The sequence below is a fragment of the Cryptomeria japonica genome, chromosome 4 (assembly GCF_030272615.1).
Source record: "Cryptomeria japonica chromosome 4, Sugi_1.0, whole genome shotgun sequence".
Taxonomy (NCBI): domain Eukaryota; kingdom Viridiplantae; phylum Streptophyta; class Pinopsida; order Cupressales; family Cupressaceae; genus Cryptomeria; species Cryptomeria japonica.
In genome coordinates this window covers 679,341,472-679,485,650 of record NC_081408.1, presented here as the reverse complement: position 1 = coordinate 679,485,650, position 144,179 = coordinate 679,341,472, and the positions used below count along the sequence as shown (strand labels likewise).

The 144,179-nt window shown below is 35.9% G+C and overlaps 2 protein-coding genes across 2 annotated transcripts; both read right to left on the bottom strand.

Moving 5' to 3' along the window:
- Positions 1 to 43,105: 43,105 nt before the first annotated feature.
- LOC131028697 (glutamate decarboxylase-like) lies at positions 43,106 to 83,796 on the bottom strand. Its single transcript, XM_059219398.1, has 8 exons — positions 83,740 to 83,796; positions 81,563 to 81,967; positions 45,023 to 45,239; positions 44,534 to 44,739; positions 44,194 to 44,408; positions 43,835 to 44,088; positions 43,551 to 43,596; positions 43,106 to 43,466 (listed from the first exon to the last, which is right to left on the bottom strand). The coding sequence occupies exons 1-8, from the start codon at positions 83,794 to 83,796 to the stop codon at positions 43,106 to 43,108; spliced, it is 1,761 nt and encodes a 586-aa protein (XP_059075381.1).
- Positions 83,797 to 87,873: 4,077 nt separating this feature from the next.
- Positions 87,874 to 90,906, bottom strand: LOC131028652 (glutamate decarboxylase 4). The gene is made up of 7 exons (XM_057958987.2): positions 90,757 to 90,906; positions 90,445 to 90,649; positions 89,853 to 90,053; positions 89,523 to 89,737; positions 89,107 to 89,360; positions 88,655 to 88,707; positions 87,874 to 88,570 (listed from the first exon to the last, which is right to left on the bottom strand). Exons 1-7 carry the CDS (start codon positions 90,840 to 90,842, stop codon positions 88,115 to 88,117), a joined length of 1,470 nt encoding a protein of 489 aa, XP_057814970.2. The 5' UTR covers positions 90,843 to 90,906; the 3' UTR covers positions 87,874 to 88,114.
- Between the last annotated feature and the right edge of the window lie 53,273 nt (positions 90,907 to 144,179).

Genomic DNA, 144,179 nt, shown 5'->3' with positions numbered 1-144,179 from the left:
GGGACCTTGCAAATAAGGACAACATGAGCCACTGCAGCCAGAATTAAAGCCTAAAGATAACACTGGATTAGGCTTTCAAAAGGAGATTCTTCCTAAGCTCAGATTCAAAGGGAAACCCAACAAACCTCTCTATCAACCTAATAATCTAAAGAGGTCACCCTTGATTATATCAGTAGCACCAAAAACCACACCAATTGCCCCAATACGATTGAAAATCCCAGCAATACCATCCACAACACCAATCATCCCACCAATCAAACTAGCAACCCCATCAGCAGCAGCAACTGCATCAATAGAACCATTAGCAATATCAAAACCCCCAGCAGTATTGACAACACTGGCAATTCCATCAAAAGCACTAGATTCAACAACACCGATACTCCCATTATCAGATTCACTGATCCCCATAATCCTTCCTGCAGCACCCATTATTCCATCTACCAAGGTACATCAGTCGATCACACCTATAGTGTTTAACTCAAAGGATATCTCAGTATGGTATAGTAATCGGATACTAGAAAGAGACTCAGAGACCGACTCACATGAGTGGGAATTTGATTCAATATATCTCAATACTTTAGATGAGCAAGACACATCACCACCTCCACCTCACAAAGAAATCCCTGTTTATGGAGAAGCAAAGATTAAAACCTCTTGGGTTCTTGAACTGGAAACACCTTCCACAGACCCTACGTCACATCCTATGCCCGATTCTCACAAGGAGAGTACCATCAACGACCTTCACCATAATATCTTAACCCTCACTGACACATATTATGAACTTAACTTGATCAATGAGGTAATGCCCATTATCCATCCTAAACTCATCGAATGGAACCAATCTAATCCCCTGTGCCTTGACTGATTCCAAAACGATGAGGCGATCAATGACTTTTTGGAACTACGGGATAACACACCAAGCAGGGATCACAAAGCTGGATTCACCATTGAACTTAATAGCGCAACATACTTTGGGGCAGATGCCAAACCTTTCAGCTGCAAAAATATTGCAATAAAACATGGATCTTCTAGTGAAAACCACACTGTGGCACTGTTTGATCCCAAAAGAGTAAAAAGAAAGAGTGTATCTAATGGTGAAAACCTCTCTGAGGCACCTGGGGATGAAAGGTTTGACATCCTCCCCTCTAGTACACCTCCAGAATGATCCATGATCCTTATTGAGGAAACAAAAGAATTCAATGTGGGGACTCCTGAAACTCCCCACCACATACATCTAGCATCTCTTTTAACTCCAGAGAAATAGCCTAAGTTTGTAGAGTTCTTCCAGAAGCATCAAATCAACTTCACATGGTCATTTGCAGACATGCCTGGGCTTGATCCTGATTTGGTCATGCATCACCTCACCATAGTAGAAGGAGATAACCCTGTCAAATAGAATCTTTGCAAGATGCACCCTCAGATTGCGGTACTAGTCAAAGCAGAACTTAAGAAACTCCTGGATATTGGTTTTATTCAACCAATTGATTATGCAGATTGGATATCCAACATTGTACCTATCGGAAAACCAAATGGGGGCATCCGTATTTGTACTGATTTCAGAGATCTAAACAAGGCATGTCCTGAGGATGACTTCCCCCTACCAAACATTGACATGATCATAGACCTAACACCAGTACATGTCATGCTTTCTCTCATGGATGGCTTTTTAGGGTACAACCAGATAAAGATCACAGTAGAGGATCAACGTAAGACAGCCTTCACATGTCCATGGGGAACATACTACTAGAATGTAATGCCTTTTGGTCTAAAGAATGCAGAGGTAGCCTATCAAAGAGCAATGACCACCATCTTTCATGATATGATGCATACCATAATAGAGGATTATGTCGATGACTTATTGGAAAAATCCTTAACACAAGAAGGTCATCTAGAAATCTTAGATAAAATCTTTGATCAACTAGAACAATATCATGTTTGACTCAACCCAAAGAAATGTGTCTTTGGAGTAACCTTAGGGAAACTTCTAGGATACATTGTCTCAAGTAAAGGCATTGAGGTCGACCCAGCAAAATTCAAAGCAATCATGGACATGCCACCTCCAAAGAACATCAGTCAGCTAAGGACATTACAAGGGCAGCTATAATCCATTTGAAGATTCATTGCACAACTGGCAGATAAGTGTCACCCCTTTACACACTTGTTACACAAAAACATCTGCTTTCAATGGGATGCCATATGCCAGCAAGCATTCCAGATGCTTAAAGATTATCTCATGAATACACCATTGTTGATCCCACTAGATCCAAGTAGACCTCTATTGCTTTATATTTCCGTAACAAATACAGCATTGGGAGTGCTACTGGCTCAACATAATGTAGAAGGGAAAGAGTGTGTTGTATACTAAATTTCTCGCACACTGGTCGGCTATGAACTCAATTACACACCTATTGAGCAAGCTTGCCTAGCAGTAATTTTGGCAGCCACTAAACTGAGGCACTATCTGCTAACACATAAAGTACAACTCATTGCAAAGATAGATCCACTAAAGTACTTACTCAGCAAAGCAGCATTGGCAGGCCACTTGGCCAAATGGATGATGATTCTAAGTGAATTTGACATCGAGTATGTGGACCATAAGGCTATCAAGGGTCAAGTTATAATGGATCAGTTAGTTGATGCACCTCTTATAGGTGATCATCCTCTCATTTCTAATTTTCCAGATGAAGAGATATTCATGATCACAGCAGCACAACCATGGAAACTATACTTTGATGGTTCATACACTAGGCATGGCTCGGGGGCAGGCATTCTGTTTATCACACCTCAAGGTGACAACATCCCAAAGTCCTACAGGCTCACATTTCCATGTACAAACAACATAGCAGAATATGAGGCCTTGATCATAGGATTCAGACTAGCCATACAATGGAAATTGAAAGAGTTACAGATATATGGCGACTCCCAACTGGTCATCTAACAAGTCACAGATGAATATCAGACCAAGGATGGTAAACTCATGTCGTACAAGAAAATGGTGGGCAATTTAAAAACATCATTTACTACTATCACCTTTGAGCAGATACCTAGAGATTAGAATCGAGCCGCTAACGCTATGGCTACCATTGCATCTCTCCTAGATCTTCCACAAAATTTAACATGCTATGAGTTCTTGGTAGAACAGCTTTGGATTTCTGCTTATGATATCCCGAAAACCAAGATGATATGTCACCTTGTTGATTCTGAATCCCCATGGTATGGTGATTTCTATGCCTATCTACATGACCACACACTTCCTCCTAACCAATCGAATAACCAACACAAAACCTTCATTCACCAAACTTCTCGATATACCATCATTGTTGAAACCCTATACCGATGCAGTCTTGATGGTACTCTCCTTCGATGTCTGGAACAGGATGAGATAACAAAGGCCTTGGAAGAGGTATATGAAGGAATTTGTGGGACTCACGTAAGCGGTCCTTTCTTAGCAAAGAAGATCATGCGTGCTGGATACTATTGGTCGTCCATGGAAAAAGACTCCTACTATTTTGTCAGAAAATGCAAGAAATGCCAAGTTCATGGAGACTTAATACATGCACCAGCATAGGAATTGCAACCAATCACAACACCATGGCCCTTTTGTCAATGGGGCCTTGACCTTGTGGGTAAGATCCATCCATCTTCATCCAATGACCATAAGTTCATCATTACTGCTACTGAATATTTCACAAAATGGATCAAAGTTGTTCCACTTACCCAAGTCACCGGCAAGCAGATCGCCTCATTCATCCTTAATTACATCATCTACCGGTATGGTCTACCCATGTCCATCATCACAGATAACAGGCTTCTTTTCAAAAATCAAGATGTCCTTGAGCTCTGTGAGAAGTTTCACATCCAACACCGCTTTTCCACTCCCTATTACCCACAAGGAAATGGTCAGGCCGAAGCATCAAACAAAAACATATTGAGAATTCTGAAGAAGACAGTCAATGATATCGGTCATGATTGGCATGTTCAATTAAATCCAGCACTATGGGCGTATTGAACTAGCATTCAAACCCATACAGGCGCAACTCCCTACTCACTAGTCTATGGAGCATAAGTTATCTTACCTATTGAGGTCAAGATACCATCTCTATGGGTTTCCTTTCATAATCTCATAGATGATGAAGCATACAAAGTATCACGTCTTCAAGACTTGGAACTACTTGATGAGAAATGACAAGCTACATACAATCACCTCAAATCCTATCAGCAGTGCATGAGTAGAAGCTATAATCATCGAGTTAGACCTCGTACATTTGAGGTAGATGATCTTGTTCTTCGAGAGAATCCTCGTAACCAACCAAATAGAGAACATCAAGGAAAGTTTGAATCAAACTGGCTAGGTCCATATGTTATCACTGCTGTATTTGGGTCTGGGGCATATCAATTGGCTACTTCAGAAGGAGAACCGCTAGTAGATCCAATCAACAACATGCACCTCAAACAGTTTTATACATAATTTTTATAGAGCATCAGGCTCCAATACATACCAGAAAAACACTAAAAACATTTAGATAAATGTCCTGGAGAAAATACAAAAAAAAATAAAATAAATCAAAATAGTAAAGACAAATCATGCATCCAAATGGTGAACAACCACTCCGGTGGCACCTTGGGTAAGTGTGATGGTGAAAACCTGGCAAACAGGTGCCACTCATAAAGGTTGTGGCTCCATTGTCTTTTAGACTTGTTGCGATCACATTCATTGCATCCACACATCCATCAATCAAAACCATGGCTTGTTATTGATATGCAATCAAGGATAGTACTTCATGTGTCTTGCATCCTGCTTTTTCATAGTCATGTCTAAACTGGGAGCAATGCCCTTAACCTATTGATGGAAGTGGATTCTACATTACTTGTGATTCATTAAGTTCTCCATTCAAAACTATCTCACAAAATACCAAAAACATTCAAAAACACTCACAAAATACCAAAAACATTCAAAAACACTCACAAAATCCAAAAAACATCAAAAAACATCAAAAATCAATCAAAAACATGGCAACACTTTGTATATATGCATCCAAGCAGATACCAAACAAATATTGTGAAATACTCAAACGATGACCACTTATCATATCAACCAAACGATCAACATCGACACGCCAACTGTCTTAACAAGGATGCATACTTCCTTACCAAAACAAAGACATGATAACATTTTTCTTTGACAAGAAAAATCTATTAAGCTATCAAATACTTGGTTGGTTTGTAGGTTATTTATTCATTTATATCAGGTTCCTATGCTACTTCGAGATATCCACAAGTGATTAGAATGGCCGAGATTGTTCCTAAGTATAGTTTTATTTGTGTGTCTTCTGCGAATTATTCCAATGAAGTTTTGGGGCATGTACTAATGGTGTCTACATGGGAAGTTCACTAAGCTACGTGATCATATGAAAAATACAGTCATAGATCACTATGGCTTACTCACTATAGCAAATACCTCAACCATATGAGCATGAACCATTATGGAGGGTCCTTATTCTTTATTTATTTATTTATGCTGCTTGTTTGCGGGTACAATGCTCCAAACTTGGTTCCTACTACCTTGTCCAAGATTGATACTACCCTTGCTCAATGATGAAAATGAAGCACTATGGATCATCATTTCATCTCATCTATTTATATTGCATTTCTTTGCATATCACCCATCCATTTGATCATTCATTATTCGTATTCATGGTTTTGTATGCAAGTGTGAACAAGTTTAAATATGAGAAGTTATTTGAAAAATGAATTGGTCCTAGATACAATCATGACAGAGTTCTTTGATACATCATCAATGCATCATGCAAAGTCTAACCAACCTTGCATTCATCTATCATGAACACATCATCATTTCATTACATTTAGTTGCATTTAAAATGCACCTAGTTCATTATCATGTACTTACATATAGGTTTTATTAAATTCATTTTTGGATCTTCATTTAAATACATTTAATATCATTTAGTTGCATTTACAATACATCTAGTTCATTATCATTTACTTGCATTTAGTCTCATTACATCATTTCATCATTGCAAAAATCACGACATTCAGATTCATTTGTATAAATTTCTCATCATTACATTTACTACCATTATTATCCATTACTATGCATTCATTTAGTATCATTTAAAATCATCATTCCCCATCATTTAAGCTTGTTTACCATACATTTGTTTAGATTTCCTTAGTTGCATGCATTTATTTATCTATCCATTAGTTAAGTGCATTCATCTATCCATCTAGTATATTCTTATACTCATTCATTTTATCTTACAAAGATTTCATTTAGGATTCATTAAAAAGCATTCATTATCCTTTTAATTGTTATAAGGTGCAATTATTCATTACCCATGAGTTGCATTATCATCACATTATCATTTCACTTAATCTTATTTTATCAATATTTAGAATCATAACAAAAACCATTTGTCTCAACATTGGTTTATATATTTTACACATACATTCATTTAGACATCATCACATAAACATTTGTACTTTACATTTTGTTTATCCCTATTGCATTCATTTTAACCATCTATATGCATTTACACAAACTCATTCAATTCATTGCATTTCATCATATCAAACACAACTGCATGTCATCATTTCATCAACATAACACACAAGTGTTATCTATATCACTGTTAGCATCATTCATTATGCATACATCATCATCATGGCATAACATACATAAAGCATTACACCAACAAATCATGCATATATAAATTTGCATCCATGTGTTAGCATCACATTCATAAAACATGCATATAGACATCATATAAGTCAATATAAAACAGGCATATAGGAATCATCTCATAAACACATACATATAGCATGTACAAATATCCATCTAAGCATAAATCATAGATCATCATCCTAAATAAATCCATACATATCATCAACATGTATATCATCACAAAATATAGGATCTCCTCATATATCACATCATATCATCTCACAAAAATATACATGTATCAGAGTATAATGATGTCAAAAATATCGGCTACCAAGAGCCATCCAAGACACAGTCCAAAATGACAATGTAATAAAATACATAAATTCTCTCTCAAATGCCACTCTGGCCAGATGTTGCACCACCATCACCACTTGCACCACCATCACCACCTGCTCCCTCACTACCACCCGCACTATCTTGTCGTGGAGAACCCATCACACCACCACTGCTCTACATCCTTTGAGATTGCTCTGATCTCTCCCAACGCATCTGTTAATAGCTCAATGTATGTCAACTAGATGGTACCGCCTGCTCATATAGACCCCACCAATAATCAACCTCTCCCTCTACCCTTAGTAACTCCCTCGCTAATGAATCAGTTGACGGCCCACGTCCCTGTACTCCCTCTAAGGCCTAAACTCTCTCCTGCGGCTAGATCACCCTATCAACTGCTTGATCTCTCTCTCGCAGCACTACAGTCAACTCTGACTCCCGTGCAAACAGTTGAACATCTCTAGCTGCAACCTCTGCCTCCATATCCTCCAGCTGACTCCACAAAACTAATATCATCTGATCCCGAAGATCTCCTCCTCCAGTGGCTCCCTCTTTCGTATCCATAGGTTCCTCTCCCTCCCCCATATCCCGACCACCTAATCTAACTCCTCCCTGCATCAATGGCCCCTGTGACAGTCACAATGGTTGCCCGCCTCTCCCTCTCTACTGTAATTGTCCACCTCCACCTCCAAACCCACCTCCCCCTCCAAATCCTCCACCCCCACCTCCTCCTCCTCCATCCCCTCCTCCACCACCCCCACCTCCTCTTCCATCCCCTCCTTCATCACCTCTCCCTCATCCGCCTACTGCAAATCCTTGCCCTCCTCTCCTCCTCTGTCTCTGTCTCCTATCCTCCTCAAAAGTTGGAATCAGCTTTGTCGGATCCGATATGCGTGGAATCGGATGTATCGTAATATACCGTGTATACTCATCTGACACCCCTGCATCTACAATCCATGGCCTCATCTGCCATGGTCTCTCTTGTAAAGTCTGAAACTCTGCTAAATCTTGATCATACGATAACATCGACCCCGACTAGAACCTCTCTCGTACCACCCGTGCATACTCTCCTGACCCACTCAGCGATCCCCGCCTCCGTCTGAACTGCCTCAACACTCTACCCGATACCTGTCTCTCCATGTTGTAGTTCATCCTACCAATCAAGTACCGTGTCATAAATACATAAGGCAAGGCCTCTGCATCATCCTCCTAGGGATCGCACTCAATATAGGGCCTCCAGATCACTGCATCTAACGCACACCACCACCACTCTAACTTCCCCAGGTGGGGCTGACTCATCATACCGCCATACATATATACATAGGGCTGATCCACTGCCCTAAATCTCAGACTAACTAGTTGTGTCACAGGTAGGTGCTTTCATGCCTAGATATGCAGTAGAGTGATCCCAACTCCCAGTGAGCTCATCTCTTGATACACCACCTCATGCAGCACATGATATAGGTGCGACAGAATGCACGGTCCCCATGAAAAGCGGGTCCCCTCAGTCATCATCTGCTCTATAACCTAGCCCCAACCCATGGCCAGTCTATGAGATCATCAATTCGAGCATAGAAAGCCCCCAACAATCCCTGATAGTACCACTGGTAGTGGCTCATATAATGCAGCTATATCCTCCCACGCTATCAAGCCATCGTGAATAAACACATCCTTGTCAAAAAACCATTGCACAACCATTGTCCCCCATGCTCGGTCATATGTCACAAGATCCCCTCGGATAGGGATGTGTAAGATCTGCCACACATCCTCCAGTGTCACAGTCATCTCCCCCTATGCTAGGTGAAATGTACAAGTCTCACTGTGCCACCGCTCTGCCAATGCTATCATCAAATCATGACTCGTCTGAATCACAGGCATATACATTACATCGTACAAGCCTGTCGCTGCAATGCAATCAATCTCGACCTCTTTCAGCCAATCTCTCAACTGTTGTGTGGCTGGATGCCTCTCCCACATCTGTAAGATGGGAAGATCCTCCTACACATGCACATCAACCATCATCATCAGTTATTTTGTTTCAAACTTTCTTAAGTTTAAACCTAGACTATCAATAGATACTTTGATCAAGTATCTTCAGGTCTCAACAGGTAAGCAATCATGGCACGCCTAGACTACAACTGGCATTTATCCTAATGAGCTAAGTCTCAACGAGGCTGCTATGGTTCAAAACAACTAACCTCTCCATTCATCCACCCAACTTCAGCATCAGGAGATTCTTTTTCTAAACACACTGGGGCATCTATTTTTCAAACAATAGCGCTAGTCTGCTAACAATCGTGCTATAACAACTACACACTAGCGCTAATAAAACCAATAGCGCTAGAACAACTACGCAATAGCGCCATTTAAAAGCAATAGCGCTACAAGAAGGACTTGATAGCGCTACAACTACATTAGTGCTAAAACAACTACTCAACTGTGCTACAACTTGCAAAAGTGCTAAAACCACTGTGATAGCACTATAGCAGCACAATAGCGCTAGTTTAATTGACAACAGTGCCAAAACATAGTTTTAGCGCTATTGTTTTGACTCAACTTGGACACTTCAAAACAGACATAAAAAATGCATGAAAAACAAAATTTCAAATTTACATACCGCTGGTCGTAGTCATTTGGCCGCTGGAATCGACAAACCCACTCTAGCTGATGATCTGCTATTGGTATCGGCATCCTCACTGTTGCTCGCTCTTTCAAAGAGATCCCTATCAGATCTCTAAAATCACTGTGGAGATGAATGCAAATGACCCTGTTTTTACCCCTTCACCCCCATATATACCCTTCACCCTAAACATAATTTTACCCCGCTCACCGTCGTGGTCCTCGTGAACTTCAAGTACTTCCCATTTCTCCATTTTATTTCCAATTTCTTCCATTCTTTCACCAATATTGCTAAATTCTTCTCTTCTACTTCCTTGCCAATTTTCATTCTTTTTCGAGAGATCCCCTGATTTTTTGAAATTTTCGGCCCATCTCTCAAGGGGGCATACCACCCATTAAATTAACATTTTATGGGGCATATTTCTTCACATCTATCTTTCTTTCTTTGAAACGACGCGATAAACCGCACCGTCTCAAAGAGGGGCAAATGTAGTCACATAAATCTATCCATTTTAATTAAATGAATATTTGATATTTATTTGATAAAAAACCCACTAGCCATCAGTTAATTAAATTAACATTTAATTAGTTCATCTTCAAACATTCTCCTATTAATTAAATAAATTATTCGATTTATTTTAATTAATTCATTAAACCAAATTCACAATCAACTAAATGAATAAATCCTATTTATTTTATTTAATCCCCTTTCCTCTTTTAAATAAATAATTAAAATATTTATTTAAATCATTAAATCCCCCCCACTTGCATTCTCCTAAAAATGTAAGTTGCACCTATTTGTTGAAATAAATGAATTTTATTTTAATAAAAAATCTATTTTCTCTCACCCACCAAACCCACTTGCAATCCTAAACCCCTTCTAGACTCTTCTAACCTCTTCCTAATTAGCCTAATCCATCCCCTAATTATTGTCACATTCCTAAGCAACTTGGAGTCACTTCTCAAAGACTCCAAAGTCTTTGAAAAGCATTTAATGCTTTATGTGTTCAACAATTTAACCTCTAAAGTCTTCCAAACCACTAATGGCTCTTACATGACTATTAATGGCTCTTACATAACCATTTATGGTTAAATCCACTTGCACCCATGGTTAGGGACTTTGACCCCTAACTCAACCCTCATGTAACCCATGTGTCTCCTCAAGAATTTATTTCTTTGACCATGGTTATCCTCACTAACTCTTGCACAAGAGTTTATCCATTGGATAAAAGCACTATTCTTTGAATAATAAATTTATTCACTCAACTCAACATTAACCCTACCTCCCAGCTTAACCCTCAAGTCATGTCAAGCATTTAATGCTTATTCCCTCTCCTCTCAGCCCATCTCATGTTGACACTTGTCATCCTGGAATTGGGTTGAAAGCCCTCACATGGATCTTAAACCATTCAATCCTGACCCTTGTTGAGATTACTCAATCTCATCCATCCATTGCTCCATTTTACCTATAAATAGAGCTCATTTCTTCATAATCCAGATCCTGAAAACTTGTATGCATTTAACTTATAGCAAATTTTAGAGAAGAGCATTTAGCATAAATCACTAATATATTGTCATTTTGGACTAAAATAAATCTTAATTCATTTCATAGCATGTCTAATTCATTTGTTTTACACTTGCATAGCATAGTTAAAGCATTTCAATCTTAAATCTCCATAAGACATCCATAGTGCAGAAAGTTGTTGAGAGCTACACTCATTTGGAACTTGGAGAGGAGAGGAACAAGGGAGGAGGAGCTACAAGCATGGTGGAAGGCATTTGGAGATTCCTTGTTGCATTTATTTTCATAGTTAAATGCTTTATTGCATTTTAAGTGTCTCTCTTGATATGTCTGTTTAGAATAATATTTGGTTGATTAACACTAACAACTCTTTGTTTCTTGTGTTTTTCATGTGTGTGTTGCCTCACCACAGGTTTTTCTAGCATTCCTTCAGATATTTTTTATTTTATCAATAATTTTTGTATTGTATTACTTGGAAATAAAATATTACAAATATGCAAGTATAGGTGGTATAGTAAAACCACCAGAGCTCTGCCACCACAAAAACACCCCCAAGGGCAAACAACCATTCCCAACAAAAAAGAATACCCAACTACATGAAAAAACCCCATAATTCCAATTCGGCGTACCAAAATTCTTAGCAGACATCCCCCCATACATACAAAGTTGGGGCTGGCCTTGGGGAGAAAACGGACATGGAACAAAAAGATACAAACAGATTAACCCACAAACGACTTGTACTCCGAGTCATCATAGAATTCTGAGAGACGCTTCATTTCTTGGGTAGTCTCGGGTCTTGATCGCAACTCTTGACCCACCTCTACACGTGCCACTTCATGAAGGACTATTAAAACCTCATCACACTGCATCAACCTTGCAAACAATTTGAAGGCCTTTCACCTGTGCCAAGCAAGAGCTCTACATCTTTCCTTCAAATCATCATTAGCCCATCGAATGAGTGGTAGTAGTGCCACCGGACCAGCCTTCCCTGCCTTAAGAACAATGCCCAACATCGGGACCACATGAGCATACACACTATCCATATTTAACAGGTAGTGCCCATCAATTACAACTCTCAAGGCATTTTTTACCTTGTCCACCTCGTCCTCAAATTGGAAACCCCAAGCAGAAATCAATGAATATGCCTCCATGTTTGTCCTATAGCGATGACCTACATGGATAATTTCTTCTCCCAACAACATTTTTACACTCTCGTACAATTGCTCATCCTTAAACAAGAACAAGCCTTTTAGCCTCCTATATGTAAATCATCTGAGAAATGGGACTAATTTCTTATCAATATGGAAGGAGAAATTGGCTTCCATGTTGCTTAAGAAACCCAAGACAATGGAAAATGTTGCAAGTGCAGACAATATGATACTAAGACTTCCAATCCACCTAAGATTTAAACACCTCTCACTCATTTCTAATTTCTGACATCCAATAGCGGGGGTCATCGGTATTAATCACAAACTTTGCCATCATTCCTCCACATGCACTAGTTCAAAACTTCAACCGCATAATTCGTACGCACAAGACGACATTAAATCTGCATAAAGGCTAAATGTTAACCATTCACTTTCATGACAATGATGTGCGTACCATAGGTCCATAAGGCAATATCACTACATATCCCTTGTCAGTTCCTATGGGTCCCATTATACATACGATTTTTGCCACCCAAACACCATGTCACCTGACACTTCATCGTCCCATTGGCCATAGCCTTTGTTTCGTGCCGATTTTCAATGTACATGTATCTTCGGTGTTCAATATACATGTATCTAGTTAGTTGGACTTTTTTTTTATATTGAAATTATGCAGAAAAAATTACAACAAGTAAGTTGGACTTTTAATTCACTTGTTTTTCACAAGATAAACATCTTTTTTATATATATTTATAAAATTATAACCAATGATAATCAATGTACAAATAATTAATGGAATGAACTGGATTTTTTTATATATTTTAAATATAGAGGAAGAAACATTACATAAAAAAGATCATAGTATTAAATTTATTTCCATTGTTTAACAAAATATTGAAATAACGTAGCTCATAGACAAAAAAAAAAGTAGCTCATAGACATTGTGATCCTTATTGGATGCTATCACTTGCAACCAATCCCTGACATTATGTTTTTTCAAATACTTCTTTGTCAAGCACTTCAAATATCTTATAGAAAATGTCATCTTAGAAGTGACATTGAGTTTGTTCTTTAACTTTAGAGAGGAAATTAGAATAGACCTGTTATTTTTTAATGGTGAAATTAAATCTTATATCCACACAAATTAATAACTATCTAAGCTATTTCATAACATAATGGTTATGTTAAGTATCCTGCCATGGCATGATGGCAGCAAAAAATAATAAAATGAAAAAGAAAACATTTTTATATCCATAAGAGGCAAACTGAAACAAACTGGAATTTGCAAAATTATCATTAATATATATGTTTTGTAAATTTACAATTTTTACATGTCTGAGTCCCTCAAAAAATTTAAAGCCAAAATGAGTGAGCTTGTGAGGTTACGAGGAAATAGCCAAAAAAACAAAAATACTATGTGGCAGTCGGGGCTAGGGCACAGGTAGTGGAAACATTCATGGTTTACCCTAAGAATCTCGCCCTCCCTCCATGTAGAATTCTTCAGACATTATAAGCTATGAGAATTCTTCAAGCCAACTATAGTTTGGAAAGTCCTCCAGGAGGAACCATTTTCGGAGAAAGTCCCTACCAATCCACGCCCATTTCCTATGACACGTCAATTGCTCCGCATGTTCAAAAGAAACAGTTGCCTGGCCACTGGCACTATTTGGTCAGGGAGGAGAAGCTTGGTTAATTCAATCACCCAAGGGATCCCCACCCCTACTTCTACAAAGGCGACAATAGTAACGTCATCTCCAAGGAAGTCTTCTTTAAACACCTTCCTTAACAACGTCAACATATCCACCTTGTCTCCTCTGAAGTCCAGAAGAGACGCCAAGAAACGGGATGTAGCATCCGTGTTAACGTAGTATCTATTTTCATTACACAGAAATTCTCTGCCCAACATAATCCTCACAGCCTCATTAGTGAACATCCCAACCTCCTTGTAAACTGATTGGATGGTTGGGTCTTTAACGGAGCCCAAAAAGGCCCTCTGGTCCTCCACAAAAATGCTTCTCAAGCGGATAGGAGTGTCCATCTTGAGAAATAAGATTACCAAATTAAACAGCCTGAGCCTACAGACCTAAACCAGAGGTAGAATTTAAACACCGCACGAGCTCCGATGATTTATCTACCAAAGGCTAATTAAAGATGAAAGAAGCAGAGATTGTATATAAATATCTGAAGCTCTTGATTGTAATAATTCCTTCTCTAACCGTATTAATTCCTTTAAAGTTTATTAATTCTTTTGTATATCTCTACAAATCTTTCCCATAAATGCACTAGTGTGTGAAATTGGAAACAACTATAAACCAGTACCAAGTACCACATTTGAAGTCGTGGGAACAGAGTGGATTGCAGTTAGTGACTAGACATATATTAAATGACCAACACTATCAACCGTGACATTTGATACATGTCTATTGAATCCAATTCCATTCTGAGCATTTTTGTTGAACTACGTTCTCTTCAGAAATTTGGGCCGAAATAAAACTTTAACCATTGAGCTACGATCATCGAATAGTTTAAAATTATTTATGGATTTTAGGTACGTATCACCCTTCACGTGTCAAAGAGGTTGTGCTTATCAATACATCATGCAGAGTCCAGACTCAATATGATGTATTGATGTGATGTGATATGCCTTGTCTATTAATGGTAATGAATTCATGAAATCATCAATAAAATATATATTTTTCCATAAATAACAAAATATTAGCCAAACAAATTCAATAATTTTCAAGCGGTCGATAAAAATCGCCAATACGCTTAAATAATTTTTCCTTCGGACTAAATATTTTCGCCCATACAATTATATATTTGTTCCTTTAAACAAAAAATATTCTCCTCCTACAATATATATTTTCCCCATAGAACAAGGTATTATTCACCAGAATTTTATGTAATTTTCATACCCTAGAAAAAAATCGCCAATACAAAATAATTTTTTTTCCTACTTCGAAAAAAAAATTCGCCATCAATATGAAAATTTGCCCCCAAAAATAATGTCTGATTCATGAGGATTTTACACTTTTGCCCGGAGGGTGGTTTCTTAAAGTTATCCATGATCTATACATGAATAATTTCCTTGAGATTTAATGATAGATCAACCTCAACACATATTTTTCTAGGGAGAAAATAGAATTTATTTTTGTCAAGGTAGATAAAGCAAACTAAAAGTTTTATAAACTAGTCTACAAAATCCTATTAAGGTAAGGGAAAGTCATGATAGTCAATCTACACAAGGACATTTAACTTATATCAATTTGAATGATGTCCAATGTGAAAACTCTACAATGGTATTGTATACGAAACATGGTTTGTGATTAACAATAGTAGTGCAATGTCTAGGGTTTGAAAATTTGAAAAAAATAGCCTTGACCTCATATCCTGGATAGCCTCACAATTAACTCGATGAGGCGACTAGGAAAATTGCAAGTGATTTTTAAAATAACCTTGAAGGGGATCTATGACCCACAAAAGGGTAAGTGCAAGAAGTTGAGTACACTTTTTGGCCAAAAGTGTTTTTTTTTTTAAACTAAATTTTGTCATAGTTAGAGTAGAAATTTGAAGCATTTTGTACAAAATCTTAACATCATTCAAAAATGTAAAATGTGAGATTTTATAACTAGTTTTCAAATATGCAATTTATTCTAATATATAGATGATAATATTTTTTTAATGTAAAAAAATGATCTTTTTAAAGTCCTATGTTTTGATCCAAAACATGCACAAGTGCAAACACCATAATTTGACATAAATAAAAGTATTTTTCTAATTTATTTTGGAAAAATATGTGTATTATGGTGAATTTTGGTTAGGACATATATATATTTTTTGAAAACCCCTCACATACAAACAATATAATTTGAGCTATATTAATCATTTAATAATAATTATTATTTTATCAGTTGTGTAGAGAATGATATCTAGATTAGTTAGATATAAAAAAAATAAAAAACAGAAGTTATTAAAAATACTAATAATTGTCATTTCAAGTTTATGAACCTCTTTCCTCAAAAATTAATTAATAAATAGAAAAATGTGTCCAAACATAAAAAAATATATATTTAAAAACTATACATCGTCGTCTATAATTAATTTTAATTCATCAAAAAATAAAAAAGATTGTCCGCAACAGCAATATCCAACAATCTCCCCCTTATCATTGATGGCAACATATGAATGTGAAAAATAATGTGTATACACATAAAATTGGCTATGAGCAATTAAATAAATATTTTATATTTATTTAATAACTATTCTTTTATTAAATAGTTAATTTGAAAAGATTAATTTATTTCACTCATTTTATATTCTTCTATTAATTAATTTAATTGAAACATTTTATTAATTAATTTGTTATATCATTTTCTTCTAATCAATTAATTAATTATCTAATATTTAATTATTCCTCTATCTTCTATCCTATAGTCTCATTAATTAAATAATTTATTAATTATTGAATCCCTTTTCCAACTCACTTTTCCATCTCCACTTCATCTTTCCTTTGCCAACTCATCCATCATGTGGCTAAATTAATTCAACAAAATTAAATTAAATAAAACATTTATTAGCCACTTATCTTCAACTTTCAAAATAAATGAAATATTGTGTACGTACACATATTTCCTAACCTTCTTCTATATTCTCTCCAACATCACTATATCTTAGGAGGACTTGAGTCCACTTGTCTTCTCATTCCTACATTTTCTCCAACTATCATATATCATCTCAAGTCTTCAACTCAGTCAAGGTGAGATGAGTGACACTTGTCTTCTCCTTCCCCCTTTCTCTCAACCTTCAATTTCTTTTTCATAGCCATCCAATTTGAGATATTTGATCATGACCATTGATCTCTACCACCTAATCTCATGCACTAAAAAATCTATAAAAAGAGGTCTCCTAAGCCATTTTGAAACTAATAGCTAATATAATAGTCTACTATGAGTCTTTACCTTGCATTCGTGATTTTAAGTTTGAAGCAATTAGCAATTTTAGAATTTCTTTCATAGATTAATATCATGTTAGCTTAAATCATTTGCATATGCATATCATAGTATCAGTTAACTATCAGTCCATTCTTCATATGCCATCTTGGAAGCTACCAGTGCTTGTTTGAGAGCAAATCATCTGAAACCAAGAATAGTAGAGTTAGGACACAATGAGGTGTAAACCATGGAAGGTATAATTTTGTTTATTTCATCTATTTCATGTTACTTCATTGGTTGAAGCTAATTTTTCCTGTAGCTTTCTTTTATATTACATGATGGACTAACAAGTTTCAGGTCAATTTTTTGGAGTTCAACTTTATCCTCAACACAATCAATGCAAAGGAAATAGATTAGCATCAGAAAACTCCCCCTAAGATAATGCACACAAAGCTCCAAAGATAAGGTAGTTTATCACATGTTTCTCTCCCCCTTTGACGACAATGCCAAAGACAGAATACAAATTATGCTTCTCTCCCCAAACCAAATAATCTCTCCGTCTAAGAAAGACAATCTCTCCCCCTTAGGATACTAATCATATGAACCACTAACTACTCCAACTGAGTAGCAGCACCAGCTCATCAACCTGAATAAAGAGATAAGGCTCTGAAATCCACCGGATTGATGCAACTCCATGCATCTAGTTCACAATAGGAGGGGCAGAGACCCCTAACTTGTCTCTCAAATAGACAAATGTATCTACAGGCAAAGGATTAGTGAAAATATATACAATCTGATCCTTTTTAAATACATATTCCAATCTTACTTTCTCATCACTAACTTTCTTCCTCAAGAAATGATATTTTATAGACACGTGTTTCATTTTACAATGCAACACCAAATTATTTGAAATATTGATAGCACTTGACTTGTCACAATATATAATAGTAGGCTCATCATACATAACTCTAATATCCTTCAACATTTGCTTCATCCAAACTACCTGAGTACAGTTACTAGGATTAGCAATGTATTCAACTTTAGCAATAGATAAAGATAAAACATATTGTTTCTTATTGGACCAGGAAATCAACTTCTTTTCCAAAAAGAATGCTCCACCGGTAGTGATCTTTTGGTCATCAACATCACCTACCAAATTAGCATCAGTATAAGTTCATAGAAGGAAATAATCATTCTTTAGATACCATAAACCATAGTCGATAGTCCCCTTCAAGTATCTAAAAATCCTCTTCACAATAGTGACATGAGTCTCTTTAGGATTAGCTTGAAATCTGGCACAAAGACAAACAACATGCATAATATCTAGTCTAGTCTGAGTTAAGTACAACAATCCACCAACCATAGATCTATACAAAGTCTAATTAACTTTTTGAGATTCATCATTCTTAGACAACTTGCATCCAATCACCATAGGAGTTCCAAAGGGTTTAGAATCAGCTAATCGAAACATTTTTAATAATTCATTTACATACTTAGATTGAGAAATGAAAATACCTTTACCGGTTTGAGTAATCTGCAATCCTAAAAATAATTTCATCTCACCAATCATAGACATCTCAAATTCCTTTTTCATATCATCAGCAAACCTCATACTCAAATCATCATCTCCTTGAAAAATGATATCATCAACAAAGACTTCAACAATCAGAATGTTATCATTCTCAACTTTGAAATATAAATTACTATCAGCAATACCTTTACAGAAACCTAACTTCAACAAATACTTATCTAATCTAGCATATCAGGCTCTAGGGGATTGTTTCAGTCCATACAGTATTTTCTTCAATTTGCATACCATATCTCCTTCATCTGATAAAGAAAATCTATCTGGTTTCTCAATGTAGACTTCCTCTTCAAGATCACCATTCAAAAAGGTTGACTTAACATCCATCTAATACTCCTTTAAATTCTTGTAAGCAACATATGCAACCAACAATCTAATAGCTTCAATTTTGGCTACAGGAGCAAAAGTTTATTCATAATCAATACCTTCTGATGCTCTGCAAAAAGGATTAGAAAATCTATTTGATGGCAACACACACAAGAGCACAAGAAACAAACGTTAGTGTTAGCAACAAAAGATTATCCTAAACAGGCATATCAAGAGAGATATTAAGCATGAAATAGAAAGCATATAAACATAGAATGAAATAGCTAATCAAGATGCTCATAGTTGCTCCTCCCTTGTTCCTCTCCTCTCCAAGTCCCAAATGAGTGTAGCTCTCAGCTTTTAGCACTAGCCATGGATGCCATATGGAGATTCAAGATGGTTGAATATGATAAGCAAATACTATGCAAGAGTAGATAGTGATGCTATGAAAAAGCTCTATGCTAATGCCAGTATAACAACAATACTCTAAAATGCTTTTTTTTGCTTGAGGAGAAGGGTTCTATTTATAGAAGAAATGGGGAAATGAAGGGTTAAGATTGAATGGTTTAATCAAGGGCCAAGTTTGAAAGTTGGGGATCCATGTGCACAATTGGCACCAATAAAATGGTGACAAGTGTCAACATAGGATTGGGTTGAGAGAAGAGGTTGGAGGCATTAAAGGCCTGAGAAGACCTCATGGTTATCTAGAAGGTAAGGGTCAAGTCTAAATTAAGATTACCCATTGGATTTAAGAGTTAATCCAAGGATAAACCTTTGTGCAAATGTTTAAGAGATAATCATGGTCAAAGCATTAATGGTCTGATGAGACCTTTGGGTTGGGTAGAGGTTGAGTCAAAACAAATGTTTTAACCATGTGGGAGGGTTGAATTAACCATTAATGGTTATTGGAGACTTTGGGGATTAAGTGGTTGAAGGTTGAAAGCTTTCAAAGGTTATCCAAGACTTTGAGGGTTAATTTGTTGAACACACAAAGCATTAATTGCTTTTCAAAGACTTTGGAGTCTTTGAGAAGTGACTCCAATTTGCTTAGGAATGTGACAATATTTAGGGGATGGATTAGGCTAATTAGGAAGGGTTTAGAAGAATCTAGAAGGGGTTTAGGCATACAAGTGGATTTTGTAGGAAAATGCAAGTGGGAGAAATTTTGGTATTTTCAATTAAAATAAAATCATTTATTTCAATTAAATGGTGTAATTTGCATTTGGATAAATATTCAAATAAATATTAATTTATTTAAATGAGAAAAATGAAGATAAAGCATTAAAATGCTTGAAGACTTTGAGGGAAACCATTAAAGGCTTGAAGACTTTAAGGAAAACCATTAAAGTCTTAAGAAGACTTTAAGGGAAGCCATCAAGTTTGAATACTTTAAGGGAAACCATTAAAAGTTTCAAGTGGGTGAGGATAAATAGGATTTTAAATAAATAATTTATTTAAAATAGTTGTGCAACTTGCTTTTGTAGGAAAATGCAAGTGGGTGGAGGATAAAGGTGATTTAAATAAATGATTTATTTAAAATTGTTGTGCAACTTGCATTTGTAGGAAAATGCAAGTGGGTGGAGGATAAAGGTGATTTAAATAAATGTTAATTTATTTAAATGTGAGAGGTGGGATTTTGGGGGATTTAAATAAATATTAATTTATTTAAATGTGAGAGGTGGGATTTTGGGGGATTTAAATAAATATTAATTTATTTAAATGTGAGAGAAGATTTAATTAAACAAATATGATTTATTTATTTAATTAATGGTATGAATTTGGTTAAGTGAATTAAATCAAATAAATTGAATAATTTATTTAATTAATAGGAGAATAGGGTTAAGATGAATTAATTAAATATTAATTTAATTAATTATTAATTGATGGTTAAATAATCAAATAAATACTAAGTATTCATTTAATTAAGTGGACAGATTTATGTGACTACATTTGCCCCTCTTTGAGACGGTGCGGTTTATCGCGTCGTTTCAAAGAAAGAAAAATAGGTGTGAAGAAATGCCCCATAAAATGTAAATTTAATGGGTGGTATGCCCCCTCGAGAGATGGGCCGAATGTTTTTTTTTTTTTTTTTAAATCGGGCGATCTCTCAAAAAAGAATGAAAAGTGGAGGGGAGGTAGAATAGAAGAAATTAGAACTAATGATGAAAGAATGGGAGAAAATGGAGTGAATATGAAGAAACAACAAGCCAGCGAGTACCTTGAGGTCATGCAAGAGATACATAGCAGATGTAGTGTGGGGTTTTGATTGATGCTATACAATTGATCAAAATTGGTTGGACAATCTGGTGGAATCGGTTGAATTGCCCCGGTCAAGTCAAAGCGTGACAGTTGATGTCAGTTGGTCGCTTGAACATGATAAAGTATGAGTAAGTGAATCAAAGTGACCTGATGGTGACTTAGACAATTGATGTAATTGCCCGATGAAGTCAAGGTATATGAAGCAAAATACTCGTTGAGACTTAGACAATTGATGTAATTGTCCATTGGATTGTGTTTGATTGGTTGATCAATTGATAGTGTGTGCGTGTGATGGATGGTTGTGGGGAATCATGGCAACCCCGTTGAGACTAGGTCATTGTGATAAATGCCTGATGTAGTATAGGATTACCATAATCGATTACCTGTTGAGACCCGAAGATACTTGATCAGAGTATCTGTCGATAGTCTAGGTGTGTGGGAGTCGATGTATCTGTGTAGATAGAGTAACTGGCTTAATTTTGTGGATGAGTGAGGATGGGAAGCGATGAAGGGATTAGGATGATGTTGATGATCAAGATAGGGAGGGTGAGGGGGGATTTGATGTTAGATAGAAGATATGGAGGACTAGGATCGAGTCCTATGGAAGAAGATGAGTAAAATAGAGTATGCATTATTATGACTACGTATGCATGATATGCAGCTATTATGAATGTATGGATGGATGGAATGCAACGAAATGCAATATATACAGATGAGATGGAATGACGATCCATGGTGCTTTATTTTTCATCATTGAGCTTTAAAATGTTGTAAGAAAATACAAGCAACTTGACATAAAGATTCAAGATGACCAGAGTATTTCTTACATGGATTTTTATATAGCAAGTTAATACAAGCAACTTGATATAATGGATCAAGTTGACCTGAGTATTGCTTGCGGAACAGATAAGGATTATCTCCTTTCATGCATGACTTGGATCATCCTCCTTGATCTTAGGTTGATCATATCCTGAGACAAGTGCATACCGTACTAAGAAATAAAAACCTTTATCCAAATTGGATGAGGAGGAACCAAAGAATGAGCATTGTACCTGTAAACAAATAGTATATACATAAAGAATAAAAGAATATGGATCCTTGGTAATGGTTCATGCTCATATGGTCGAGGTATACGCTGTAGTCAGCAAGCCGTAATGATCTATGACTACATTTGGCATAAGATCACGTAGCTTGGTGAACTTCCCACGTAGACACCATTAGTACATGCCCCAGAACTTCATCGGAAATAATGCGCAAACGATACAAAACAATGCTGAAAGATCCCGATACAGATAAACAAATGAATTACTCACGAATCAACCAAGCATTTGATAGCTTAACATAATTTTCTTGTCAAAGAAAACATCACTTTTGTCTTTGTTTTGGTAAGGAAGGATGCATCCTTGTTTTTAAAGACAGTTTCTGATTTGTTGGATGTGGATTGTGTGGTCGATTAATAAATGGTCATTGTGTGAGTACTGTGTTAATGTTGGTTTTGCATCTACTTGAATGAATATGTACAAGGTGTTGCCATGTTTTTGTGTGATTTTCGATGGGTTTTTCGATGTTTTTGGATTTTGTGTAATAGTTTTTGAATGTTTTTGGATTTTGTGAGTCATTTTTGAATGTTTTTGGTATTTTGAGAGTCATTTTTGAATGTTTTTGGTATTTTGAGATGATTGCCTGAATGAAGAGCGTAATGACACATAAGACAATGTAGAATCCACTTCCATCAATAGGTTAAGGGTATTGCCCCCAGTTTTTAGACCTGACTATGAAAAGGTGGGATGCTAGACGCATGGAGTACTTTCTTAATGACAGATGAATAACAAGCCATGGCTTTGGATGGATGGATGTATGTATGAAGTAAATGTGATCGCAACAAGTCTGAAAAGATAATGGAGCCATAGCCCTTACGAGTGGCGCCTGTTTGCCAAGTTTTCACCATCGCACTTACCCAAGGTGCCACCGGAGTGGTTGTTCACCGTTTGGATGCATGATTTTTCTTTACTTTTTTTTGTTTTGAATGGTTTTGTATTTTCTTTAGGACATTTTCTGAATGTTTTTGATATTTTCTGATATGTAGGGGAGCCTGATGCTTTGTATACCTTAGGTATAAAACCGTTTGAGGTGCATGCTATTGATTGGATCTGCGAGCGGTTCTCCGTCTGATGTAGCCAACTGATATGCCCCGGACCCAAATACAGCAGTGACAACATATGGGCCCAACCAGTTTGATTCAAACTTGCCTTGATGTTCTCTGTTTGGTTGGTTGCGAGGATTTTCTCAAAGAACAAGATCACCTACCTCAAATGTACGAGATCTAACTCGGTGATTGTAGCTTCTACTCATACGCTGCTGATAGGCTTTGAGGTGATTGTATGCAGCTTGTCGCTTCTCATCTAGTAACTCTAAGTCCTGAAGGCGTGAGACTCTGTATGCTTCATCATCGATGAGATTGTGCAATGAAACTCGTAAGGATGGTATCTCGACCTCAATAGGTAAGATAGCTTCAGCACCATAGACCAATGAATAAGGAGTTGCACCTGTAGGGGTCCGAATGCTAGTTCGATATGCCCATAGCGCTGGATTCAATTGAACATGCCAATCACGGCCGGCATCATTGACTGTCTTCTTTAAGATTCTCAATATGTTTTTATTGGATGCTTCGGCCTGACCATTGCCTTGTGGGTAATAGGGAGTGGAAAAGCGGTGTTGGATATGAAATTTCTCACAAAGCTCACGAACATCCTGATTTTTGAAAGGAAGACCGTTATCTGTGACAATGGACATGGGCACACCATACCGGCAGATGATGTAATTGAGGATGAATGAGGCGATCTGCTTGCCGGTGACTTGGGTAAGTGGAACAACTTCGATCCACTTGGTGAAATATTCGGTGGCGGTAATAATGAATTTATGGCCATTGGATGAAGATGGATGGATTTTACCCACAAGATCAAGACCCCATTGACAAAAAGGCCATGGTGTTGTGATTGGTTGCAGTTCTTGAGCTGGTGCATGTATTAGGTCGCCATGAACTTGACATTTCTTGCATTTCCTGACAAAGTAGTAGGAATCCTTTTCCATAGATGGCCAATAGTATCCAGCTCGCATGAGTTTCTTGGCTAGTGACGGACCACTTGAGTGAGTCCCGCAAATTCCTTCATGTACCTCTTCCAAAGCCTTTGTTATCTCACCTTGTTCTAGACATCGAAGGAGAGTACCATCAAGACCGCGTCGGTATAGGGTTTCGGCAATAATGGTATATCGAGCGGTTTGGCGAATGAAGGTTTTACGTTGGTTATTTGATTGGTTGGGAGGAAGGGTGTGATCGCGGAGATAGGTGTAGAACTCACCGTACCATGGGGATTCAGAACCGACAAGATGACATATCATGTCGGATTCGGGGATATCATAAGCGGGAATCCAAAGCTGTTCTACCAAGAACTCGTAGCGTGTTGAATTCTGTGGAAGATCTAAGAGAGATGCGATGGTAGCCATGGCGTCAGCAGCACGATTCTGATCTCTTGGTATCTGCTCAAAAGTGATAGTAGTAAATGATGTCTTTAGATTGTCCACCATTTGCTTATATGGCATGAGTTTATCATCCTTGGTCTGATATTCATCGGTTGCTTGTCGAATGACTAGTTGGGAATCGCCATATACTTGCAGTTCCTGTAATTTCCATTGTATGGCTAGCCTGAGTCCTGTGATCAAGGCCTCATACTCTGCTATGTTGTTGGTGCATGGAAATGTGAGCCTGTAAGACTTCAGGATGCTATCACCCTGAGGTGTGATAAACAGAATGCCTGCCCCCGAGCCGTGCCTAGTGTATGAACCATCAAAATATAGTTTCCATGGTTGTACTTCTGTGATCATGAATATCTCTTCATCTGGAAAATTGGAAATGAGGGGATGATCACCTATGAGTGGTGCATCGGCCAACTGATCTGCAATGACCTGCCCTTTGATAGCTTTACGGTCCACATACTCAATGTCAAATTCACTTAGAATCATTACCCATTTGGCCAAGCGACCTGTCAATGCTACTTTGCTGAGTAAATACTTGAGTGGATCAATCTTTGCAATGAGTTGTACCTTGTGTGTCAACAGATAGTGTCGCAATTTAGTGGCTGCTAGGATTACTGCTAGGCAAGCTCGCTCAATAGGTGTGTAATTGAGTTCATAGCCAACCAGTGTACGAGAGATGTAGTATACAGCACACTCTTTGCCTTCTGCATTATGTTGTGCCAGTAGTACACCCAATGCTGTACTTGTTGCTGAGATATAGAGCAATAATGGTCTACTTGGATCTGGTGGCATCAGCAATGGTGGATTCATGAGATAGTCTTTAAGCGCCTGAAATGCTTGCTGGCATCTATCATCCCACTGAAAGCGGATGTTCTTGTGTAGCAGGTGTGTGAATGGGTGACACTTATCAGCCAATTGTGCAATGAATCTTCGAATGGATTGGAGCCGTCCTTGTAGTGTTCTTAGCTGACTAATATTCTTTGGAGGTGGCATGTCCATGATTGCTTTAACCTTTGCTGGATCGACCTCAATGCCTTTGCTTGAGACAATGTATCCTAGAAGCTTCCCAGAGGTCACTCCGAAGACACATTTCTTTGGGTTGAGTCGAACATGGTATTGTTCCAGTCTATCAAAGATTTTATCTAAGATGTGAAGATGTCCTTCTCTAGTAAGTGATTTTGCTAGTAAATCATCCACATAATCTTCCATCATAGTATGCATCATGTCATGGAAGATGGTGGTCATTGCTCTTTGATAGGTCGCTCCTGCATTCTTTAGACCAAAAGGCATTACATTCCAGCAGTATGTGCCCCATGGACATGTGAAGGCTGTCTTATGTTGGTCCTCTGGTGCGATCTTTATTTGATTGTATCCTGAAAAGCCATCCATGAGTGAAAGCATGGCATGTCCTGCTGTCAAATCTACTATGATGTCGATATTTGGTAGAGGGAAGTCATCCTTAGGACATGCCTTATTCAGATCTCTGAAGTCTGTACAAATGCGGATGCCCCCTTTTGGTTTGCCAACTGGTACAATGTTGGAGATCCATTCTGCATAATCAATTGGTCTAATGAAACCAACATCCAGGAGTTTCTTGAGTTCTGTTTTGACTAGCACGGCAATCTGAGGATGCATCTTACGAAGCTTCTGCTTGACAGGTTTGGCTCCTTTTGCTACTGTGAGATGATGCATGACTAAATCAGGATCAAGCCTAGGCATGTCTGCATATGACCATGCAAAGTTGATCTGACGCTGTTGGAAGAACTCTATAAATTGAGGCTGTTCCTCTGGAGTGAGAAGAGATGTCAGATGTATGATATGAGGGTTTTCAGGAGTCCCCACATTGTATTCTTTAGTCTCCTCAATGAGAATCGTCGATCGTTCCTGTTGTGTACTAGCAGGGAGAATGTCAAACCCTTCATCCTCAAGTGCCTCAGAGAGGTTTTCACCGTTGGATACGCTCTTTCTTTTTACTTTTGTTGGATCAAACAGTGCCACAGTGTGGTTTTCACTGGAAGATCCATGTTTTAATGTTATATTTTTGCAGCTGAAGGGTTTGGCATCCGCCCCGAAGTATGCTGCGCTATTAAGTTCAATGGCGAATCCAGCTTTGTGATCCCCGCGTGGTAGATTATCCCTTAATTCCAAAAAGTCAATGATAGCCTCATCGTTTTGGAAGAGGTCAAGACATGGGGGATTTGGTTGATTCCATTCGATGAGTTCAGGGTGGATAATGGGCATTACCTCATCGATTAAGTTAAGTTCGTTAGATGTATCAGTGAGGGTTAAGACAGTGTGGTGAAGGTCATTGATGGTACTCTCCCTGTCAGAATCCGGCGTAGGATGAGACGTAGGGTCTGTGGAAGATGTTTCCAGCTCAGGTACCCAAGTGGTTTTTATCTGTGCTTCTCCGTAAACAGGGATGTCTTTGCGTGGCGGAGGTGGTGATGTGTCTTCCTCATCTGAAGTGTTAAGCTGTACAGAATCAAATTCCCACTCATGTGAGTCAGTCTCTAAATCACTTTCCAGCATCCGATTGCTATACCATATTGGGATGTCACTGGAGTTGAATACTACAGGCGTGATTGGTTTATGGACCTTTGTAGTAATCGGTGTTGCAGGAAGTTTGGTGGGGATCAAGGAATCTGGCACAAGGAGTAGTGGTAATATTGACTCAGTTGCTTTTGCTGATACTGTCGGTGCCATAGATGCTGCTACGGGTTTTGATAGAGTTGTTGCTGCTACTAGTATTATTGATGTGATGGGTGCTGCGGATGGGAGTATTGGTTCGATTGGTGGGATGTTTGGTATTATAGATGGTGGTGTTGGGTTTGTGAGCCTCGATGGGGCAGTGGGGATATGGCTTGATGGTGCTTTGATTATGAAAGGTGTCCTCTTTGTAGTAGGTGGGCAAAATGGTTTACTGGTTTTGCCTTTGAATTTGAGTTTAGGAAGGACTTCTTTTTCAAAGCCTAGGCCTGTATTACCTTTGGGCTTGAACTCTGGCAGTAGCGGTTCATGTCGTCCTTGTTTGCAGGATCCCAAAGCACTCTGGCCATCATACCCCATTCTTTGCATAATGAGGAGGCCTTTACCATACTGTTCCGTAGGAAGTGTAACTTGCGGTTTTTTAGTGGTGATGGGATCTTTATAGATCCATTCCGCTATGTCCTCATCTTGTGTCTCTTCCTCTTGACACTTTCCAAGGATGAAAGGCGTCAAGGCACATGCATGCGTGATTAGTGGTTGCTGGAGTAACTGTTGTGGTTTACCATGTGTTCTAGGAGAAGTGGGCATTTGTCCCACACAAAAGAGCTGACTTAAGTTGTATTCTCCAGGACCTTCCTCTGCGACTTTCATCTTAAGCTTTTCTTGCTTGGGTATAGGAGTGTTTGAACTGGCAAGAGAGGCGGGATTTACATATGATGTGGAAGAAATAGCTTCCCTATTATTAGGAACAGTAATCTCTGGTTGATGGCTGATATTATGGCAAAAAGCAAAAGGATTTGCATCACCCAGGATTGTGATCTCTGCACCATTATGTGGGAACTTGATACATTGATGGTAGGTAGATGGAACGGCTTGCATGGCATGTATCCAAGGTCTCCCTAATAATAGATTATATGGCAGAGGAAGGTCCAGAACTTGACAGATGATGTGCTTTACCACAGGGCCCACTCGGATTGGTAGTACCACAGTTCCTTTGGATGAACGCTCTGCATCATCATAGGCCTTGATGGTGATCTTCTTGCGAGGATCCACTGATTCTATTGCATATCCCAATGCTGTGACCAATTGTAGCGTACAAATGTTTAGGCCTGCTCCATTATCTATCAAGACTCGCTTGATCCTGTGTTGGTTGACAAAGCCTTCAATGTGTAGCGAAGCATTATGAGGTTGTTGGAAAGAAGAGTTGTCACTTTCGGAAAAAGTGAGACAAGGTGATGACTTTAGATTTCCAACCATGGCTTGAAACTGGTCCGTATTCAGGTTTGCAGGGACTGACGCCTCTTGGAGTGCTTGATCCAAGATTGTTTTATGAGATGGTGATAAGCATAATAGTTCTAAAATGGATATGAGCGCAGGGGTTTTGTCTAATTGTTCCATAAGGTTATATTGCTTCGGGACGGAGGTGGTGCCCTGTGGAGCTGCCTTGATGGTGACTTTGTCGCGATGCGTAACAACATTGCAATTTGAGGTGGGATTTTTGAAGGTTATAGTTGCAATTTTCTCACTGGCATCATACAGGTGATTGACAGTGTAATTATACGCAGCTTGCGTATAATCAGTAGTATCAGTGCCTCGGGAAGTGGAAGGACCCCTTTGATCTTGTGATGGAAGTGGATTCTTGAACATCTGATGATCATTATTGGTTGTTTTTGGGTCATGCCCTTCAATTTCAATTTCTCCTCGATCAATAAGATCCTGAATGAGATCTTTCAATCGGTGACAATTACTTGTCTTGTGTCCTCTTCCTTGATGGAACTCACAATGTTCAGTATCTCTCCACCATGCCGGTTTGACTTGAGGCTCATAATTTGATAACTTAGGTAAAGTGATCAAATTCTGAGAAATGAGTTGTCGCATCACTGTTTCAATGGGTTCCCCTAAGGGAGTGTATGTGCGTTTTTGTTTTTGTGGATGAGGTCTTGGTTCATCATGAGATGTGATGCGACCTTGATTAGGAGGAACATTTGTGTTATTCTGAGGTGGAGGATTTTGTCCTGCAAACCGAACCACAGGTTGTGCATTTTGGATAGTTCGAGCATCCACAACCCCATCATTGACGATATTCTTATTCTTGTTCCAGAAGTTTGGTTTATCACTATTGAAGCACGGGCGAGGACCATCTTTTGGTTCGTTAAATATTTTGATGAGTCCTTTCTTGATGAGTGCCCTTTCACATTTTATACCCTTGGTGATCATATCGTTAAAGGAGTCTGTGTCTTTGACATCCAGGTGAAATTCCATTTCTTCGTTTAAGTTGGAAATGAAAATTTCCACTAGTTCTTGTTCAGGTAACTGAAGAGAACGTCTGCTAGACATTTGGCGCCATCGTTGCAGGAATACTGAGAATAATTCACCTGGTTTTTGTTTGGTGTTGCATAGATCAGCCATGGTGATGTCGCGTTCAATGTTATGAGAGTAATGAGATAGGAACTTTTGGATGAGTTCCTCAAATGTTCTTATGCCACCTGGTAGTCGGGAAAACCATGATGTGGTTGTTCCTCCCAAGATTTGGGGAAAAAGGCACATTAGGTATGTGTCCTCATAAGCGACTTCGAGACAAGCGGAATGAAATTCTCGGACATGATCGCGGGGATCTCCCTTTCCTCTATATTTTTCAAATTTTGGTGTTTCGAACCCGCGTGGAAAGGGTGGCATATAAAGATTCCTATCAAAAGGATAGGGACAGATGTCGTTAAGTGAGAATTGATTGGTCTTAACACCACTATGAAGTTGTTGGGCGAGATTCTCGACTTGTTGCCGCAACATCTCTATTTCATTTGGAGGAGGAGGTGGTGGGTTACCTCGAGGGATGTTATATCTGATGGGATCTCTACGCCTTTCCTCCTCATGGCGACTTTGTCTTTCTGATGCTTGTCTTAATTGGGCAAGATCAAAGTCTGAGGGGAGTTTGGCTCCTTCTTGAGCGAGTCTTAAAAAGTGAGCATCCGCATTGCTCCTTAATATTTCATCAAATAATCTGTTAAAATGAGGGTTATGCTGAACCCTTTCGATTGTTGAAGGAGTGGGAGTACTTGGGTTTTCGTCATTCACATTTCCTCCAAGTGCTTCTTGAAATTCATTGAGGTTGTCCTCTTCTTCCTCAATTTCTATTTCTCGTTGCCTTGATCGTGATCGGGTTTGAGCCATTTTGTTTGCAAGTTTGTTTTGAAGTTGACTGAAGATGATGATGAGTTATTGATGAAAGATTGATGATTGGTGATTTGTATTGTATGGGGATCTCTAGCACTTTAAGGTAGATGTAACCGAAATTCCTTCTTTGAATTGCTTGTTTGTTTTGAGGAGTTTGGATGTGATAAGGTGTAGAGAAATCTGAGATGTGTTACAGATTTTGACTACCTAGCAATGAGAGGATTCACTCATGAACTAGTTTTAACCTGCGTAGATGTGTCTCTTAGGATGAGCTTATCCTAGATGTAGAAACAATCTAAAAGTGATGTGATGTGTTTGATTTCAAGCAATATCTAAAAGAGAACTTGGGACAAGAACCTCTTAATGTTTTGAGAGTTTTGGAGAGTTTTGGGATGAATTGATGATGGAAAAATGATGTATGAATGAGATGATGGATGTTTTGTTTTCAACTTCAATAAACACTTTGTGTTACAAATGGAACAAACTCTACTTCTTCCCTTTCAGGCGTTGGTGGCACTTCTCAAGCTGTGTTGTAGGTGATACAGATGTTTGGGAAGAAGTTGGGATTAATCTTTCCTCCTTGGTTTTTGTGATAACTCAGAGCCCTATATTGCATAAAAGCTCTACGATTCAATGATTCGGAATCAAATTCGTTTGTTTTACCTTGAAGATAGAGACGCATGCGATGTAGAAAGACTCTATGTGAGACAAAGATTTGTCTATTGAGATAGAAGAATTTCCTCCTTTTGATCAAAGCCTTTGAGCTTAATGGTCTCCTTCTTAAGTTGATATTCTGATGACACTTCTTCTTTCGCAAGATGTGAAGAATGGTCATAAAATTTGACTCTTTGTTGTTTGTACTTTGTTTTTGATGTGTTTGGTTGTTTTTGAGAAATGTTGGATGAGTACTTTGTTTTTGAAAGTGATTTGCTGATTTTTCTTTGACAAGAAAACAAAGCAAGCACACAAACACAAGAATGTTGCCCCCAAAGGCACAAATGAGTATGGGTCTAGATCAACCCAATCTTTGGACTTGTATATGACCCTTCCTTTAGATTTATTTTAAAGTGTATTTCCAAAGCCTGAAGTCGGCTCAATTTGCACTAGGTCTGTAAAACGAACACACTTCAAACACTTTTTATCCCTAAGGTCAAATGGCCAGTTGTGATAAATTTAGCCCACATCTTGATATTTCTTCGACTTTGGTACTACATACCTTATGAATCCCGTCGTGGCAGGTAAGGATGTGATATACTAAGTCTTGCACGAGCATAACAAATAGATGATCCCTATGATGGGGGAGTCACCACTTTTATCAAGCCACAAGTGACTTTTCAAAAAGCTATGTTTCTACTCAAGGAAATATGTATGGTGAGTATCTTGGGAGCAAAACCATCTATGCTCTTGCACTAAATTATATCTTAAATATCCTCAATCAATAGAATGGGTGGGCTACTACTTTAAAGGTGTTTAGTCATGTTCGATGTTTTTGGACATAAGTTCATTCTGCAGTGACTCACTTAAGAGCCTTGTAACTGGTGGTGGGGCCCATTTGTCCTTTCGGCCAGTTACACTGTAGGAACAGCTATACCCAAGGCTACAGCTTTCGCTCACACCTGATTTCTATAGCGGCTCGAAGGATTTACCGCTCAAGGTCGTTCCCAAGAGTGATGTGTCTCTTGGCAGGCCTCTCTTAAAAAGATAAAATTTTGAGTGTTACTAACACTTTTCTCTTGCACCTAGGACCACGAAAGCCAAGGGAGAGGATAGTGTGTGTTAGAAGTAGGACCACTCAACCAACTCTTTGCACAAGTGTGCCAAGCACGAAAAACACTTGTTCTTTTTAATCTATCATTGCAATGTGATCTAACTATTTGGAGATGTTGCTCCAACAATCATGGTGTTCTTTTTAATTTTCAAAGGCAATTGTTGGAGTAAACTAGAATTTGAAAATCCTGGTCAACTTAATGAAAAACACGTTTGCATGAAGTAAAATTGCTTTGAAAATGAGACAAGTTGATTGTGAATTTTATTTGCACCAAAAATGGAAGTGTGGATTGTGAGTTTTATCTTGATGCAAGAAATAAAATTTGCCTTGTTGATTTTAAGCACCAAAACGAAGTTTGTTTCCTAACTTGCAAAAAAAAAAAAAAAAGTTGTTTTTGTATAAGTTTGTGGTTCTTTTTACCTTGGAACAATGAAATTCTTTTTAAGAGCCCCAAACAAATGTGTGATTCTTTTTTTAAAAGCCCAAATTTGAAATGTGAAGTTAATTTTAAACCAAAATAAAAAGTGAATTCATTTTTAAAACCAACTTCAAAAAACAAGTTAGTAAAAAATATAAATCTACTTTTTAATCTAATTTAAATCTGCACAAAAGAGAAAAATAGTTAGTAAAATCCGCCTATTTGGTGGGCTTCTACAAGCCTAATTTTTTTTTTTTTTTGGTTACAAGGTGATTTGTACAACGTTTTGTTACAATAGCGCTAGTCTGCGTTTGAACAGAGGCACTATTTAACACAAACGCACTAAAAGAAAGGGAAAGACAGAGAAGGGAAAAGCACTGAAACAGAGTGAATAGCGCCAAAATAATGTCAAACGCACCAAAACAGTGTCAAAAGCGCAACCTGTGTGACATTTTCAACATTCAAATATGTTATTGGTTAAAAAAAAAAGTTGATCTTTTTGGTGTTTGGATTCACGTCAGGTTCACCAAATGATGTCATGGAAATGGGGACAAGGCAACAACAAAGTTCAATGTTAATAAGTTAGTTTCAACCATAAAAACAAAACAAAGAACTAAAAACCATTCCAAACATATCAAGAGAGATTTCAAAAAGCATGAAAGAAGTTTAACAAAATAAAAGAAAGGAGAAGAGCCTCCCTAAGATGCTTCCATGATGCCTTTTGATGCTTCTCCCTTGTTTCTCTCCTCTCCAAGTCCCAAATGAGTGTAGCTCTCAGCTTTTAACACTAGCCATGGATGCCATATGGAGATTCAAGATGGTTGAATATGATAAGCAAATACTATGCAAGAGTAGATAGTGATGCTATGAAAAAGCTCTATGCTAATGCCAGTATAACAACAATACTCTAAAATGCTTTCTTTTGCTTGAGGAGAAGGGTTCTATTTATAGAAGAAATGGGGAAATGAAGGGTTAAGATTGAATGGTTTAATCAAGGGCCAAGTTTGAAAGTTGGGGATCCATGTGCACAATCGGCACCAATAAAATGGTGACAAGTGTCAACATAGGATTGGGTTGAGAGAAGAGGTTGGAGGCATTAAAGGCCTGAGAAGACCTCATGGTTATCTAGAAGGTAAGGGTCAAGTCTAAATTAAGATTACCCATTGGATTTAAGAGTTAATCCAAGGATAAACCTTTGTGCAAATGTTTAAGAGATAATCATGGTCAAAGCATTAATGGCCTGATGAGACCTTTGGGTTGGGTAGAGGTTGAGTCAAAATAAATGTTTTAACCATGTGGGAGGGTTGAATTAACCATTAATGGTTATTGGAGACTTTGGGGATTAAGTGATTGAAGGTTGAAAGCTTTCAAAGGTTATCCAAGACTTTGAGGGTTAATTTGTTGAACACACAAAGCATTAATTGCTTTTCAAAGACTTTGGAGTCTTTGAGAAGTGACTCCAATTTGCTTAGGAATGTGACAATATTTAGGGGATGGATTAGGCTAATTAGGAAGGGTTTAGAAGAATCTAGAAGGGGTTTAGGCATACAAGTGGATTTTGTAGGAAAATGCAAGTGGGAGAAATTTTGGTATTTTCAATTAAAATAAAATCATTTATTTCAATTAAATGGTGTAATTTGCATTTGGATAAATATTCAAATAAATATTAATTTATTTAAATGAAAAAAATGAAGATAAAGCATTAAAATGCTTGAAGACTTTGAGGGAAACCATTAAAGGCTTGAAGACTTTAAGGAAAACCATTAAAGTCTTAAGAAGACTTTAAGGGAAGCCATCAAGTTTGAATACTTTAAGGGAAACCATTAAAAGTTTCAAGTGGGTGAGGATAAATAGGATTTTAAATAAATAATTTATTTAAAATAGTTGTGCAACTTGCTTTTGTAGGAAAATGCAAGTGGGTGGAGGATAAAGGTGATTTAAATAAATGATTTATTTAAAATTGTTGTGCAACTTGCATTTGTAGGAAAATGCAAGTGGGTGGAGGATAAAGGTGATTTAAATAAATGTTAATTTATTTAAATGTGAGAGGTGGGATTTTGGGGGATTTAAATAAATATTAATTTATTTAAATGTGAGAGGTGGGATTTTGGGGGATTTAAATAAATATTAATTTATTTAAATGTGAGAGAAGATTTAATTAAACAAATATGATTTATTTATTTAATTAATGGTATGAATTTGGTTAAGTGAATTAAATCAAATAAATTGAATAATTTATTTAATTAATAGGAGAATAGGGTTAAGATGAATTAATTAAATATTAATTTAATTAATTATTAATTGATGGTTAAATAATCAAATAAATACTAAGTATTCATTTAATTAAGTGGACAGATTTATGTGACTACACCTTCCATATGAGAACACCCTTTACATAGCAATCTTACTTTGTTTCTAACAACTTCACTTACTTCATTTAGTTTATTACAAAACACCCATTTAGTACCAATCACATTCTTGTCTTTAGGACTTAGAACAAGCTCACAAGTGTTATTCTTTTCAATTTGATTCAGCTCCTCTTCCATTACTTTTATCCAATTTTCATCTTTACATGCTTCTACAACATCTTTAGGTTCAATCTTTGAAATCAAGCATATCTCTTCAGCAATCCTTCTTCTAGTCATCACACCTTTATTTTTGTCACCAATAATCTAATTTTCTAAATGATTCAATCTTACATACCTTGGAGTCTTTTGATTATTCTGATTGTCAGACTCTTGTACTACTTCACCGGTAGCAGCAATATCCGGATTAACTGTCTCCACTAGATCATTTTGCTTCAAGATCTCGGTCTACACAGGCTTGGGAAAAATATCTTCATCATCAAAATCATATTTACATGCTTTGATCTACTTACCAAGACATTCATCTACCTTCACATTTGCACTCTCGGCTATCTTCTTGAGTCTCTTATTATAACACTCATAGACCCTGGTCTTAGTAGAATATCCCAAGAAGATTCCTTCATCATATATTGCATCAAACTTTCTTATATCCTCATCTCTCTTGATATAACATTTACTTCCAAAAACTCTAAAATATCTAACTGTAGGAACATGACTAAACCATAGCTCATAAGGAGTCTCATCGAAATCACCTTTAATATGCACCTGGCTGAATGTGTAAACAACAGTGCTAACAACTTCTCTCCAAAATGTATGTGCAATATTTCCTTCAATCAACATAGTCCTTGCAGCATCTAAAATAGTTTTGTTCTTCCTTTCAACAACTCCCTTCTGTTGAGGGGTTCTATGAGTAGATAATTGTCTTCTGATTCCATTTCTCTCACAGAATGTATCAAACTCTCCTGACGTAAATTCTCCTCCTCTATCAGATCTCAGGCACTTGAACTTCAATCTTGTCTTAGTCTCCACTCTATTTTTGAATAACTTGAATTTCTCCAACGCTTTTGATTTCTCCCTTAGAAAAGTAAACCACATCATCCTAAAATAATCATCAATCAGTAACATGAAATATTTGTCACCTTGCATGCTTTTCACTCTAGTAGGACCATATAAGTCAACATGCACTAGATCTAACAATCTACTAGATGAATACAACTTACTCTTAAATGAAGTTATTGTTTGCTTTCCCATCTAACATTCCTTGCATATCGAATTAGCAGGCTTCACAATCTTAGGCAAATCTTTAACAGCTTGAGTAGAACTTATCCTTATCACGCAGTCAAAATTAACATGACACATTCTCCTATGCCACAACCAACTTTTATCAATCTGGGAAATGAAACAACTTTTCTCACCAACATTCAAGTGAAAGATATTACCTTTAGTCTTAGTTCATGATGCAATCTCTATACCAAAGGCATTTAGGATCTTACATTTACCATTCTTGAATTGCAAATCATATCCCTTGTCAACCATTTGTCCAACAATCAAAAGATTATGCTTCAAACCTTCAACATACAACACATAATCAATATTATGCTTACCATTCAAAGATATAGAACCTCTACCACGAATCACACAAGCTTTGTTGTCTCCAAATATCACTATACCGCCATCATACCTTTCCATACTCACAAATTTTATTTTATCACCTGTCATATGATGTGAAAAACCATTGTCAATCACCCATTCATCTTTCTCTTCAATCTTAGCAACTAAATATTTCTCCTCAACAATGCAGCATGTAGAATTCACTGGTACTAGATCATCTTCCTTGATAGAAATAAATACAAATTCTTCTTCTGAATTCTCATTCTCTAACTCTTCATTTGTCACACCTTCATCAACAGCATAGTAGCATCTCTTTTGATTTCTAAACTTCCAGTAGGGCTTATAGGGCTTATCATTCTTATCATGCTTCTCATATCTATGATACTTATCAGATCTATCATATCTCTCATGCTTATCATATCTAAACATTCACTCAGGGCACTGAGAAGAAAAATGTCCTATCTTATTACAAGAGAAACATTTCAAAGGTAAATTTCCATCATACTTACTGGCTCCTTTAGGAAAAATCTGAGAAATAAGGGCTTCAATCTCATCCAATTCTCTTTCTTTCTCTTCCATCTCCCTCTTTTCTCTTTCATATCTGGATACCCAACATGAACTTTCTCCCAGATCATACTTTTACTTCCTAGATACAGAGGATTTTAATGCAATCTCAGATTTTACATGTGATTCTCCAAATTTGCTCAGCTCAAATGCAACAAGCTTTCCAACCAATATATCTCTAGTCATAGTAGTCACACTCTGGATCTCATCAATAGCAGCTACTTTATGCTTGTAAGCAGGAGGCAATGATCTCAGCACCTTAGCAATAATCACATATTCTTCAAGGGTTCCACCAGTACATTTGATATTCATAACAAGATCATTCAATTTAGCCATAAAGGATGTTATATCCTCATCATCTCCCATCTTTAATACTTCATACTTTAATTTCAAAATCTGTAGCTTAGCAACTTTAACTTGCGCATCTCCTTCATACAATGTCTCCATCTTCTTCCAAATCTCATGTGCAGTCTACAAACGCATCACATTAGTCATCTCTAAATCAGTCAAGGCACTCAACAATGCTTCCTTAGCTCTTGTGTTGTGTTCAGCATCCTTGATCTCAGCAGCCATAATCGGTCCATTCTAAGGAACATTGTAGACATTCTCTGTGATCTTCCAATACTCATCTCCAAGACACTTCAAATGAACTTCCATCCAGTCCTTTCAAACAATATAATTGATTCCATCAAATCTAGGACTCTCCTTCTTGAACACATAAGTTTCCATCCCAAATCTCCTCAAGCGATCAAGCTTCTTCTAGAGTATCTAGCTCTGATACCAATTGTTGGTAGCAACAATGAAGGAAAATTGAGAGGGGGGTGAATCAATTTTCACCAGATTAAAAAAATTAAGCACATTCTTAGATCTAAACAACCACAACAAGAATAAAGATAAACAAAATAGCACTAACACACATAAAACCAGTATTTTTGATGTGGAAAACTCGGTTAAGGGAAAAACCATGGTGGGAACCTACCCACAATAAGATGATACTCTGTAGTAGTATGTGTAAATATTACAATGGGGAATGCACATGAATTTAGGCACACTGCCTAGAACTCACTGCTCAAAATAAGATGACCCAGAAGGATCCAACCCTCAAGGAAGGCTCACTACCTTACAATAAGATTCGGATTATAATCTGGATTACTTGAGCTACAAATATAACATCTGTTAATGCTTGATGAACTTAATACACCACACATAAGGATGAATTAATTTATGCACACATACACCACTCTATGATAATGCAGACATAACATCAGCACACAAATTACATGACTATACCACCTATTTATACAAATCATCAACCTTGACTACAAGGTCGGCCAAACCCTCAATTACAAAATTATAACACGCGATAAATAGATTAGCCACCATACCAATAAATAACATAGATGACATAGCATGGACCTAAATAAAATCTTCAAACGTGCATCACTAGAAATCTCACCAAGATCAACCGCAACACTCTACACCACCAGAAATACCACATAACACGAAGAATATCACCGGATCAGTAAAATCACCAAGGACATGCACAAGAATCAATGCAAACCAACAAAACAAATAGGACACGATCAAGAAATGCCAACAAGCATGTTAGAACCATCCGCAATAGTTGCACCAACACCACTTATTCAAATCTTCATCGATCAACATGCTAACTCACAAGAAGACTTAACATCAACAACTCAGACTAGAAAGATAGCTTGCAGAGCACCAAATCACAAACCATCTGAATTGAAGATACACATGAACATCCAAAATATTATCCTAAATCTGTAACCAAAGATATGATCATACCGGGGCACAATGGATCAAATACCAAAACATTGCAACATCGATCACAAAAGAACAGTCTTCATACTAAAATTCACAACTCGACCAAATCATCTTAGAGCAACATGAAATCAATAAAGAATGATATATCTCTAAGTGATTCAGTATCCCAAACAGATAAACCAACCAGATCAACTCAATGCAATCACCAGATCACCTAAAACAACTCTCTGCAACACCAAAACACGGGAATATGTTGACATCAATGACAACAACATATCTTAGCAGTAGCAATATCCAACAAATCATGCTTATCATTTCATCCAAATTTATATCGATCCACTCATTCTCTCTCCTCATGTCCCATCCTCCTAACTTTCCCACTTTCACTCCTAATCCCTCACTATCACACCTAATCAGACCCCCTAATCATTTGCACATCCCTAATCACCTTGATTAGGGATGGGTCAACCCTTTGCCATAAATGGCCTTCCCATCTCACCCTCCAACCTTAAATGGGACCAAATTTGGTCCATTCAGGGCATGTCAAATCCCTTGAATCTCCTCATGCCTCCTCTTCCAAAGGAATTTTTAATTCCTTTTTCCTTTATTCTTCCCACACGTCCTCTTATTTCAGAATTTTTTATTTTTCTTGTTCTCTCCCAAGGAATTTTATACTCCTTCTCTTCCCAAGGTACTTAGGGAACTCTTTCCCATATACTTGAGAAGTGTGGAGACAAGAAATACCTTTATAGAAAATCTCATGGATCTCCCACTTGTCCTCTAAAGTCCTCTCCCACTTTCTTTCAATCCTAACCCTCCATTCTCTTTCAATCTTGGCCATCCATTTTGGGATCCTCCAATCTATAAATTGGAGTCTCATCTCCGCTCATCTCATTCACTTACATTGCATTCTTATGTTTCCTTTTTGATTCCCAAATCAATCTTTTCCACATTGTCATGTTGTCATTTTGAGCAACAAATCCATTCATCATACCCTTGTAATGCCCAAATACTACCTCGCATAAGCCTATCCATCTATCTCAACATCCTAATATCAATCAATTGTTGTGTAGTGGATAGCAATCCATATCCTTCCAATCACTAGAATAAAATCAAGTGGAGGTCTTTGGATGCACACTTCCGCTTCAAGCTCAATCGAAGGAGGAGAAGGAAGGTATAAAAAGGTTGATTGTTTTGTGTTGAATGTTTTGTTGCATTTCATGTTTTAATTTATGCATTAACCTTTTAACCTCTTTTATCCACTTCAACCTCCACAAAAAAATAAAATTTTCATAATGATAAGTGAAATGTGTATGTTTTTTATCCTAATTGTATTAAAAAATAAAATAACAATAATAATATTCGATAAAATATAATAAAATGAGAATAATGAAGCTAGTAAATCGAAAATGTGATCCCAAAAGCAAGAGGTGATGGCAAATGGGATTCAATAGTGATAAGAAACAAAAAACAAAGATGATAAAGAAAATACCAACATTTAAGTCACTTCACAAAGCTAGAATGAAACAAATGAGTCAAAACTCATTGTTCTAATATTGATTGTTGTACTTGAACTACACTTCTTGTGAGATGGAGAATATTAGATATTCTTCACATGAGCTTCAATGTGCTAGTAAGAGTTCAAAATTATTGATAATGGGGTATGTGCACCAAGCTGGAGAACAAAAAAATGGCCACTAGCAAAAGAAATGCCTAAAATAGACGAATTACATGCTTGTTTTTGATAAATTCAAAAATTGTGTACATGTTAAAGCTTGGAAAATCCAAGCCAAAACATGTATATGTTATTTGAATTAAAAATGCATACATGTTATTTAAAATAAAAATATGTAAGCGCTTTTATGAGAAAAAAACACGCACGCATTATGTGTTGTGGTAAACAATTTACAAAACACATACGCATTTTTTTTACATTAAACTAGAAAAGGAACGTGACCTTAGATGTTAATTCCTTTGGCCTCCCCTTAGTTTTTTTCATCCAATCTATATATACATAAAATATAAGATTTAAGTATAAATTATATTAATTTATACTTTAAGTTATATTTTATGTATATATCGACAAGATGTTTAAGGATGGTTTCAAATCTCTAGGATTCATAATGCAAATTTTAGATTTTAGGAGATCTTATAATTTTCAAACAGTCAAATTCAGTTATTAGTGGGCTTCTATCATCATTCTCTTGCTATCTCTCTATCTCATGCTCTTTGTCTCCCTCGAGCTCTAGACATATGTGTTTTCATGTCTCTCTCCTTCTCCTCCATCTCTACCTCTCTCTATCTTACTCTCTCCTCTCTCCCCAAACTTTAGATCTATAATTTCTCAGTCAATCAAATTTCAATAATCATTAAGATCCTATTATCATTCTCTCTATCTCTATTTCACTCTCTTTGTCTCCCTCAATGTCTAGACCTATCTCTCTTCTGATCACTCTCCCTCTCCCCTTCTCTCCTCCATCTCACTTTCTCCTCTCTCTCCCCAGGCTTTGAACCTATCTCTCTCACCCTTCTTTGTATCTCCCGTCCCTCCTCTAACTACCTCACACACATTTGCTCTTATTTATCTCACCTCTCTCGACTTATCTTTATCTCCTCTCTCCCTCTCCCTACATGTGCATCCCCTCACTCCCTCCCTACCTCTACTTAGATCTACATACCTCCCCCTCTCTCTCCCCCTTTCTCCTTGTCCCACCCTACCATGCTCCCTCTCTACTTATCTCTCTCTCACCCTTTCCCTATCTACTTACCTCTATCTCCCCTCTCCCTCTCTCCACATACCTCTACCTCCCTCCCTCCCTCTACTCATCTCTCTCTCTCTCTCTCTCTCTCTCTCTCTCTCTCTCTCTCTCTCTCTCTCTCTCTCTCTCTCTCTCTCTCTCTACTTGTCTCTATCTATCCTCCCTCTCTTTGAATACCTCTCCTTCTCTCCCTCACTCCAACTATCCCCTCCACTTCTGTCTATCTCACCTCTTTACCTCTCTCCTTCCCTAATAAATAACCATTTATATGTGTTAGAGACTACAATTTTAATACTTCTAAACTATCTTATACAACTTGTCCTTGTTTAAGATAAACATTCAACAAGTTATACATAAATTATTAATATTATATTGAGTGATTTTGTGCTATTTTCAAGTCATTCAATTTTAGTTTCTCTTAACAAACAAAATAAACATACATTTTCATGTAAACTTCTATTTTTTAATTCAAAAAAATATTTTTTAATATGTAAATTTTTTTAAGTAATTTTTTTTACATTATCTTCATCTTAAATATCTTGTTAATAATATCTTATTTTATCATAAAATTACGTTATTTAATTAGATTCATTATTAAATCAAAAAATAAAATAAAATTCTAAAAATATTTTAGTTACATTACTTTTAAAATAAGCATTCTTAAGACAACTTTTCAACTCATTCAAATCTTTAAAAAATTAGATTCTATTTAGATATCTTCTAATCCCTTCAATTTTAAGGCATCTTAATCTCTATAAACAGTAATAGATAAATTAATCATTATTAAACAAGGTTTGGTTTGTAACCTACCATAAATATCAGTTTTCAGAAATTCATTTAAATGTAACAGCTTGCTAAAAAGAAAGCATCTAATCTCTCTCACCACTGCTCATTATTGAAACCATTAATCTACCTATAAGCAGCGAAAGTGGCATTTAACAAATTGCTTTGGTTTTGGGGTGGGAACTTAGATCCTTGGCCTTCCTCCTAGTTAAAACCCTGTGCCCATTTCCATTTGCAGCAGCATTAACTTTACCTCCCTTCTCCTTCTCCTTCTCTGGCTTCAATGGATTCATTCAAAAATGCGTGAATGTCTTGGACAAGCCTGTCAGCCAAGCTTCTGCTGAAAGCCTCACGAATGACCACACGCAGAAGGCTTATGTGCTGAGCATCTGCAGCCATATTATACGCAGGCACCACCCACTTAAACCTTCTCAGGTGTTCTGAAAGATCATGTTCATTGTACTTGAGCGTGTCCTTCAGACAGAAGGCAACTAGAGGTACACCCACCTCTTTTGACAGCATATTGAATCGCCCTGTTCTTATAAGGCTATCACGTAAGTATTTGGCATTTGTCCTGCAGTTTTCAATGATTCTCTTGTATCCCTGCACCAGTTTTACAGTTGGGCTTTTGTTAAATTGGTTCTTTCAAACATAAATTACTGTCTAATTAAATCATCTGGTTCTTATCTCGTAGCCAAGGCGAATGAGTTGGTAGTACTGAGCAATGACTTGACTTGCACCTGCATTCAATTTGGCCAAAATCAGATCCTCCCCTGAAGAATCAATCTTTCAATATTCTATATTTACCCTTTTCATTAAAGATTAGATACAATTAGTTTCTCCACAGTTTTCTAGATATTGGAGAATCTATAGAACCCAGTTAAAATTATATTTCTACTTTCCCTGTACCACAGATCCTAGTGGGTCTATAAAACAGAATATAAAATACTTAATTTCATTCTGAACCAAATCACCTACCTTTAGAGAAATTGAGTGTGAACGTTGGTTGATCAGCTCCAAGATAATTGATATGAAAAATAAGCTCCTCTGGAAGGTCTTGCTTGCCACGCCAAACAACCCATCCAATTCCAGCATAAACAAGTCCATATTTGTGCCCACTCACATTGATGCTCCTCACCAATGGCAGCCTGAAGTCCCACTCCAAATTTGGATACAGAAATGGTGCAATGAACCCACCACTTGCAGCATCAACATGTATTGGAGTGTCCCACCTAAACATTCACATAATCACATTCCTGAGAAATACTCAAATTACTTCAACTACAAGAAATTTTCTGGATAAATTTGGAAAATAACTAATTTGTGTTACTTCATACTTGTTTTTATTGTTCTTCTCCATCAAGAGGTCATTGAGCAGTTTCACATCCTCAAATTCGCCATTATAAGTAGACCCTAAAATGGCAGCAACACAAATGGTGTTTTCATCTACCAATTCCACAGCTTTTCGAGGGTCCATAACATAATAACCTTCTCTCAGCTTCACCTCTTTCAGTTCCACCTCAAAATACCGAGCAAACTTCTCCCAACAGACCTGCAAAACAATGCCAGAAACAACATCAATTACCATTACCAAAAACTGCAGAGACCAGCCAATTATTTTAAGATTACAGGAAAATAGAGTACAAAGAATTGGTTGAATTGGTTGTAAGTTGAAACCTGGACGTTGGCACCAGTAACAATATTGGGCTTGTCATAAGGCTTCCCTTGGGCTTTTCTCTTGTTCTGCCATTTGCGTTTGAATGCAAGGCCAGCGAGCATTATAGCCTCTGAAGATCCCACAGTCCCAACACCAATAGCTTGCTCTTTATCAGAAATGGGTGCATGGAACATTCGAGCTATTATATTCACACACCGGTTCTGAAATTCCAATTCACAAAACAAATTAAACACTATCCTATCTCCTCATCAATTCTATCTTCATAATCTTAATCCAAAGAGATTGATTTACAGCAAAGTATTTACAATAAACTTTCTTTTCTTAAAATACAAAGACAAAATTTAAAAGAGATCTACCAAGATGAAAATTCTAATGATTTTCTCCAAATCATTCATTAACTCCTTGCCATCAAAACGTAATTGTCAGATGTTAATTGATAGTCAAGCAAAATATATCCTTGTTGAATTGAAAATAAAGAATGATCTGAAGCTCAGTAGTGACAGGGTACTCATCCATATCAACATAGTTCTTATTGATAGCTTCCATTATGAGCTTACTACACTCAGGCTCCATCCATGTTGTGACAAAAGAGGCCAAATTAAGCCTCGGATTGCGATCAAGCATAAGCTCATCACTGATGATCTGATATGCAGCCTCCTTTGGAATATAAGAACATTCATAGAGCATCCTAATTGCATCATTGTCCTATGCATACTATGCATACTAAACACTTCTATATTATCATTCATACTTGTTTTGAATTCATTGAATTAGTTCGATGAAGGACTTGATTGCGGAGAACATGACCCTCGTTTAGAAAGTTTTAAAATAGTATCTATAGACACCAAAAATTGTCACTTGACAATTCTACTATCATCAATTAAATTCACATTGTTACTCCTAAATTTATTAAATAATTTTATATTTATTTAATTAATTGCCTTAATTTGTATTCATTTTCATTGTCTTAATTTGTCTTCATTTATTAAATCATTTGAACAAGTAAAAGTATAATTAATAAAAGCAATTTTTCTTCATTTTCATATAATATAATATCCAAATGAGGACTTTGCATGTATTTATCCCATCCATCACATTTCTCCAAAAATACTCTCATAAAATCTTATCTATCTATTTCTCCAAAAAGATCTTTGACCTTTGTCATATATCCCAAAAGGACTTGTGGTCTCCCAAAAAGTCCTTTTTTAATCTTTGACCATCATTTTTTGATAAAATCTTATCCACCAAATCTCTTTAATGGATGGATGTGCAACAATCATAGGGTGTTACTTGGTGGTCTATTATGGTTTCAAAGTTCTCATTTAATCTTAACCTTTGATCTCTAAATTCATTCTTGTTAATTGATCAACCCTTCAAAAAATGTGTAAATAACACCTTTTGTGAACTATTTTTATATGATCATTGGATATAAAGTAATGCTCCTTGAGTGAGGATCCAACATGACTATAATCCCACATCTCAATCTTGAGCATACTCACAATCATAGTGTGCAACTAGAGGTTTTTAAAGACTTCCATCAAGGTCTTTCAATTTGGGTGCAAATGGTCTCTAACTCAAACGAAAGTTCAATTGTGGATAAAGTAAAAACTTGATTCATTGTGTTTAAATCTTATTTTTATACTTTGTGCCCTCTTGTCCACATTTTGGCACATCAAGTGGGTCCATGTCCATAAACTAACATTTTATTGAAGTGTTTTAAGAATTTAAATTTATTTATTTTTGCTTTATTTTCACATCGTAAAACATAAAAAGTTATTTAAATCAACTAAATTAAAAACAACCATAAAGTAATAGTTTCATTTCCAATATTAATGTTTATTTGTTCAAGGGGTTGTGTTCTATTGGTTAAAGCATTGAGTTCTCATTGTGGAGATCAAAGTTCAAATCCCAAAGGGACATCTAATATGGAATTCAAAGTAGTGACTCTTAGTCTTCCACAGTTGGCTTCTAGGTGGTTTCTAATAGTGGATTCTAATTTGTGACTCTTGGTATTCCATAAATATTAGTGTCATGTAATGATCTCAAGTTGATGCTCATATGAACAAAATATTTGTAAACAATTTGAAATATAAAATATTAGTTTATTTTAGATTGAATTCTTCACTTAGACTCATCTGTATTACATTTATGAATATCTATCTCAAATGGTTGTCTCACTCTATTGGTTTTGTAGAGGGTTTTAGTAGTGTAATTACAATTAAGTTTATTTATGGCTTTAGAATAAACATTATTCTTGATTCATATTTTATAGGTTCTATTACAATTTAAATATAAACTTTTAAATTAATTATTCACTAGTTTATATGTAAGGAAGAAGAATTATAATGAGCTTAATAGTTATATCATTTGTCTATGTGACTCACTCATCCTCCGCCAATTGAAACTATAACAATTATCTATCACTCAAAGTAGTCTAAAAATGTCATGAAACAACTACTCACTAAGGGGAATGATAACATCACTATCATATCCCTCTAAAATATTTTCTAGTAATTTAATGATGGAGGCAATGACAAAAACCCTAGGTAGAGATGGAGATGAAATATCCTTCTACGCAAATGATAGCAATGGAGGTTTAGGGGATCAGTTTGTAGACACAAAGATGGTTTAGAGGGAGCAATGCTATTTGGAGGAGCTTAATGAAAAGCTCATCAATATTTGTTGGAAGCTCATTGCAAGAGAGGTAGATGTTGTAGATGGAGTGAAGCCAAACATGAGGTAGGGTTTGATGATGTTGAGGTCAATGCTACTTGGCTCCCCTTCTATTCTATTGGCAATGTAGACATCCTGTAAGGAAAGAAAAACATGGAAACGCCTTCCACAATGTTAAAAACCAAAGAGGAGAGGAGCAGAGATGAATTTCAATTTTAGATTATAGTCATTAAGATGCACATTTCTAGAATGACAAAGTAAACAATTTATTCATACAAGCACAAAGAAAACACATAATTTACATGGAAAAATCCTTACAGGTAAAAAACCCACCACCAAAGCCAATCTCTTGCATTACATTAAAAATTCAAGATTATGCTCTTAGGTGTACATTCATAGTCTCTGTTCAGACAACATACACATTCCAGATTGAATTACATCCACACAGATCACAGCCACAACTTTTTGCAACTCCGACATCCAATAGAACCACCATTCGATCACCTTCCAACATATGCAACCATTTCAACGGAAAATTTATATCTCTGCTCACAAACAGTTCATTTCAGTTTCCTCTTGGCTCCAACCATCAGACACTTCATACCTTCAAATTGCCTTTGTGAACTCTCATCAAATCACTTAGACTCCAACTTGGACCAATTATCGATAGACAACTTAGCAGGTCAACATGAGTCCATCGTGGTCCCACCACATTTCATAGCTTATCGGTAAGAGGATCACTTTCGACGGTGACTTAGAACTCTCTCATCGAACTTCAATGTCTTATCGAAATTAACTATATCGTACAAAAAATCCTCATGTCTTATCGACATGGTCTTAGGGACCAGGAGTATGTCTTCAACATCCTTATTGAAAAGTATTATCAAACCTTTAAGTCACACTAAAAACAACAGCTTATCGCCAAGACTCAACAATGTCTCAATGACATGGTCTTATCGGCAAAAGCATATAACTTCGGCTAGCTACTAAACGAGTCTTATCAAAAACATATGTTACACTGAAATATCCATTTTCGCTAAGACTCATCAAATGTCTTATTGATGTCATAGTTCATCGGCGAGAAACATGCCTCCAGTAAACTGCTCAAACTATCTCACCAAACACTAATGTTATATCAAAAATAGCTCTTCGCCCAAACTCAACAGAAGTCATACTGAAATGGTAACTCATCAGAGAAAAACATGGCTTCATCTACCGACTTGAATTGCCTTAGCAAACACCGAAGTTACCCCTAAATTCCTTCTTGTCGCCAAGACTTCAGCAAAGTCTCATCGACATGACCTTCATTAGCAAGAACCATAACTTCGACTAGCGGCTAGAAATGTCTTCCCAAAAGCGAGTCTCGCATCGAAATTCCTGACTTCACCCAGACCGAACAAATCTATATCGAAACAATCTCTTTCACCACGACTCGACGTAAGTCACACTGAAACATGAACTCATCAGAGGAAGACATGGCTTCGACCAACCACTAGAAGTGTCTCACTAAAAGCCAAATGTACACCGAAATCCCTTCTATGCTCGATGTCACCAAGACTCAACAAAGGTCACACTGAAACGATCTCTTTTGCCAAGACTATTTTAGTGTCACACTGAACTGCTCACACTAGGAACAAAATGCCATCTGACCAAGATTTAAACCAGTGAGTTTGAGAGACCAATTCTCAACACATCCCTCTCATGTATCTATGGCTAGAGGTGAAATAGAACACCCTCCAAAGGCTTGTCCTATCTGATTTTGATGGTGATGATGAATTGCTCTTGGATTTGTGGCAGGAGGTGTAGTTAAAGTCTTCTAGAGGTAAGTGTGTCCTCTAAAAAATTCACTCTTGTTGATCATTTCCTAGCTTTTTTAGGAATCTTTCTTAAGATGGGTTTTTTTTTCCTTCTGCCAAAGGTTTGATGTTGTAGGGGGAGAATGTTCCTCTTTACCATGAAGTTATCTTGTCTTTTGTTATTGCTATTTGTACAATGGTTCATGCAATGAATGTTGTGACCTCAGTGTCTAGTTTCAGTGGACATGTAGGCAAACCTCTAGTTCCTATTGTTGATCAAAATGAAGAGCTTTTGGTGTCTGTGTTCCAAGGATGGCTAGGGTAGGGGGTTCCAATATTTTTCCTCTATTGCTTCAATCAAGTATGAACTTGTGACTCCTACTATGTTGGAGCATCACCCAGATGTTGATAAGGTTGTTATTGATGATTTACTCCCTCGAGATCCCTCCCCTCGCCTAGATATGTTATAGGTGCGGAAAGAAGGGGATGTTTTTGTTCTTACTATCCTTGATGCATGGGTGGAATTTAAGCCTTTGAATACTTTCATTCTAATCTTAACAAGAGCTTCTTTGGCCATAGACCAAATTTTGAGTTTATTTGTATTTGGGATTCCAAATGCTAGCCTGATCTTGGTCCTTTTTATGTGACTTCCTTGATAAATGTTTTTTATATATTCTCCTCTGAATCTCTTGACAATAGCTCTACCATTCTTCAAGACATTCGTTGGTTTCTTGGTAAGGCCTTTCCTTGTCTAAAAAGATGGTCTATTTGTTTCTATGCTACCAATATTATTTTGGCTTCTATTTGGTTTCATCTTCCAAAGCTCACTTTAGAGTTTTAGGATTAAGGTATTATTTATGGAATTGTTGATGCTATTAGCCAATTTATTTTCATAAATGTTGTCACAAAATATAAAAACAAGCTTTCTTTATTCTAGATTTTGTGTTTGCATTAAAGTTGTTTATGAGTTTCCCAACAATGTTAAATTGCTCTTCAAGATTCAAGGTGTCTAGGAGAATATTCTTCATTATGAGCCCTCTTGGCTATATCACATCCATAACTTTGGACACTTCTTGTTATGATAATTTGTTCTTGGAAAGGTGGCTTCAAATGTTATCATGAAGCATGAGATGGGGCTAGTTAGCTCTAGGAATTTGGAGAAGGCTTTAGGTTCTACACACAAGGAACATGCTCATCTCAAAAGATCCTCTATTCAAAACCTTCTTTCAAAATGTCCCCATTTAACTTTTAATGGCAAGGAGTTGGAATCTAGTGGGAGATTCCACTTTGCTAGGGTTGATGTGATAAAATATTCCCCTTGTAAGGTCAATGAAAACTTGCAAATATCTTTGAGAGTTCTCTGACTAAGTTTGAAAATACTTGCAATTGTCATCATCCCCCTATTCAAAGGCCTTGGGTGAAGATAGGTTCAAACCACCTCAAGATTTTATTATTGGTTCTTGTTGTTCTCTTAGTCTTTAAGGGAATCTTCTAGTTTGATGCTTCAAGAAAAGGAATTTTCTATTTTTTTTTGTTGGCCCTTGTCTCTCCTCTCATGAGACATGATTTTTTCACCATTTAGGCTGTTGTATTCCAAATTTTAGCTCCAACAATCCTATATATATAGGCATGGGCCCTTCTTATGTTTACCTTGATCAAAATATCATTGTCATACCCCCTTAGGAAACCTCATTAATTTCCTTGCATGACTCCTAGCCCCATGTAATTTTAAGGGTATGTGCACAAAGATGGTGGTCAAAAAAGTGGACACCACCCAAAAAAAACATGGAAAAACAAGCAGTGCGTATGCGGTTTTAAAATTTGAATTCACCGCGTACGCGCTTAGGTTTGTTGTTCCCAAGCCTAGAGAAAGTAGTGTGCACGCGTTGCTTTAGGGAAAGTAGCGCGTACGTCCTACCTCTAAGAAAATGAGCATGTACGTGCTACTTATAGGAAAATGAGCGCGTACGCGCTAATAATCCCAAGAGAACCACGTGTGCAGCTGTCAAAAAAAAGTTTTTTAAAAAAAATTGGGTCTTATTTTCCCATGAATAGCGCATTTTTATTTTGTTTTTTCTTCATTTTCTCTCCTAAACCGCGAACAGGTGCTATATTTCTCCTCCGAACTATGGATCAAGGTTAGTTTTTGTTTATTTTTGTCTTTCTTTCCCATTTGTTCAATTTGTTTTACATTTTGAATTTAATTTCATTAATTTTGTTTAGGTTTTTTTATTTTTTGTTTCAAAAACCAGATTCTTCTAATCCACAACAAGAACAACCAAATGCACCTCCTAAAAACCCACAAGAACAACCAAATGCACCTCCTGAAAACCCACAAGATACACCCCCAATTCCTCCTTTTGACCGCACACCTGTGTTGTCCTCTATTCCAGCATGGCCAAAATCGTGAGGCAACCCTACAAAACTGGTCCGTTTCGTACCTTACAAACTTCGGGAGAGCTTGATCGACTCCATCAGTTAGCTCATTTAGTTTCTTGCTTTTCATTTTTAGTGTTTTCTAAGTTTTTCAATGTTTGTAGTTTTACCTACAGTTCGGACTTTAAAGTCTAAATTACAGGGTCTTTCTTTGTAAGTTATCTGCACATCGGACTTAAAAGTCCGATGTGCACATGTTTGATTTTAGGCCTGTAGTTCAGACTTTAAAGTCCGACCTGCAGGTAGTCTTCCTCTGCAGTTCGGAATTTAAAGTCCGAACTGCAAAGTGTTTGGCCAAAGAATGCATGTCGGACATTAAAGTCTGACTTGCATAGGTTTTCAGCTTGCATATCGGACTTTAAAGTTTGACATGCACTACGTGTTAGTCATTAATGCAACATTTATTGTTAATTATGGGGTTTTATTTAATTGATTTTGTGTTTCTTTTTCTTCATTACTGCTTGTGTTTTCCTCTTCTCTACGCGTCCTCCTCCGTTTTCGCTCGCTGCAACTCAGATTTGATTGCATCACCCTCGGATTTTTTGATCATTGTGGTGAAGAAGGTAGGGTTATGTGTTTTCTTTTCAGGTTTTTCCTTCTTGTTTATTTGCTTTTTCCTTTTTCTGCCTTGTTTTTTTTCCATTTTGTTTGTTTACTTGATGTGTCAAGAGGGCAATCGGACTTTAAACTATGATTGCCCTCCTCGTCTTCTCCTTCTCCAACCTACATGACAGGGTTTGAAACCCAATCTGGAGCTGGATGGAGACTTCTCTGCATATCGGACTTTAAAGTCCAATGTGTGGGCTGATAATCTTCGCATATGAGACTTTAAAGTTCGATATGCAAAGAAGTGAGGAATTTGATTGACACTTCGGACTTTAAAGTCTGACATGTCAATCAAGTGGTTTTTCCCCCAATCTGCACATCAGACTTTAAAGTTCGATGTGCTGGTTTTTCCAAAGGATTTTACCTTTGCACATTGGACTTTAAAGTCTGATGTGCTAATGATTTTCCCCGGATTGCACATCGGACTTTAAAGTCCGATGTGCTGATAACTTACCCTGAATTTGCACATCAGAATTTAAATTCTGATGTGCTAATTATGATGTTTATCCCTTGCACATCAGACTTTAAAGTCCGATGTGCAAATTTTGTTTTCAAAAGAGCATGTCGGACTATTTTTCCCCGACCTGTTGTTTTTGGCAGTTTTACTCCTAAGCCTGTTTTGAGTCTGTTTTTTCAATCCGATTGAGAAAAATTGATTTTGATGATGATGATAACTATCAAAAGAGCAAATCCTCAGTGTTGAATGTATTCATCGCGAATGTCAAAGCTCCCTCAAGATAAACCCGAGCCTTCCACTAGTCAATTGGAATCTTCTCAGGGTAAAAGCTCAACGAGAAAGATGAAGTACAAGTACGATAAGTACTTGAATATGTACCTAGAGAGTTCAGTGGACTCAAATATTAAGGAAATCAGAGATACTGAGATTGGACACGTCAGTATGCAAGAATTTATTGACCGAGTTGAGAAAGCTACTGCTCGCTTAACCAATCTGATCAAATCTGAGTTGCATAAATATGCATCCTTCCCAGTTGTAGCTCATGATCCAGAATTTGTACTTACAATAGCGGATCACTTTGATCCGAATACAAGACAGGTGAAGGACGTAGATCAAAATGTCATCATGACTATGGATAGTGTATTTTTCAATAGTGTCTTCAAAGGCTCTCTAGTTGAAGAGGTAGCTGAAATTTCTCAAGAGAGTGCTCAAGAGTACTATGAGAAAAATGAAGTTAAATGCAAGAAAGTGGTCAATACCGTGTACCTCTTTGCTTCAAGACATTCTACTACCTCACGATGGCCCGAGTCCTTCCATAGGAGTGACCTCAATGAGGAATACAATGACATGGTTACCATGTTGTCAAGAGTGAAGGGGATAAAAGACTCTCATTACTTTCAAACCTGGATGTGTTACTATATGAATATAATCAGGAAAGGGGTTGCAAGAATTGATTGGGGTGAAGAGATCAGTGATGCACTCTATGTTCAATTGAAGGAGGTCAAAGTAACACTAAAATTCTACATGACCTCATACCTAGTTTATGCAGTTGCTTCTATGAGGCAATATCCAGGGTTGTCTACCAAGGGTGATAGGAGATCGGTGCCTGTCTGAGAATATTATGATCAACTTACCATCAAGAATCAAGGTAGCCACTTCAGAAGGGTTAATGATGCCTTCTTTGATGTATGGAAGTGCATATTTGATAAGGGCCTGCAGAAGCAGAGATTATCGGAGGCTGCTTATAATAGGGTGTCTCATTTTGGATGTGTTTTCCTTCAATTTCCTACTTTCACTTACATCTGAATTGGATGTTTCTCAAGTGATCTTTTTATTCTACCTAGATTTCCTTCTGACAAGATCATTCTCATGGAGTTGTGTAGACAACTAATTTATGTGCTTGAAAAACAATCACAAGCACATAAGACTGGGTTGAAGTTCCCAAAGTCATTTGGCAGGTACTCAGTCCTAACCAACCCTAAAGCCAAGAACATGAAGGACAAAATTCAATGGAATACTATGCGAAGATTCAAGGCATGAAATAATTTTGACTTTCGTGGCATAAAGAACAAACTCAAGAGGAATTATACCCATGTCTATAGGTTTGAAGATGTTTGGGTAGACTGTCAGAATGAGGAGGATATAAGAAGGATGGATTTCAGTCATCTTACCTTGGAACAAACTGAAAACTTGAATTTAGCAAAGATCCCAATGACCATGGAAGACACAGTTGACATAATAGACCCTGTCTATTATGAGAAGAAGATTGTTGATTCTCCGCTTCCTCCCGTGCAATGGTCAAAGAAGGAAAGCAAATCTATCACTAAAAGGATTGCTTCCATCCTGGCAAACACCAATGCTTGGCTGATAAAGAAAAATCTTAGGATGAAGTAGCTTCCTACTAGTTCAAGGGATGATGATAATAGTGATGGCCCGGTCAGAAAGATGGCTACAACTGAGACAAGAACAAAGAGCAGGGAAGATCCACAAGCACTATCTTCAGCTCCGGTGATACAATCTAAGGGGAAAGGACCCAAGATTAAATTCACGGTTAAAGGTTCCAAGAAGGGCGAATCATCATCGATAGTACATGAAGCAGTGGCAAAAGAACCAGATCAACTGCCTTCCAGTGAAGTTGAAAAAGAGAAGGGGGTTGAAGAAGGTGAAATTCCTCAACAAGAGGAAGTATAGGCTGAAGAAACATCACACCCAGCTGGAGTTGATGCCCCAATCACCTCACAAGTAATCATCCACTCTATTGATTCTGACTCTGATCAAGAGGATGAGGATTTTCAAGATGGGGATCTAAGTATGGGCATGGCACAGTCAGAGGTCGCTCAACATTTTTTCACACTAACCAACTTCTCCAATCCGGATGATATCCCTTCATCTACCATTGAATCTATGATGATAGATTTTAATGAGCCTTGGAAGAGGCATTTGCAGAATAGGCTTCAATAGACTTACCTATTACTACAGTCACAACAAAAATTCCACCATTGGTAAGTGTTGAAGTTGCATCCACGGTGCCTTCAACTCTCCCATCAGTAACTGAAGAGGTGTCAGCAGCAGCAATTATCACAACATCAACAAGTGTTCCATTAGATACTTCAACATTGGTGCCATCAATAACACTCATAACGGCTCTGAGCTCTAGTCAGCCTGCTCCTGAAATTTTAACTAAAAAATCAACAAGGAGCTACTACTCCATCGGCCAATCCAGAATTACCCCCTTGGATGGAAGTAGTGGCCCTAAGAGGAAAAAATAGGTAATTTCTTCAGATGAGTTTGACTTTGAGTGGTTGGTTCCTCCAAAGCCTAAGGGAACAAAGAAGCCAAAGATGGTATCTTGGGTGTTAGTAAACCCAGCTTCTAAGAGAAAGTATGTTGAGGTCATGGTACCATCATCAGATAAGGACAAAGGCAACATACAATCTGAGGATTACACCATGCAGATCGTAGAGCTTGGGGTGGAAACACATGAGAGTATTAAATTAGATTCTTAAACAACCTTTAATTCTTTGTTGAGGAGATTGGACCAGAAGAGGGAAGAGAAAAATGAATTGAAGCAGAAGTGTGAATAACTGACCAATGTTCTTCTAAAGGTCACACAATCTTCTCAAGAAATTGAGCCCATAGGATCCTCAATAGACACCGAAGATCTAAAGAAGATTGAACAGGTAGGAGCTAAAGGTCAAGTGATGGATGTGTGGATTTCAGGGCTAAGGTCAGAAGGTTCTCATCTTCTAAGTTCAACAGTGGGACTATTAGCGGATTTTGAAGTAATCCAGAGTCATATGCAAGGACTCAAAACTTCATTATCACAGGAGATTGAGGAAGTTGAGAAAAGTACTACCTTTTGGAGCAAAATGGAGGACTTCAGGATAGATGTCCTTGTTGAAAATAAGGTAATTCCCACAAGGGAAAAGTACATCCAGATCTTGTCATTATTGTCTCATAAGCAAGAGACAATAAGTTTGATGATTGTGGAGCTGGATCGAGAAAAGAAAGAAGGTGATGATGAGATTGATCTCATTTTTGCCAAAGTTGTTGATCTTCTTTGTTACTTATATGATGGCGACCAGAATCTCATTACTAGTGAAGCTATCACACAAGAACTCCTTTCCTTAATAGATCACTGCACGGGACAGAATTTCTCACTTGATACATTTGATAAGCTATTGGAGATCCAGGTTAGTTTTGAAGTCCTTGCATCCATGCTGAAGGACGGGCAAAAGAAACAGGTAAAGATTGAAGATGCAATTTCCCGCGTTTGAGTGATCACAAGTTCTACCCCAATGTCGGACGAAGTAGAGATGAAAGCCATCCTGGCCAAGTTCGAAGATTTCTAAAAATCAGGAGAGGAAAATGATGAATAAAACATCCCCTTTTTGGCTTTTTCTTTTTATACAGTTGCATCATTAGATGCTGCTAGTTTTCTTGCAGCTGCACATTTTCCTTATATTGTAGTTGTAGTAAAGTGGGACTGTGCAATTGAATAAGTCAACTATGCTCACATTTTTCTCCATTCTTTTCCTATTTAAGGAGGACCTGATTTGTAAATATTTATCTTTTTCATGCTTAGCAAAAACTCTGCAGAATTTTTACCTCAACTAAGACTTTGGGCTTTTGTTGTGAAAATTCTATCAAGCAAATAAAGAAAACAATTTTGTTGTTCTCAAACTTTGTGTTGTGTCAAGAAAATTGTTTATATGATTTAATGTTCTTATGTCCATTAATTATATATGTTCTTTACTTCTTTGATATTGAAGATATTGTTATGTGGGTTAAAGAGCTCCTGAATCGTGCAAGTAGACTATGTGCTCCTAGCATATTTGGGAAATCCTTTGATAAATTAAGTAATTAGTGGTAGGATTTGTATTGCTGCAGTTACTTATAGTTTAAAGAATTAGGAATTCATACTTGAAGACTTTGAGCTGCAAGTTAAATTTCTAATTTTTTTGTAATAATCAATTTGAGTTAAGATTACATTCAAGAGAGACTTTGTGCTACTTGACTGTAAGTTTTAGAGTAGTTTGTTAGATTCATTGTTCATTTCTTTAAGTATCTAAAGAAGTAGAGAAATTGTAACAAGGTGAAGGGAGAATACATAGACTCTGAAAAAAAAGAGTTATATGCCCAACACCAACCCACAAATTTTGATTTCTTATTAATTAGAGAAGAAATTTCAAAGGGAACCTCCCCTTGATGAGAGGAGAGATTAATTTCTCAACATAGCTATGTGTGAATCATATATTTTGTCATTAGTACACTGGCGACAAAATATTCACCCAACAACCTGAAACACAAGAGCAATTAATTAATCAGTTAGGACAAAATATGTCTAAAATCAATAGACTGATTGTTAAATTGAAAACATCCGAACTTGAGCATCATCAATCCCTCACCACTAGCCTAGAAACATTAGCTAGTGGTGCCATAGCTATTTCCACACAAATTACCAAATGGGGAAGCTTTAGAGATAGGTGTCATCAACTCTATATTGATGGGCTATCATACGAGGGAGTAAAAAACAAAAATATTAGTAAACAACAAATATGTGCCCTTTTCGTTGATCCCAAACTGGTCAGTCATTACCTCTTAATGCAAAGAGGTTTCCCATACATTGGTGTACCAATGTGCAGATGAAGAATTTTTTTGGCAGAGGTGGTGGATGGTCTTTCATGATCCACCTTGTAATAATTATGAGGTGCCATTATATTTTTTGAGAAAAGTATAATGTGAGTTTGTGCTCAATATGCGCCCAAACTATTTTGACATGAGAGAGTTCCATGGTAGAGGTGGTGGCTCTGCCCAAGATAGACTTGGAGCCCGTAGGCGATTACCCATGGAGAGTCATTGCCCCCTAGCACCCAAACCCAAGGTGCATCAAGTTGTCCCAGTAGAGATGAAAGAGTCGATGGAGCTACAAACTCTTTGGGCAGCCACAACATTGACCAGTGCCATCATCCAGCATGGGATGTCGTTAGCACACCCTATTGTATTGGATAATGAGCCATTAGTTGCTCCAGGCGGCAATAGAGAGCCCATACAGCATATGTGTGTCATTTGCTCAGAATATGCTCAGGGATTGATGATGCAGCCGATGCAGATGGATCCTCATCTCATCTATGCATGATTTGTGGGAGTAGATGCCAGGCCCGCACGACTGAGGATTTTGCGCTGACAGATGAGTTGATGGACTTGGTGTTTGCACATGAACGATAGACACGGGTGTGTTGATTTGAGTTCATAGCATTTTATTTATCAGTCACTTTAAATTTGTACTTACATAAATGAATTTTCATTTATACATTGATTTAAATTGAGACAAATAATATGCATTTCAGGATGCAGCAGCGATATCCCATACTCCTCCCCCAGTTACTATAGCTGCAACTTCGATGCTTGAGGTATAAATTTTGTAACATGTTAAAATAGAATAGTACACTTTGAATTCAAAAAAATAAAAGATATACTAACTATCTTTAATTCCCAATCCAATTTTTGGTTTGTAGGTGTTGATAGGGGACCAAATGTCCCAGATTGATGACATCATGCTCTTAGTGATCGATTTTGGCCTACAAGGCTATACGGTATCATATTTTGTACAACCCTTTTTATGTATTGTTTTGATGGAATATGAAAGTCATTTCATTTTAGATTTTTAAAATTATGTTTAATTTATTATCTGTACTAATATCTCATGTTAATTTTGTTTTTTTAGGGTACCCCCTCCGCGTCTAGGGATCGTCCTAAGAAAAAGAATTCCTCGAAGACACCAAAACATGGGAAGAAGGTAACTGAACACATTTTTAGTTGTACAATTGTTTGAAAATGTTGAAATCAAGTATTAGTTGGGGTTTGTAGATTGATTAGTGTTTCTTGTCTATTTTACATGTACAATGGCCATTGAGCTATGTGGATTTGTTGAATGCACCCAATTCATTCGTGGATCAAGAGAGGGCAGAGGTATGTATCTCTACTTTATTTTCTTGATTTCATGATTATATGCACGCGTACATGTGAACTTGTGATATATTATAATCTTATAAATTTTTGATACAAGAAATATCCAATACCTATTTCATCAATGGCAAACCCTCCTTTGTGCATTGGAGAAGCATCTTAGGATCTGGTACACTTTTGTTTGATATGTAAAATTAATTATTTTTAACCTACAATACTTATCATTATATTAATTGTATTTAACCTTTGAACATTTTTTGTATAGGTAATAGCGATAGTTTCTCCATCGATGGTGAGCCATCCTCAGTCCATTGGAGAAGCATCTCAGGCACAGGTACGTCATTGTTCTCTATATTATAGCTTTTAAGTGTTTTTGATATATTTATGTTAGCACATTGTATTAATTGTACAGTTAATCTACAATAGACCCCTTTGCGGTACGGCCATAATGTGGATCCATTTAAGTATGTCTTCAAGAAAACTCCTAAGAGTGAAAAGGAGAGAAGAGCGAAGACATTAGCTCCTAGATCAGCCGATGAGGTAATCTACATTTCAATTGCAAAGGAATTATAGTTAAATGCATAGTTATGTTGTTAATTGTGAACTATTTTCTACAAAATAATTCTAACTTGGCTTTTGAATTGTGGTTTTGCAGCCATCTACAGAGCCGCGTACTGCATCGAAGAGGCTTGATTTTGATGACCACAAGTTTAGGATCATATAGTGTTATTTTTGGTCATAGAATGACCAATGCATGTAGATATATTCTACATTTTTATTGTATATCAATTTGGACATGGCATATGCCACATTTTTGTAATACTTCTATTGACTTGGCAGACATGCCTTATATATATATATATATATATGTCGATATTTGATCCAATAAATGTGTACTGAGTTCATTATTTTGTATTCATTGTATTTTGTGGTTGTCCTTTTATAAATTTAATTGATCATTTGCCTATGTAATCAACAATATGAATATAAACAACAAAAACATATGATATAAAACATTGCAATCGTGGAATATGATTTGATAAAATTTCTAAAATGTTGAATTAACCCTACAAAACTCCTTGTATTCATTTCATTATTGTGTATTCATTGTATTTGGTGGTTTCCCTTTTATTAATTTAAATGAATATTTGCATATGTAATCAACAATATGAATATAAACAACAAAAATCAACAATATGAATATGAACAACAATATGTGTTTGGTGCGAGAGCATCCTCACGCTCGCAATGGTCAAATTTTGTTTGTCATGTGCACAAACTGACATCGCAAGAATGTCCAGATGGGAAATTTTACGCTAGGCAAGCCCCTGTTGTGCATCCTGAAGCTCCAGAACATCGAGAGTCATACCATACCGGTGCGATCTCTCAAGTGCTCTGAGTCCAAAAAATTATCAAAAATTGACGAACTATTTCTTCAAATCCAGGACACATATGGTCAATTTGTTTGAACCTGTGGGGTTGCATGAGGCTCCTCTATAGTGGCCTATCTTGTTTTTTGACGATTCAGAGCCATTTTCAATTGGTAGCATTTTTCGCCTGCTGCAAAAACCATTAGTTGCATGCAATGCAAAGTTTCAAGATTGGCTAGAATTGATTTGGTTCATCATGTGCACAAACCAACATCACGAGCGCATCTTGGTGGGTAGGTTTATGCTAGGCATACCCCTATCGTGCATCCCAAAGTGTCAAAACGTCGAGAGTCATACCATACCAGTGTGATCTCTCAAGTGCCCTGAGTCCAAAAAATTATCAAAATTTGACGGATTGTTTCTTCAAATCCAGGATACATATGGTTGATTTGTTTGAACCCATGGGGTCATGTGAGGCTCCTCTACGATGTTCTATCTCAGTTTTTGATGACTTGGAGCCATTTTCAATTGGTAGCATTTTTTCGCCTGCTGCAAAAACTGTCAGTTGCATGCAATGCAGAGTTGCAAGATTGGCTAGAATTGATTTGGTTCATCGTGTGCACAAACCGACGTCACGAGAGCATCCAAGTGGGAAGTTTTACACTAGGCATGCCCCTGTCATGCATCCCAAAGCATCAAAACATCAAGAGTCATACAATACCAGGGCAATCTCTCAAGTGCCATGAGTCCAAAAAATTATCAAAATTTGATGGACTGTTTCTTCAAATCCAGGACACATATGGTTGATCTGTTTGAACCCATGCGGTTGTGTCAGGATCCTCTATAATTTTCTATCTTGGTTTTTGATGACTCGGAACCATTTTCAATTGGTAGCATTTTTCGCCTGTTGCAAAAACTATCAGTTGCATGCAATGCAAAGTTGCAAGATTGGCTAGAATTGATTTGGTTCGTCGTGTGCACAAACCAACATCACAAGCACATCTGGGTGGGAAATTTTATGCTAGGCATGCCCCTCTCGTGCATCCTAAAGCGTTGAAACATCAAGAGTCATACCGTACCGGGGCGATCTCTCAAGTTCCATGAGTTCAAAAAATTGTCAAAATTTGACAGATTGTTTCTTCAAATTCAGGACACATATGGTCGATCCGTTTGAACCTATGGGGTAATGTGAGGCTCCTCTATAATGGCCTATCTCGTTTTTGATGAATTGAAGCCATTTTCAATTGGTAGCATTTTTTTGCCTACTGCAAACATCGTCAGTTGCATGCAATGCAAAGTTGTAAGATTGGCTAGAATTTATTCGGTTCGTCGTGTGCACAAACCAACCTCACGAGCATGCCTGGGTGGGCAGGTTTATGCTAGGAATCCTCTTTTCATGCATCCCAAAGCATCAGAATGTCAAGAGTCATACCGTACTGGGGCAATCTCTCAAGTGCCATGAGTCCAAAAAATTGTCAAAATTTGACAGACTGTTTCTTCAAATCCAGGACACATATGGTCAATCCATTTGAATCTGTGGGGTTGCGTGAGGCTCCTCTACAATGTCCTATCTCATTTTTTGATGACTCGGAGTCATTTTCAATTGGTAGCATTTTTCGCCTGCTGCAAAAGTTGTTAGTTGCATGCAATGCAAAGTTGCGAGATTGGCTAGAATTGATTTGGTTCGCCATGTGCACAAACTAACGTCACGAGCACATCTGGGTGGGAATTTTTACGCTATACATGCACCTATCATGCATCCCAAAGCGTCGAAACATCGAGAGTCATACCCTATCGACGCAATGTAGAAGTTGCTTGACAACTTTTTGACATTTTTTGCTCAAATTGTATCTAGTCTCAATCTATGACTCCTATGACCCGATAATGACTCAAATAATTCTCCATGATTATAAAAGAATCAAGAATGCTCATGATTGACCAAGGACACATCACATATACTCAAAACATAGTCACAAAACATTGTCACATATTATTCAAAAATTTGCCTCTAAATATGGTCAAATCAGCTCTTGGCTATTTGATTATACAAAAAAATGTCTTAAAAATCATCTCATGGGATTTTATACAAAATTTGGCATTACAATATGTGTGATCCATCTCATCACCATTTTAATATACAAATCATCTCATGGGATTTTATACAAAATTTGGCATTACAATATGTGTGATTTCAACTCATCGCCATTTTAATATACAAAATTTGGCATGTACATATGTACAAATCAGCTCATTGTCATTTAAACATGTAAAAATCAGCTCATGGGCATTTATATATACAAAAAATGAATATAGAACAATTTGTCGATGATTTATACAAAATTCTCAAAATCATTCTACTCTGAACCGTAGAATCAATCACGTGAGCCCTCAGGATCATCTCTAACCTGTATTGTGTCAAGTATTGCCTCATGGTCAGATTAATGAACTTTCCATAAAATCTTGTTATAAGGTCTACCACGATACTTCATCAAATGAATATTTGTTGCAACAACAAGGTTAGAGAAATGAAGAATATGTTTGTGTGTTTCAAAGTCCTCGAACAACCAAACATCATAATTCTTGATAGGGTATCTCTGAAGCCATGTTCCTATCATGACAACAGACCCTATTGGGTACTCAATACCCTCTCCATCAGTGATTGTGGTTGTCAATTTTCTTTTTGGCTCAACACAATGACACAAATAGTAATTTTTTCCTTCTTCATTGTTCTCTTCTGCAACAACTGCATACACATGACCTACATTTTATAAAGTGTTAATTAATACCAAAAATAAAGTATGATGTACAACAAAATGAACCAAAAAGAATACTTGCAAAAAAATTAACTCAAAAAATCAACTGAATCCACTAGGTCGGATACATGGTCAAAATCCACTGATGTCTCCATCTAGCTCAATTGTAGTGCTTTGGGAATTTGATATGAATCAATGGGAACCAATGGTCTACAAGACCATTTATCAACCCACTCTTGTAATTCACATTCTTCCCACAAACAATACATGCATGAAGAGCAAAAACATACCATTTGTCTCGTATAAATTACCAATGAACTTAAATTTGAACGCATAAATGAGTGCATGTCACTCGATCCTGCAACTGTACAACAATCTAGATAGTTTTCAATGTTAGATTCAGTGATTAACCAAAAATATCTACGAACCATTGACGTACCTAGATTACCTGGAGCCATCGTAGACTTACACCATCGCACAATTGTTTCTGCATCTATCAACTCAGCACCACCTTTGTACTTCAATTCTTCTCTAGCTAGGGCTCTTTTCACACATGCTCCTGCACCATCGTGCTCTCCCTTACCATGTCCAGCCTTAGTGAAATTCCAAAAATGTTGTACACCACTTGTTATATGCATCCTTGTCAACCAATAAAACATCCTTGCATTCTTGAATTATGCGATGCAATTATCTGACCATATTAAGTGTCGGTTGTATCGTATGTTCCTTTCCCTTAAACTATCATAGAAAACTTTAAAGCATCCTTGTACAAAATCCGATGAATGAGTATGATCATCACTTATGTAGAAGTGATGCTCTCTTACAACCTTTCTATCATCCTTTGTGCTATCATCTGCATGCATGAATGCTATGTGTACAAAAATAGAAACTTATGTAGAGTGATAATATATAGATTGCACTTCATTTTGAGGTTGTAGTGTATAATTTTCAGCAAAATCAACGATAGAGACAATGGTGCTAGAAGGAAATGTGTCCTTACATAACTTGAATTGCTCATCTAACCGTCGAGCTCTATGCGTATGCATTATGTATTCATAAACTAGTTTCTCTTGAAACATTTTCATAAATTCGGCTACACATATATCATTTTTCACTAGCTCACATCTCTTCAAATATTTTCCATCTTTAACTCCATATGTGATTGTCTTGTATTTTCCGAAAGAAACTAGTTTCGTACCAATTTCAAGTGTGCTCTCCAAATGTACACATCTTGGTAAACATTGCAAACCACCACATATAGCACAAGAACCTTCCAAACAAGGCATCTTATAATAAATGCAACCATCATGTCTATTACATAGCACACTTGAAATAAATTATCTTACTGACTTAGGAGGTGCTTGTATATTGCATTCCTACAAAACATCGTTAGTGTGCAAAGTAGAACAAATATGACGAAAAATATCATAGTGCATGGAAAATTCAATATGCATCCTACAACAACACTTGGTGCATACATGATTAATCTTAATATAAAAAGGTTTTGTCATTTCAAAAAATCTTTGAGAAATTCTTATTTGAGGAAAATTTTGAAGGAATCTTTCATAAAATTTAGTTTGAATCATATCCAAATAGTGTTTGGCATGTGGCTCATGATTTTTTGACCCAATTCGCCTTCTAACAACATCTCCTTGGTTGGGTGGAACTCTTGTGTTGGCCAAAACATTTCAATTAATGTTCTTAGTGCATCAACAACAACCTTTTCTTTGCATGGTAGTCTACCCGAGAATGCCCAAAGAGAATTATTGTTAGGTTCCTCTATTTTTTTTTGCCTCTTTAATGCTTTACTTAATGTTGTTCTACTAACGTCTATGACTTACTTGTTTTGCTTATCAAACGATCTTTTTTTATTTTCTTGCTCATTATGGTTGATGTAATGACACATCGATTAGTATTAGAATCTTTAGTACATGATTTTGAACCAATAGCTTGATATGCATCAAATAGATTTCTCACAATAGTTCTTTCACTATTACTTTCAGATGATCTTAGGCCTAGAATTTTCATTGTCTCTCTAAAATTCAAAATTTTAATTATTTGAACAATTAATTGACATCTTGCAGTTTGATTTAAGTTTTCAAAATAGTTTTGCCATATTCTTTTAACCATTATCCTACAAGTTCATTCATTCATTTTATTGGTCATTGGCTTTGATATATTCTCATCAATATCAATTAGATACTTTGGTTTCCTACGAATGATTCTAGGAGGTGTTAACATCAGTGCAGTATGTACATTCAATTCATCAAATAGAGAAGGTGTATGTTCATCATTTAATTGATTATTCAACGCGGTATCTTCTTCAATTGCATTAGGTTCATACGGTAAATAAAATGTCTCTTCTTCAATTGCATTAAGTGCATTATGTTCATTTGGTAAATCGAATTAAAATGTTGAGGATTACATACCTTCTTCTCCCATTGTTCTTATGTCACGTAATTTCTTCATACGTTGCCTTTGTCTTTCCTTTTCAACCTCTCGTTGTTCCATCGTTCCTCGCTTGTTCTTTCCCATGGTTGATATCAGTTTTCCTAAATAGAATCATATTACATATATATGTAAACAAAAGTTCATAAACAAACAAATAACCATAAATATGCATCTTATCATTGTTTTTTGGAATCAAACTATTAAACAATCACAATACTATTGACAAAACTAATAAGAACAACAATTCAATTATTTGAAATCATGCAAAAATAAAAAATTCACTTACTTATATGTGTAGCGTCGTAAATTGTACGCACTTGCTAGGGTGGTACAATTTCACACCTAGTTTAGCACCCGCCTTGGCGCATTTTGCATTTTGCATTGCATTTCCCCTTTAGCAATTAATTAATCAAATTAATTAGGTCTAAGGTTTTATTTCATCATCTTCCACATCATAAAGTTGGGCCCTTTCATTAAAGTGTGCCCTTTTCATTTTATTCCTCCTATACATCATTTGATCAAAAACCCTAATTAGGTCCTATTTCGAACTTGGGGGCTTGATTTCGGGGGTCAAAACATCTCGAAATCACCTGTAACTTCGGGATTCTCTCTAAAATCATCATATCCGACGGCCCTGAAAATTTGGTGAAAAGTTGTCGGGACCATGGTGCCCGGAGAGGACCATGGCACCCGGAGTGCACATGGTCCCGGACATTTTTCCTGAAATTTTAGGAGCGCGATCCAATCATAAAATAAAGCTTAACCCCAAGAAATTGGTGGGATATTCAATCTCTAGGTCGGCCAAAAGTCGAAATTAAGACCTAGGGTTTCATAAATAAGAGCTCTCTTTCTTCATTTGAAAGGATGGGAGTTTTGGCTTTCAAGGACCTTCTATGCAGCAAAAGAGCAGATCTTTGAAGACTTCAACGACATTCAACATCCTTCTATCAAGCATTTATCAATTTCATTCATCCATTTAGGGCTTGGAAGACATTGAAGAACAATAGGAGATTACCGACTGAAGATTGGCTTGTACTCCTCCCTTGAGGGTTGGATATGATTTCATGTTGTTTTCATGTCTTTGCATAAGCTTCAACATATCCTTTATTCATGCTTTAGATCACTTTGTATCTTGATTTAGAGCATTTACATTATCATTTATGAGCAATTAGGGTTTACTTTCTAGGTTGCTCTAGTTTGCTTACTTGCATCTTAGGACCTTGCACACACACTAGGTCTGCACACACAATACATTTTACAATACAACTTGGCTATTCGTGGAGGTGGAAATCACCGAAGCAGGGGTTTTACTAAGGCAAAACCCTATATAGCCGCCCAAACATCTTTTCAGATATAAGTGCAGGTTTCGGGACTCGGACGACGTCGCAGGTTGCAGATCCGGGAATAGCAGGTCGAGACAGCACTCCGCACCAAATTTCGGAGCAAAAGACTAGGACAGGGGCGTGGGGCGCCCTGGTCCTGCCAAGACAGGGGCGCTGGGCGCCCTGCTCCCTGGGACAGGGGTGCTGGGCGCCCTGGTCCTCCTGACGGACAACATTTTCAGCATTTTTGACAGCTTTTCCAGAGTGCAAAATAGCAGTTTCCGGAGTAGTTTCCGGGGCAGAATCAGGACAGTGGCGCCCGCGCCCCCGTCCCAAACATTTTCAGTCAGATTTTAACTCCGGGTACACATTTGCATTCTTGTCTTGTCCTTGTGTTTACAACTTTCCACTGTTTAAGTTCAATTCTGCAATCTTGTTATTAGTTCATACTTGCACTTTGGGGTTAGGGATTGAACTTGCATCATTTCATCTTTCAATTGCAACAAAGGAATAGAAACCCTAATAGGTAGCCCGTGGCTCTCTCTTCCACAAGAAGAAGTAGCCAATTGTGTGATACCTCTAGGCTCTTTCGTATTCCACAAGTGTGTGGTTGAAAGTGAGATTAGGGCATGTTTGCTTAGTGTCACTTTTTCTCCCACACATTTTGGTGAACCCGACGTGAACCTATCATTGCTTCCTCTTGCATTGCATTTGTTAGATCTAGATCTAGATTTAGTGTGTTTTCATTTCATTTTCATTAAAAAGAAAAAAAAAAGTGTGTTTCTTTGCATTGTGTGTTTAAAATTTTATGCAATTTCAAAATGTCAGATTTTTATTTGCAAGATGTTCATATTTGTGATGATTATGAGTTAGATGAAGCTTTAGATGAATTTTTGAAACCTAAATATACCAAACCTTCATTTTACCAAAAACTCATAAACATTGTTACAATGCCATTTCGTTGTGATGAGAAAGATAAGTCGAATGATTCCTCTCAAGGGTACATTCCTATCAGCTCTTCCACTAAATCTAGTAACATGGTTGTTTTCAATGATCCCCTCTATGAAGAGATATCTCCTTTTGAATCAAAAGATAAACCTTTTAATAGATATGATCATGCTTTGTTGAATGATGCCCTTGATGCCTTTGTGTCTCCTAAAAAACACTCCCTTCATGAGGATCCTTTTGTGCACGAAGATGACATTATCCCTACATTTCCTAGTGATGGCCTTTCCTTTTCCAACAAAATTCCCACTAGAGATGATGAATTAATGGTAAATGCTTACCCTTCTCCTAAAGTTGGTCTTACCCATAAGCATCCCTTAGAGAAAGAAGATGAAATAATAAGCAATTTCCTTAATTCTCTCTCCCCTATTAAACATATTTTGAGGAAAGAGGATGAGTTTAACACATCTATTGATGCTCTCCCTCCTAAGGATGAGGAATTAATAAACAATGTTATCTCCTCTCCCGAAATTGACAATACTTCAAACATTCCTTTCAACAACCTCACTATTTGGGATGACCCATTAGAAGAAGGTATAGATTATTCTCTACCCCTAGCCAAAGGGGATGAAATCAAGATTGGAAACTCCCTTGATAGTTTCTCCCCTTCCTTGAATCTCAATTATTCTCCCTCTAAAAATAAAGCATTTCCCTCTCCTCAACTTGGTTCTACTCATAAGGATACCCTAGTTCAAAGCAAGATGGTTGACATCTCTTTCAAAGATCTCCCTCTCAAAAGTGAGACTTTAGAGAGTAATGTTGATCCTTCTCCTAGAGAGTTTATTCCCCATGTAGATCCTTTGATGATAGAGGATGATATGACCTTTTCTAGTATTACTTTTCCTACTAGAACATCAATGCCTACCCCTTGTCTCTCTCCTAAAATTGATTTAATCCGTGATGAGATTTTAGTGCAAGAGAAGACTATCAATAATTCTTCCAACACTTTTGTTCATTCCTCTAAGCCATCCTCAATCAATTTGATACATGTGAATGAAACACCTAACAAACCTCTCTTCACTGTCCAAGGTGCTTGTCCTTCTCAAAATTCTCAACCTTTAAATAAGCCTATCTTAGTGGTTCAAGGTGGTTATGCTAATGATTCTTTTTGCACTCCTAAGAAACCGGTTATTACTGTGCAAGGAGGTTATTCCTCTAAGAGCCCTTATGAGTATGCTAAGCAATTGACTAGAGAGAGTTATCATGCGGTTGCCCATACTTATAATACTAGAAACAATAGGCAACCTAATCCTCCTCCAGCTATCCCAACTTCACTTCCTCCTTTCCAACCTATTCTTCCCCAAGCTCCACGTATTTCACAAGTTCTTGGTAAGGAATATGATCTCATAGAACAACTTAAAGCTACCCCTGCTAAGATATCCCTTTGGGATTTGATCCAAACTTCTTCCGCTCATCATGGAATGTTACAAGATGCCTTGAAAGATTTGAATGTTCCTCCACCTAATACATCTAGTAATATAGTGTCTTTGGTTAACTCTATGATGAATCCTAAAGCTCAAATTGTGTTTACTCAAGATGAGTTGCCTACTAGTGAAATTCAACATCAATATGATCCCTTGATGATTGTGGTTATCATAAATGACACTGCTATAAGACGAACACTGGTAGATAATGGCTCTGGCCTTAATGTGTGTAGCATTAATCTATTGCATAAGATGAATGTGGATACATCCCTTATTGAGCCTGACTCTCATCCCATTCGAGGCTTTGATAATGTGGCTAAGTCTTCATTAGGTATTATCACCTTACCCATCACAGTGGGACCTGTTACTTTGCCTACTCCTATCCATGTTATGTCAGGAAATCTAACATACAACTTGTTATTAGGGAGGCCTTGGATTCACAGTATGCAAGCTGTCCCCTCTACATTGCATAGACAAGTTAAATTCATTTACAACAATAAGACATATACCTTGATAGGTGACACTAATCTCCAAGCTTGTTTGCAAACATCTAAGCCTTCCTCTTCTAGTAATGACTCTTTGAACAAGATACCTATGGATGAATCCTTACCCTCTGATAATCAAAATTCTTTGGATGAGTCTGAAGCTCCTGAAGAATATCCTTCTCGACTTGAATATACGCATAAAAAGGCTTTTGATCCTGAGAAGGTTCTCGCAGAAGACGATTGGGGATCTCTTGACTTTAATCCCACCTTTGTAGGTGAGTATAGGGTTCCTCCTAGAGAGCTTAAAGGTAAAGAGAAGGAAGAAACTAGAAATCAATCAGTCTTACCTGAACCTATGAGCAATAATTTTGTGGCTGCTTCTCAAACTTCTTCTCCTCACACCTCTAATTATGAAGAGTTTGATTCTTTGTCTTATGAAAAACCACCTTCTCTTCCTGAAATGGCTGATCGTTATGGTTGTGGTTTTCGCATTTTTGCTAAGCATGGGTATCATGGAAATGGTTGTGGCGCTCATGAACAAGGGATAAAAGTTCCTCTAGAGACTAATTTTCACAATTATGCCTTTGGACTCGGCTATAATCCCTGCAAACGTACCAAAGCATCTAAAAGACCATCTCTCAATGTGAATGCTATATTTAGTAGTGATGATGATCTCACTTCAACTAAATCATCTTCTACTTCTATCAACTCTCATTCCCCTCATAAGGAAATCTTGGCAATGAACAAATCTCTTTATGAATCCCTTCAAATTTCTAAATCCACTTATGAATCTTTATCTCCTATTCATCATAAAGTCCTTTCCTCTAGGGATAAGGCTCTAATAAATTACACTCATCCCTCTTCTAAGATTTCATGTGACTTTTCTTCTTCAATCTTTATCATTTTATACATGTTCTTGATCTCACTTATAGTTGAGCATTTAACATGTCATATTCAAATACCTCATTTAGTCTATCATGTCTTTAAATAACATTAATGGCTATTATGTTGCTCATCATTATGTGACATTGGTAGCTCATTTACTGGGGGCTCATTGTCATTCATGATGGTACAATTTCAAGTGCAATCATATTTTTTGAAGCAACATAATAGCCTAATTTTCTTGTTCCTATGGGGACAAGAATGATTTCATACATCTCTTCTTTTGCTTATGTCCAAATCTCTCCCTAGAAGATTGTGTAAGTCCTTCTCATTGTCCTTATCCTTGGGAGGCAATGATATTTCCTTATTTTTATCTAAGGATCCACTTTTTCCTATTTTGTGGATGGTGTGGACTTTATTACTTGATGTTATTCCTTGTATGCATTTGTTGTTGTTTGTTCAAGGATTCTCTCTTACAAGAGGTGTAAGTCCTTGACTATAACCTCTTTTGCACTTGGTAAAATACATCCATAATGAATTCACTCTCCTAATTGGGTTAAAAAGAGCGTCATCCTTCATTAATAAATCACTTTCACCTCGCAAAAGAAGGAAGTATTGCATTCTTATTCTCTTCTTTGTCTTATTCTAGAAGATGTTATATTTGTCTAAGACAATTCCTCTCGGGGATAGGTGTCTTTTGTACAAAGATCTCTTCTCCTCTAAGGATCTCCTTTACACATATTACAAGATATCCCTTTTCAACTATCTTATCATGGCTTAAAGAGTGCAAAACTCTCTTGCTTGGATCTATGACATTGTTGCATTTTTGGGGTATCTTCTTTTGTGATGAAGGTAGGTATCCTTGTTCTACTTTGCTTATAACATAAACATTACACTTTTTGAGCAATGGGTCATTCTCGGAACCAGAGCACAGACTCTTAGAGCGAGATGTCTCCATTTTTCTTTTATGCAAGGTGATTATTCTCGGAACCAGAGCATAGACTCTTAGAGCGAGATGTCACGCTTTTGTACTATACATATACAGGTTGTAGCATACTCGGGCATAGACTCCTATCAGGTGCTTCTAACCTCCCTTACACACACATGCACGAGGTTGAGTGGAACTAGCGGCATAAGGCTAGACTTTCTCACTCTCCTCCCTTACATGGATCACCTAGATAGACTCTAGGGGCTAGTTTTCCATGTCCTTTTTCCCATGGATCACCTAGACAAGATCTAGGGGCGAGAAGTCCGTGTTTTCTCTCTCATTATTCTCCTCATGGATCACCAATGTGTGTATTCATGCTTTTTTCCTTTCTTTTCTTCTCTTTGCATTTTGTTCCATTCACATCCTTCATCTTGTGTTAGAGAACTCTCAAATCCTCACTCTTTTTTGTGTTGGAATTAAGATTTAGTCCTCTTTCTTACCAAATGATTCTCCATTAGTTTTTGATCTCATATCAAATCTTCTTGTGAGCATTTGTCATCAATTTTCTTTAACAATTCGAAGTGGTAAACATGATACCCTGTTTCAACTCACTAAAATTAGCAAGCCGAAATAGGGGGGGGCATATAGCTACCCTCGAATTTTCATCACCTTCCTTAGTAAGCATTAGGTGATTTTGTGATCTAACATGTGATTTTGTAGGGTGCGGTTCCTAACTGTGTACTGCAGATACCGTTGGGGGCTTCGTTCGACAAAATTATGGATATATCCTTTTTCAAATAATGTTTACTTTTATGTACTTTAGCTTGCATATGCACGTAGTGTTCATATGACCACTAAAGTGGGGGCTAAATGTAGCGTCGTAAATTGTACGCACTTGCTAGGGTGGTACAATTTCACACCTAGTTTAGCACCCGCCTTGGTGCATTTTGCATTTTGCATTGCATTTCCCCTTTAGCACTTAATTAATCAAATTAATTAGGTCTAAGGTTTTATTTCATCATCTTCCACATCATAAATTTGGGCCCTTTCATTAAAGTGTGCCCTTTTCATTTTATTCCTCCTATACATCATTTAATCAAAAACCCTAATTAGGTCCTATTTCGAACTTGGGGGCTTGATTTTGGGGGTCAAAACATCTCGAAATCACCTGTAACTTCGGGATTCTCTCTAAAATCATCATATCCGACGGCCCTGAAAATTTGGTGAAAAGTTGTCGGGACCATGGCGCCCGGAGTGCACATGGTCCCGAACATTTTTCCCGAAATTTTAGGAGCGCGATCCAATCATAAAATAAAGCTTAACCTCAAGAAATTGGTGGGATATTCAATCTCTAGGTCGGCCAAAAGTCAAAATTAAGACCTAGGGTTTCATATATAAGAGCTCTCTTTCTTCATTTGAAAGGATGGGAGTTTTGGCTTTCAAGGACCTTCTATGCAGCAAAAGAGCAGATCTTTGAAGACTTCAACGACATTCAACATCCTTCTATCAAGCATTTATCAATTTCATTCATCCATTTAGGGCTTGGAAGACATTGAAGAACAATAGGAGATTACCGACTGAAGATTGGCTTGTACTCCTCCCTTGAGGGTTGGATATGATTTCATGTTGTTTTCATGTCTTTGCATAAGCTTCAACATATCCTTTATTCATGCTTTAGATCACTTTGCATCTTGATTTAGAGCATTTACATTATCATTTATGAGCAATTAGGGTTTACTTTCTAGGTTGCTCTAGTTTGCTTACTTGCATCTTAGGACCTTGCACACACACTAGGTCTGCACACACAATACATTTTACAATACAACTTGGCTATTCGTGGAGGTGGAAATCACCGAAGCGGGGGTTTGACTAAGGCAAAACCCTATATAGCCGCCCAAACATCTTTTCAAATATAAGTGCAGGTTTCGGGACTCGGACGACGCCGCAGGTTGCAGATCCGGGAATAGCAGGTCGAGATAGCACTCCGCACCAAATTTCGGAGCAAAAGACCAGGACAGGGGCGTGGGGCGCCTTGGTCCTGCCAGGAAAGGGGCACTGGGCGCCCTGGTCCGTGGGACAGGGGCGCTGGGCGCCCTGGTCCTCCTGACAGACAACATTTTCAGCATTTTTGACAGCTTTTCCATAGTGCAAAATAGCAGTTTCTGGAGCAGTTTCCGGGGCAGAATCAGGACAGTGGCGCCCGTGCCCCCGTCCCGAACATTTTCAGTCAGATTTTAACTCCGAGTACGCATTTGCATTCTTGTCTTGTCCTTGTGTTTACAACTTTCCATTGTTTAAGTTCAATTCTGCAATCTTGTTATTAGTTCATACTTGCACTTTGGGGTTAGGGATTGAACTTGCATCATTTCATCTTTCAATTGCAACAAAGGAATAGAAATCCTAATAGGTAGCCCGTGGCTCTCTCTTCCACAAGAAGAAGTAGCCAATTGTGTGATACCTCTAGGCTCTTTCGTATTCCACAAGTGTGTGGTTGAAAGTGAGATTAGGGCATGTTTGCTTAGTGTCACTTTTTCTCCCACACAATATGTATAAAACAGTGATAGAAATGCAGACACATTTCCAGTGGGGCCTTCAACAACCTCAAAAACTTCTTTTGAGGTCGTTGAGGCTCTTGGGCAACTAAAACTATGTCTATGTACCGCGTACGTGCTACATTAATAACTGTGTATGCACTGTTAGTCCATAAAATGTTGGAAAGCCCAACAATATTTTTTTTCCCATTTTGTACTAATAAGTAGTGCGTACGTGCTCCTAAGCCTAAAAAATGTTATTGCAGGGTAGCAAGTAATGGGCTCAATACCCCGTATGTGCTTACAAGTAATAAGTATTGTGTACACACTCCTACGCCTTAAAAAATTTATGGCAGGGAAGTGAACTAATAGGTTCAATACCTCATAAGCGCTATTGGTAGTAGAAAAAATGTGAATGAAAAGGGAGAGAGAGAGAGAGAGAGAGAGAGAGAGAGGGGGGGGGGGGGAGGGGAGAGGAGAGTGGGGAGAGAGAGAGAGAGAGAGAGAGAGAGAGAGAGGAGGGGAGGAGGGAGAGGAAGAGAGAGAGAGAGAGAGAGAGAGAGAGAGAGAGAGAGAGAGAGAGAGAGAGAGAGAGAAGGAGGGAGAGAGAGGGAGAGAGAGAGAGAGGGGGAGGGAAGGTAGAGATGGGGATAGAGGTATAGGGAGGGAGAGGGAGAGAAGAGGGGGGAGGGAGGGAGAGAAGAAGGGAGGGACCTATAACGACACCAAATAGCACACCATAGGACCTACAACAACACCAAATAGTGTCCTAAGGGGTCATAGAACACCATATGACCCTTTAGAACACCATATGGTATTTTTATGGGTCATTGGTGTCCCAAGGGGTCATATGGTGTCCTAAGGGCTCACAGGACACCCTATGACCTCTTAGGAAACAATACAACCTCTAATGACACCTAAGGGGTCATATGGTGGGATGATAAAATGATATATTAAATTTAAAGTTATGAATAGAACATCATACAATAGAACATCAGTAGTTTAGTTTTGATATAGCTAAGTTAGACCATTGTCAGCATAAGAGAGACTCCAAGTGAACAAACAATGAGGCTTCACTAAAAATCAAGTGTAAGAGATTGACCTAACCCTAAGAGTATTGCCTAAGTTATAAAACATATGATGCTATTAAATTTGCAAGGTTATAGGACTAATCTCAATTGTGACTATAGGAACTACTGAAGAAGAGAAAGAGGGAGGGAGAGAAGAAAACAAAAAGGGATGTGGTGTGGAGGAAGGGAGAAGGGGAGAGAGAAAGAGAGAGAGGGATGGGGTATGGAGGAAGGGAGAAGGGGAGAGAGAGAGAGAGAGAGAGAGAGGTAAAGGGAGAGAGGGAGAGAAGAAGGAGGGGGGAGGAAGAGGAAGAGAGATTGAATCCAGGACACAATATGACCCTTAGAACATAATATGACCCCTAACAACATCTAAGGGGTCATAGGGCATCCTAAGGGGTCATATGACACTATATTATCCCTTAGCACACCATAGGACCTATAACGACACCAAATAGTGTCCTAAGGGGTCATAGAACACCATATGACCCTTTAGAACACCATATGGTGTTGTTATGAGTCATTGGTGTCCCGAGGGGTCATATGGCATCCTATGACCCCTTAGGAAACCATATGGTGTTGTTATGGGTCGTATGGTGTCTTAAGGGGTCATATTGTGTCCTAAGGGGTCACAAGACACCATATGACCTCTTAGGAAACAATACGACCTCTAATGACACCTAAGGGGTCATATGGTGGGCTAATAAAATGATATATTAAATTTAAAGTTATGAATAGAACATCATACAATAGAACATCAGTAGTTTAGTTTTGATATAGCTAAGTTAGACCATTGTCAGCATAAGAGAGACTCCAAGCAAACAAACAACAAGGCTTAGCTAAAAAGCAAGTGTAAGAGCTTGACCTAACCCTAAGAGTACTGCTAAAAGATATGATGCTATTAAATTTGCATGGTTATAGGACTGATCTCGATTGTGACTATAGGAATTACAGAAGAAGAGAAAGAGGGAGGGAGAGAAGAAGAGAAAGAGGGATGGGGTATGGAGGAAGGGATACGGGGAGAGAGAGAAAGAGAGAGAGAGGGATGGGGTAGAGAGAGAGAGAGAGAGAGAAGAGAGATCGAATCTAGGATACAATATGACCCTTAGAACACAATATGACCCCTAACAACATCTAAGGGGTCATAGGGTGTCCTAAGGGGTCATATGACACTATATTATCCCTTAGCACACCATGGGACCTATAAAGACACTAAATAGTGTCCTAAGGGGTCATAGAACACCATATGACCCTTTAGAACACCATATGGTGTTGTTATGGGTCATTGGTGTCCCGAGGGGTCATATGGCATCCTATGACCCCTTAGGACACCATATGGTGTTGTTATGGGTCGTATGGTGTCTTAAGGGGTCATATGGTGTCCTAAGGGGTCACAAGATACCATATGACCTCTTAGGAAACAATACAACCTCTAATGACACCTATGGGGTCATATGGTGGGCTAATAAAATGATATATTAAATTTAAAGTTATGAATAGAACATCATACAATAGAACATCAGTAGTTTAGTTTTGATATAGCTACATTAGACCATTGTCAACATAAGAGAGACTCCAAGCGAACAAACAACGAGGCTTCGCTAAAAAGCAAGTGTAAGAGCTTGACCTAACCCTAAGAGTACTACCTAAGTTCTAAAACATATGATGCTATTAAATTTGCAAGGTTATAGGACTGATCTCGATTGTGACTATAGGAATTACACACTTGATTTCTTTCATGTGTATGTATCGTTCCAAGCCATTTGACAAGTGATGATCATCATATACTACCACTCCCATGCATACAACAAACTTTAATTTCTTTAGGTGACAGGCATTGTGTAACAACATGGGAACTCTCACATACCCACCACTATCATTCTCCATGACATCATTTGTGTTACTCTCCCTCTTTCTCTTCCTACCGGTTGTTTCCTTCTGAAAAACATATTGCAGGTACTCTGACTCATCATGTTGCTTTGTTGACACTATTTTCCACATCTGCTCTGCTCATTAAAAACACATTCGAGAAGCATATTGCTGCAGGTTTCCTTGTTTGTCACGGTAATGCACCCGCGGTTCAATTTCAAACCCTATTCCTCCTATTCAATATACACACACAAATCCATCATTCAATTTTTTTAGGAGAGCATACATGATAAAAATCAAAGAGGAAGTTGCAGACAAGAAATAAATTCACTTACTTCTATAGAAGTGCAGACACAGTTGCAGTGGGGTATGGAGGGAGGGAGGGAGAGAAGAAGAGAAAGAGGGATGGGGTATGGAGGAAGGGAGAAGGGGGGAGAGGGAGGGAGAGAGAGAGAGAGGGATGGGGTATGGAGGAAGGGATAAGGGGAGAGAGGGAGGGATGGGGTATGGAGGAAGGGAGAAGGGAGAAGGGGAGAGAGGGAGGGAGAGAGAGAGGGATGGGGTATGGAGGAAGGGAGAAGGGGAGAGACGGATAGGGAGAGAGAGAGAGAGAGAGAGAGAGAGAGAGAGAGAGAGAGAGGCACCTTGTATGAGTTTGAGAGGGGGAGACAATACACTTGCATGTGTATATATATACTTAATATATTATATATTATTATATACATATATATATAAATATTATATATTATATGTATATACACATATTATTATATACATATATATATAAATATTATATATTATATGTATATACACATATTATATATACAATATCATATTATACAATAGCATGTACGCGCTGTTTATAGTAAAAAGAATGTGTATGTGCTTCTTACACCATAAGTACCCCGTACATGCTTTTAAACCATAAGTATCCCGTACGCGCTTTTGACTATTTAGGCTTGGAAATAGGTCTGGATGACAAAGCTACAGTTTGGAAGTTTGATTTCCCTCCATTTCTCTCATTTTTGACGTGTTTTATTTTATCAACTTGGTTTATCCACTTTGTCATCATCAGGTTTACACTTCATCAAGTGGGTATTTCTAAAATTGCCAGCATATTTTCACCCATCTTCTGAGCTTTCTAACCATATAATTTTTTTTCAATTTGAACAACAATAACATATTATTATTGAATTTCTTTTACCAGTGTCTCCATAGTTCTCACAGACATAGGTGCACCATTTTTTAATAAATTTTGATATACTTATCCAAATTTTAAAAACTTTATATATTATTGTAGTGCACTTGATTCTTTACAATTTTTTTAAAAAAAATTGTATTTTCGATTTGTTTAGTGCAACTTATGCTTCGTGCACAAATAGGTACCTAATTTTCAGGATGTGCTCGATTGGAAAAATCATTAAAAAAAATACTTAACAAAAAATTATAAAAAAATACACATCTTCTAGTGCTCACTCTTAACTATCTTTCTGCTAAAGGATTTTTCAAAATACTAAATCTAACTATGATTTTTTTGATGCGCACGTCAGACACTATGTTATGTTTTTCAGAAAAAATCAGGGTCTGTTTAACGTGCGCGAAGGATTTGACCCCCTTAATATTATCCAATTTTGAAAAAGTTTAGTAGTTTGGAAACTAGATTCAGAGTACTACAATATTTGCTATTTGATTATCTTCATATCATGAGTGGATGACTTTCAAATTTTGCCTCCAAGTTCAGGTTCACCTGATTTCAAAAAAAAAAAAAAAGTGTCCACTTATACCCCCCTTTTTGACCACCATCTTTGTGCACTTACCCTGAACTAGGTATGGAATTTATGACCATATTATGTTAAGTGAACCTATGTGCATGTCTATGATGATTATGAATTTTAATGTCATTATTATCATTATAATTATGATTTTATTTATTAATTTAATGTATTGATTATACTTTTAACTAACCTAGGCTAATGAATTGGTTGGTCTCTTTGTATGATAATTGTGGTTGGTTGTAGGTACCCAGGCTGAAAGGTGAAGTGGATTCTATGGTTCCAATGATGAGGGACAAACAACATGAATTCTTATTCTAGTGTCAATAATTTTCATATACATTTCACCAAAGATTAGGTTTTTCTACTGGGTATTTGGAACTATGAGCGTTATTAATTGATCCCTTAACAATAGTTTCATCACACATGAGACGATTTGATCTAGGCTTAACCTTGAGGTTTGATGCTCTATCCATTACATTGTTTCTTGCTTTGCTTATAGGGTAAAGGTACAAGGTTAACCCCTTACAGAATTTAAACACTTAACCTAAGGACTAGGGTTAATTTGTTAGATATGTAGTGTTGTAAATTGTTTACCTCAATTATAAATCACACCCTTTTTGGAAACTACTTTAGTGTGGTTCCCTCTAGTTCATTTTAATCCCATTTATGCTCTATGTCATCCTAAAACTATATCACTTATCCTAAACTTAACTCATTATCAAATGTTGAGATTAGGACCAAATCCCATGTAAGATTCTACAATAGTCAAGGAGCATACTAAGTCAATTTACTATTAGCCATACCATTTAGATAACAAGATATATTTTGTTGATAGCATGTGGAATTAGGAGCCATCAATATTCATGTAAGGGATGTACCCTGCATTACTTTAGAGGACTAGATAAATTCTACCAAGATTATATGGGCCTTGGGCCAACAACATGTAGACAATGGATTTCCTTGTTTACTTATTTGTCTGATGGATTGCAGGGAAAAGAGAGCTTCTAGTGAAGAATAGGTAGATAAAACATTGGATAAACCTCATAGTATAGTATGGAATGTCTTGTTGTGGGTATTGGTATCTTAGACTATCTAAGGTAAGTAACACTCACGGGGGCTTCACTTAGTGAACCTGGGTTATAGCACTTGCATTCATGGCATACTAAAGAATCCCCCTATTTTCAAAAAAATATTGCCCTAAACCCCTTTTTTATCGCCCCCTCCCAATACATAGCCCAAATTAAAAACCCCCCTATTTTCACCAAATATTGTATGTTTTCATAGCCTAGATTAAAAATCCCCCTATTTTTACTAGATAGGAAATGTATTGTTCTTAATTTTAAGGATATTAAAACCCCCAATATGAATGCACATGATATAATATTGCCTAGCCAGTGATGCCCCTGTGGTAACACTTTAGGTGAATGGTTATTATGAAGATAATCATATGCATGGTAGACTAGTTGAAAGTCTCTTTCTCATCATGGGTCATAGAATCTTCTTGGAGAGGTGGATAGGGATTAAATCTACAATGGTTGGGATCACATTACACCGTAATGCAAACAATGGCAAGACAAGGATAAGGAGTCTACATGACCATTATAGAGCAGTGCACTTCAAGTATTCTTAGCAATTAATCCTCTATTGGTCATTATAATTAATCTAATTGTATTATTATGGATTACATGTAGTATACAAGTAAGTGCACCAAGATGGTGAACAAAAAATTAGCCACTCACCCAAAAAAAAAACCAAAAACGTAGGTAATGGGTTTGGGTTATTTTATTTTTCAAATAAATCGAGCGCGTTATGGTTCGAAAATATGAACCATAACCCGTACGAGGTTTTAATTTTAAATCCCTATACATGATAACTTTCTTAAGAAACAAGATCAAGGTTTTAGAACTAAAGTAACTCGTTCGTGTTTCTTGTTAGAGTATTCGGGTATTTACTTGATTAATTAAACATTCTTTGTTTAATTATTTAAGTTCCCTTTATCTCTATTACACTTAAGCTAACTTTAGGTGCATATAATTAATTGTTTTAATTAATTATTATGTGCAAACCTAGGTTTTCCCTTTTTAGGGTTTCTTGACCTATTAAAGGTTGAGTTCTTTCTTTTCATTGTAAGAATCACATTACATATTTTTGTGAATATTGAGCTCTCTCTTTTTGAGCATATTCTCTGTGTTTTGTATGTTCTTCAGATTTTGCTTCATTGCTTCTCCTTGTAACAGGTTATTCGGCTTGCAGAAGATCTTCAGGCTCCTGTGGTGTTGTATTTTCTCAACTCCTATATGGTATCAGAGCGTAGATCTGCAGCTACCTGTTCTTGTTTTGAGATTTTTGGCTTTGGAAGCAGATCTGGGGTTTCAGGAATTTTTTTTGTGTACCTAGGGTTTGAGCTTTTTTTCTGAGTACTTTGGGCCTAAACGGACCACACCATCGTGCTCAGAAGGCCTGAAAACCCCTATGGTCATATAAAATTCGACCTATTTTGGTTCCTGAGCCTCTGGGAGCAATTTTTTCTCAGATCTAGGCCGTACGACCCTGGCACGCAGATCGAGAAAAAAAAATTGAAAAAATAAAAATTTGCCTTTTTACGGCATGCAGGCCGAAATTTGTTTTTTAAAAAAAAAAAAAAGGTGAAAAAAAAAAAGGGAGATTTGTTTCTTTTTAAGAAAAAAAAATTTTTTGGGAAAGTTTTTTTTGGGGGTTTGGGGGTACCGTAGGGTACCGGACTGACAGGCCTGTCAGACCTGTCAGTCCGGCCTCCGGCCTTCGGCCGCCGCTACTGTTTCTCCGGCCGCCGCCGGCTCCGTCTCCAGTCCCTGCCGGCCGCTGCATTTCCTCCGGCTCCCGCCCCGCTTCGGCTCCGGCGACTTTCCTCCGGCTCCGACTCCGTGCTCTCCCGTTGGCATGTCTCTCTGGCGCCGCTCCCGGCACTCCGATCGCCGCTCCCGCCCCACCGGCAAGCCACCACCGCCCGAGCAGCGCCGCTTCCACCGGGCTGCGCCACCTCTGCCCAGCTCGAGCGCTGCTCCGCTTTTGCAACACCTCTGCCCGGCCTGAGCGCCACCTCCACTCGGCCTGAGCGCCACCTCCGCCCAGAGCACCACCAGCCCCTCCTCTCTAGTCTTTTTGAGAGGGGGTTGGTTTTTTGGGCCTAGATCGTGCCTCCAGAGTCGGATTTTGGTGAACGAATAGGCGTTGGAAAGGAGATTCTGAGCCGGACCTCGTGGTGGTAGATTTTTTTCCTGGATCTGCTGTTTGACTATGTTTTTTACCAGTCAAAGTCAGGCTTCTTTTTTGCACTTCCAGGGCCCTAGAATGGGCAAACGGAGTCATTTTTTTGAGAACGAATAGGCATCGGAAAGCTGGTTTCGAGGCCAACCTCATGGTGTTGGTAATTTATTCCCATTTTGCTGTTTGACTGTGTTTTTTTACAGTCAAATTGAGGTCTCTTTTTTGCACTCCGGGAGACGTAGAATGAGCATCCGACCTCCGTTTTTTGAAAACTTTATATTTTTGGAAAGCATGTTCTGTGTAATTTCCAGAAATATGATTTTTTTTTCCAGATTCTGGTCCATGCATATTTTATTCAGTTTTTTGCTTTTAAGCACTCTGGTGGATATCGTGGTTGTTTCAGGTCCTGGGATCTCTTTTCTGAGTAGGGTGTCTCTGTTTTCATTCTCGTTTCTATTTCTAGTCTTCTTATCATTGTAGCTTGTAATTATGCAAACGCACTGAGATAAAGTGCCATCATGCATTGTTTACTTGGAATCTTGCATATCTTGTGTCTAGTTGTACATGCACTGTTGATCAAGTGCCATGAGGGGGTTGATGTTTGCCTTTGTTTGCCATCTTCCTTTGTCAAGTGAGTGTTCCTTCCACGACATTCACCTCATGATGATGTGTCTCAGCACCTTTGATGTTCTTGGTTCTTCGTCATGCAGTTGTTTTTGGCTGTCCTTTTCAGTGTTCCTGTCCCTCTCCAACTTCCGCATTATGGGGAGGTTTATCCTGTTGGTTCTAATGCTTCCATGGTTCGATTGATCAGCTCTTCAGGCTTTGGTTTCTCATGCCATCTGTATCTTCGATTTCAGTTGTTTTGCCTTATTTGCCTCCTGATTCGAGTAGTGTCATTTGAGGGCACTCATGCAGATTACAGTCTTCTCTACCTGGTCATGTTCTAGTTCAGTGGATGTTCTTCAGATCAGCAGTTATTCTTCGATAGAGTTTGCAGGGTCTTCATGCTTCAGTGATATTTTTTCCATCTCTTTTTGGAGTAGAGTTTTGTTCCCACGTGGTTTTCTCTATTTCTCCAGTTCATAGAGATTTCATTGTATTTGGGTACCTGATCAGGCCTTGTTGCCGGGACCCATCTTTCATGCTTTCAGTAGTTGTTCTAGGTTTTAGCTTCTCCCTAAGTCTAGCTTAAGGGGGGGTGTTAGAGTATTCGGGTATTTACTTGATTAATTAAACATTCTTTGTTTAATTATTTAAGTTCCCTTTATCTCTATTACACTTAAGCTAACTTTAGGTGCATATAATTAATTGTTTTAATTAATTATTATGTGCAAACCTAGGTTTTCCCTTTTTAGGGTTTCTTGACCTATTAAAGGTTGAGTTCTTTCTTTTCATTGTAAGAATCACATTACATATTTTTGTGAATATTGAGCTCTCTCTTTTTGAGCATATTCTCTGTGTTTTGTATGTTCTTCAGATTTTGCTTCATTGCTTCTCCTTGTAACAGGTTATTCGGCTTGCAGAAGATCTTCAGGCTCCTGTGGTGTTGTATTTTCTCAACTCCTATATTTCTTTGATTATAATTTTTTTTTAAAACCGTCGATTGGGTCATTCTATCGTGCAACCAACAAAATAGACATCAAACCCAAAAATACCAAGAAGAACCCAATCATGTTTTGTACCCTATCAGCTAGATCATCATGCCACGTCATTGCAGAGGTAAGTTCTCATTTGTTTGTGCATTCTTGTTGTTTTTTATTTAAAATTTTGTTACATATTTTCATTGTTTTTTATTAATTTTTTTTTTTTTTAAGATTTTCAAAATAATGCCCCACAAAATAAATTGCCCCCTCATAGTCTTGAAGAAAACCTAGACGATACCCCTCAGATGGGCAACCCTCCTAATCCTTTGATAAACCCTTCTCAAACCACACAAGAGGATTTATTAGGTCATTTGCCACAAAATACGGTTACCATTTCTCATTTAGTGTCTAGACTAAAGGCTTCACATTATCAACACCATGCAGACCTTGCCACAACCCTAGAAACAATGGTTGATAGTGTTGATAACTTTTTTCTAAACAAGTGACTGAATGGGGCACATATAGAGATTCATGTCACAACTATTATGCACATGACCTCTCATATGATGAAGTAAAAAATAAACAAATAATGAAGCAACAAATATGTGCTCTTTTCATTGATCCCCAAATTCAGGAGACTCTACCTCTCAATTCAAAGAGGTTTCCTATACATTGGTGTAATCATGTGACAATGAAAACAAATTTTTGGGATACGTGGTGGATGGTCTTTGACCAACCTCCTTGCAATAATTTTGAGGTGCCCTTATATTTTTTGAGAAAACCATATTGCAAGTTCATCCTTCATCAGATACCAAATTATTTTGATATGAGGGAGTTCCAGGGTAGAGGTAGAGGCTTTGCCTAGGATAGACCAGGGGCTCGATGGGTACTAAACCCCCCCCCAAAATAAATAAATAAATAAAAATCGGGTACCACTAGCTGTGAAACCCATTGTTCATGTGACGGTCCCTATAGCCTTCAAGGAGTCTATGGAGATGGAGACTCTTCAAGCAACTACCACACTAACTGATACCATCATCTAGCATGGTATGCAATTATTCCAGTCTCTTGGCCTAGACAATGGTGCAGTAGTAGACGATGGTGTAGCAGCTAGACCATCTACCTCTAGCATGCCTAGCTATCACCAATGCACCACCTATTATTGTAGACGTATAATTCTGACCACTTTCTTAAATAAATATTTAATATTTATTTTAACCTCATTCCCTCTATTAATTAAATTCTATTTAATTAATTTCTTCATTTTCATCTATTTGATTAAATGAATTACTCAATTTATTTAATTAATTCACCTAAACCTTTTCTAGCTTTTAATTAAATAAAATCACTTTATTTAATTAAATCCCCTTTCTCCCTTTTTAGTTAAATTTACATTTAATTAAATTAATCCTTACAAATAAATAAATCTAATTTATTTATTAAATCCCCCACTTGTATTTATCCTTACAAATAAATAAATCTAATTTATTTATTAAATCCCCCACTTGTATTTATGCAAGTTGCATCTATTTTTGTTGAAATAAAGTAATTTTATTTTAATTAAAATCCTTTTCCCTCCACTTGCATTTTCCTGCATCTCCCACTTGCCTCCTAAACCCCTTCTAGATTCTTCTAATCACTTCCAATTTAGCCTAATTCATTTCCTAATTATTGTCGCATTCCTAAGCAAAGAGAAGTCACTTCTCAAAGCCTCCAAAGTCTTTGAAATGCATTGAAGGATTTATGTCTTCAACAAGTTAACCCTCAAAGTCTTCCTAACCATTAATGGTTAACTCAACCTTCTTGCATGGTTAGAGACTTTCTCTCTAACTTAACCTTCATCTAACCCAAGAGTCTCATCAAGCATTCATGGCTTTAACCTTGGTTGTCCTATTAACCCTTGCACAAGAGTTTACCCCTTGGGTAAAAGCTTTATCCAATGGATAACCCTAACCTAACCTTAACCCTTACCTCCTAGGGTAACCTTCATGTCTTCTCAAGCATTTAATGCTTCTTACATCTCCTCTCAAACAACCCTTTGTTGACAATTGTCACCATTTCATTGGTGAGAATTGTAAACATGGATTGATTAACTTTCAATCCTGGCCCTTGTTAAGATTATTCAATCTTAACCATCCATTGCCCTATTTTCCCTATAAATAGAGCTCTCATTCTTCATTTTTCATATCAACAATCTTTCATGCATCTACATTATAGTCTAAATACTAAACATTTTAGCTTCTCTTTGTTAAAATCATCATAATAGCATTTAGAAGCATTTTAATATCATAGAATATTCATGCTAGGATAGTATATCATTGCTAGGATAATATATCATTGCTAGGATAATTTGCTAATATTTTATCATATCATAATCTTTATACTAGCTTAATCATCATAGTTTCAATATCATACATCTCAGAATGCATTCATGCATATAAATCAAACATCGCTCGTTCTTGGAGTTGTCATTCCTAAGTCACTAAGAGCAAAATATTGACTTTAGGGATCCTGTGAGATAGAGAACAATGGGACACCCCTTGGGAAGTTGAACTGATTGAATTGGTTCATATACTTGCACCAAGAGTCTCATTGGTGTGTGGGTCTTTTGGATTTGAGTTATTCGTTTTCGTCACCGCATTTTCCCGCATACAGTTATGATGTGTGCTTTGGGGTGGATACGATTGCACATGTAGATGATTTGATCTCCCATTAGTGTACACATATCTCATATGGTGACATTTGAGTTTCACCATTCAATTTGTCTTACATGACCAAAAATTGCAAGCTAAGCATAGAAATTTTGAGGGACTCTTGATTGCTTCACCATGTTTATGACATGTAGAGAAATGTATATAAATAAAATCACATTAACTATTGTGAGGGACACATTTTTTAACTTCCAAAGCAACCCCAAAGCAATATCAATGATTGCAATTATCCTTTATCTTTAGGAGTTCCTAGTAAACACTAGATGTACATTTCACAGCATTTTGAGCTCAAGAATGATAATTACTGATGGTGCTCTGATTGAGTTGTTTAGAATGGTCCCTCTTAATTTATCTGTAGTGTCTTGCTTTTTCATTTTTAGAGCAATGAGATCTTTTTACAAACTTTTTTCCCTTATAAAACTTAACTTAATACATAGCAATATGGAATCAGATGTGTTCAGTTTTAGTGCAATTGCTTTGGAAATTGCCTTTGGAAGGTAGGCATTTGATTTTAGCCTAGGGAAGCCTAAATTGCATCTTGTGGAGTGGATTTGAAATTTGCATGGATGCTTCTATTTTCCTTCTTCTATCTCATATGTTTGAATTGGAATTTTGGCTTTAATCTCATTTAGTCTTTTGACGTCACTCTTATTTCTCCATAGTGAGAGCTTACATTATTTATAGGGATAAGTATAACATGGCAGACTAATGTAGTGACTTGTGACTTCCAACGCGTTGGGAAACCGAAGGTTTCTTCTTCTTTTTTTTCCCCTCAATTCTAGGATTGTTATTATCATCATTTCACATGTTTCTTTAGGTTGTGAAGGTCTTGCGTTTGATTCTCGCTTTTTTATTTGCCATAAGTGATCTTATCAACCATAGTTGATCAAGCTTTGAAATGTTGAATATATTTATTCTCTTCATTTTTGTTAATTTTCCTATGGCTTCTTATGGTACTTAGATGTTTCTTTACTGCACGAATGATCCTACAATTTGGCAAAGAAGCTTTATGAAGTTTAAAATCAATGGTTTATTTATTGTTTTTATAAAAAAATTCAGTTGTTGGATTTACAAGGTTTATGCACTTGTTGTAATTGTTGGATTTAGTTCAATGTTGTTTAGATCACCCCAACATTAGTTTTTTATTAAAAATTGAAATTAAATATTTTTTGTCATAGCAGATGATGTGTTATTGGAGTCTTATTGTTAAAATTTTATAACATTCATCACAAATCTAAATCATAGTGGCCATTTATATTATATTCCTACATTTTTGTTTCATATCACCATTTCTATTAGATTTTAACTTTGCTTTTAGGGTCATTTTTGCTTTGAAACTAGCATTTAGGAGGATTTTCGACTTAGAAATATATAATTATGTTAAGAAGTTCTATGTTTAAGCTATAGACAAACCCTAATTATATGACAACAAAAAGAGTATCAAACATGAAACTTCATCTAAATCTTTTGACATATATGACCTTAAATCTAATGATGACATAGAATATAATTTTATATTACCTTACAAAATTTAATAAATAAAATTATTGTATCTTCTACGCTCAAATAGAAATATACTCTAACATATTAGCTTAGACATTTTTTATATCCAGAAAATCCTTACACCTCTATTCCATGCAACTGCTAGTATCTTAATATTCCTAAACGAGAGTATGTAATAATCTCCCAACATTGCCAATGATTGAAACTACTAGGTTAAGCAGTTAGAATGGTATTTAACAAATTGCTTTGGTTTTGCGCGGGGCATTTAGGTCCTTCAACTTCCTCCTAGTTAAAACCCCCTGGCCATGTCCAGTTGCAGAAGCAGCAACATTAGCCCTCTTCCCCTTCTCTCGCTTGAATGGTAAGGAGTCCAATTCATCCAAAACTGTACGGAAATCTTGTACGAGCCTGTCAGCCAAGCTTCTGCTGAAATCCTCTCGTATCACCACACGCAGAAGGGTTATGTGCTGAACATCTGCAGCCATATTATACGCAGGCACCACCCACTTAAACCTTCTCAGGTGTTCTGAAAGATCATGTTCATTGTACTTGAGCTTGTCCTTCAGAGAGAAGGCAACTAGAGGTACACCCACCTCTTTTGACAGCATATTGAATCGCCCTGTTCTTAGAAGGCTATCACGTAAATATTTGGCATTCGCCATGCAGTTTTCAATGATCATCCTGTATCCCTGCACCAGTTGTACAGTTGGGCTTTTTTTAAATTGGTTCTTTCAAACATAAATTATTGACTAATTAAATCATCTGTTTCTTACCTCATAGCCAAGGCGAATGAGTTGGTAGTACTGAGCAATGACTTGACTTGCACCTGCATTAAATTGGGCAAAAATCAGACCCTCCCCTGAAGAAGCAATCTATCAATATTCTATATTTATCCTTTCATTAACGATGAGATACAGTGAGTTTCTCCTCAGTTTTATAGTACTTTGTCAAGATTTAACTTTTGATTTGCGTTACTAGTCAACCATGACCGCCTGAATTTTTCAGTTGTTCTCTTAAAACAACGCATTACATAAATGATTCCTTCATGCAATGAATGATATATCAGCTACAGAATTCCTGTTATAAATTATATGATAACTTGCTCTGCCTCATAAATCTGCTAAGAAAATTTCTGTTTCTGCTCCCCTGTACCACAGATCCTAGTGGCTCTGTCAAAAAAAACATAAAATGCTTATTCTGTTTCATTCTGAAGAGAAACACCTACCTTTAGAGAAATTGAGTGTGAAAGTGGGTTGATCAGCTCCAAGATAATTGATATGAAAAATAAGTTCTTCTGGAAGGTCTTGCTTGCCACGCCAAACAATCCATCCAATTCCAGCATAAACAAGTCCATATTTGTGCCCACTCACATTGATGCTCCTCACCAATGGCAGCCTGAAGTCCCACTCCAGATTTGGATACAGAAATGGTGCAATGAACCCACCACTTGCAGCATCAACATGTATTGGAGTGTCCCACCTAAACATTCACATAGTCACATTCCTGAGATATACTAAAATTATTTCAACTACAATAAACTTTCTAGATAATCATTTTTGAAAATGTCCTATAAAAGGGTTAGGGTCTTTCAAAAACCCTAGCTTTATTCTTAAAAAGAAAATGTCATAAACAAATTCATACTTTGTTTTATTATTCTTTTCCATCAAAAGGTCATTGAGCAGTTTCACATCCTCAAATTCGCCATTATAAGTAGACCCTAAGATGGCAGCAACACAAATGGTGTTTTCATCTACCAATTCTACAGCTTTTCGAGGGTCCATAACATAATATTCTTCTCTCAGCTTCACCTCTTTCAGTTCCACCTCAAAATACCGAGCGAACTTCTCCCAACAGACCTGCAAAACAATGCCACAAACAACATTAATTAGCATTACCAAAATGCAGAGCCCAGCTAATAACTTTTACATTTCAGGAAAACGGGAGAAAAAATAATTAGTTAAAAGTTGAAACCTGGACATTGGCACCAGTAACAATATTGGGGTTGTCATAAGGCTTCCCTTGAGCTTTTCTCGTGTTCTGCCATTTGCGTTTGAATGCAAGACCAGCGAGCATTATAGCCTCTGAAGATCCCACAGTCCCAACACCAATAGCTTGCTCTGTATCAGAAATAGGTGCATGGAACATTCGAGCTATTATATTCACACACCGGTTCTGAAATTCCAATTCACAAAACAAATTAAACACCATCCCATCTCCAATTCAATTTATCATACATAAGCAGGAAGAACTTAAATAGTTGATGCATTATGCTCAACCCAACAACTGTCTGGAACTTTATGTAAAGATCCAGATCTCTACTTAAACAGCCAGTGCATTGACCACCACAACAGCAGCCCATTAAGGACATTGTTACTGAAAATACATACAGTAAAACAGAGCACTTCTTTTCTGAAAATACAAAGACAAAGATTGAAAGAGATCTATCAAGATATAAATTCTAATGACCTTCTCCAAATCACCCTTGTCATCACAACTTAACTGTCAGATGTTAATTGATAATCAAGCAAAATACATCCTTATTGAATTAAAAATAAAGAATGACCTGAAGCTCAGTGGTGACAGGGTACTCATCCATATCAACATAGTTCTTATTGATAGCTTCCATAATGAGCTTATTACACTCAGGCTCCATCCATGTTGTCACAAAAGAGGCCAAATTAAGCCTTGGATTGCTATCAAGCATAAGCTCATCACTGATGACCTGATATGCAGCCTCCTTTGGAATTGATTTCTGAGGAAGCTCAAACCTGCAAATTAATTCATTGAAGGATCTTAAAATAAACTACATTCAAACTGGGTATTACATATTTTGAGATCCAGACATGTTATGAAAGAAAAAACAATGCATACATACTTTGGTAGAGAATTCTGAAGATAACGAGAGGCAAACATACAATCAATGTCACCATCTGAACAGTGGGAAGTTTCTGTGAGCGCCATTTTAAGGAAATGTATTCTATAAATTTAGAATGAAAAATAATTTTCTTGCAGCGAGGCTCTACTTGTTATATAATGCTCAAACCAGAATTAAGCCTGTCCCGGAAGGTCACGGGCTCTGATATTATTCTTACCTTGTGAACTAGTGAATTCTGTTATCCTATATTCTTAGCTTAGGGAGTGAAATCTATTATTCTGATATGAGGGCCCTCCAAGTATGTCGATATTCTTTATTTGGGCCCTCCAAGTGTCTCGATATTCTTTATTTCTCTAAAGGTAAAAATTGTATACTGATATTGTTTTGGGTGTAGGGGAAGAGCACCACTAGTCGTCATAGCTGACTTCGTGCACCCACAGATCTTAAACGGTACATCGGATTTTTATTTTTATTTTTTAGTTGTCTTTGTATGCGACTTAACTGCTTGTAGCTATTGATCTGGCTTCTTGGTAGTAACGATGCATGTTGTGGAATCAATTATGAGGAGAAAGGTCAAAAAGTACAAATTTCAAAGTGTCGTTTGATACCTAACTAAAGATGTTCCAGTAACCGTCAACTCAAAATCGCTAGTACTTGTTGACAAATGTCCCAATAGTGGTGCACAAATGGGCCAATTATGAACAAAAAGTTACAAAAAATGATCGGCTATTGGTACAAAACAAATTTATTAATGGTGTTTTCACTCTGACGGCTATTGGGGGGTCAACATGACAATAAGGTGACGGTTATTGGAACTATGTTATCTATTGGTGCTCTTCCCCTAGTGATGTTGGTTTAATAACAAAATTTGGCTTATGAATTCGATCTCTTATCCATCATCATTCATCTCCATATTCTTAGATCTCTTATTTACTATCCTAGATTCAATTTGCAAGTATATATTCATCTAAGTCTTTTACATATAAGTCAATTTTGCACTTGTAGATATGGATTTCATACTTTTAATTCTAAATTTCAAATTTAGACCTTGTCATCTTGGCTTATAGGATGTTGTAAGCCAACCTAGTGCACATTTGTGTGGATTTGTGTTCTATGTTAATGTATTTAAAGACATTCATTAATTCATTTGAAGTCATGCTAGAAAAACTTTGAGGAATCATTTGAAGAGCATTCACGTGAGAGAACCATTGGAGAATCATAGAGCATCATGATTGCATTGTTATCCTCAACATAGTACATTCTTGCATGTTATCATTGATAGTTTTGAAGTCACTAGATTAATTTTCCTAGGGACTTGATTGAAGAAAACACGAGCCTCACTTACATAGTTCTTAAATGGTATTGGTAAACACCACCTCACTTTAGTCACATATTGGTCTATATGCTATTGCACAAACATGCACACTACTAGACACTAACATGGCAATATCCAATCCCACATGCAACTAATTGTATCATTCCACACAGCTCTTGAAACCATATTGCATAATTCCTAAATCACCTAGGTTGTGTGCAACCTTTATGAAAAGGATCATGCTAATATAATGTAAGGAATTTTGATTTAGCCTAAAACATTATTTATTTTTAAAATATTTTCAATATGTTGCTCGAAGATTAAATTAATTTCATGAATGAAATGTTACATACAAAAGGAGATATATGCTACTTGAATATCTTAAAATATTTCAAACTTACAAAAATTATTTTCATGGAGCTAGAACACAGACACTAAATTAGAAAATATCGATTTACTAAAATATGAAACAACAAAAAATAAGAAAATAGATTTAGAATTATAAATAATAAGATAAAGAAACCTAAGGCCAATCTATGGAAGTCACTATCTAAGACACTCATGTGATGTGTATACTTTTGCACAATGTGTTTTCATTTAAGCATCATCTTGTAACACATAACTATGATAAAACATTTTTCCTCTGACAAAGTTCATGCCTAACTACAAAATTGATAAGAAGGATAACGAAATAACAATCCAAGTGATACAAATTGATATGTAAATGAATGAATAATACAATTTAATAAAGATATAATTTAAAAAGGAAATAGAAATGGGAAGAGAAGGAAAAATATATACAAATCTTCGTGTCATTGAATATTTCCTAAATACTTGTAACTAATGAAAAGGAAAATGGTTAGGTTTCATTGGGAGCCTGCCTTCAGGTTAAGCCCCCTTTTTTGGTCTTTTGACCTCCATGGAAACCAAGATAAAATAAAATGAATGAAAAGTGTGTGTTGAGCCAATTCCCATCTAAGACTAAGAACAATGATAATGAATAAAATCTATAAGCATTGTATCATTGATCTATGGGAAACAACACCAGAGTGAATGTGAGATTTAATTAAATGAAGGGACTCGATAGTCATCAAGATATTTGTAACAACTTGATAGGTTGTACTAATTTGTTATACCAAAATTTTACATTATTTTTCATATGTATATTCAAGTAATGATAATAATTCATTTGTCCATACAAGATATGCATTCATCTATTTATACAGGACATGTAACATTTTTCCATACACAAAAATTATTCATCTATCCATATTGGATAGGCGTTCATATGTCCATACAAGATAGTTATTCTTGCTCTAGCTAGAGCCTTTGACTCATTGAGACAATATGTATCACGTGTCTTCTTGATAGACTACTTTTCCCTATTGGAAAAATACTAAGGTTACAATCTATCAAGTCTTATAAAAATCAACTTCATATGTCACCTCAAATTTTGGCATACAGTATCAAGGTTGCAAAATTTTCAACTAAAACATTTATGAGTATATAATGAATCTTAAATTTATGACACAATTTCTTTAATTAGGTTGACACAATTTATTCTATCAAATTTTACAAAGTACCAAACATACTCCAAAAACACTGACTATCTGGAACCTCCTTTTTGCACCGATGAGAGTGCAATATCCACAAAAAAGTTCTAGTTGTCATCCTCAATTAGCCTTGAGGCCGTCTTTAACTTCTTAGGCTTAGGGGACCTTTGAAGAAGTTGTCCCACAATAGCATCCTCAAGTAAACATATTGGTACAATTTTCGTCTTTTTAGTCAATGTATTCTCTAGCTAGGATGGAGAAGGGGTAGTACCAATAGCTTGAGATAAAGAATTTGGAGATGGAAATTGAAGAGCTCTTTTCGATGGGGGATTTTTTGTTACACTTTGCAAATTAAATGGAAAAGAAGGGGTAGATTTACCCTTCTCGAGATATTTACTAGGCACATTCTTAGTTTCCTTATCTTTGTCTTTTTCAACCTCCTTTTATGCTCCTATGTTCTTTGGTGGGTTGTCCCCACAAGTCTTCTTAGGAGTTTTCCTTTTCACAGGTGGCTCATCTCTATCGCCACTTCTTCCTGGTGCAATAATTTGTCAGGTGGGGGTTGGCAATGTGTTAGATGAAGAAGTCCCTACCTAACTTGGGTTGGCTTATCCTCTTACATTTTTCCCCCTTTAGTGTACACCTTAGAGGTTTATGATTTCTTCTTGGCCGCTAACTAGATCTCAACTCTTTTTAACACAGCATTCCTGGACTTGAGATCTTTGTGCTCTTTAGTTCACTCCAGTCTATTGGGACTAAATTGACAACATATAAATGGGATAAGTGTAGATGGGATTAATCAAATCAAATTCATCATCTTCAACACCATCAATATTCCACCCCAAATTGATTGTATAGTCTTTCTTAGGTTCATTCTCATCCAATTGCTCTTTCTCACCTCATAGCCATATGAGAAATCCACCTGGATTAATCTTCCATGTGTGGAAGATTGTAAAATGAAGGGCCAAGATGCAAATTGTTCTTTACAAAATCCTTTTTGTCATAAGGAAATCTCATGTCATAGGTAGAGGTAGTATGCTTAACAATATCTCTCTCAACATTCAAAGCATCTGATTAAGATTTGCATGAATGGTATCCAATTCTAATGGGGAATTGGACTCTTTCTTTCTTCTTCTCTGCACATCTCTTGTTGACCGAGATGCAACTTGTATCTAGATCACTATCAAAATAAATAAATAAAATTGCATACTTGGGAAATTTATGAGGTGGTCCACTAAAACCTCCCACTCTGTTATAGGTGAATCTTTGGAATTGAATGAAAATGTCTCCCATATTGATTTGTTAATTGAATGGCCTTAGGAGAAATCATTTGGCCCAAATCCCCTTATAGATCTCTATCTACATCATGGTGAATACATCATTCATTCACTCTCATATATTTATGATAACTCTTTTCTACCTACAAATTAGGGTAGCAGTTGTATATTTAAATATTGTAATAAAAAACTTCAGCAATTATGAGACCTAGCTATGGTCTTGTTCATGCCAAAGCATAGAAAATATAGGAGGACATATAAAAGAATTCATTGAAAGCAAAGTGACAAATTTTATAGCTTAGTCTATCATTGATTTAATTGACCCAATAAAGATACTATTTGTGCAATACATGAAGAAGAACATCCACTCTTCAAATTCAATGACATTCATGTTTCCCTTCAACCTATACTATATTATGATGATATATGCAATTTATCTTTTGAAATGAGATTTATGTAAGCCCTTGGGTATATGAGACTTTCCCTTCTTAGGCACTACAAATCACTCATTAGAAATTATATTCTTGTAATTCTCTCTTTTCATTGAATTGCCCTTGTGAAGTGGTGAAATCAAAATCAACAAACACTTCTCTCTTGGGTACTCTAAAGCATCCATTGATAGTAGCTCTATCCAAAGTGATGAGTAATTTGTCATCACTCGTAATTAAATCTCCCTAGAATATTGGTTTTAGTGGTTTATACATTCTAGCACTAAGTCAATGCATTGCACAATAATTGGGAAAATTGGTCACTTCATGTAAATCACTTTTTGCAAGTATTTGAGTGATTGGATGCCTATTTGGGTTGTTCACTCTTTCCTAGAAGTCCCCTAGATTAATATGCCATATCCTTGTATCTCCTATCTCTGGTAGTGTACTATCTAGACTAAATAGATACTTATACTCGATTTTTACTGATGTTCATCTTATAACTACTATCCTTTAATTCTGAGAAAAAAATTGATAGAGTAAAGCCTAGGTCACTTCAATTTTTGTTTTGAGAATTTTGAAAATGTACTCAATACAAGCGATAGGGACAACTGTTAGAGTACTAGGAATGTGAAGTTACCAATTTGAATATTTTTTAGGGTGGCTTTGAGAAAAGATTATGCTATTGTCACCACCAAGTTCACCATCACAATTCCTTCTCTTCGCTCTTAGAAAAACCCAATTCTCGTTTGCAAATTTTCAAAATGACTCAAATTAGGTATTTTTCCTTTGTTATACCTTATGCATCAAATAATCCACATTCCTCAACTTTGACAACAATTAATGCATGGTAGTCATAATTTGTTGGCACCACTTTAAAATATGCCTTTTGGAAAAGAGAGTTGGGACTCAACTAGATTCTCAAAACCTTGTCAGAGTTTGATAGAGGTTTTGAAACCTTAATCAATATTTGCTTTGTCTTCTTTATTCTTTTTCTTTTAACTTTTGAGAGCCTTAAGAGAATTGAAAGTTTTTTGTTATATGTTAGTAGTCGATAAGGTTGTGAAAACCTTATTGGTTTCTGAAAAAGTTGTCACAACTCATAGAGACTTTTTATAAAAGTTTTCTTTTCACGTCTTCTTCGACTGTAAGCTTTTGAAGTTATTGGTTCTTTGTTGGAGCTCGATAAGGTTGTGAGAACCTTGTTGGCTTCCGAAAATGGTTTCAAAACTAAGTGAACAAGTTGTCTTTTTAAAATAACTTTATTCCTTTTGAAGCCTTTTTCTCTTGAAGAACACTTTTTGGGTAAGTCACTGGGTTTTGAAAACCTCAATAGCTCATGGAGAGTTTATGACAACCAATGATGAGACCAAAACCTTTGAGAGCACTTAATGAAAATTGCAAGGAAAAAAGATTTGTCGAGGCTAAGGTGGGTTGTGATAACCCCACCAAGACCCGACAGTAGTTTCAAAACCAAATTGGAAGACGAATTCTAGACAAAATGACTAAGAATTGATATATTTTTAAAAGGACTTAATGGGATTTTGACATTATGAGAAAACTTTTAGGACCTCTAAACATATACTTAGCCATTAAAAGAACAAAATGAAGGTTTTGAAATGGGGGGGGGGGGAGAACCAAGGCAACACCAGAGAAGAAGCAAGAATTGGAAGAAAATGCTAGCAAGGCAAAGGGAGGATAGGAAAATCAGGCCAAACTAGCATACAAAATTTTCTTATCATCTGAGACAAAAAATCTTGAATCCATGGTTGAAAAACTATAAGAGACGATCATACATGTACAAAGGGCCATGTTGAAAAATGACCCAAACATTGCTAACTTTTGCCACGGGGGCTTCACTTAGTAAACCTAAGTTATATCACTTGCATTCATGGCATACTAAAGAATCACCCTATTTTCAAAAAATATTGCCCTAAAATCCTTCTTTCTCACCCCCTCTCAATACACAACCCAAATTAAAAACCCCCTATTTTCACCAGATATTGCATTTTTTCATAGTGGAATTAAAAACCCCCTATTTTCACCAGATAGGCAATATATTGAGCTCATTATTAAGGATATTAAATCCCCCAATATGAATGCACATGATATAATATTTCCTATCTAGTGAAGCCCCTGTGACTTTTGCAGAGTGAAAAAAGAAAAACTCCTTGGTGAGGTTTTGAACACAATCAAGATGTGCCCTATGAGAGGTCTAGGTTTTAGAAATCCAATTTGTAGCATGATTTCAAGGGGGATCTCTCAATAAAGTGACCAATAAGAGTATGTTGCTCTAACCATTGACATATAGTATCAAATATATGAGATGGGCCAAACCACATCTACAAGAGTTTCAAAATGCACACCTCATGAAAAACCTTCAAAATAAGCTTTTGGGGACACTTGCTCAGAGGAGCCATTGTTTGCAGTTGCCAAACTATCAATGGTAGCAAAAACTGTTGGATTGAAGCTGACTGAGGCCATTTAAAGAAAGCCTTAAAAGTCCTACGATAAATGTGGTATGACAAGGAAAAACAACAGTGCAAAGCCACATTATGTAGACAAAATACAATAATCCTAATAGAGCTAGTTCCTCCACTCGTTACTTTATCATCTTGATTATTATTTTTTTTAATTAATATAAAATTGTGTGAGCTTGAATTTCATTCTCAGAATGTTGCCTGTAATAAGTTAGTTTCACAAAATACAAATGGAAATGCATACAGGAAATCCAAATTCAACCAATGAAACTACATGAAATACATACTAAAATAAAACATTATTTTACCTTCATGATTTATGTCTCATTGTGTCCTAACTCCATTGTTCCTGGTTGCAGATGGTGTACTCTAAAACAATACACTGTTGGCTTCCAAGATGGCATATGAAAAATTGACTGATAACTTGTAGTTAACTGATGCTATGATATGCAAATGCTACATGATTATGCTAAATGATACTATATGATAGTTGCTATTTGCTTCAAAACTAAAACTCACGGATGCATATGATTAGCTTGCAAAATTCACTTGTAGTCTCTTGAAGTCTAACTTGTAGATTAACTCTCTCAACTGAAGCTCTTGATTTTATAGACTTTGAGAGGATAAGATGATGTGGCTCGGATCAACGGTCATGATTAGATCTATAGATTTGGATGGCAATGAGAAAAGAGGAAGGTTGACAGAAAGAGGGAAGGAGAAGACAAGTGTCACTTATCTCACCTTGACTGAGTTGTTGACTGAGGGAATCTAGGGATGGTTACAGGAAATTTAGGCATGATAGGACAAGTGGACTCAAGTCCTTCCTAAGATGTAGGGGTGTTGGAGAGAATATAGGAAATGGTTAAGAAATATGTGTAGGAAATGGTTAAGAATTATGTGTACGTACACAATTTTCATTAAGTTTGGAAGTTGGAGATAAATCATGAATTAGTATTTAAGAAATATTAATTTCCTTAGCCACATGTTTGATGAGTTGGCAAAGGGGACATGAAGTGGAGATGGAGGGTGAGTTGGATAAGAAAGATTAAATAATTTAGGAATTATTTAATATTGAGACTATAGGATAGGAGAATAACTATTAAATATTAGATATTTAATTGTTTGGAAGAGATAATTAAATATTAGATATTTAATTACCTGATTAAAAGGATAATTAAATATTAGATATTTAATTAATTAGAAAATATGATAGATGAATTAATTAATAAAATATTAATTAATATAAAGACACGAAAAATGAATTAAATAAATTAATCTTTTAAAATTAATTATTTAATAAAAGAATAATTATTAAATAAATACAAAATATTTATTTAATTGCTCATAGTCAATTTTAGGTGTATACATTTTGCCTCTCTTTGAAATGATGTCGAGACAACTTTGTTTCAAAGATTAAATCAAGTCTCAATAGTGTGCCAGATGGAGATTGAAAATCCTGATTGTGTGCCCCAGATACTGATTTTTGGATATTGATTTGATGATGATGCCTCCTCGAGAGATCGTTTGTGTATTAAAGGCATGAATGATCTCTCGATAGAAGAATAATGTTATATGAAAGATATATGAGTGAATAGATTGTAGATTGATCAGATAAATTAGATTGATAAGATTGATTAGATTGAGGTAAAGTCTGGTTTCAGGAAGGACACATCTCGTATAAGACAAAATATGATCAAAACGTCTGGTTTCAGGAAAGATACATCCTGTATAAGACTTGATAGATGATCAGAACGTTTGGTTTCAGGAAAGATACATCTTGTATAAGACATGATCAATGATCAAAACATTTGGTTTCAGGAAAGATACATCATGTATAAGACTTGATAGATGATAGTTGAATGAATGATGAAGATATTTAATTGAAGAATGATTCCATTGGATGATGATGCTGGTGCAGGTGTTGTAGATAGCTAGAGAGCAGGTAGTTATCATACCACCATGTTGATGGATACTAGCAGTGGTGGGGTTATGGGACCTCCTCAAAGTAGTGGTGATCATGGGAGATATGCATCTGGAGGATCTTCGCGCCCACAGCTACGGAGACGGACATAGTTAGGTGGTAGTGATACAGGACAACCTTGACTTGATTTGTATTTGATGAGGCATTTGTATTGTTTATCTGATATCATTGTATACTTGGACTTTTATTGTTTTATGATGATCTATATGTAGACATGGATTCTATATGATGATGATCTTTATTATGCATGTTACTCTTATCTGATGATGATCTATATGCTTATATGCTTTGATTATATATGGATACAGTGATTAGATGGATGATGGTTGTCTTTTCTTTTCATTATGATGATGCTTCATATGATGATGCAATGATAAATGTTTTTTTTCCTGATGATCTTGGATGCAAATGAAAATGATTTCTAACTTAAATGATATATAAATGTAATGATCTATATGAAAATACAAATGAATGATTGATTTACTTTTGATGATGATTATGAATCTAAGTGCAAAGATGCAACTAAATGATCGTTAATGAAATGATGATAAATGATGATACACTACACTTAATTGAATGCAAACTAATGTAATGATAAAATGCAACTAAATGAAATGGGTGAGGATTAAAAATTAATGCACCTATAATGATCAAATGTAAATTGTTTTTGTTTGTCCAAGTATACTCAATCTTTATTTATGATTGTTGATCTGCTAATGAAATGATATGCTTATAATACAACTTGACAAATGAATGCTTATAATGCAGAAGAATAATGAGCTAATGAAATGATCTAACTAAAAATTGTACTGCCATTCTTCATATGCGATCTTGTAACAGTGTTTGATTTCATCATTGAGCTTTAAAATATTGTAAGAAAATACAAGCAAATTGACATAATGATTCAAGATGACCTGAGTATTTCTTACATGGATTTTGATATAGCAAGTTAATACAAGCAACTTGATATAATGGATCAAGTTGACTTGAGTATTACTTGTAGAACAGACAAGGATTATCTCCTTTCATGCATGACTTGGAACGTCCTCCTCGATCTTTTACTGATCATATCCTGAGACAAGTTCATACTGTAGTAAGAGATAAACCACAGACAACAATCAAAGAAAATAATCATGCCTCATCATAGCTTCTCTAGTCATGGACATCCTTGAGTCGCATAGAGTACATAATTAGCAATAAAATCAAGATATAAAGACTTAACCTTGTATATCATTCACATGTTCTTATGGTTATTAACTGATATAATCATTTGGATGAACGATCTTTGATAATCCTTTATAGCTTGCTGGTTGATTCTTCATTTTCTAAGTTTCACAATTCAATTGTTGATAAAATGCCTTGATTTTTTGTTGCTTTGTTTGCTCGTTATTTGTTTCAAAATCCTAGGTGTTTTGGGTTTTTCTAAGTTTTCTGAATGTTTTGGATTTTCAAAGATTCAAAAGATCACCTTAGCAAAAGGAAATTAGGATTTTGCCCCTAGAGGAAACAAAATTTATTATGGATGTATGAATTGATCAAGATCCAAACCATGGCGAGATACATATGTAGATATGATTGATTTTGATAAAATTTAAGACAATGACTATGACAAGTATGTCAAAGATTGATAATTGTTGGTAGGCTGCATATTTTTTGCTAATGGTTTAGAGCAATGTATGTGAAAGATGGAATGGATAAGCTAAGATAGATGGAAGCGATAAGTGTGAGAGGATGGAGCGGATAGGTGCGCAAAACAATCTCATAGATGGAGGAACTCACTTTTTTTTTAGATAATGCTTGTTTACCAAGTTTTCACCATCTAAATTTATTGCATTTTTCTCATATTTTAATTTTTTTGTCTTTTTTGATTTTCACTGTTTTATGGTTTTTATTTTTTTTATTTTCACTGTTTTATGCTTTTTCTGATTTTTTAGAGATGAAACATGTCCTTCCATCAATTGATAAAGATAAGACTACCCAGAACAAAATCCAACAGTCATGTTGATCTATGTCATTGTTTTGATTTGTTCGATGATTGATAAGAATGTCTGGTTTCAAAGAGTGAGTACCTTGTGTAAGACCGATCTGTCTAGTTCTGAATGTACGTATCCCTGTATAAGACACGTTGATGTTGATAGATTTTGAGTGATTAATTGATTAACAAGACATGTGATCAGTTTGATTGTAGTATTTGATAAGTGCAAAAGCTAAAAATCACTTTGATGATTAGATTTAATGTGTTTAATGCACATGTATGATGAAATAAGGACTTGACTGATTGATTTGATTGATCAATTGATTGATGTTGTTGGATAGATTGATTTGATTGCTGGATTTTGTGATTGGATTGATTGCTCGATAGATTGCTTGATTAGCTTGATTGCTCGATAGATTGCTTGATTAGCTTGATTAATTAGCTCGATTGATTGCTTGATTGATTGCTTGATTGATTGATTGATTGCTTGATTTGATTGATTGATTGATGTTGATTTGATAGATTTGATTTCTTTGATTAGCTTGAGTAGCTCTGATTAACTTGATTTGATAGATTGCTTGATTAGCTTGATTGCTTGATAGATTGCTTGATAGATTGGATAGATTGGATAGATAGCTTTGATTAGCTTCAGTAGCTCTAAGAAAACCGATTTAGTTTCTGATGTAAGAGCTGAGCTGAGTTTTGAGTAAACTCAGTGATTGATAAAAAACCATGATTAATAGCTTTAAAATGATTTGATACCTTAAGTTGCTTCAATTTGATTTGATAGATTTGATAATTGATGATTGATTTAGTTTGATTGGATAGAGTTGATTGGCTCTAAGAAACCGATTTAGTTTCTAATGCAAGAGCTTAGCAGAGTTTTGATTGAACTTAGTGATTGATAGAAAACCATGATTGATAGGTTTTAAAAAATGATTTGATAGCTTAAGTTGATTCAATTTGATTTGATAGATTTGATAATCAATAATTGATTCAGTTTGATTGCAGACTTTGATAGTTTTCATATTGTTGATTTGATGGATGGGCCATGCGCTCATGTTTCGATTTTCCATTTTGTTCTTTTTTTAAAAAAATTTTGGACATTTTTTATTTTTTGAGATTTTTGGATTAGAAGAAAGATGCATTTGGTTTCCCCAATGTATAGCAAGACAAGGAATGGATGAATTGTTGAGCTAAAGATGAATGGGAGAAAGATGGAGGTAGCTTATGAGGAGACACGTCAAGATATTTTTTTTTGAAATCATGTTTTTGTCCTTAGTTTTGATCAAGATCAAGGATGGAAAAAGGGATATGGATAGGAGAAACAAGATCATAGATAGTGATAGATGAGGGAAGAAATGAATAGTTAGGATAGATGGTATAGATTAGCATGAAGCAAGATCATAGATAGCACTGGATGAACTTACATAGAGTAATGGATACTGGAGAAAGGATAATGGGAGATGTGGTATGAAGAATAGAGTGGATGAAACTTTTACCCCAAGTATAGATGTATCCATTTGTAAAGAGGTGATATGTAAGATTGTCACAGTATTTAGCACCACCTGAATAAATGTTCCTGAACATTTCAAACATAGAGACCCAACCCACACTTAGAACCTCTGATAAATTCAACCACACATATCTAGCAACTAGGAAATAGACTCAAAAGGGAAGAAGAATCCCAAATTGGATCATGGTACTTAGTCTTTGATTACCCATGTGTGTGTAATTGGGTTCATTCTAGCTCATATGATCATTGTAATCTTTAGAATCCAACATGGCTAGCTACATGAGTTATCCTAACTTCAAAAGCATCCTAGATAGAGCCTCACCGTCAGAAAGAATTCATAGCTTTTATGAGGTTATCGCTGTAATATCACAAATATTTCTCCATTGCTAGTCAGGCGTCCATAGCCCCGATGGAGTTACTCGCATTTTTCGATAGCCAAGCTTTTGATATTTGATTTTTTTTCTTTTCTTTTCTGGATATTTCTTTTCCTAATCATGCTTTGGCTCTTTTGATATTGTCTTTTTCTTTTCTTATTTTGATTACATTGCCTTGTAAATAATGAAACTTACATGGGTATGATAATTACAGTGGCACTGAAGTAAGATTTTAGATTTTTTACTAGCCATGTCTTCGACTAAGAGATCACAATGATTTAAAGCATTTGATTAAGTGTATGAGATGTAGTAATCAAAAGGTGTCAATACCAAGATACGACGAGTGGTTCTTTTCTAGATTGAGTGTGTATCCCAACTAAAAGATAATGTTGAAGAGGAATAAACTTGGATTCTGGAGTGTATCATGAATAGATGTCTAGCAAAAGGATTGAACATGAGATTCGAGCATGGACAAGCATGTGACAAAATGACACAAATGCCTATTTCATAGATGATGAATTTATGCAAAGGATTGGATGAAAGGGATGGAAGAATAGAAAAGATGTGTTGGACAATATATAGAATATTTGAAGATTTGTGTGAGGATAGGGAAATTTATTCAAGATGAGTGTTGGTACACAACTTAAGAAGTAATGAAGATATGGAGGAAAATTGAATTTTGGGACATAAGAACCCAAAATAGATAAAGGAAATTATGGAAGAATAGTTTTGAAAAGATGTTTAGATAGTTGTTTGAAAGAAGTTCAAAGATGTGTGCCTTTGTTGATATTTCTTATGGATCATTTGAGGTGATGGAATAGTGGATGGAGGGAAGTAAGGACCCAAGATGAATGGAAGGGATAGAGAGTTTGAATTTGGAATGAAAGGACCTAAAATGGATTTGGAGGATGAAGAGTTTGAATTTCGATGAAAGGACCTAAAATGGATTTGGAGGATAAAGAGTTTTCTTGATCTTGATCTTGACTTGGAGTAGGATCATTTGAGTTTGTGTTGTTTACTTGATTTTGAATTAGATTAGTGAAGGATATGGAAGGGATACCATGCTCTTGCTTAGGAGGTGGATGTTGAATGGGACTCTGCTCTTGAGATAAAAGGGGATCATCATGGATGGAGTACTAGAATTTTAGGGGATCATCATAAGATTCTTGATATGTAGGATCTAGATAAAAAATGGGATTAGATTGGAGAGCCATGATATCTTGATCTTGATTTAGGCTAGGACTCATTTCCTTTGAATAAGCTTCTTCTTTTTCAAGTGACAAGAGATGGTCATATGAGTGATCAAAGTTTCAGTTTTGATAGGTTGCTGTTGTTGACTTGATGGATACTCACTTTCGGATACTCAAGCTCACTAAGTCGAATAGAGGGTTTGTTGGATAGGCCCCTATGACAAAGTATGTCAAATGATATGGATAAAGTCTCTTGATATGGAAACTTGATTTGACTAAATTGAATACCTAGCTAGGTATTGTTGCCATTGAGATAGTTGGATGATAAACTCTTGATCACTTGGTTTGATATTCCCCTAATCTTGTTGGATGAAAGTCTTTGTACTACCCTTTTGATCAATTTTTTTTTCAGTAATTTGTTGGATTTTTGCTCACTCGTAGATGATAATTTTCTTCATTTTTTGACCATTTGGAACACGTCATAGACATAGAAGACATAATGTTTAATAAAAAAAATGCACAAGCAAGTACAAATCTTATGGTAGGGTGAGACGATGGTTGTTGAATCTCAAATGGGGTTTCCCCTGAGACTACGCTATTCAAAGTGCACAAGCAAGTACAAATCTTATGGCAGGGTGAGACGATGGTTGTTGAATCTCACATGGGGTTTCCCCCGAGGCTATGCTATTTAAAGTGGATATTTAGATGCTTGACCCCACTGGCTCAACCCTTGACACTCACTTCTTCGGGGCAGCCAAGCATCAGTTTCCATGAAAACTCCCCATGGAAAACTTTATATCTCTACTAGGAACCGTATGTATGTGAGTTGCTTCAGAGGTCTGACCTCCTGCGCCAACAACTAGAAAGATTTTGGCAACTAGTACAAGTGGTTTTTAGTAAAGGCTTCCGATCATGTGGCCATACATGCAACACTTTCAGCTCTGTAAATACAGAAGGTTCCCAGCCTATAAAGATTACACTCCATAGGGTTTGTGGGGAAACATAGTGTCAGTATGAACGTATCAGCATGTTGTTGAGACTTTCATCACAAACACGATTTATTTATAGTGGATTGGAAGAACTCGGTATTAACCTGTTTCCACTTTAGGTCATTCCCTTCTCATTGGCCCCCTCAAGACAGCTCGGGAAGGCAGGCCCTCTAAAGGATTAATTGCTTGAAAGTAAAGAAAGCGTAAAAGAGTGGGTTTGGCTTTTTGGTCACCCAATTAAGGGGAGAACATATACCTACCACTTTAGAGACACGGAATATAAGTGTTCTTTTTAACTTTCCATAGCAATGTGATCTATCCTCTACTTGGAGATGTTGCTCCAACAAGCATGGTGTTTATTTTAGCCCTTCATAGCAAATGATTTTATAAACTAGGAATTGGAAATCCTGGTCAACAAAATGAAAATCGTTGCAAAAAGTAACTTGCTTCGTAAGAATGGACAAGTTGATTGTTCTTTTTAACTTGCAAAAATAAGGTTGATTGTGCTTTTTACCTTTGCAAGAAAATGAAAGATTGTCATTCTTTCTAGAGCCCAAAATTTGAGGTGTGAATCCTAACTTTGCAAGAAAGCAAATATTTGATTTGTTGTTCTTTTTACCTTGCAATGTGATTATTTTTGGAGCCCAAAAACAAGTGAAGTACTTTTTAGAACACCAAATTTCAAAATGAAGTTCCTTTTACCCAAAAGGAAATATGAGTTCTTTTTAACCAACTTTGAAAAAGCTAGAAAAGAAATCACTAAATCCTAACTTAACGCCTCCAAATCTACAAGAAATTGTTAGAAACATGCAATAATAAAAAAATAAAAACGAAGTTAGTGAAAAACCTTAGGTGGGCTTCCACAAGCCTAATTTCAAATCACAGTTACAAATTTTTCATTGCACTAAACTATCTACCAAATGCGCTAGTCTTTGTTACAAAAGCGCTAACCTGCATTAGAAAAGCGCTAACCTTCGATGCAAAAGCGCTGATTTTTAGACAAAAGTGCTAACCTAGATGACATATGCACTAACCTATGGTGCAAAAACGTTGATTTTCGGTCAAAAGTGCTAACCTACATGACATATGCGCTAACCTATGATACAAAAGCGTTGATTTGCAGATAAAAGCGCTAACCTATATGACATATGCGCTAACCTATGATGCAAATGCGCTAACCTATCGAACAAAAGCGCTGTTAAAATTCACACATGCGTGAATCTGCATTACAAATACATTAATTCTATTTTTGTGAGATTTTTAAAGGTATATGTGAGGTCCAGCCCCACGGTGGGCCCCAAAATGAGTGAGCTTGAGTTTCATCCTCAGAATGTTACCTGTAATAAGTTAGTTTCACAAAATACAAATGGAAATGCATACAGGAAATCCAAATTCAACCAATAAAACTACATGAAATACATACTAAAATAAAACATTATTTTACCTTCATGATTTTTGTCTCATTGTGTCATAACTCCACTATTCCTGTTTGTAGATGCTGTATTCTCAAACAATACATTGTTGGCTTCCAAAATTGCATATGAAAAATTGACTGATAACTTGTAGTTAACTGATGTTATGATATGCAAATGCCACATGATTATGTTAAATGATTATGCTAAATGATACTATATGTTAGTTGCTATTTGCTTCAAAACTAAAACTCACTGATGCATATGATTAGCTTGCAAAATGCACTTGCTGTCTCTTGAAGTGTAACTTGAAGATTAACTCTCTCAACTGAAGCTCTTGATTTTATAGACTTTGAGAGGATAAGATGATGTGGCTCAGATCAACGGTCATGATCAGATCTACAGATTTGGATCACTATGAGCAAAGATGAAGGTTGACAGAAAGGGGGAAGGAGAAAACAAGTGTCACTCATCTCACCTTGACTGAGTTGCTGATTGAGGGAATCTAGGGATTGTTACAGGAAATTTAGGCATGATAGGAAAATTGGACTCAAGTCCTTCCTAAGATGTAAGGGTGTTGGAGAGAATATAGGAAATGGTTAAGAAATATGTCTATGTACACAATTTTCATTAAGTTTGGAAGTTGGAGATAAATCATGAATTAATATTTAAGAAATTTTAATTTTCTTAGCCACATGTTTGATGAGTTGGCAAAGGGGAGATGAAGTGGAGATGGAGGGTGAGTTGGATAAGAAAGATTAAATAATTTAGGAATTATTTAATATTGAGACTATAGGATAGGAGAATAACTATTAAATATTAGATATTTAATTGTTTGGAAGAGATAATTAAATATTATATATTTAATTAACTGATTAGAAGGATAATTAAATATTAGATATTTAATTAATTAGAAGAATATGATAGATGAATTAATTAATAAAATATTTGTAGTCACATAAATCTGTCCACTTAATTAAATGAATATTTAGTATTTATTTGATTATTTAACCATCAATTAATAATTAATTAAATTAATATATTTATTTAATTCATCTTAACCCTCTTCTCCTATTAATTAAATAAATTATTCAATTTATTTGATTTAATTCACTTAACCAAATTCAGACCATTAATTAAATAAATAAATCATATTTATTTAATTAAATATTCTCTCACATTTAAATAAATTAATATTTATTTAAATCCCCCAAAATCCCACCTCTCACATTTAAATAAATTAACATTTATTTAAATCACCTTTATCCTCTACCCACTTGCATTTTCCTACAAAAACAAGTTGCACAATTATTTTAAATAAATAATTTATTTAAATTACCTTTATCCTCCACCCACTTGTATTTTCCTACAAAAGCAAGTTGCACAACTATTTTAAATAAATTATTTATTTAAAATCCTATTTATCCTCACCCACTTGAAACCTTTAATGGTTTCCCTTAAAGTATTCAAACTTGATGGCTTTAAAGTCTTCAAACTTGATGGCTTCCTTCTATAGTCTTCTTAAGCCTTTAATGGTTTCCCTTAAAGTCTTCAAACTTGATGGCTTTAAAGTCTTCAAACTTGATGGCTTCCTTCTATAATCTTCTTAAGACTTTAATGGTTTTCCTTAAAGTCTTCAAGCCTTTACTGGTTTCCCTCAAAGTCTTCAAGCATTTTAATGCTTTATCTTCATTTTTCTCATTTAAATAAATTAATATTTATTTGAATATTTATCCAAATGCAAATTACACCATTTAATTGAAATAAATGATTTTATTTTAATTGAAAATACCAAAATTTCTCCCACTTGCATTTTCCTACAAAATCCACTTGTATGCCTAAACCCCTTCTAGATTCTTCTAAACCCTTCCTAATTAGCCTAATCCATCCCCTAAATATTGTCACATTCCTAAGCAAATTGGAGTCACTTCTCAAAGACTCCAAAGTCTTTGAAAAGCAATTAATGCTTTGTGTGTTCAACAAATTAACCCTCAAAGTCTTTGATAACCATTGAAGGCTTTCAACCTTCAACCACTAAATGGCTCAAAGTCTTTGATAACCATTGAAGGCTTTCAACCTTCAACCACTTAATCCCCAAAGTCTCCAATAACCATTAATGGTTACCTCAAACCCTCCCACATGGTTAAAACATTTGTTTTGACTCAACCTCTACCCAACCCAAAGGTCTCATCAGGCTATTAATGCTTTGACCATGATTATCTCTTAAACATTTGCACAAAGGTTTATCCTTGGATTAACTCTTAATCCAGTGGGTAATCTTAATTTGGACTTGACCCTTAGCCTCTAGATAACCATGAGGTCTTCTCAGGCCTTTAATGCCTCCAACCTCTTCTCTCAACCCAATCCTATGTTGACACTTGTCACCATTTTATTGGTGCCAATTGTGCACATGGATCCCCAACTTTCAAACTTGGCCCTTGATTAAACCATTCAATCTTAACCCTTCATTTCCCCATTTCTTCTATAAATAGAACCCTTCTCCTCAAACAAAAAAAAGCATTTAGAGTATTGTTGTTATACTGGCATTAGCATAGAGTTTTTTCATAGCATCACTATCTACTCTTGCATAAGTATTTGCTTATCATATTCAACCCATCTTGAATCTCCATATGGCATCCATGGCTAGTGCTAAAAGCTGAGAGCTACACTCATTTGGGACTTGGAGAGGAGAGGAACAAGGGAGGAGCAACTATGAGCATCTTGATTAGCTATTTTATTCTATGTTTATATGCTTTCTATTTCATGCTTAATATCTCTCTTGATATGCCTGTTTAGGATAATCTTTTGTTGCTAACACTAACGTTTGTTTCTTGTGCTCTTGTGTGTGTTGCCATCAAACAGATTTTCTAATCCTTTTTGCAGAGCATCAATATTAATTAATAGAAAGACATGAAAAATGAATTAAATAAATTAATCTTTTCAAATTAATTATTTAATAGAAGAATAATTATTAAATAAATATAAAATAATTATTTAATTGCTCATAGTCAATTTTAGGTGTATACATTTTGCCCCTCTTTGAAATGATGTCGAGACAACATTGTTTCAAAGATTAAATCAAGTCTCGATAGTGTGCCAGATGGAGATTGAAAATCCTGATTGTGTGCCCCAGATACTGATTTTTGGATATTGATTTGATGATGATGCCCCCTCGAGAGATCGTTTGTGTATTAGAGGCATGAATGATCTCTCGATAGAAGAATAATGTTATATGAAAGATATATGAGTAAATAGATTGAAGATTGATCAGATGAATTAGATTGATAAGATTGATTGGATTGAGATCAAGTCTAGTTTCAGGAAGGACACATCCCGTATAAGACAAAATATGATCAAAACATCTGGTTTCAGGAAAGATACATCCTGTATAAGACTTGATAGATGATCAGAACGTCTAGTTTCAAGAAAGATGCATCTTGTATAAGATATGATCAATGATAAAAACATCTAGTTTTAGGAAAGATACATCCTATATAAGACTTGATAGATGATAGTTGAATGAATGATGAAGATATTTAATTGAAGAATGATTCCATTGGATGATGATGCTGGTGCAGGTGTTGCAAATAGCCAGAGAGCAGGTAGTTATCATACCACTATGTTGATGGATACTAGCAATGGTGGGGTTATGGGACCTCCTCAGAGGAGTGGTGATCGTATACTTGGACAGAGTCAGGTGGTAGTGGTGATCGTATACTTGGTGATCGTATACTTGGAGGATCTTCACACCCACAACCACGGAGATGGACAGAGTCAGGTGGTAGTGGTACAGGACAGCCTTGACTTGATTTGTATTTGATGAGGCATTTGTATTGTTTATCTGATATCATTGTATACTTGGACTTTTATTATTTTATGATGATCTATATGCAGACATGGATTCTATATGATGATGATCTTTATTATGCATGTTACTATTATCTGATGATGATCTATATGCTTATATACTTTGATTATATATGGATATAGTGATTAGATGGATGATGGTTGTCTTTTCTTTTCATTATGATGATGCTTCATATGATGATGCAATGATAAATGTTTTTTTGCCTGATGATCTTGGATGCAAATGAAAATGATTTCTAACTTAAATGATATGTAAATGTAATGATCTATATGAAAATACAAATGAATGATTGATTTACTTTTGATGATGATTATGAATCTAAGTGCAAAGATGCAACTAAATGATCGTTAATGAAATGATGATAAATGATGATACACTACACTTAATTGAATGCAAACTAATGTAATGATAAAATGCAACTAAATGAAATGGATGAGGATTAAAAATGAATGCACCTATAATGATCAAATGTAAATTGTTTTTGTTTGTCCAAGTATAATCATTCTTTATTTATGACCGTTGATCTGTTAATGAAATGATATGCTTATAATGCAACCTGACAAATGAATGCTTATAATGCAACTTGACAAATGAATGCTTATAATGCAGAAGAATAATGAGCTAATGAAATGATCTAACTAAAAATTGTACTACCATTCTTCATATGCGATCTTGTAACAATGAATGATTTCATCATTGAGATTTAAAATGTTGTAAGAAAATACAAGCAACTTGACATAATGATTCAAGATGACCTGAGTATTTCTTACATGGATTTTGATATAGCAAGTAAATACAAGCAACTTGATATAATGGATCAAGTTGACTTGAGTATTACTTGCAGAACAAACAAGGATTATTTCCTTTCATGCATGACTTGGAACATCCTCCTTGATCTTTTACTAATCATATCTTGAGACATGTTCATACCGTAGTAAGAGATAAACCACAAACAACAATCAAAGAAAATAATCATGCCTCATCATAGCTTCTCTAGTCATGGATATCCTTGAGTCACATAGAGTATATAATTAGCAATAAAATCAAGATATAAACACTGAACCTTGTATATCATTCACATGTTCTTATGGTCATTAATTGATATAATCATCTGCATGACCGATATTTGATAATCTTTTATAGCTTGCTGGTTGATTCTTCATTTTCTAAGTTACACAATTCAGTTGTTGATAAAATGCCTTGATTTTCGTTAATTTGTTTGCTCGTTATTTGTTTCAAAATCCTAGGTGTTTTGGGTTTTTCTAAGTTTTCTGAATGTTTTGGATTTTCAAAGATTCAAAAGATCGCCTTAGTAAAAGGAAATTAGGATTTTGCCCCTAGTGGAAACAAAATTTATTATGGATGTATGAATTGATCAAGATCCAAACCATGGTGGGATACACATGCAGATATGATTGATTCTGATAAAATCTAAGAGAGTGACTATGACAAGTATGTCAAAGATTTATAACTATTGGTAGGCTGCATATTTTTTGCTAATGGTTCAGAGCAATGTATGCGAAAGATGGAATGGTTAAGCTAAGATAGATGGAAGCGATAAGTGCAAGAGGATGAAGCGGATAGGTGCGCAAAGTGATCTCATAGATGAAGGAACTCACATTTTTTTTAGATAATGCCTGTTTACCAGGTTTTCACCATCTAAATTTATTGCATTTTTCTCATATTTTAATTTTTTTGTCTTTTCTGATTTTCACTCTTTTATGCTTTTTTAAAAAAAAAATTTTAATTTTCATTGTTTTATGCTTTTTCTAATTTTTTAGAGATGAAACATGTCCTGCCATCAATTGATAAAGATAAGACTACCCAGAACAAAATCTAATAGTCATGCTGATCTATGCCATTGTTTTGATTTGTTCGATGATTGATAAGAATGTCTGGTTTCAAAGAGTGAGTACCTCATGTAAGACCAACTGTCTGGTTACGATTGTATGTATCCCTATATAGGACACGTTGATGTTGATAGAATTTGAGTGATGAATTGATTAACAAGACATGTGATCAGTTTGATTGCAGTATTTGGTAAGTGCAAAAGCTAAAAATCACTTTGATGATTAGATTTAATGTGTTTGATGCACATGTATGATGAAATTAGGACTCATTGATTGATTTGATTGATCAATTGATTGATGTTGTTGGATAGATTGATTTGATTGTTGGATTACGTGATTGGCTTGATTTCTCAATAGATTGCTTGATTAGCTTGATTAATTAGTTTGATTTATTGCTTGATTGATTGCTTGATTAGCTTGATTTGATAGATTGCTTGATTAGGTTGATTGCTTGATAGATTGCTTGATAGATTAGATAGATACCTTTGATTAGCTTCGGGAGCTCTAAGAAACCAATTTAGTTTTTGATGTAAGAGCTGAGTAGAGTTTTTAGTAAACTCAGTGATTGATAAAAAACCATGATTGATAGTTTTAAAATGATTTTATAGCTTAAGTTGCTTCAATTTGATTTGATACATTTGATAATTGATGATTGAATCAGTTTGATTGGATAGATTTGATTGGCTTTAAGAAACCGATTTAGTTTCTAATGCAAGAGCTTAGCAGAGTTTTGATTGAACTCAGTGATTGATAGAAAACCATGATTGATAGGTTTTAAAAAATGATTTGATAGCTTAAGTTGCTTCAATTTGATTTGATAGATTTGATAATCAATGATTGATTCAATTTGATTGCAGACTTTGATAGTTTTCATATTGTTGATTTGATGGATGGGCCATGTGCTCATGCTTTGATTTTCCATTTTGTTCTTTTTTTTTTTTAGTTTTTGGACATTTTTTATTTTTTCAGCTTTTTGGATTAGAAGAAAGATGTATTTGGTTTCCCCAATGTATAGCAAGACAAGGAATGGATGAATTATTGAGCTAAAGATGAATGGGTGAAAGATGGAGGTAGCTTATGAGGAGACACGTCAAGAGGATTTTTTTTGAAATCATGTTTTTGTCCTTAGTTTTGATCAAGATCAAGGATGGAAAAAGAGATATGGATAGGAGAAACAAGATCATAGATAGTGATAGATGAGGGAAGAAATGAATAGTTAGGATAGATGGTATAGATTAGCATGAAGCAAGATCATAGATAACACTGGATGAACTTAGATAGAGTAATGGATACTGGAGGAAGGATAATGGGAGATGTGGTATGAAGAGTAGAGTGGATGAAACTTTTACCCCAAGCATAGATGTATCCATTTGTAAAGAGGTGATATATAAGATTGTCATAGTATTTAGAACCACCTGAATAAATGTTCCTGAACTTTTCAAAGATAGAGACCCAACCCACACTTAGAACCTCTGATAAATTCAACCAAACATATCTAACAACTAGGAAATAGACTCAAAAGGGAAGAAGAATCCCAAATTGGATCATGGTACTTAGTCTTTGATTACCCATGTGTGTGTAATTGGGTTTATTCTAGCTCATATGATCATTGTAATCTTCAGAATCCAACATGGCTAGCTACATGAGTTACCTTGACTTCAAAAGCATCCTGGATAGAGCTTCGCTGTCAAAAAGAATTCATAGCTTTTATGAGGTTATCGTTGTAATATCAAAAATATTTCTCCATTGCCAACCAGGCATCCATAGCCCCGATGGAGTTACTCGCATTTTCCAATAGCCAAGCTTTTGATATTTGACTTTTTTCTTTTCTTTTCTGGATATTTCTTTTCCTAATCATGCTTTGGCTCTTTTGATATTGTCTTTTTCTTTTCTTATTTCGATTGCATTGCCTTGTAAATAATGAAACTTACATGGGTCTGATAATTACAGTGGCACTGAAGTAAGATTTTAGATTTTTCACTAGCCATGTCTTCGACTAAGAGATCACAATGATTTAAAGCAATTGATTAAGTGTATGAGATGTAGTAATCAAAAGGTGTCGGTACCAAGATACGATAAGTGGTTCTTTTCTAGATTGAGTGTGTATCCCAACTAAAAGATAATGTTGAAGATGAATAAACTTGGATTCTAAAGTGTACCATGAATAGATATCTAGGAAAAGGATTGAACATGAGATTTGAGCATGGACAAGCATGTGACAAAATGACACAAATGCCTATTTCACGGATGATGAATTTATGCAAAGGATTGGATGAAAGGGATGGAAGGATAGAAAAGATGTGTTGGATAATAGATAGAATGTTTTTAAGATTTGTGTGAGGATAGGGAAATTTATTCAAGTTGAGTGTTGGTACACAACTTAAGAAGTAATGAAGATATGGAGGAAAATTGAATTTTGGGACATAAGAACCCAAAATAGATAAAGGAAATTATGGAAGAATAGTTTTGAAAAGATGCTTAGATAGTTGTTTGAAAGAAGTTCAAAGATGTGTTCTTTTGTTGATATTTCTTATGGATCATTTGAGGTGATGGAGTAGTGGATGGAGGGAAGTAAGGACCCAAGATGAATGGAAGGGATATAGAGTTTGAATTTGGAATAAAAGGACCTAAAATGGATATGGAGGATGAAGAGTTTGAATTTCGAACAAAAGGACCTAAAATGGATTTGGAGGATAAAGAGATTTCTTGATCTTGATCTTGACTTGGAGTAGGCTCATTTGAGTTTGTGTTTTTCACTTGATTTTGAATTAGGTTAGTGAAGGAGGTGGAAGGGATACCATGCTCTTGCTTAGGAGGTGGATGTTGAATGGGACTCTGCTCTTGAGATAAAAGGGGATCATCCTGGATGGAGTACTAGAATTTTAGGGGATCATCATAAGATTATTGATATGTAGGATCTAGATAAAAAATGGGATTAGATTGGAGAGCCATGATATCTTGATCTTGATTTAGGCTAGGACTCATTTCCTTTGAATAAGCTTCTTCTTTTTCAAGTGACAAGAGATGGTCATATGAGTGATCAAAGTTTCAGTTTTGATAGGTTGATGTTGTTGACTTGATGGATACTTCCTTTCGGATACTCAAGCTCACTAAGTCGAATAGAGGGTTTGTTGGATAGGCCCCTATGACAAAGTATGTCAAATGATATGGATAAAGTCTCTTGATATGGAAACTTGATTTGACTAAATTGAATACCTAGCTAGGTATTGTTGTCGTTGAGATAGTTGGATGATAAACTCTTGATCACTTGGTTTGATATTCCCCTAATCTTGTTGGATGAAAGTCTTTGTACTACCCTTTTGATCAATTTTTTTTTCGGCAATTTGTTGGATTTTTGCTCACTCGTAGATGATAATTTTTTTCAATTTTTGACCATTTGGAACACGTCATAGACATAGAAGACACAATGTTTAATAAACAAAATGCACAAGCAAGACAAATCTTATGACAGGGTGAGACAATAGTTGTTGAATCTCACATGGGGTTTCCCCTGAGGCTACGTTATTTAAAGCGGATATTTAGATACTTGACCCCACTGGCTCCACCCTCAGCACTCACTTCTTCGAGGTAGCCAAGCATCAGTTTCCATGAAAACTCCCCATGGCAAACTTTATATCTCTACTAGGAACTGTATGTATGTGAGCCGCTTCAGAGGTCCTACCTCCTGCGCCAATAACTAGAAAGATTTTGGCAACTAGTACAAGTGGTTTTTAGTAAAGGCTTCCGGTCATGTGGCCATACATGTAGCACTTTTAGCTCTGTAAATATAGAAGGTTCCCAACCTATAGAGGTTACGTTCCGTATGGTTTATGGGGAAACATAGTGTCGGTATGAACTTATCAGCACATGTTGTTGAGACTTTCATCACAAACATGATTTATTTATAGTGGATTGGAAGGACTCGATATTAGCCCATTTCCACTTTAGGTCATTCCCTTCTCACTGGCCCCCTCAAGGTAGCTCTGGAAGGCAGACCCTCTAAAGGATTAATTGCTTGAAAGTAAAGAAAGCGTAAAAGAGGGTTTGGCTTTTTGGTCACCCAATTAAGGGGAGAGCATATACCTACCACTTTCGAGACACAAAATATAAGTGTTCTTTTTAACTTTCCATAGCAATGTGATCTATCCTCTACTTGGAGATGTTGCTCCACCAAGCATGGTGTTTATTTTAGCCCATCATGGCAAACGATTTTATAAACTAGGAATTGGAAATCCTAGTCAAAAAAATGAAAATCGTTGCAAAAAGTAACTTGCTTCGTAAGAATGGACAAGTTGATTGTTCTTTTTAACTTGCAAAAATAAGATTGATTGTGCTTTTTACCTTTGCAAGAAAATGAAAGATTGTTGGTCTTTCTAGAGCCCAAAATTTGAGGTGTGAATCCTAACTTTGCAAGAAAGCAAATGTTTGATTTGTTGTTTTTTTTTGCCTTGCAAATGTGATTATTTTTAGAGCCTAAAAATAAGTGAGGTACTTTTTAGAACACCAAATTGAAAAATGAATTTCTTTTTACCCAAAAGGAAATATGAGTTCTTTTTAACCAACTTTGAAAAAGCTAGAAAAGAAATCACTAAATCCTAACTTAACTCTTCCAAATCTGCAAGAAATTGTTAGAAACCTGCAATAATAAAAAAATAAAAAAGAAGTTAGTGAAAATCCTTAGGTGGGCTTCCATAAGCCTAATTTCAAATCACAGTTACAAATTTTTCATTGCGCTAAACTATCTACCAAATGCGCTAGTCTTTGTTACAAAAGCGCTAAACTACATTAGAAAAGCAGTAACCTGCGTCAGAAAAGCGCTAACCTTCGATGCAAAAGCGCTGATTTTCAGACAAAAGCACTAACCTACATGACATATGCACTAACCTATGATGCAAAAATGTTGATTTTCGGTCAAAAGCGCTAACCTACATGACATATGCGCTAACCTATGATGCAAATGCGCTAACCTATCAAACAATAGCTTTGTTAAAATTCACACATGCGTGAATCTATATTACAAATATATTAATTTTATTTTTGCGAGATTTTTAAAGGTATATGTGAGGTCCAGCCCCACGGTGGGCGCCAAAATGTGTGAGCTTGAATTTTATCCTCAGAATGTTACCTGTAATAAGTTAGTTTCAAAAAATACAAATGGAAATGCATACAGGAAATCCAAATTCAACCAATGAAACTACATGAAATACATACTAAAATAAAACATTATTTTACTTTTCATGATTTACGTCTCATTGTGTCCTAACTCCATTGTTCCTGGTTGCAGATGGTGTACTCTTAGACAATACATTGTTGGCTTCCAAGATGGCATATGAAGAATGGACTGATAACTTGTAGTTAACCGATGCTATGATATGCAAATGCTACATGATTATGCTAAATGATACTATATGATAGTTGCTATTTGCTTCATAACTAAAACTCATGGATGCATATGATTAGCTTGCAAAATGCACTTGTAGTATTTTGAAGTCTAATTTGAAGATTAACTCTCTCAACTGAAGCTCTTGATTTTATAGACTTTGAGAGGATAAGATGATGTGGCTCAGATCAACGGTCATGATCAGATCTACAGATTTGGATGGCTATGAGAAAAGATGAAGGTTGAGAGAAAAGGGGAAAGAGAAGACAAGTGTCACTCATCTCACCTTAATTGAGCTGCTGACTGAGGGAATCTAGGGATGGTTAGAGGAAATTTAGGCATGATAGGACAAGTGGACTCAAGTCCTTCCTACGATGTACAGGTGTTGGAGAGAATATAGGAAATGGTTAAGAAATATGTGTACGTACACAATTTTCATTAAGTTTGGAAGTTGAAGATAAATCATGAATTAATATTTAAGAAATATTAATTTCCTTAGCCACATGTTTGATGAGCTGGCAAAGGGGAGATGAAGTGGAGATGGAGGGTGAGTTGGATAAGAAAGATTAAATAATTTAGGAATTATTTAATATTGAGACTATAGGATAGGAGAATAACTATTAAATATTAGATATTTAATTGTTTGGAAGAGATAATTAAATATTAATTAACTGATTAGAAGGATAATTAAATATTAGATATTTAATTAATTAGAAGAATATGATAGATGAATTAATTAATAAAATATTAATTAATAGACAGACATGAAAAATGAATTAAATAAATTAATCTTTTCAAATTAATATTTAATAGAAGAATAATTATGAAATAAATATAAAATATTTATTTAATTACTCATAGCCAATTCTAGGTGTAAAAATGTTTGAGCTTGAATTTCATCCTCGGAATGTTACCTGTAATAAGTTAGTTTCACAAAATACAAGTGGAAATGCATATAGGAAATCCAAATTCAACCAATGAAACTACATGAAATACATAGTAAAATAAAACATTATTTTACCTTCATGATTTATGTCTCATTGTATCCTAACTCCACTGTTCCTGGTTGCAGATGGTGTACTCTCAAACAATACACTGTTGGCTTCCAAGATGGCATAGGAAGAATTGACTGATAACTTGTAGTTAACTGATGTTATGATATGCAAATGCCACATGATTATGCTAAATGATACTATATGATAGTTGCTATTTGCTTCAAAACTAAAAATCACAGATGCATATGATTAGCTTGCAAAATGTACTTGCAGTCTCTTGAAGTCTAACTTGAAGATTAACTCTCTCAACTGAAGCTCTTGATTTTATAGACTTTGAGAGGATAAGATGATGTGGCTCAGATCAACGGTCATGATCAGATCTACAGATTTGGATGGCTATGAGCAAAGATGAATGTTGAGAGAAAGGGGGAAGGAGAAGACAAGTGTCACTCATCTCACCTTGACTGAGTTGTTGACTGAGGGAATCTAGGGATGGTTAGAGGATATTTAGGCATGATAGGATAAGTGGACTCAAGTCCTTCCTAAGATGTAGGGGTGTTGCAGAGAATATAGGAAATGGTTAAGAAATATGTGTACATACACAATTTTCATTAAGTTTGGAAGTTGGAAATAAATCATGAATTAGTATTTAAGAAATATTGATTTCCTTAGCCACATGTTTATGAGTTGGCAAAGGGGAGATGAAGTGGAGATGGAGGGTGAGTTGGATAAGAAAAATTAAATAATTTAAGAATTATTTAATATTGAGACTATAGGATAGGAGAATAACTATTAAATATTAGATATTTAATTGTTTGGAAGAGATAATTAAATATTAGATATTTAATTAACTGATTAGAAGGATAATTAAATATTAGATATTTAATTAAAAGAATATGATAGATGAATTAATTAATAAAATATTAATTAATAGAAAGACACGAAAAATGAATTAAATAAATTAATCTTTTCAAATTAATTATTTAATAGAAGAATAATTATTAAATAAATATAAAACATTTATTTAATTGCTCATAGCCAATTTTAGGTGTATACATTTTGCCCCTCTTTGAAATGATGTCGAGACAACATTGTTTCAAATATTAAATCAAGTCTCGATAGTGTGTCGGATGGAGATTGAAAATCCTGATTGTGTGCCCCAGATGCTGATTTTTGGATATTGATTTGATGATGATAAAATGTTTGAGCTTGAATTTCATCCTTAGAATGTTACCTGTAATAAGTTAGTTTCACAGAATACAATGGAAATGCATACACGTGTATATGGTGAAAATGGATAAAAATAACAACAATATTGAAAGGCTAAATGAATCCAACCACAAAACCCTAGCCTAACAATCAACAAAGATCCACCATAACATATGAAGATTACCTAAGACAATGCAAATAACACAAAATCACAAAGATTATACCATCACATGTCCAATAGGGTTTTGATCTCCATTCTTCCTATCTCCATTGATCTTGCTTGATATATTTGCTCTCAGATTTTATATGCACAAGAGCTCAACAAAGAACGGAATGTGGTTGCAAGTATGATCGTAGTGTGGCAAGTTGCATAAAAGATCATTAGGGTTTGACAATGAAGGAAGCATCTCCTTAAATAGAAGACACAATATGAAATGAAGGGTTAAGATTGAGAGGTGTAAAAAGTGAGGTCGGCTAGGATTAGAGGGTAGGTATAAGAAATACCAAAATAATGAAAGAGGTAGGTAGTGTATGAATTAAGAGATGAATGACATGTGTCATGTGTAGAAAAAGCTTAATGAATTAATTAATTAATTAAATATTTATTTAATTAATAGAAGAGGTGGGATCAATTAAATAAATAAAATATTTATTTAATTTAGGAAAAGGATAATTTAAATAAATAAATGTATTTATTTAAATGAGAAATAAGGCTAGAAGAGGATAAATGAATTAATTAAATAAACAAGGATTTATTTAATTAATAGAAGAATTAGGCTTAGATAATTAAATAAATAAAATATTTATTTAATTAGACATGACAATTTTAGGTGTCTACAACACGAAATCCAAAATCAACCAATGAAACTACATGAAATACATAAAAAATATAATACTAAAATTACCTTCATGGCTTATGTCTCATTGTGTCCTAACTCCACTATTCCTAGTTGCAGATGGTGTGCTCTCAGACAATGCACTATTGGCTTCCAAGATGGCATATGAAGAATGGATTGATAACTTGTAGTTAACTGATAGTATGATATGCAAAACTACCTGATTATGCTAAAATGATTATGCTACAATGCTATATGATTATATTTCTAAAATGATATTTGCTATTTGCTAATTGCTTCAAAAACTCACAGATATATATGATTGATTGAAAACTATTTTTGAAGACTAACTTGAAGATTAACTCTCTCAACTGAAGCTCTTGATTTTATAGACCTTGAGAGGATTAGATGATGTGGCTCAGATCAACAGTCATGATCAGATCTGCAGATTTGGATGGTTGTGAGCAAAGGTGAAGATTGAGAGAAAGGGGGAAGGAGAAGACAAGTGTCACCCATCTCACCTTGACTAGTTTGTTAACTAAGATAATATAGGGATGGTTGGAGAAGATTTAGGCATGAGAGGACAAGTGGACTCAAGTCCTTCATAAGATGTAGGGGGTGTTGGAGAGAATATAGGAAATGGTTAAGAAATATGTGTACGCACACAATTTTCATTAAGTTTGGAAGTTGGAGATAAATGATGAATTAATATTAAGAAATATTAATTTCCTTAGCCACATGTTTGATGAGTTGGCAAAGGGGAGATGAAGTGGAGATGGAGGGTGAGTTGGATAAGAAAGATTAAATAATTTAGGAATTATTTAATATTGAGACTATAGGATAGGAGAATAACTATTAAATATTAGATATTTAATTGTTTGGAGGAGATAATTAAATATTAGATATTTAATTAATTAGAGGAATAGGATAGTGTAGCATCATAAAATTGCAACACTTGCAATTTCGACTGCATTTGGGTCTTCACGATGGCGGCGCAACATTGAACCTAAATGGAGACCCTAAAACCTGTTTACGACATCAAAAACTGCATCTTTCTGCACCTTGGCCTGATCCTCCTTGCACCCTCCTATCCCGGGAGGTGGGACCATGGCGCCCAGCGCCCTAGTTCTTCAGGACCATGGCGACTAGTGCCTTGGTCCTCCAGGACCATGGCGCCTAGCGCCCTGGTCCCTCAGGACCATGGCACCCAGCGCCCTGGTCCCTGGCCCTATTTTGGTCCTGGTGTCTTGTTGGGCATCGAGTCTTCAAGTTTGCAATTTGGAAAATAATGTTCCTAGGTCAGCCTAAGGTCGGAAAAATCAGTCTCCTAACCCTAATTGACAAGTATATAAACTACATTTCCCCTCCCAGAAAAAGTAAGTGAAGCAAGTGCAAAATACGGAAGCGATAAGCAAACATTCAAACATTCAAACATTCAAACATTCAAGCATTCAAGCACCCCTTCAAGCAATTGAGCATTCTAGGTCTCCATTCAAGGCTAGGTGTTGCATTCAAGACAAGGATTCAACCATTGAAGAGGAGATCACCTACAACACTTAACGTACAACATCATTACACCTTCGCATGTAAGAATACAAACATTCTTACAACAAGGTATCAGTACTTGATTACATTACAAACATTTACATTTACAACATTCTCATTTCTTGGTTAATTCCAAAATCGGGGTTTGACCTGAAGGCAAACCCCTAATCCCTAACCCCCCAATCGTCCTCTCTTTTCTGTGTGTAGGTTGCAGGTACGCGGCTGTAATTGAAGATCTGGAATCCTTGTGCAGAGACGAACAGATCCCCCTTCGTTTCACGGATTTTTCGGAGGACCGTGTGCACTCCGAGCGCCATCGTCCCGTCAACTTTCGCTCAAATTTGCAGGATAGCATCGTCTCAACATTTTACTGCTAATTTCAGGTCTGTAGCTTCATCCAGTGTCTCTATCTCCGTTTACAAGCTAATCTTTCCTACTTTTACATACACTCCTAGTTCAATCCTTCTATCTACATTCTTTACAAAAGAGGGTATTCTTGTTGTCTCAACCCTTGAAATTCATTTAGAATTCAATCTTGCATTGTGTGGGATTGGATCTTGTGAGTTTCAACCCCTCTTTTGAATGTAAAGTCTCTCCTAAGTGAAAACCATCAACCCTAGTGACCTCCTTTCTCTCTCCTTGGAGTGGGGGAACACTTGGGGTTCGATTTTCTGCTTTACATTTTGGTGAACCCGATGTGAACATCCTAATTCTGATTTTTCATGGTTAGATCTGAAAAATTTGCTTCCTTAATTACATTTCCATGTTTGATCTTTGGCAAATTTTAGAGGTTAATTGCATAAAAACCCTAAATTTTCTTTTTAGTAATTGAGCTTGTGAAATGTTTAATTGTTAATTCTTGTTTTAGATCTACCCTTCTATTGCAAATTGTCAATTCATATTTGTGCTTTAATTCTGAAAATTAAGTGGTTAAGTATCAAAACCCTAATTTTTAAAACCCTCTTGATTCAACCTTTGACCAATGATTTCACTGATCAAAACACCTCCAAATCGGCTGTAACTTTGGATTCTGCAACAAAATCATAATATCTCTCATCCCTGAAAGTTTTGAAAAAAGTTGCGAGGACCATGTGCACCCCGAGCGCCATTGTCCTCGACATTTTTTCTGAAATTTCGAGAGCTAGATCTTACTGTATTTTTTTGCTAGAATCCAGAATCTTGGCTGATTTCATCAATTCTAACACTTTCAAAATTAAAGGCAAAGTTGGTCTAGTGATTGCTTGGATTAAGGCTTCTAACCATTCAAAAATTGTTGAAATTGAAATTTGTGTCAAAATTATGTTTCTTACTGTCCTAAATCTGAAAAGTGTGTTGGCATTCATTCGAAGTTTCAGTGCTTTATTCAAATTTTTGCAATTTGTGACTTTTGAAATTAAGTGTTTAATTGCAGCAACTTTGATTTCCGCTTCCAAAATTGAATTTTGCATGAAATTGAGTCAACTTTTAAATTTCAAAGCTTGCATTGCTTTTAGTATTCCCTCTTAAATCATAAAATTCAAAATTTCAGTTTCCCTCTCTTTTTCAAAATTCAAATTTTGCATTTTTCAACAATCTTGGTAGGGTTCAATTTTGAGATTGCAACTTTAATTTGGCCTATCTACAGATCGTAAAATCACTCAATTTTTTCAGATTGGCTTTAAAATCATCATAACTTTCATCCCTGAAAATTTCGAAAAAAGTTGCGAGGACCGTGTGCAGTCCGTTCACCACGGTCCTCGACATTTTTTCTGAAATTTCAGGAGATTGTCATGATTGCATTTAATAGCTTAAATCTAGGAGATTGGCTGATTTTATTGAAATTTTCTACCTCTAAATTCGAAAATAAATTCAAAATTCAAGATTTCAATTTTCAAGATAACAATTAAAATTAAGTGCTACCCCCTTGGCCCTAATTTTCAATTGTGCCTACCTTTCTTGGAAGTTGTGTTTCCCTCTTCTTTCACAAAGTTCAAGTTGGATAATTATTATCTCATTGTTCAATTTTGCCAACTTTATTTTCAAAATTCAAAATCTTCTCTCTCTCTCTCTAGTGCATGAGTTTTATAACAATAAGCCCTACTTACACTATTCCCGTTAGACAAAGCCTTAGAATTAAGTCTTTCCAAGGTTTAATTACCGAGGAGATGGAACCTAATTTGAATGGCCTTTTTAACGAGGACATGGGTAATTCCTCTAATCCTCTTAATGATGAAGAAGCTCTCCATGAGGTTTCTGTAGAACAACTTTCGAAATTGGATAACCAATTTGATGATTTTCAACAATGGATGTCTCAAGAATACCCCGATAGTCAGGCTCTTTCATTAATTGAGGGTCTAAAACGTATGGTTCAAAGTGATAAGAATGGAATTGATATTTTGAATAGTATTGCACACATCATGGATTTGAATGTGATGCCTATGAAGAGTTGTGCCGAAACTTTAGGTTATACACAACCTCCTACTCAAGTCAATCATTCTATCCCTTTGACAACTTCTATTGCTTGTATACCTACTTTTACATCAAACATAATGACTACTTCAATACAAAACATTCCACCTATGATCACTAGTCATGGGGGCAATCCTTCCTCTTCAATCAACCCTCTTCCTTCATTCAATCCGACTTCTTCATTCATTCCTTCAATGAGTGTCCCTATTACATCTCCACAAATGAACATGACGCAAGGGGGCAATTCATTCAACCATTCCATTCCTCCTTGTAGTGCTCCTTTTTTCCAATCATCTCCTATGACTAACCATCATAGTGTCCCACCACCTTACTCTCAATCAATACCTTCTTTTAATAACATAATACCTCCATCACAATCTAACATGTCTAATATGAACTCTTTGACTGAAACGACCATTAACAATCTTGCACAAACTGTCTCTTCTTTACGGCAACAAATTGCTTCTATGAATCAATCTAAGTTTAGTGTGCCCACATTTGATGTTGCGAGCCCACTTTCTCTTGACATTGTTCAAGCTATCCCCCCTAAGCATGTTGAAATCTCGCAGTTGGAGCTTTATAATGGTAAAGGTGATCCTCTAACACATGTTAAGACCTTTCAAACAATATGTACCGATTTTGCTCATGACCAAAGGTTGCTTGCAAAACTGTTTACTAGAACATTAAGAGATAAGGCTCTACAATGGTATTGCTCGTTGCCTTCCTATTCTATTACTTCTTTCCAACAACTTGCAAATGCTTTTATTCAACAATTTCAAAACAACATAGGTCCTAAAGTTACTTTGATTGATTTAATGCATTGTAAACAAGGTGTTAAAGAAAAAGTGACTGATTTCATTGGTAGATATAAGCATTTGTGTGCTCAAATTTCTTTTCCAGTACCTGACAATGATATTCAAAGAATCTTTATTTCTAATTTACAAAAAGATATTAGAGAAAAACTTTTGTTTTCTGAGTTTACTTCTTTCCAACAGTTGTGTGCAACTCTTCACAATTATCAACTAACTGTGAGTCAAATGGAACAAGCAAATCCTATGGCTCCGAGTGATAAGGGTGATAGTAGTCAACAACCATTTGGGAAGTTTAAACCGAATAGAGAGTTCATTAAGTTCAATGAAAACATCACCAACAACAATGTGAATGCAGCATCAGGTGTGCCTCCTATTTCTAAGTTTTTCAAGAAAGAAAGAGAGTTTACTCCTTTGAATGAATCATTGCATAGTATTATGAACAAGTTATTGGAACAAAATGTGCTTACTCTCCCTCCTATAAAGCAAATAGATCCTGCAAAGGTGAAGTCACCCTATTTTGATAACAAATCTTTTTGTCAATTTCATTGTCAACCTGGGCATGATACTGAAAAATGTTTTGCTTTAAAGGGTAAAATTCAAATTTGATTGATAATAATACTATCTCTGTTTCAGGTGTGAATGATAAAGGCAACACATCTGTAGCTCCTCCTAACCAAAATCTTAAGATTTTTACTGATCCATTACCTTCTCATACCTCTAATGTGATTGAGACTAATGATTCCTCTTTCTCACCTGATGGTCTTGTGTCTATGACTCTGAATGTGAATAACTTTGTAGAGCAGCAGAAAATCCCTAAAGAACCTTCCATCACATTTGATTCCAGTGAAACTATCAGGGCACCTAATGGTCCTTTATATATAGTTGCAAAAGTCAAGAATACACCTTGCCGTGGAGTGCTTATTGATCCTTCTTGCATGGTTAATGTCATTACTAAAGAATTTCTTTTTACTTTGCAATTGAATCAAGTGATCTATGACAAAATAGATGTGGTTGTGAAACTATTTGATGCATTTTCTTCTCCTGCGATTGGTTCTATTACATTACCTATTCAGGTCCATAACAAATCCCTTGATGTGAGCTTTGCTATTATTCCATCATCCAAACAATTTCGTGTGAAGCTAGGCTATCCTTGGCTATCTTCCATGAAAGCTATTGCTTCTCCTATTCACAAGTGTTTGAAATTTCCCCATAATGGTGAAGTTGTTACTGTCAATCATAGTCTCTTTAAACCAGCTGAAAGAACTTCTAGCGTTCCTATTGATTATTTTTGGCCTAAACAATTCCAATCTCTTCCACCGCGAAGTGATCATCTTTTCAAATCTTATCAAAAGTGGAAAAAAGATATGATCCTTTCTCTAAGTGAACCTCGAACACCCAAACTTGATATTCCTATTGTTCTTGAGAAGGAAGTTCTTTCTTTGAAAGATAAAACTAATGTCTTTCCTCAAGAAGATTCCCAACCCATTCCTATGGATGTGACTATGTCTATGTCTAATAAACTTTCTAAAAGTAGACCTATACCTCCTCGTCATGATGGACTTGGTCTCCTTCCTAAACCAAATATTCCTCCTTTATATGGAGCAGTTCCTCCTCCTTCCTCTTCTCCTATTATCCAACCTAAGATACCACAACCTAAACACCCAAGTGATAAGGATGAGAACATTCCTCCTCCTCAATCTTCTCAACTTCCTACTAAGACTAGATGAAATCGTTCTGCACATGAACACTGACGAAAGTGTCATCTTAGAGCTCGTGCAGCTGCTTCTCAAACTTTGCAATCCCCAAAAACACCTTCAGCTAGTATTATTCCATTTTCTCCTCAGCCGAAAATTGAGCCAAAATCTCCTAAGCATAAGATGCATGATGGTTTTGATCCTGTGCAAGTTAAAGATCCTATTTTTATAAATCTTGATGATGATATAGATGAAAATTTTATTCATGATGAAAATGTTACTTCTCTTGCTTTTGATAGTGAATATGAATATGTTGATATTGATAACCATTTATCTAACGAATTTTCTAAAGCACTTATCTTAGCTCCTAGACAAGAACAATGTGGCTTGGAACATGAACATTGCCCTTGTTTGGATCTTGTGATAGCTCCATCTGCTGTGTTGGATGTTCCTCCTCTAGCATGTTTCCTGCCTTCCCGAAATATTGATCAGCAAGATCGGGGGGTGGATTACGTGCTAGACTAGTTTCATTAGCATAGCAGACTCTCTCCTCCTCTCTTGATCTCTTTTGTTACTTCTTCTATGTGTTATTCTCATTCTTCTATTTGTTGTCATTAGTGTTGTCTACTTGAGGACGATGCAAAACATTGAGATCTCTTTTGGTCTCTCTCATGTTGACTCAAAAGACACATGTGTTCCCTCCTTCTAGGTGACCTTCCTTGATTAGGGAATGAAGAACAATTATGCATACATACATATGATATACATGAATTATCATACAACATACTGACCCCAAGGAAAGCGAAGTCACCTTGTGATTTGTGTTTTGTGTCTATTATCCTTGGGTTTATCTCACACTTGGGGGCTAAATCCTTGTGATAACGTGCTCCTTCCCCTTCTCATTTCTTATGTGTATCACTACCTTAAAGCAATCACCCCCGATGAGGCATGTGCGATCACTTTAACGTAGGGGGCATACACTCCATTCATATCTCTTCAAGATACTTGAAAATTTCTTGACGAACTTAGCTTTGCCTTGAAAATTTTTGGTATTTTTCTTGCATGACTCATAGTGAGGGAACCTTACTACTGACAGTCATGGTTCTCCCTCGTGATCTTCCCTTTTAGTTTGTCAATCGAAGTCATAAGATCCTTAGTCCACTGGGGGCTTGGTGTATCTTGCCTCCTTGACGTGGTGAAAGTCTTTCAATGTTGTTTCCTTGTACTTTACTAGAAGTATGGGCGTATGCTTATACTCCCGCTAAAGTGGGGGCTAAATATAGCATCGTAAAAATTGCAACACTTGCAATTTCGACTGCATTTGGGTCTTCACGATGGCGGCACAACGTTGAACCTGAATGGAGACCCCGAAACCTGTTTACGACATTAAAAACTGCATCTTTCTGCACCTTGGCCTGATCCTCCTTGCACCCTGCTGTCCCGGGAGGTGGGACCATGGCACCCAGCGCCTTGGTCCTTCAGGACCATGGCACCCAGCGCCCTAGTCCCTCAGGACCATGGCGACTAGTGCCTTGGTCCTCCAGGACCATGGCGCCTAGCGCCCTGGTCCCTCAGGACCATGACACCCAGCGCCCTGGTCCCTGGCCCTATTTTGGGCCCGGTGTCTTGTTGGGCATCGGGTCTTCAAGTTTGCAATTTGGAAAATAATGTTCCTAGGTCAGCCTAAGGTCGGAAAAATCAGTCTCCTAACCCTAATTGACAAGTATATAAACTACATTTCCCCTCCCAAAAAAAGTAAGTGAAGCAAGTGCAAAAGGTGGAAGCGATAAGCAAACATTCAAACATTCAAACATTCAAACATTCAAGCATTCAAGCATCCCTTCAAGCAATTGAGCATTCTAGGTCTCCATTCAAGGCTAGGTGTTGCATTCAAGACAAGGATTCAACCATTGAAGAGGAGATCACCTACAACACATAACGTACAACATCATTACACCTTCGCATGTAAGAATACAAACATTCTTACAACAAGGTATCAGTACTTGATTACATTACAAACATTTACATTTACAACATTCTCATTTCTTGGTTAATTCCAAAACCGGGGTTTGACCTGAAGGCAAACCCCTAATCCCTAACCCCCCAATCGTCCTCTCTTTTCTATGTGTAGGTTGCAGGTACGCGGCTGTAATTTAAGATCTAGAATCCTTGTGCAGAGACGAACAGATCCCCCTTCGTTTCATGGATTTTTCGAAGGACCGTGTGCACTCTGGGCGCCATCGTCCCGTCAACTTTCACTCAAATTTGCAGGACAACATCGTCTCAACATTTTACTGCTAATTTCAGGTCTGTAGCTTCATCCCGTGTCCCTATCTCTGTTTACAAGCGAATCTTTCCTACTTTTACATACACTCCTAGTTCAATCCTTCTATCTACATTATTTACAAAAGAGGGTATTCTTGTTGTCTCAACCCTTGAAATTCATTTAGAATTCAATCTTGCATTGTGTGGGATTGGATCTTGTGAGTTTCAACCCCTCTTTTGAATGTAAAGTCTCTCCTAAGTGAAAACTGTCAACCCTAGTGACCTCCTTTCTCTCTCCTTGGAGTGGGGGAACACTTTGGGTTCGATTTTCCGCTTTACAGATAGATGAATTAAATAATAAAATATTAATTAATAGAAAGACATGAAAATGAATTAAATAAATTAATCTTTTCAAATTAACTATTTAATAGAAGAATAATTATTAAATAAATATAAAATATTTATTTAATTTCTCATAGCCAATTTTTATGTGTATACATTTTGCCCCTCTTTGAAATGATGTCAAGACAACATTGTTTCAAAGATTAAATCAAGTCTCGATAGTGTGCCGGATGGAGATTGAAAATCCTGATTGTGTGCCCCAGATACTAATTTTTGGTTATTGATTTAATGATGATGCCCCCTCGAGAGATCGTTTGTGTATTAAAGGCATGAATGATCTCTCGATAGAAGAATAATGTTATATGAAAGATATATGAGTGAATAGATTGTAGATTGATTAGATGAATTAGATTGATAAGATTGATTGGATTGAGATCAAGTCTGGTTTCAGGAAGGACACATCTCGTATAAGATAAAATATGATCAAAACGTCTGGATCCAGGAAAGAGAAATCCTATATAAGACTTGATAGATGATTTGAACATCTGGTTTCAGGAAAGATACATCCTGTATAAGACATGATCAATGATCAAAACATCTGGTTTCAGGAAAGATACCTGTAATAAGTTAGTTTCACAAAATACAATGGAAATGCATACAGGAAATCCAAAATCAACCAATGAAACTACATGAAATACATAAAAAATAAAATACTAAAATTACCTTCATGGCTTATGTCTCATTGTGTCCTAACTCCACTATTCCTGGTTGTAGATGGTGTGCTCTCAGACAATGCACCAACATAATTAAAAAATTATAAATAAAAAAGACCTAATTTAATTTTTTTTTAAAAGTTAATTCCTTCAAAGCCCAACATATTACCATAAGATCGATCAACAAAATAAATGAAATAATAGACATATTCACTCAGCTTCTAGGGTTCATTAGAATTCAAACTCCTTGGCATTTTCATGTACCAACGTGGCACATTATAAGCATATTTTGAATCTTATTATTTCCTACCAAGGTAAGATACTATTGCATTCATGCAATTCTTTTCTTTAACTAATTTAACCAATCACTACATAGGATTGAAATTTTTAAATAAAAAACTTATAGTTTAGGTTTAGTTTTTGATGCTCTGTGAAATGGACAAGTGATAGATTAAAGCCCGTGGTCGTATAACACACAAAAACACAAGAAACAATTAGTGTTAATCAACCAAAAACTATTCTAAGCAGGCATATCAAAACAACCACTAAAAACATGATAAAATATTTAACTATGGAAGTAAATACAACAAGGCATCTCCAAATGCCTTTTAACATGCTCGTAGCTCCTTCTCCTTTGTTCCTCTCCTCTCCAAGTTCCAAATTAGTGTAGCTCTTAGTAGCTTTTTGCACTATGGATGCTTATGGAGGTTCAAGATTGAAATGTTTTAACTATGCTATGCAAGTGTAAAACAAACTAATTAGACATATTATGAAATGAACTAAAATTTATTTTAGTCCAAATTGACAATATATGTGATTTATGCTAAATGATCTCTCTAAAATTCACTATAGATTAAATGCATACAAGTTTTTAGGATCTGGAGTATGAAGAAATGGGCTCTATTTATAGGAAAAAATGGAGCAATGGATGGTTGAGACTGAGTAATCTCAACAAGGGTCAGGATTGAATGATATTCAATCCATGTGATGGCTTTCAACCCAATCCCAGGATGACAAGTATCAATATGAGATAGGTTGAGAGGAGAGGGAATAAGCATTAAATGCTTGACATGACCTGAAGGTTAACCTGGGAGTTAAAGTCAAGGTTGGGTTGAGTGAATAAATTCTTTATTCAAAGAATAAAGTCTTTATCCAATGGATAAACTCTTGTGCAAGGGTTAAAGGGATAACCATGGTCAAAGCAATAAATGTTTGAGGAGACACATAAGTCACATGAGGGTTGAGTTAGGGGTTAACCATAAATGGTCATGTAAGAGTCATAAGTGGTTTGGAAGACTTTAGAGGTTAGCTTGTTGAACACACCAAGCATTTAATGTTTTTCAAAGACTTTGAAGTCTTTGAGAAGTGACTCCAAGTTGTTTAGGAATGTGACAATAATTAGGGGATGGATTAGGCTAATTAGGAAGGGGGTAGAAGAGTCTAGAATGGGGTTTAGGATTGCAAGTGGGTTTGGTGGGTGAGAGAAAATATGATTTTAATTAAAATAAAATTAATTTATTTCAACTTGTGGTTGCATCTTGCATTTGTAGGAAAATGCAAGTGGGGGGGATAATGATTTAAATAAATTTTTTATTTAATTTATTTAAAAAGAGGAAAGAGGATTAAATTGAATAAATAAGATTTATTCATTTAATTGACTTGAATTTGGTTTAATGAATGAATTAACATAAATTGAATAATTTATTTAATTAATAGGAGAATGTTTGAAGATGAATTAATTAAATATTAATTTAATTAACTGATGGCTAGTGGATTTTTAATCAAATAAATATGAAATATTCATTTAATTAAAATGAACAGATTTATGTGACTACAGTTTTTATTTAAAATGATTATAAAAATATTATTTTACTTCTTCCTATTGGTTACAGTAAGTAGAAAACTTATTTTACCTTAAATAGACTAAATTTCTATTGTATTAATTAATTTAAGCAATAATTTTAAAGTCTTGGCAGCCTTTGAAGCCAAAAAACCTTGCATCGCCAGAAACATTGAGTTTCTACAAATGTGGCTTGGTCAGAAGGTGACTCTAGGTGGAGATTGGTGGAAAGATTACATGATTGTAGAGGGTTATGAACCATGGTCTCTTGAGGATGCAAAACCTGATATTAGGATGGGGGTGGGGTCGACAGAGGCTACTTAGAAACCTTCTAAGAAAAAGCATGTCTGTGTGGGTTCTAGCGAGGAGAAGGAGATGGAGCCTCAAGCGACCAAGCAACGATTGCCTCTGCATGGTGAATGTGTTTTTGTGGACCAAAGCTTGTTGAAGTCGAAAGAGAAAGGGAAGAAGTGAGGGTCCATAACTGGTGGGCCGACTAGAAATGATGCATGAAAAGGGTTTGAATATTTGTTAGTTTATGCATGGATTTTGAATACTTAACCATGCCTAGTCTATCACAATAGGTGTACGTATTTGTATTTACAATAGATAAGCTTTCCTGTATATTGCCATATAGGGCAGTATTGTGCTAATTAACAGACTTTAACATGGACTACAAAGGTGATGCAATCAAGGTAGGGAGATCCAATGAAGGACAAACCCGCCTTGTAGCCAACAACACAAACACCATGAAAGATATCAATAACCAGTTGACACAACACAAGATATAATCAGGGAAAACATAAAAGAGCAATCCTTAGAATAGTTTAATGAAATACATATGCCCTCAGGCTTTACACATGTGGGAGCGCAGCCCAAGATTACAAAACAATTCTTACAACTCAATTCTATGATCCACAAATCATCTGCTCAACAATTCGGCCTCTAGTAACTATTTGCACTAATCTAGACCTTAGTCCCTTTGGACTTTAGTCCCCCCAAACCAGAATCTCTCCATAAAATACATCTGTTCTAAATCTTTTCTTCGTCGGACCTCCATCCTCTCAAATCAATCTCCTCTCTGGCTCTTTATACCATCCGCAAGCAACAACAACTCGATCAAGTCGGCCAAAGATCCACCAGTTCATAATGAAACGTGCAAACAATAATATGACTGTCCAAATCACCAAGAACATTTCCAACAATGCATAGAACTTCATGCAGACCTCCAAGAAGATCGGTCAGGCCCAAAACAACATCTCCCAATGATCCACAAGTCACAAAAATGATCTGTAACCCAATTCTTCTTTGTTCCACACATTGCAAGACCAATCGGTAAGAACACACCAACACTAGACCAATATCGGAATCGATATCTCACCGGAATCAAATCCAAATGCCATGAATCTCGAATATGTTTAAGACAATGATCTCTAGATGCTAAATCCAAATTCGCAACTCTAAATTCTTAAACATGAAGAAACACAACAATATCCAAGCAACTTCATTGTTAACAACTCCAACCGGATGAACTACTCAAATGCTCCTACATCAGACTCTCAGGGTTAATTGAAAAGTGAGTCCCATCACTTGGTAACCAATGCTACATTAAATTTGTTTCGACGATCTATTTATAAGTACTTGGAACTGCCTCAAGTTCGGCGGTTTGACTACAAGTTCCAGTTGTCTCTCCTCAGCGATCTACCAGACAACCTTAATTCGATGATATGTTCAAGTCCACCTATCAATTGCCTCGAGTTCATGCTCCTAGGTTTGAAACTCTGCTTGCAAGCCTTGTACTGCCTCAATGCTCGACGATCTAAATAAGTCTTCAAGCTGCCTCAAGTTCTTTTCATCCAAGCAGTTCACAACCAGCTCTTCCTCCATCAACAGGTTCATAACCAACTCTAATACCACTTGATGTAGTCAAAGTAGGGAGATCCAATGAAGGACAACCCCGCCTTGTAGCCAATAACACAAACACCATGAAAGATACCAGTAACTAGTTGACACAACACAAGATATAATCAGAGAAAACAAAAAAGAGCAATCCTTAGAATAGTTTAATGAATTATGCCCTCAGGCTTTACACATACGAGACCGCAACCGAGGATTACAAAATAATTCTTACAACTCAATTCTATGATTCGCAATCATCTGCTCAATAATTTGACATTCGATAATAGTTTGCACTGTTTGCACTGATCTCGACCTCAATCCTTCGGGATTTCAATCCCCCCGAACCAAAATCTCTTTGGAAACTACATCTGTTCTGAATCTTTTCTTTGTCAGACCTTCGTCCCCTCAAATCAATCTTCCATCTTTCTCTTTATACCATCCACAAGAAACAACAACTCGATCAAGTCAGCCAAAGATCCATCAGTTCATAATGAAACATGCAAATAATAATTAACGACCCAAATCACCAAGAACATTTCCAACAATGCATAGAACTTCACATGGACCTCCAAGAACATCGGTCATGCCCAAAACAACATCTCCCAATGATCCGCAAGTCATAGAAATGATCCACAACCTAATTCTTCTTCGCTCCACACACTTCAAGACCAACCGGTAAGAACACACCAACACCAGACCAATACTAAAATCGATATCTCATCAGAATCAAATCCCAATGCCATAAATCTCGAATATGTTTAAGACAACAATCTCCAGATGCTAAATCGAAATCCACAACTCTAAATTCTCAAACATGAAGAAACACAACAATCTCCAAGAAACTCCATTGCTAACGGTTCCAACCGGATGAACTACCCAAATGCTCCTACATCAAGAGGCATTTTTTTGTAGTCCTTCTTATTTTTAATATAATCATGCTTTGGCTGTTATTGATAAAAAAAAATGTGTGGTCTTAGAGGGCACACCACCAAGTTTTCATGATGAACCTTAGACTGACAATTCTTACAATAAGGATTTGTTTATATGACTTGTTTATGCCCCTCTAACCACCAATAAACATATAATAACCATAACCCATCTAAATATAACTTGTACCCTCCATCATAGTACACATAGAAATATGTACTAAGATAATTGGCATGTGAACATATATTGCAAACTTTTGTTGGCTTGTTGATATAGGGTAATAACGTCCATTAAGATTAAATAAGTATAATAATAGTGTCTCTTAGAATAAGTATAATAATAGCGTCTCTTAGTTGTTCACAACATTCTTCAAGGTTCACTTTGAATAATTCAATAGATCATAATATATTTATATGTTTGCTTAATCCCTTATGCATACATTAAATCTCTAGTGAGTGGATTCCACATGTAATATCCCACAAGTCACTATAGTACAAGTTGATAGTACCAATCTTTTTAATTGTCTTGATGTAAAGGAAAAAATATATATTTTTGATATTTATTATTACGCCGAGAGGTGTAACCTACAATGGCATCAATAGGAGGTCATCACCAATAACGATGTAAGAAAAAAGAATTGTTTTATATTCCTGACCGTTACAAACATGTAAAAATGGAAAATATCTTACAAGAGAAGAGCAAGAGTCTTCAGTTACAACATGAAAGCATATGTATTCCAAACAATTGCAAGTTCGGTGCATTAGTTGTTCGCTGGATTCATATTTTGGTAGTCAAAACAATACAAGGATCAGTGCATTACTTCATATGATCTACAATAGAGACCTCAGGTATTTTGTTATGTTTAGATTTTGTTCGATGCTGTTTTGTTTGTCACATTCATGCATTTTCTAAAAACTTGTAATAGTGGTTATGATCTGTTTAGTTAAATAGAACTTTTATAGGATTTGATGAAGGATCCTATAACTCTTTGCATTGGCCTTAGTTACAATCACAACAACATTGAAACCTGGTTAGATGGCAGCAACCATGTTTGCCCTATTGCAAACCACTTTCTGCATTTGCAAATATTTGTTTTGAAGGTATTCCATAGAATTCCTTTTTGCTTTCATGCTATCTATTATAGTTAACAATCATTTTTATGATTGAACATATTAATTTTTTCATTCATTAAAAAGGTTTTGAAAAAAAATTACAGTTATTTTTGTGACTGAACATCTTAATTACTAAATTGAATAAAGATGTGTGTACAGTTACAAACCTACTGGAGAATATGAAAGATAAGGAACTGGAAGAGTCTTCAATTACAAATGAAAACTCCCACAAAGAATTTATTGTCTCTACTCACACATTTTCGTATAGATGCCTCCATCGTTTTTGCTCAATCCTAGCTCTTTCATGCGCTATTGCCATCCATTTGTTCATGAATTCAAGTAAAATAACTTAATTGGCCTATTGCACCATAATCAATTGGTAATATTGAAATAACTGGTAAGCTTGTTGTTTTTGGATAGCCTGTATTTATTCTGTATGCATAAAATTGAATGGTTGTGAAAAAAATAGTTGCTGCCATAGTATTTCTATTTGATTCTTCTATTAATTGTGTTATCCTTTATGTATCTCACAATAGAATTGTTATTCTTCTTTTCTCTATTAAATGATTGGTAATGGCATTCAAAGTATTGCCCTATTTACTATCCTTTGATTCTTGTCAATAATGGGAGGGCAAATCTGTTTATTTCACTATCATTTTAGAAAATAGAATTTAGTTTAACTGGAGAACATGAAATGATTTACATGGAGAAAGCAAAAATATAATAGAAATATTATTTATATATCTACAAAAAAAATTCTAAAAGATTCTATTTATATTTTAATTTCTTAAGTTTATAATGGCTACATAGAATGTTTAATAGAAATATTAAAAAGAAAGGAAAGAATCTAATATCCAATTTAGAAAGGTTAAAAAGGCTTGAAATACTGAATAGAAGTAATATTTTTATGAAAAAAAAGAAAAAATCTTAATTTTCAATTTGGAAAGATCAAAAAGAATTTATATGTTTCTAAATTTCAATCATAAAAATATAATTTTTCTATATTCAAAAAATCAAAGTTATGTGCATGCACAAATATTTTAAAAATACTATATAATATTTACTTGATATAAAAATATTTATTATTAAAAGTTTCTTATTTATCATATAGATGTGATTTTTCTATTTTAGTTGAGTTAAAAATATTTCAAAAATAACATATGATGATTAATTTAGAAATCTCAAAAATAATTTATCAAAAATTTAAAAGGTTAAAAGAAAATAATTTTAATTAAAAAAAAGCTTTAAGCTATTTAAAAATGTCTTAATTTTATTAGAACAAAGTTTAAAGTTATTCATTTTATAGAATTATTGAATAAATGTACATAATAATAAAGATTTTATTAATATTTCATAAAAAAAAAAAAATAAGTTTTATGAATGCATAAGCCTACAATATTAACCCTAATTGTAGCATAATCTTAACCCTAAACTTAATCTTACCATAATTTAACCATAAGCCTAAAGTAATTGAATCATAATCGTAATTCTAACCCTAATTGAAATTTAAAACTAATCATAACTATGATCAACCACTTATCATAATCAAACCCTGGCCTTGCCAATATTCTTAATCTAGACTCAATTCCCTGACCATAACCTAACCCTAAACTAACCTAGGTAATCCTAATAATGATGTAAACCCTAACTATTATCCTAATCCTAATCTTAAACCCTATCCTAAACCATTACCCTAACCCTAACCATGATTCAAACCCTAAACCTAACAATAGTCCTAGGCCCTAACTCTATCCATAATCCCAACAATAACACTAATAATGGTGTACACTAACTGTAATCCTAACCCTAACCATGATGTATACATTACCATTAATCCTAACACTAACCCTTAACCCCAACCATGATGTAAAACATAACCCTAGAGCTATAATACTAATGTTAACCCTAACCCTAACCCAAGCCATGATGTAAACCATAACCTTTACCATAGTCCTAACCACAACTCTAAACCATTACCTTAATCATAACCTTAACCCTAACACTAACCCTAACCTAAACTAATCATAACCCTAAACCCTAACTCTAAAAATAGGGAATGGCTCTACTGCCCTTAGGATGCACCAATCATATATTATAATGTATTAATAATATATGAAGGGTATTGATATCTTGATGTATCCTAAGGGTTGGATAATTGTTTCCCTAAAAGCAGCCCTAAACCTAACGATGATGTACACCCTAAGCCTATCCATAATTCTAAGCAAGATCTAAACCCTAATCCTAACCATGATGTAAATCTTAATCATAACCATAACAATAATTATAACCCTAAACCTAACAATAACCCAAACCCTAAACCCTAACCCAAGTAATAAACCTAGCGCTAACCATGATGTAAATCCTAACCCTAACAATAACCATGATATAAACACAAACATTAATCCTAACAATTACCCTTAACCCTAAACCTAACCATGAAGTAAACCTTAACCCTAGCTATAATCCTAACCATAAATATAACCCTAAGCCTAACCATAAAGCTAACCCTAACTCCAACCCCAACCATGATGTAAACCATAACCCTAGCCATAATCCTTACCATAACTAAACATTAAACCTAATCTAACCATACAAATAAACCCTAACCCTAATAATAATCCTTATCCCTAACTCTAAACCTAATCCTAACCTTAACCCTAACCCTAACCCTAGCCATCATCCTAACTATGACCCTAACCCCAACCATGATGTAAACAATAAACCTAACCATAACACAAACCATCACCCTAATCATAATCCTTACCCTAACCCTAATCATAACACTAACCTAATCATAATCCTAAACCCTAACCCTAACAATAATCCTACCCTAAACTTAACCCTAACCTGAATTGAACCTTAATCCTAATTTATTCCTAACCTTAATCTAGCCCAAACCCTAGTCATAATTGAACTTTAATACTAATTTAACCCTAACTTTAATGTAACTGAACCATAACCCTAATTTTAACCCTAACTTTGATGTAGCCCTAAACGCAATTGTAACCCCGACATTATACCCTAGCCATAAAATCAACCTTACAACTAAACCCTAACCCTAACCATAATCCTAAACCAAAGCCAAACCCTTACCTTGATGGTAACCCTAACCATGATATACACCCTAACCATTATCACAAGCCTAACCTTAAACCCTAACCCTAATCATAACCCTAACCATGATGTAAACCTTAACCTTGACCACAATGCTAACCTTAAATTTAATCCAAAACACAACCATAAACCAAATCCTAATCCTAACCATATCCCCAATTATAATTCTAATACTAACTATAACTATGATTGTGCTTACCCTAACCCTACCTTTGATGTAAACCCTAAACATAATTGTAACCATGACACTAAACCCTAACCATGACCATAAATTTAACTCTAATATTAAACCATAATCGTTACCCTAACCTTAACCATGATATAAACCCTAACTGAATTAATAAACCTAACTATCACCCAGACCCTAAACCCTAACCCAAGCAATAAACCTAACCCTAACCATGATGTAAATCCTAACCTTAACAATAACCATGATATAAACACTAACATTAATCCTAACACTAACACTAACCCTTAACCTCCAACCCTAACCATGATGTAAACCTTAACCCTAGCCATAATCCTAACCATAAATGTAACCCTAAGGCTAACCATAAGCCTAACCTTAACTCCAACCCCAACCATGATGTAAACCATAACCCTAACCATGATTATTACCATAACTCTAAATCTTAACCCTAACCTAACCATTACCATAAACCCTAACCCTAATAATAATCATTACCCCTGACCCTAAACCTAATCGTAACCATAACTATAACTCGAAACCTATCCCTAATCCTAAGAGTAAATCCTATCCGTAATCCTAATCCAAACCTTAAACCCTAACCCTAACCTTAATCTTCAACCCTAACCCCAACCATAAGCATCACCCTAACCCTAAGCATGATGTAAATACTAACCTTAAACAAAGATGTTGATCATGACCCCAAACCTAAGCCTAACCCTAAGTATGATGTAAACCCTCACCCTAGCCATAATCCTAACTATGACCCTAACCCCAACCATTATCTAAACAATAAACTTACCAGAACCCCAAACCATAACCCTAATCATAATCCTTACCCTAACCCTAATCATTATGCTAACCTAACCATAATCCTAAACCCTAACCTTAACAATAATCTTACCCTAAACTTAACCCTAACCCAAATTGAACCTTAATTCTAATATATTCCTAACTTTAATCTAGCCCAAACCCTAATCCTATTTGAACTTTAATAGTAATTTAATCCTAACTTTAATGTAATTGAACCATGATGTAAACCATAACCTTTACCATAGTCCTAACCACAACTCTAAACCATTACCCTTATCATAACCCTAACCCTAACCTAACCTAATCATAACCCTAAACCCTAACCCTAAAAATGGGGAATGGCTCTACAACCCTTAGGATGCACCAATCATCTATTATAATATATTAATAATATATGAAGGGTATTAATATCTTGCTACATCCAAAGGGCTGGATAGTTGTTTGCCTAAAAATAACTTTAAACCTAACCCTAACCATGGTGTACACCCTAACCCTATCAATAATTCTAACCACGATGTAAACCCTAATCCTAACCATGATGTAAATCCTAACCCTAATCCTAACCATAACCATAACCATAATTATAATCCTAAACCTAACTATAACCCAAACCGTAAACCCTAACCCAAGCAATAACCCTAACGCTAACCATGATGTACCCTAGCCATAACCATGATATAAATACTAATATTAATCCAAACACTAACCCTTAATCCTAACCCTAACCCTAGACATAATCCTAACCATAACTGTAACCCTAACTTCAACACCAACCATGATGTAAACCATAACCCTAACCATAATCCTAACCATAACTCTAGACCTTAACCCTAACCTAACTATAACCATAAACCCTAACCCTAACAATAATCCTTAGCCCTAAACCTAACCATGATATAAACCCTAAACTATGCTAGCCCTAAACCTAACCATGCTAACCCTAACCATGATATAAACCCTAACCATTATCATAACCCTAAACCTAATCATAACCCTAATCCAAACCATGTTGTAAACCTTATCCTCGACCATAACACTAACCTTAACCCAAACGCTAACCATAACCACAATGCATGCCATTAAACAAAGTTTAATATATCTTAGATCTTTTAGTATTTGCTTTGATCTTGCAACACATATATATTAAAAAAAATAGTCTAAATAGATATATAAAATTGTAACGATAAAATAATATAATAATATAATAATACTATAATATAATTTGTTTTAATAAAAAGATACTATATAATTATATATTAATTTATTTTATGTTTTCCTTGTTGCATCGCTTAATTTAATCTATATAACATACGCTGAGAGATATCCTTCTCGAGGCGCCTATTTCAATTTAGGGTTTAAAATTGATTAAAAATAGGCACCTCGAGAAGAATATCTCTTGGCGTATGTTATATAGATTAAATTAAAATTTAAGACATATATGCTAGTTAACTAACACAAATGAAATGAGTAAAGGGTGCACTAAATATGCTTTAGGGCACAATTTACATCATATTTTAGGGTTTTGCTTTATAAATGCTATATTTCAATTTCCAATGTCATTCCTTGGGCTCTGATTATCTGGGTGGGTATGAGTTGCCCTAGTGAATATTTTTCCCTTAAATTTTTTTAGTTAGATTAATAAAAAATAAAAAATAAATTTTTTTGTAACATTTAAATATTATTTGTAAAATTCAATGTGATAATGGAACAAAAATTATTTAAATAATTTTTTACGAATGTAATCTCCTTTTTAGAGTTAATTTTTCATAATTTTAATTGTATTTTGATATTTGATAAATTAATTAAATAATTTATGTTCAATTAAATTTCTTTTCATTTAATTAATTTTTTATATATTAAATATAATAATATAAATTTTATAGTATTTCTATTATATAAATTTTGTATTAAATTATTTTTATACATAATTAAAAAAAAAATATTTTCTATTGTATTGGCATAGATTCTTGAATATATTTATGTAAAAGGCATTTAAAGATATATACTCTTTTACAATGTTTATATTAAATTGGATAATTTTTTACACAACAAAATATTAATATTTATTAAACTTTTATTTAAGCCAAAAAAATTAAAATATGAGAATTATTTTTGAGTTTTGTTTTACTTGTATTTTAAAATATAAAACTTAAACTTTTACCTTTAACAATTTTAATATAGTTGATTTTTTAAAAATATTTTGTTTTTAGTATAATTTTAATTTTAAATTAAATTATATATATATATATATATATATATATATATATATATATATATATATATATATATTTTCATCGGTAAAATATATATTTTTATTTAATTAAACTTAAAGCATTACAACTTCAAAGATAATGAACTATCAAAAAACTCCCAAAACAAGACATCCATGATTGCCATCACCACCCTCCCAAAAGTTGGAATTCAAAACCAAAAACCAGTAACTAGCACCCACGCAACCCCCCCAAACTTAAGAGTACGAAAAAACTTATTACATCTTGCCTATCAAAAATTAGGCATTTTGAACTGAAATTTAAAGTTCAACTGTGAAATTAACTGATAAAAAAGAGCAGAGAAAATTGGCACCTATGGGTATCATGCCTGTAATGACCTATTCATGATTCCTCCTTCATGCCTCTTGCAACCGAGGAACTCGATTCACCAGTCACCCAATTACGATGAGAGTCTCCACTTTCGACATGTTGTCACCTCCTCCTTCCTTCTGCCTTCTTGCTCGCCGCACCTCGTTGGCTCGAAGAAACCACCCCACCATCCCATCCACCTTTTGCATCATCTCTCGCCTATTTAGCTAGTTCTGTGGATAATCTCCTTGTTATCCGCCTCTTAGGGCTCACGATCTCCACCACTCTCCCGCCACCCTCCTGCTTGATCACATCTTCTATGTCCATGATCTGGACAAAGATTAAAAGCCCTTCCCAGCCTCTTTATGCATCATCCTCGAATCACAATTTAACTTCCTCATGCCGTCGAAGAAATTGAATGCGCGAGTGACGTGCCTTCATCTCCTCATTTGCCTCTGGGATACCTTCTGCAAGATTAAATCCCCATCCCGACACCACCCACTCC

Excerpts from the sequence above, each read along its gene's own strand:
- LOC131028652 (XM_057958987.2), bottom strand. The coding sequence starts at position 90,842 with ATGGCGCTCACAGAAACTTCCCACTGTTCAGATGGTGACATTGATTGT. Across the intron at positions 89,361-89,522 it reads GAAAAGAATAATAAAACAAA|GTGGGACACTCCAATACATG; the intron begins GTATGAATTTGT and ends GTGAATGTTTAG. Across the intron at positions 88,708-89,106 it reads CACACTCAATTTCTCTAAAG|GTGCAAGTCAAGTCATTGCT; the intron begins GTAGGTGTTTCT and ends AATTTAATGCAG.
- LOC131028697 (XM_059219398.1), bottom strand. The coding sequence starts at position 83,796 with ATGACGTGGCATGATGATCTAGCTGATAGGGTACAAAACATGATTGGG. Across the intron at positions 44,089-44,193 it reads GAGAAGAACAATAAAAACAA|GTGGGACACTCCAATACATG; the intron begins GTATGAAGTAAC and ends GTGAATGTTTAG. Across the intron at positions 43,597-43,834 it reads CACACTCAATTTCTCTAAAG|GTGCAAGTCAAGTCATTGCT; the intron begins GTAGGTGATTTG and ends AATTGAATGCAG.